Source organism: Catharus ustulatus, chromosome 1 (genome assembly GCF_009819885.2).
Source record: "Catharus ustulatus isolate bCatUst1 chromosome 1, bCatUst1.pri.v2, whole genome shotgun sequence".
In the NCBI taxonomy this organism is placed as follows: Eukaryota; Metazoa; Chordata; class Aves; order Passeriformes; family Turdidae; genus Catharus; species Catharus ustulatus.
Window position 1 is genome coordinate 71695486 of NC_046221.1, and position 124331 is coordinate 71819816.

Here is a 124331-nt window from a genome sequence, read left to right on the forward strand (position 1 = left end):
AAACTGATGCCTCTCTTTAAAAGTGGCATTTGAAAATAAATAAGTCAGGTTTTCACCCCAGAAAGCATCCAGTACAAATAGATACACAATTTGTGAATAGGTAGAGGGAAACAATAGCAAATATAAACAATAAGCAACTATTAACTTGTCAGCTAGAAACTGGGGCAATCTGGACAAATCTTCCTTGGCAATGAGGACCACAGCATGTTATGGAAGGACTGCACTCATCTGTGCCTTGGTTAGACTCTATGCACATGCCTACAAGGAGGGGAGTTCAGTTTATTTGAAAAATTTGGGCAGGGGATACAGAAGTTTGGAAACAGCAGTTATCAGTGTTTTACAAGCAAGAGGGTGGACTATAAATGCAGTTCTAAGGGGGTGTTTCACTAGCAGCCTTCTGAGCTGGCATTAACTGGGGAGCAACTGCAAACACATTGGAGGATGAAGTAAGAATTCAAAATAACCCTAAGAAACTGCTTGGAAAGTAAAAAAAGATGACTGAAAAGCAATGAGAGGAATTGTTTTTGCAGGCAGGGTTACCCCCTGTATGCACAGAGGCTGGGACAGTGCTGCTCAGCACAGGCTGCAGACACCAGCTGAGGAGAGATCAGAGAGCTGCAGTCAGTGAGTGGCCAAAGAGACTGCAGGAGAAGCGGACAAATTGCAGCTGGTCATCTTGAAGAAAACATGGCATAGAGACACGATAGCAAGCATCAGATGTAAATGGACACTGCAACACAGAAAGAGGAGACTTCCCTTGGCAGGGATCACCACATTCACATTTCAGCAAGGAATATTCAGAGAGGACGGCAAAGTGTCACTTGGAGAGGCTGTAGGGCCTCTGAAGTACTGAGTGTTCCTCAGAGCAGAACCCAGGGAAGCCCGACAAAAGGGACACACTGAAGTGGTACAGACATGAAACCTTTCTGATGTCCTCTGTAAGACAAAGAGCTAAAGGGGGGGAAGATCTACGGCATTAATGGTCTACAATAATTTGCTAGCAGAGACCAGATCAAATACATGAAATTCCATCAATAGCTTGCTCCTCCATTTATATTTGGCAATAACACCCATCCTCTTCTAATGCACACAGGCATTTTCTGCTCACTAGCTGTGTTCACGTGTACAAGCGTATATTGATCTGTTTTCTCTCCTTCCCTTCTTACAAAGGAAAAAATAACCGCACAGTTCAGTAATGCACGGGCTGTGCTCCACGATGAAAATAGTCTGAGGCACTTACACGCTGAAGTAAATTTAGCTTAACATAAAAATAACCTTCACAAATTTGAAATGCCTGTTTTACAATTAACGTCAGGTGCTAACAGGATATAATTTTCTTCAAAGTGTGTACTAATGTGACAGGCTAACTGAAGCGATGCAGGCACGTCTCCTCACCGCTCTCTAGGTCTCAGAAATGCTCCCTTCACCTTTCGGTTCTTCCCTCCGAGTCTCGTCCTTTCTTCCACCACACAGGGTGCTCCTGCGGCTCGGCGATGCGGTGCGCTCCCGCCCAGCCCGCTGCAGCCGCGCTGCGTTATTAAAGGAACACATACCGTGTAAATAATTGATACGGAGCTAGCGCGCTGTGGAGCCCGAGCGCCTCCTCCTCCTCCTCCTCTTCCCCAGCCCTCGCCCCGCCACCCTACCTGCCCCGGCCCGGCGGAGCGGAGCGCAGCGCGGCCGCGGGGAGGCGCGGAGCCCCCGCGAAGCCGCCCCGCGCCCTCCCCGCCCCGCGGCGCCGTCCCGCCCCCGGCGGCGGAGGGTCCCTGGCGGGGGCCGGGCCGGGCCGGCGGCGCGGCGGGAGCAGGTGCGGCCGCCCGGCACCGCGGGGGCGGAGCGGGGGGCGGTGGCGCCGGGCCGGGCCGGGCCGGCAGGTGGGGGCTGCCGGGAGCTGGGTGGGTTTGCCCGCCCGCCTCTGGAGGTGCGGCCGGCGGCACGGCGCGGCGAGCGGGCTGCCGCGGGAGGCGCACGGCGGCGGCGGTGGCGGCGGCGGTGACCGCGTCCGCAACCCGGGCCGCGGAGGGGCCGGCGGGGCTCCTTGCTGCAGAGCCAGATGTGCGGGACGCGAGGCTGCGAGGGGTCGGCGGGGAGGTGCTGGGGGCTGCCGCCGCCGCTGCTGCCGCGGCCTGGGGGGAGCCCTTAGCTGTGCGGGAAGCGGGGAAGCCGTGTCGGGAGCTGTTATTTTCTTCTCCTCCTTCCTTTGCCTTCCCTCTTGTCCCTCCTCCCCCTCCTCACCAAAACCGGGAGAGGAGGCGTGTTCGGTGCCTTGCTGCACCGGTTTTGCTTGGTTTGTTGTTGCAGGGTTTGGTTCGCGGGGTGGCTGGCTTTTTTCTTTTTTTCTCTTTTCTCTTCCAACCTCCCCGCCTTCTCCCTTCCTCTCCTTTGGCCCATCGCATGCTCGGATCCGGCTGGATCCTTCCTTTTATTTTCGGCGGTGCCTCTCGGAAGGGGGAAGGGAGAGCTGGGATGAGTGCAGCTTGACGCACAGGCGAGGAGCGGGGGGGCACCGGCGGCAGCTGCAGCGGTTCGTGGCCGCAGGGTGCGGGTGAGGAGCGGAGAGAGCGAGGGGCTCCCTCGGTGCCTCCCCCTTTCTTCGCCCCGTCCTTCCTCCCCTCCTCCCTCTCTCCCTCCCCCATCCGTCTCCTGCCGGGTCCGGCTGGGAACGTGTGTGCAATATCCTACGCTGCAAGGTGTGTGTGTGTGCGCGGAGCAGAGGGAGGGAAGGACTCGCGAGGGAGCCGGGGCTGCCCCGGCCCGCCCTATGTGAGCCTCCCCGGGCGGCTGCATGGCGATAGACCGACGCCGTGAGGCGGGCGGCGGGGGCCGGCCGCTGCCGGAGGAGAACGGCTCGGTGCCGGGGGCCGTGGGGGGGGGCGCCGCCGCCCCCCCGGGGCCGCCCCCCGCCAACGCCGCCGGGGCCGAGATCCAGGCGGTGCCGGTGCCGCCGCCCGCCGCCCCCTGCAGCCCGCTGCTCCTCGACTATGACGGCTCGGTGCTACCCTTCCTCGGGGGGCTGGGCGGCCGCTACCAGCGGACCCTGGTGCTGCTCACCTGGATCCCAGCGCTCGTCATCGGCTTCAGCAAGTTCTCGGACTCCTTCCTCCTGGACCAGCCCGACTTCTGGTGCCGGGAGGCGGACGGGCAGGGCAACTGGAGCGGGACCTTGGCGCCGATCCATGCCAACCACAGCGGCAACGGGAGCATCTTCCCCCCGCCAGGGCTGCCCACCCCCGCGGGGGGCAACGCCAGCGAGTGCGACTGCCGCGAGTGGCACTACAGCATCAGAGCCGGCCTCGTCCAAAACGTCGTGAGCAAGGTGAGAAAGGCGGCTTCCCTCGGCCCTCCTCCCTGTCCAACCCTCACGGCTGGACACCTGCTCTTTCCAAGGCAAGGGGAGCCGCTGGACACGATACGGATCTGTTCTTGCGCGCTGTAGCTGGGTCAGTCAAGTGCCCCTGGGTTAGCGTCCCACCCGGAGAAAGTCAATCCCGCATTCCCGCAGCCCTTTCCCTCCCACTGTGTCACACCAGGTGTCCAGCCTGTGGACTTGTACCTGCACACTGGTTGCAGCACTAAGCGGCAAAGTTATGTGCTGAAACGGGATCCTGTGTGTCTCTTTGAGTTCCTGGTACTGTCCTGCTGTCTCTGGGTGTCTGTGGGAAAGATGCTGTAGGCATGAGCCCCAGCCGATAAGGGGAAAGGGTTGCAAAGAGGGCTCCAGCTGATCTTTGTGCAAGTATACTAAAGCAGCCCTACACATAAAAACCAGGTAGATTTTTGGGGAAGGTGAGGAAACGCTGACTGTTTTGAGTAAAATAAGACAAAAGTTCTCCCGAATTCCTCCGGTTCTGTACTTACTCTCTTGAAAACTGTTTTGGCACAGCAATTAAAGAAATGTCTCACAAGTTGTTTTACTCCAGAAGCAGAAAGTGCATGCTGCTGTGTTTTGTGTTTCCCCATTTAATGACTAAAGTGGAAAATTTCTAGTGAGGAGACTGTGCCGCTTTCTGCTCTTGCTTCGTATTTGCTGAGTAGTGCATATAAAAAAATCACTTTCCCTTTTCACCTGAAAGCTTTTGCTCAGTTCTAGTATCGGCTCTGCAAAAGCCCCGCAGGCTGCAGATGGGCCTTATTGATATTAACAGGCAGCTGGAGTTCCTGGAAATGTAAAATTAAATGGTTACACCAGGGAAGTAGTTCCCTTAATCTCAAGACCCCCTCCTAAGATCAGCAAAAATTACTTCCTGCCTGAGAGCAGTGTTTTCGCTTAACTGTGTTTATCTAGTTGGGCTAAAGAAATGAGGTAACAATCAGATGAACAACATAATTGTGCTTTGGTCAGCCAGCACGCACTTATATTGAATCATTGAAAATCATTTCGGTTTCTCTTTGTGTCCCTTGAAAGAGCATAACAAAAGAGCAACAGGGAAAAAGCAAATCCCTCAATACCTTGAACCCAGAATGGATTGAAAAGGAAGGTAACCCAGCTACACTCCTTTAATGAGAGAAACATAGCCACATGTTGGATCTGAATTGTTTGTGATATAGAAATGTATAAGAAAATTAGACTTTAAGAAGGTCATATTTTCTTCATTTTGTATCCAGACACTGAGTTTTTCATATGTTTGGGGGCTTAGCACTGAAGCTTTAGCATGAAAAAAGTATCTTGAAGTATTCTTTCAGTCTAAACTTTTAAAAAATTTTTGGAAATGTTTGAATCTTTTGAAGGTCATCATCAAGTTGGCCACAAAAGGTCAAGGGAGAGTTAGTTTGCTGTCTTGCATGCTTCTTTAGAGATAATAAAAAAAGTGTTCTTTGGAAGAACTTGCAGTAAAGGGCAGATCAATTTTAAGGGATAAACAAACATCTGTGGCCCCTGCTGTCTTGTTTTGTATTAGAAAGAATAATAATCATCTTTTGAGACTATGGGTTTTTCCAGTGTGGAGTTTTTATTTTTATTGTATGCTCACTTCCAAAAACTTGGCAGCTTTTTTGCTTTGATTTGTAATCCCATGTAATTATAATTAGATTGTTTTCTCAAGGTCAGGATTCCTCCTTAGTTTGTTCTTTGGTTTTGTTTTAGGGGTTTTCTGGGTGGGTGTGCTGGCTGTTTTTATTCTAATGAAGAAAGAAAGGAAAAAACCAGACAGAAGATCGTCATTGCTTGATCTGGACTTCATTTCTTATCAGTCCCCAGGAGCTCTGACACTGTAGGAGCAATTCTTGTAACCACTGACTCCTCTCGCATGCATCTCACTGTCCTTTGTGAGAAAGAGATACTCTGGATGAATTAAAGAGACTGGATGTTCAGATCACCCTTAACTCTCCTGAAAAATACATTTATTTCTGTAATGTATTATGCAATGTTCTCATCTTTCTAAATAGAGTTTTATTAAATCTTAGTCTAATATATGCTCATCTATGTAGTAGCCAGGGGTTATATTGAAATATCATAAAGAGAGCCAAAAGTATATTAATAAAAAATGTACTTTTGTTTGGCAAGTAAATCCTCTTGTACTTACCTTCACTGGTCTGAGCTAACAGCTGCTGGATGTTCCATTGTTGCTTTGTATTCAGAAACAATGAAACAATTCTGGTTATTTAGCACAAATCGTGTTTGATGTGGGTGCATATGAAACATCACTGTTCCCACCATTCCTCAGGAGCAGGATAGCTGTCCTTAAACTGCATTAAGTTCCACTGCCTCCATAGCCTCTCTTCTAATGGTACACCCTTCAGCAGATACTGTATCCCCATCCAGGTTTTCTCAGCCATCCCTTCCCTGGTGCTCATTTTCTCCCAGCCTGTGTCACGCTTGGGGCTGATGGAGTGGAGATCTTGCTCTTTCCAGCCCTGCTCGGTGCTTTGTTCAGCCCCACTTCTCTGTTTGCTGGAGCCAGATGTGGCCTTGCACCTTTCTTGAAGACTGGCACTGCCGTGTCAGATGCTGTCATTATCCTGACCTGCTTGACTGAGTCACTGGGAACGGTGCTTTTTATAGTGCTGCCAGTCATTAGAACTGGAAATGGTAATAAAGGACATAGTGCTTATTATTTACCACTGCTGAAACACATGTAGTGAAGAGGTCAGATGCATAATTTAACCACAGGGATTCCAGTGGCCATGTTAAATCACCCTTCTGAGCTAATGTCCTGACTTGGCACATAAATCTTGGTCTTTAGCTTGGTTTGTACATAAATATCTTCCCTTAGCACATTTCACTTACAAGGCTTTTTCACTGCTAAATGATTCTTTAAAGATTTTCATCTATTCTTTGTCACAACATCAACACCACCATACTGTTATAAACGGAGTGCACATATATTTCTTGAGAGGTACATCCTAAACCAGCCCTTAAGCAAAAGGGTAATTTTTTTTTTTAAAAAAAGTGGTTTTAATGGTCCAGGTATCATCCCACCAGTGTCCAAAGGAAGGATTCTGAGACAGACTTTGTAATTTTTTTTTTCCATGGGGAAACCTGAGATCTCCTTTTAGCCATTTGCCAAGTGGTGCTTCAGGTAAATTATTACTATTAACATAAGGAGCAACATAGTGACAACTAAACATATGTAGCCATGAGGCTTAGCCGGAAGCTGAGGGTGTGCTCAGTAGGGACTTTCCCAACTCTCTCACTAACTTCTTTAGTGCTTGCGTCTTCTGACCATCTGCAAAGCCAGCTGTTATCTTGGGACAACATTTTCATGGAAGCACTTAGTTACAGGATTGATGGCTGTTGGTTTTTTCACTCTGTTACTAGGATGACCCATCCTCTGTGTTTGATTGCATTAAGTGGTGGGGTTGTTTGCTGTTCTGCATGCTAATTTTATAATGGAGACCAAAAGCTGGTGATGGACAAGGACTGGGCTTGATTAAATTGCAGAGGTTGATGGCACATCATCCTTCTGTGTGCACTGGGAACGTTCCAGATCATTCCACCTCTTGGGGTTGGCATAAGAGGGAAGTGGTAAGTTGAAGGCTGCATTTTAATCACTTGGAGCGATTATGTAATAATATTTCATGTGTAGTCACAAGGGAATTCCTGTTGTGACTGCTTTTATGCTCCAGATGCCTTGTTTTCCTTCAATGCTGTTCGCTTGGCTCTCAACTTCCCACTTGATTTGTGTTGAGTCATCTTCTTTCCAAAGTAACATGGTAATCATTTTACCTATTTGCCACTGGTTCAAATATTCTCTTGCCAATTTGGCTGAGCCTCTAGCATTTGTCCCTACCAAAACAAGCAGAGCTGAAGTCAGAAGAGCCAAATGGTCCAGGGGCAAGGATGTCTGAACTTGGATTCATTTGGTCTGTGACTTGTACCCTTTGCTCCTGCAAGAGCAGATGTCTGTGCTTGACCAGTCTTCCTTCTCTTTGCTTTTATTGCAGTTCTGGCACTTGGCTGGGCACACCTTCATCTGATTTTCAGCTTGTAAGCCTGATGGAAAACTTTCTCTTAAAAGAATTTTTGCCTTCTTTTCCTGGATGTTCTACTGGGTTAATTGAAGTTAAATTGTTCTGTGCAGTAACGTGTGCTTTAGTCTGTGGTATGTCCCGTGGGATTATTGCCGATATCTGCAAGTAGCCAGAAATTATAAACAATTTTTTTTTGTGATAATAGTGATGATGAATTTGGCACAGCTTGCAGAGTAATATTTTTTGGGCTAGAGGATAGGTGTACATTTTAAATGGACTTTCAGAATACAATTATTAATTACTTCAAAGGGATCACTCTGACAAGGTCCTTCCCAAAATAAGAACTGTGCCACCCTTATCTCCTCCCATTTGTGCCTCTAATCTCATTTGTTTCTGCATATTCTCCAGTTGGCTTGTCTCTGCAAAGAGACTTTAGAAATGCTGATACTTCTTTTTTTTCCCTGCAATTGACAGGATTTGTCTTGTCAGTGTTAGTTCCTGGCTGACTGGCTTGCACCTAGTCCCAAATCAATGAAAACCTTGAGTTATTGTACCCACTGCAGTAGTTGGGTCAGAAGTGGCAATATTAAAGCTACTACATCACTTTGTTTCCACTGAACAACTTGAAGGGGGTATAGGGACCTGCAAGGCAGAGACTTGCAATGGGCAGAAAGTCTGTTCTAAATTTCTTTCAGTCAAGGCTTTGGAATGACTCTCAGCTTCTAATGGGTGCTGAAGGTGTCGGCAAGTCCCTGTGCTCAGAGGTGTCCAGAAATACTGCTAGACCAGAGCAAACATCTACTATTATTTCATTTCATGGCTTCCTCAGCTATGCAAGAGATCCCAAATTATATTTTTTTCCTTCTCCCCTCTGCAAGCTATCTGATAAAGAGTCTTCAGACTTGAATTGGTTTTTTTTGTTTGTTTTTTTTGGTTTGTTTTTTTTTTTTGTTAAAGAGGAGACAAAGGGGAGCTGTTGGCTTGTCCTGCTGCAGCTGCCCTGGCACCTGCTTGCATACACTGAGCATGGTGATGGAGCCTCCCGATTATCAGGGCACAGGTGAGCAACACCCTGAAAGAACAGGGCAAGTTTCTGGCTGAGTGGCACCAAGGAAGGGGATGGCTGTTTTGGGACCAGCACCTGCAGCTTCCCATGTGAAGAACTATCCTCTGCCTGCAAACAGTAAATAGTCTTACGTTTGAAATAACCAACTATGATATCACAAGGCTTCTTGTTTAGTGAGCCTAGATACTGGTTTTGCTTATTTGAGGGTGTTATGTACTGGCCAAAACCTTTTAAAGCAGTTGGTCTAAAAACAGAAGCTGGATCAAGACTGATACTGACATCAGAACTCAGGTAATTTTGTTTTTTGTCTGACATGGATTCTTTTTCACTACAGGAAATGTACATGCAGTTCATGTGTATTATCACCCTTAAGATAAAGTGTCTCAGTTACAGGAATCTGATTTCAACTTACCATAAATAGTTTGTAACATTGCTACAACTAGCAGTGATCCTTCAGGAGGGTAATTCCATATTGAAATGTCTTTAAGACATTCTCAGCTTTTCAAGGCTTGCTACTGAGTCTTTCATATAAGTAATTTTTTGTATATATGTCAAATAACTGCCTTTATTTTATTTTTTTTTAACCTCCTGGATGGACTTGATGTTTGACATGCTTGGGATTTTGTTTGTTTTTGTTTCCACTCCCTAATACATCCTGTATCTCTGTCACGTAATTTAAATATACCGACCCTGCCCATGTTGTGACAGAAATTGCTGGCCATGGTGAATGTTTACCAGCTGTGCAGGCAGCCTAACCCCAAATTTCTTACCCTGGCTACAAGACTGCAGTTATAAAAGGTGACCTCGTGGGTTTTTTTTAAAGCATTTATCAAAGAAAGGAGCTGGGACTCAGGAAGGCATGTAATATGGAGCCAGTTCTGATGGAGACATTGAGATGAGGCTTACAGGACAGTCAAACTTCAGGGGGTCATTTCTTAATGAAATAACATCTGGACTAGCACAAGATTTGTGATTTTCTTGAACTTCAAAACTTCTGCCATACTGATAGGGAAAAGTCTTAAATCTCATTAAATCAGTTCTAGGCAGCTGCTAAATTTAAAAAATGCTGAAAGAGATACAGTGCTTTTGTGTACCTCATCTTTTGTTTTCTTTGTCAGTCTATTTGTTCCTGCCTACCTGGCACCCCTGTTCAGGACAGCCACTCTCATTCCCTCCCTCCCTTTCATATTCCTTCCTCTTCCCGCTCTTCAGCGCAGTCAGGCTGGCGCTGGCTTACCCGCAAGTAACTGTGGAATTAATTAGGCTGAGATCTTGCTACAGAACAAAGGACTGAGGTTTGCTGCAGACAATGTGTAGAAGATCAGAGTAGCCTGTTGTAGGGATATGCTGCAGCTTTGCAGCAGTGCTGATTGTTCAGTTCTTGCACTGAATTCCATTAAAACAGCTTCTCTCAGGTTTTGGTCACCTTAACTCAAATGTGTGCTCAGCTCTCATAATGTAATTTATTTTTATAATTTTTACCAGCTGACTTTTGACAGCAGATGGCTTTGTGTGCGTTCTGAATTCCCTTTTAAAGTCAAAGAGGAAGGAAGGAACCTGAAGGAAGGAAAAAGGAGTTTCAACACCCTTTCAATCCATGTCATCAGAGTGTGTTGCAGCAGTTTCCAGGCAAACCCCATTTCAGTGTCTGATATCTGCTCAGCACTACTGGAGCTGCGCTGGTCCACACCCAGTCTTAGTGCTGGGGAGCCTGCCCCCACACCAACCTGTAAAAACTGGCAGGCAGCAAGGATTAATGTGTGTGTTGAGTTGTTCCTGCTGATCCATGCCATGTCATACCTGCTGGGAACATGCAATAGGTTTGTAGCTATTGCCACAAAGAAGGATCGGTGCTGTCCTTGGTGTGACTGGCATGCTTGGGCTGGAACCTCCTGCCTGTTCTATGAGCTGATGAGGAGAAGGTAAATGTGCTGTAAGCATGATGGGCTGGGTAGGAAAGTTCAGCGTGTAGTCCAAGGCTTTGTTAGCATTTTTTATTTTTTCTTATGATCTGGGAGTGCCTCAATTGCCAGTTGCTACACTGAAAAACAAGAACAAAAGATTAGGTAAGTGGATGTATCCTGATCCTCATTTCTGGGATGCCTATCTAGGTCCCCCAGGAGCAAAGCTATGAGAATCAGGAATGCTGCTTGTGGAATGCAGGGAAGCGGTATGTTCCAGCAGCAAGTGATTTACAGTTACCCTTGTGCATTGTTTTCAGAGCAGGGTGGTCTGGTTCCCTAAAAAAGGTTCTTTGCCTCCAGACAGTGGTGGAGGAATTCATTTTGGCCCAAGTACTATCTCCCTGCTACTCTGCAGAACTCTGGAGCTGCCTGCTTTCCTCCTGGCCTTCAGGCCAAAGTCCATGATCATGCAGACAGTGTTGCAATGTGCACCCTCAAAATATTATTAAGGATAGGGACTGTAAATTAAATATTAAGACCTTTTCCCTACTATGTCTTTCAGGGCTGTGTAAAATACTGTCTGCTTGAACAATACAAGCTTGACAGACCAGTTTCACCTTCCAATTTGTAAACCAAGTGGAGTATTTTTCTCCCTTCTTCCCTACACTTAATATTTATTTAGGTCTGAATTAATACCAGACCCGGGGTTTTTTCCCTCTCCTTTTCTTCTTGCCTGAGTTATAATAGTCATAGTTTGAAAATGATGACAGGGCAAGGTCACAGCAGCAACAATTGCATGTCAGAGTTAAGGTGTCTGATCTTTTTATCTAAGGTGGCAAGTATTTTTATGAGGAATGACTTTCTCCTCTTATCTACTGCTTCAACCTTCTCCATTTTAGAATTTTATACCATGCTTTCAGTTTTTTACCCCTGGATTCAAAAAAAGCCCAACAAGATAGTAAACTAGGTGTTGCCATGTCAGCCCTGGCAAACCTGCAACGTATTTCATGCATGCCTGTTTTGTCAGCCTGAAAAATACTAGTCCACAAAGCATTAACTTATTTTTGATAATGAGATGACAGTGAATGTTAATATTTAACTATGATGTTGCAGGGGTTTTTACACGTGGCTTCTATTTACAGTGCTTACTTAAACAAGTTCAAAATACAAATCTGATAGCTAGTTTAACTTCTCTAGTTTGGTTGTGAAGTCAGTCCCAACAGCACGTACCTCGTCCAGAATAAATGTAGTTGTCGGCTGAAAACTGAGGAATGGTACTCAAATGCCACTTTTCAGTTTGTGTGTCTCTGTCCTAGGGATGGGTGTGGTTGCTCCTGGTCTTTTCATGCAGCCAGAGGGAGGCAAACAGCTGCAAGTTCTTACAGCAAAAACTAGATTGAAAATTAAAGTCACTTTTGTGGGGAAGTCTTCTAATCATGTCAGAATGCATGTAGAAAAGCTACTTAGTTGCAGCACAGAGATGTAAAAAGAGATATTGAAATATCCTGATGCTGCTTTGTGGAAAATTATTAACGTAGTATTATGGATACTGTGAAGGAAAGCTTCAAGCAAGATTTTGTATCTTCCAACTCTTTGATGTCAGATGATATTATGGAGTTGGGAAGAACTAAGCAGATCACATCAGCTGAGAAACAAGTTAGTTGACTAATCTGTGGATGGTGAAGGCTGAGAAAGATCTAAATGTCTCAGAATAAAGGGAACTCCTACTGAAAATAAAAGAAGTAGTGATGAAGAGGTGGGTGGTACATGGATGCTACTAAAGTTGATTTAATCATGTTGAGTATTCAGAAGATTGTCATATGATTAGCAAATCATATTTTAATTGTTAGCACATTAGCAATTATTATTTACTTAGCAAACTTCTTTCTTCCCTCTCCCATTGGGGAAAAGAAACAGATCTGTGATGAGAGCAAGTTTGGGAATAGAAGAGCTAATTGCTCCTGACTAAAGTGTGAAGTTGAAACCAGTTGAAATTTTTCAGTTCTGCGGTGTCTCAGGGGGTATTATCTTGAGATTTTCTTGATGTGTCCAGTGGAGAGCTTGGAGGGTCTTTTTTGCTTATGGCATAGACTAAGGAATAATTTAGTTCAGAACACTAAATTTAAAATCTTTTCCAAGTTAGTTTACTGGCATTGAAATGGAGTCAATATGTGTCTTTTGCGTATTTGAAATTTTGAGCTTGTTTTGTGACTGCAGTATTGCTTGAGCCTTCTCTTCATGCTGGGGATATGTCCCTTAATGGTGAGCCATGATTGAAAGGCTTTAGAAAGGCCTTTCAGCTGCCTGGGGTGGAATGGAGCCATGCACATACTGCTTGTGAGCAGGACAGCATCTCCCTGTGGGGCACAGTGGGCACATCCCGCTTACTTGGAAGTAATTAATATAAGAGGCATTGTGTCTCTGCCTGTCCAGTTTCATGCAGCTTGAGGAAACCTGTGCCTTAGGTTTTCCATTGTGATGACAGAGTCAAAATTTTCACACCAGGAACAAGTGCTGTGTTCGGTGTCGGTGTTCACACGGTAATGTGTGGCACCAAGCCTTTGTGCTTTATTTTTAGGCTGTAATACCAGACTAAAAAAATATGCACTTAAAAAAACTAATGCAGAAATTACACAGCTAAGACGTGCATATCAGAAAATTGTGGTTTTGAAGGAGATGTATTTCAGCAACTTTATGTTAAACTCCAGAAACCATTAAGGAAACTTGCGAAGTCCGTGGTTAGGCAGTCCTGTACTATTTTGTGGGGATGGAAGCTGTTTTCATAGGTTCATACTATGCTGCACAATCTAATTATATCTTTCTTGGAAGACAGCTAAGCACATGTCCCCCAGCTCATGTGCCCCCCCACCTCTTTTTCCCCCCACTACTCTCCCTCCCCATGTCCTCAAAACCTTTGTTTTGGTGATAGTATCAAAAGTAGTTTCTTTGCTTTACTTTTCAAATGGTGCATTGCCCAGGTGGTCAGTCATGTCCGTAGTCAAAACAATTTCTGTGTAAGTGACCTTGTGTTTACTGTTCACAAGTCATTTTTCTGGGCTGCAGTTTTTCCTTGCCAGGTGTCTGCTGTGGTCAGAAATGGTTTACTGGTTTCTGAGAATGAAAAGTACAGCAAATGTTGTTTCCACTGTAAGAAAAACAAATTGGATAAGAAGCTGATCCAAACAAGGCTGGCATCTGTTGAGTTAGCAAGCTCCAATGTCTGGGGATAAGGACCTGAGTTTTGCTAGGAGTGGGAAGAAGGCAGATGTTGAGCTAAAGATCATACTGTGGTACTAGCAATATTTCTCTTTGACACCTGAGTAAAAGTTCCGGCAAATCTGGATGATTATAAACCTCTCAAAATACCGGTGTGTACTTGTGCAGTAAAAATGTTGAAGTATTGAGGTTCTAAGCATTTAGGCACAGGTCAAAGATTTCAGCAAAAGCATCCACTTAAGATAAAGCTGAACAATGTTAGATGTACTTGGCTTTTAGAGGTCTAGCATCTCACAGAGAGGAAGTATCTGGAAAGTCAGGTGTTGACTCTGTGTTGGGTTGGGGCATTCCACCGTAGGTGTGGTGTAGGTTTGAGTGGCTGTTCAAAGAAAACAAACAACAAAACCTCTTAATAGCTGGTTTGTTGTTTTCTTGCATGTTGTGTTTTTTAATGGCTCTTCTAGTTTCCAGTCCACTTGTGTCTGATTAAAAACAAGAGGAAAGTTGTCGCTTGGAGAGGTTTGGTTCTGAATGTGGCTGTTATAAAGAAGATAAAATTATTATTTTTTATACCTTCTTCTTAAGTCTTCCAGGATTAATTCTGTTAGTTTTATACTCTAATGTTCTTATTTTCAAATGTGGTCTTGATATTTCCACCCAGCTGATTATAGTGATGGACATAAAAATGCCACGTGTTCTCAAGAATACTTTATTGACACTTAAAATACAGACTGGGAGTACTTTGCCCCACTGTGATCCCAAAGGAGAGGCACCCTTACTCTGAACCCTAAACGTTAAATAGTTTAAATGCTCTCATGGTGCTGTGGCTGAGAAGAAGATACAGAGATACCTGTGACACCGAACCCCCCCCCCCGGCTTTAGGTGTTGCAGTTGGGCTGGAGTACCTCTCTGGGAGACTTCTGCAACCTCCCTTGTGTGATTTTGCTGCACACTTATTTTCTGTAGAGTTGAGCATCATGCCACTTTCTGGATCTCGTGCACTTTCTTTAAGATTAAACGCTGCCAGAGTGTCATTTTTACTGGGGGCTGAGAAAGGGAGAAATTTTGTCCTTTGACAGTCTAGAGGGAAATCTCGGTACAGTGGTGTCCCGTGGCTCTAATTATGAGTATTACTCAGATTATTCAGTTCTGTGGGTTATATTGTATGAGAACTACTGATTGCCTTGCTTTCCTATTTGTTTTGGGTTTTTTTTAATAGTTATTGGTTTCCTGATCTGGAGCTTTACCTCCAGGAATAAGTACCTGCAGACTGTCCTGCCTTTTTTAATGCATATCTTATGAGAAACTGAACTGTATTTTTTTATTATTCTTTTTTTAAATAACTTTGGTTCAGGTCATTGGGGATTATGGAAAAAAGCCACTCTACTATAATGTGATGCCTTCATAAATTTAAAGTCTCACTGTGTAATGTGTTTGTATAGAAAATGGATTCTAGTTCTGTGCAGGGTAAATTGACAGGGTTTGGCTATAAAAAGATGAAACAGGAAGGATAGGAACAAAGGAAAATGAGACCAAACAGTGCTGAAGAATCGATTCTTATTTTCATTTATTGGTCCTAAAATTGTTCCCTAATGAACAGGCAAGCTGGTGGTTTTCCCCAGGCAGGGTTTGCTGCTGCTGTGGCATCCATGATACGTAGAGGACAGGGCTCCCCAAGTCCAACCTTCACTCAGGGGATTGGGAGGTCATAGGTGGTGTGTAAGGCATCAAGATGGAGAGTGAGGAGGCTGACACAGCAGCCGGGTGCCGCCTGGCTGGAGAAGGACCAAGGCTGGAGCTTCATTCCTGGCTTAAGGCTTCCAAGGCAGCAGCTTTGATGATCCTCTGGATCCTCTCTTATTGCTGAAATCACTGCAGAGAGCAGTCAAAGCAGAGCTACAATCCACCTGCAGACTCTTTGGGGAAGGGGGTGCTTTCTTTCAGCAGCAATCCGAGCATCGAGCATTGGAAGCAGACTGTGAACCCACAGTGAGGGAAGAAGGAGGTGTGTCCAGTTCCCCTCTCATGGGCTTTCTGTGCCAGACTGGGTTAGTGTTGTGCCAGAGAATCTCTCCTGCTTTCTCATTGCTCGTTTTTAGGACAGAAGGGTCTGCTTTGCATGTCTCATGGTATGGTGGTGAAGGTAGACTCAGCCAGATCCTCAACAGGAATCTTACCTTTTACCAGTGGTACCACACCTAAGCACATTGTCAGTGTGCTTAGGTACCACAGACAGCATTGTGGCCACTGGAGCACAAGGGCTGTTGAGACAAGAGCCCTTAATTCAGACAGGTTGTGTTTGTAGCTACAAACATACAGCAGACTTTATTTTTAAACCTTATAGCAGTGCAAATACTGAAGCACTGCATGAGCCCTGCCCAGGTTTTCACCCCTTGTAAAGAAGTTACATGATGGTTACTATTTGGGTGGGTTGTCTTTTGCCAGCTGTCTTCCCAAGCATCCCACGTTTTAAGTAGTCCTCCATCTCGCTATGAATTATAGTGAGTCACAGCATGGGTGGTGACTCACTGATACCAGTTAAATATTAGGCTCCTGAAGGTGTGACTCCTCCAGCTTCGACCAAAATATGCTGCCACAACATGAAAAAATGCTTCCAATATGTTGCACATCTGCATAGGTGGCAAATTCTCTATGTTGCTGTACTGCTATGAAAAAAGAAATTTTGTTCTTTAATGTTTCTTTTCCACCAGCATATTTTAAATGTAATTATTTTTGGCTTGGCATGACAATATAACTCTTTTTGTTTAGCAAGTCAGTTTATCTGATCTCTTTCTTGTATTGGAAGGATGGATGGAGGACAGGAAGACATACAAAACCCAGGGGCGCACAGAGAAATCCCAAGGAAAGTTTAGAAACACTCTTTCTTCAGGCTCAGCACTGTCAATTCCCAAGTGGAATACTAGGGGATTCAGCCAGAGCAGTTATAGGATTTAATGGTTTCCCTGCTTGTAGCAGATTAATCTACACTTTGCAAGAGGTAGTAGGGGATTACTGTCCAGTCTCCAGCCAAAACAATCTCCCAGTGCAGATTTACTTGGACTGCCACTCGAACTGTCATCAGCTCTGCCCACCTGGCTGTTTTGTTCTGCAGGGCCATTGGAGCTTGTCATTCCTTTCTCCTTGAAGCAAATCTGAGTGTCATCTTTGCAGGATGCTTGGAGCAGGACCTGCCACAGCTCTGGGCACAGCTGTGCCATGTGGGCACATGTCAGCTCTGTTCTCCTCTGCTGAGCCCAGGCATATGTAAGGGAAGAGGCAGCACTGATGTTGTATGAAGATCCCTCCTTTATTTCTAGCTCTTCAAAGCTGAGGCTTTTCATGGAGAAGGGAAAGGGGAGCACAGATCTCTGGCAAAATCTCTGTTTTCAGCATGACAAAGCTTTGCTGGCTTGCTCTGCTGCTATGTTAAGATAAGTGGGGATGATACGCTCGCTATTAAATCTGTGTTTGTCCTATTAATGTCATCTTTACCTGAGGCTGCTTTAGACTCCAGCATCCATTTTTCTTCTCTCTCCTTATTCTCATCTCTCTTTGCAAGTTGAATGCCCTGGTGGCACCTACCACTGTCCTGCCAAATTTATTTTGGCTAACTGCTTCATGGTGACCACTCTCTGGTTGTGATAGCTGCCAGAGGAGAAACCAGGATATAATTCAGCTCTTAGTACTGAGCAAGTAATCTGGGATCATGGCAGATTCTCCAGAACTGTGTAGTGAGGTAACTGTTGATATATTTCACTGTTTGTGTATTTACAGATTTGGATGGTTTTGCAGATATTTTGGGAATGTCAGGACCTGCCTGGTCTGTCAAAAGTCTCCCCATGTGGGCTTGGGGGATCAGCCCTGATTTCTGCTGGCCTGCAGTGAATGCTTAACAGAGGGCAGGAAAGAGCCAGATGCAGGGTTTGCAAGGAAATACATGTTTTTATTTTCAGAGCAGCTGGGGAGTTGGACAATAGCCTCAAAACCAAACAACTTATCTGCGCGTCATCCTTTGTTTATCGACAGGAGTGGGTGTGTTTTGGGCACCACGGAAGGACAAGCTGATAGAGTGACTTTTCTCCTGCTTTTAAACCCTTGCTTTCTCTGCCAGTGTGCCAGGAGGGGTTGACATCTGTTGTCCTGGGTTGGAATTTCATAACAACCCTTCATGAGATTTTGGCTCTTCCAGCCACAAGCCTTTGCCTAAGTGTAATCTGGTACTGCACGTTCCCTGCCTGGGGCTTATGCAAGGGCCGGCTATCATCGGCTAGCAACAGCAAACTGTGAAAATGGAAAGGCATCAGGATATCTCCTTTTTCTTTTTGCACTTAGAGAACACTACTGTTCCTCTGACATTAATTGATATTAAAATGAATTATTGAATTTTAAAACCTGCTCTTGTATAAATATGACTATTTTTAATAAACCTAATTTTTTATCTACGAATGAAAAAAAATTATTTCTCAGATTTAAGCAGCACATACAACTTCTGGATTGTGAAAATGAACCTGGAGAATTTTAAAGGCTGCCTCTGCCTCAGATGTATCTTCTGAGTTTCATTTAGTTTGCAGCTTGTCTGGGCAGATATTATTGTTTGCTAGCTGGAGATTGGTTCTAGAATTGCTAGTGTTAGTAATTGCATTTCCTCTCCTTGCTTCTGAAAAGTCAACATTTTTGGAGAGCAATCCAAAGTTCCTTGCTGAGTTCTTTACTGCAAATTATTCATAGCTATTTGGAAAAAATCCTTGCTCATACTACTTGCTTATGGTTCTTTAGTGCCTCCAGTCTGTAGGGTGGAAGATGAAACATGAGTCCCAACTTTTGCAAATCAGCACAGTGGGGAAGTCGAAATACATTTAACTTTAGAAGCCTGTGTGCTGGCACATTTCTTTCGGTCACAAAGTTGCTATACCTCTTGGTGAGAGGATATATTGTAGCGAGGACATCTGTGGTGTTGGACCAGAGGACTGAGCCTTGCCTTGTTTGTGGAAGGGCTGTGCATCATGGAAATGCTTAAAAGTGCAGTGCACCTAACTGAACTCTTTTGAGGGAAGTTTTTTTTTGAAGTTGAATCTGACTTTTAAAAATAAATTGTATACTTTGTGTTTTTGGCTATGAAACTTCAATTACTGGTGTCAGAAGGGTTGCTGGTATTGCATTACACACAAACAGCCGTTTATTCTGCAAAGTTTCAGTTCTGGAGTATCTGACTCTCCAAAGTTAGCTGTACTTATTTGTCATGAGAAGTGTGTGGCTACCATTATCATCAATATTTGAACACTTCACAAACCACGGGCAAACATATCCTCTTACATTTATTCAAGGGTATAATAGTAACTATCCACACTTTACACATAAGGAAGATTACATTACGTGTCTGAGGGCAATGGGGATGTTGGGCTAAAGCCAGGAATGCAGTCTGGTTCTCCTGATTTCCTCTGCCTCAGAGGAAAATGGCTTGGAGTTTAGGGAAGCCTCACTAGAAACCTTGTTGTTCCTATCTTTCCTCTGGGAATGAGGCAGCGCCCTAATGACAGGTTGCCTGATATGGTCCATTTGCCCTTTCTTTGGACAGACAGGTTCATTTCAGTATTAGCACAGATTTACTGTGGAGGTTCAGATTCTGTCCTCCTGTCTCTGAGCTGTGAAAAGTCACTGGGGAGCTGCTGTCCCAAGAAGTTGTACAGCTGCACTGGGACTTCCAGCTGCTCTGGAAGCAGCTCCATTCCAGGACTTGTCCTTACAAGCTGTGCCCTTATTCAGTCTTCATCTCCCTTCCACCACCTAGGGAAACCAAGATGCTTTCCTGAAAGCGCAAGAAACTCTCACTGTGAGAGCCTGGAGCAAATGGCCATTAGGGTTCTGTGGTAAAGAGCTACTTTTCTCCAGGTTTCCAAGCAGCCCTGAGGAGATTAATTGGAACACTTGCTCTTAAATTGTCAGGTTGCTGCTAGCAGGTTTCACAGGGCTCTGGTAATACGTGTCTGGGGCGGGGATGGTGAGATGCTCCAGCAGCAGCAATGGTACTGCCAGTGCCTGGTGGAGATATCCCATTAAGGAGATAACCTCCTGTGGCCTGGAGAAGGGGACCCTTAAGTGTTAGGTATTGTCATCTTAAAATTAAAGATCTGATAAAACTTACTGAGGTGAATGAGTCTTTGCTTTGCTTCCTGGGGTCTGGGGTTTGACTTGAGGGGGAAAGCTTTCCTCTGCCATTTCCTTGTACTCGTGCTAGGATTGACATTTGGAAGAAACTCTACACTGTCTTAGTATGTTTAAACACATCTGAGATATTAATCTGTTTCAATTTATCTGCCTCTTTTTCTTCTAGTGGGATCTTATTTGTGATTCTGCCTGGAAAGTCCACATTGCTAAGTTCTCCCTGCTTGTAGGATTAATCTTTGGCCACTTGATAACAGGATGTATAGCTGACTGGTAAGTGAAAAATCTTTTAATGCAATGTAATTAATAAATAACAGTATTAAATATTGTTTTGACTGTCTTCCACTTTATGTTCATAGGAACCTTTACATAACGATTTTTAAGGTTCTGAAAGCATCATGATGGACAAACAGTGTAAAAGTGTGTTAATTGGACCTGATTAATTTATATCAAGCTAAGTAGCACAAACAGTTTGATACTTGGCTTACTTGTTTCCCACTGACACAATTTACTGCAGCTGTAAAGCTAGGATAGAATTAAGTATTTTCTAATTATACAACCAAGGCCTTTAGTTTGGGGTTGGTTTTTGTTTTCTTAACCAAGCGAGAGGACCAAAATAAATTGGAAGTGGCATTGATTTCACTGAGTACATGACTAATGTAATGTCAACCCTGTGCTTACACCGTACCTTTTGGTGAGTTGAAGGCTGTTTTTCTGCAAATCTTTTAATTGTTCTTTTTTTAAAGTTCTCGTTAGGCAAACGTTGTGATGTAGTGTTAAGGATTTGCTGACCTATATGCTGCTAGTATTGGGGCATTAAACCTAAAAAGAATAGATCAATTCCTTGAATTGAGGCAGTTAAAACATTATTGGATACCCCAATGATGCTGAGGGTTCAGCTTTAATTTAAAAAGATAGTCTTGTAGTGCAGAAGACAGGGGAAAATTACATGGATGACTCAAATGATTTCTGTGGAAACTTGAAACGTCTGAAACAATAGCTCTATAATGCTGCCCCTGTCACTTCAGTGCCTTCCAGCACAGTTGCCAGTGTTGGTGCTTTTAATGGCCCCAAGTTAACTCTTTTGCCATTCGTTAAAACAGGAGAAGAAGAAGAGTTGCCTATTAGGGAAATCTTATGAAACCTCAGCAACTCACCAGTCAGCTGGGAGAGAAAAGGCCCCCTGCAGCTCTGCAGTAATTTGAATCAAGCATTCCTAGCAAAATTGCATCTTAATTCCTGAATAGTCACTGAAAAATTTTGGGCAAGAGACAAATCATGACTTTTTAGTGAAGTAGGGAACATGCATGAAATACAGTTGAATTTGATTAAAATACCACAGTAAAATGGGGCTCTAAGAACCCATAGAAAGTATAGAGGGGAAATGAATGAGGGATCTTGCTTGTCTTTCCTAAAATGGAATCAGTGTGGAGAAAGCAGACTTATTACCAAGTTAGGAAAGTGCTGCTATAATTGACAAATAAGCCACAAATAAGTGAACAACTTGTTGCCTAAGGCAGTGGCTTTGAGAGAACTGCAGTAAGTGGATTTAATAGCTCTCTGCCACCAAAGGAGCATCCTGAGCTTCCATCCATTTCTGTCCCCAGTGTGTACTTTGTGCTGCCACATGAGCTTGTTGGACCCCTCTGCAAGCTGCTCAATTGAGCTAATGCAGCATGAAATTACCCTGATTTTCAAATATCTAGAAATGTCTAGTGAATTTGGAAGAATTAGTTTCTAACTGTGGTGCAAGAAGAAAAAGGGTAACTTGGTGGCTGGACGGAACCCACCCTTTTGTGAATGACTAGAATGGACATGGTTTGCTGCCACCAAAGTTAGTCCTCATACTCCTGTTTGGTCCACATTGCCAGCTGATGCACCTGGCATAGTAGGACTCCTGTGCTCAATAGGTTTTTTGCCATTTATCAGTAGCATTTGGGACTGATAAAAAAAGACCTAAATGGAATTTACTTTGCTATTTAATCACAGCTTGAATTTCTGCTAAAGTGTGGGGTTGTGTAAAGAGATGGATACGAAGGGATGGTACAGATTGTACTTGGTAGAAAGAGAAAATTAAGGAAAAAGGATGTCAGTCCCAAGCAAGAGCCAGGGAGATTAAACAGAGTAATGAATAAAAAGTGTTATAAAAATTCAAAATCTGTTTTCATTTCACTTATATACCACTCTCCAGTTCAGATAATTAGAAGATGCTTTGGGGTTTTTATGCCATTAGGGGCTCTGCTTTTCCTCTTTGAAAGAATCTTTTAAAGCTGAATGAGGCAAAGGCATAGAGTGTATTAAGGCAATTTGCTAAGTAAACTGAGTGTTCCATGTTCAAAACACAGTAGGTGTGCGCAATGGGCCATCTCTGTGTGGAAAATCTATAGGAGGAAGGTCTGCAAACATGCTTGGCTGTGGGAAGACCAGCTGTGTCCAATGCCTGAATAAGTTACTTGTTCCACAGGCAAAGAGTGCTGCTGGCAATTCTGCCTGCTCTGGACAGAGCCTTTTGAGGTTTGTATGGAAAGTTTCCTCCTGGAACAGGTGGGCATGGTGTTCATGTAGCACCATGACAGTAGCTCTGTACCTCTCATTGCCCTGTAGTGCCCCTGCTTTGCACTTATCTGATATATTTTAGAGCCTTTGAGTCTATTCCAGTCCCAAAAGCAAGAGACAGCCTGCAAAGAAGGGCATGGGAGGAGCAATTTCATCAGCTGCAAGAGCAAAGCTTGGTTATGTCAGGGTGGCAAGGTTCATGTGTAGGAGTATGGAAGAGCAGGTCCTGTCCTCAGCCCATTCCCTGTCCCCCTGCCATGCAACTCTGACATTAGGAATATCTTTTCCATGTATTTGCTTATCATGCCGTGTGGGGGCTGCAGATTCTTCAAAAGCCTGGGGTTGCTTGTATCCCTGGTTATTTACCTGTGCAGGCAGCATTTAGCATTTGATCTAGATAATGGCATGCAGTGTAGGCTGAAACTTCTTGATACAGTAATCTCTCTCTGGAACAGTTTGGATGGCAGCAGATAGCATCCTGGGGCTGTTTTACCAGGGAAATTGTGTATGGTTTAATTTCTCACAAACATTTCCTTGTACTGTTAGACAGATAATTCTGTCTGCATATAAAAGGCACTTTTTAATGCTCTAAGACACCATCCTGTCAAAACACTGCTGGATCACCAAATAGATGGCTGATAGCTGCCCTGGAGCTTTGTTTTTTTGAGAAGTATGCTGCATGCTGTGGTGAAGAAGATGACTAGTTTTGTGTTTGTGAGGAAATGCCTCTTACCAGAGGGCTTATCTGGTCTCAGTTAGTTTTTGGAGGCTCTTGGATTTTCTGATTTTTTTCATTAGCAGCAACCATTCATTTGTAAGCTGTATAATGGTAGAAGAAATTCTGCGTCCTAATGATGGATACCCTTGAGTACGGAGGGTTGGAGGAGGGGAGGAAGGGAACTGAAGTATGTTAAGCATGAGGTCTTTTTCAATCAACATCAGGGAATGGCAGGTCAGGCTTGTGATGAGAATTAAGTTCCTAATTCTGAGTGTTTGCATAATGCCTTTCATCTGCAAAACACTTCCACAAATACTAATTGGTATGAATTACAGCTTGGCATAACAAAAACGGGGCTGCAAAAGTCTGTGCAGATAGCTGATAATACAAAGTTCATAGGCTTTTTTTTTTTGTGTTCAAGGTTTTACATGAGGTATTTCCCCTCCCTGCCTGAGTGCTGTGTTCCATAAATACAAAATCTAAAGCACAGACAGCAGTCACTGTCCCCGTGTCCAGCATGTCCCCAGTGTGTTGTGCATCACAGTGTCAGTGTTATTGTGTTCCCAGCCCCACTGCAGCTCATCTTCCAGCGGCCTGTGCTTGTACCCTGATGGAGAGTAACCTGCTTTGACCTTGCTTTCTTCAGCTTGCATGTTGGTTCTGTTTTAAAAGCTTTGAATGGCTAATGCCAACAAGTTCAATCTTGTTGAAGATTGAGGGGCCTCACAGGGGATACTATGGCTGAAAATAATATTAAACCTGTTTTCATGCAAGGACCCATGACAGCACTTTCTTAGGTGTGACTTTGAAAAAGCCGGAATGATGACTGGTGCATTCTTCCAGGTCCCAAAAATGTAAAAAATTATGATGACATCTCTTTTTCAGCCCTTTAGTCCCCATTTTATTTTAAGTTCTGCAAAATCCAAAGTTCTAATTCTGAGTGCATATGTATAATGTATTTTATAACTGCTGGTGACAATCTGCTGAAATAATTGAATAGAAATGCTACAGCATGTGAAACCGGACTAAGTTGTGAGATTTAAATGCTCTTTATTGTACTGACATTCAACCTGATGGCTGGCTTGCAGCTGACAGTCTGCTTTCAATGGGTCTGTGAAAGCTGCCTACGAAAAGCAAGTTCATGTATTCTTTGCGAAAATGGCATATGGAGCTGACTAAAAGGGATCCTCAGTTCCACTGGAAAACTTGTGGGAGTTGACAAGTTGAAAAATTTTGGAAATCTCCACATAATGATCCAATTCTTGCTTAAAAATAACCATGTGCTCTGGTGCTTCATATCATTCTCCTTGCACAGAAAGAGGGGAAAGAAAGAGGAATTATAAAGACTAAACATATGAATAAGAGATGTTAAAAATCTCATGTTCCTTAGACATGAAAGAGCCCAACTCTGCAGCTACTGACCCCACATTCAATGGTAGCATAACTCTTCCTCCTTGTCAGCACTGTACTAATACATGCAGTTGCAGGTTGTAGCTGCAAAAGAGGGCTTTAAGTCCTCTGCCCTGTGCAATTATTTTTGAAGTGGTTTATTCCTCACCCTACCCTCCAATCAAGCTGGTTTTGTGGGTCACTCCAGCTGCTATGGGAATTCAAGGTGGAGGGACACAATTTTCCTGTCAGTGTTATTATTGACTCTCTAAGGCTCAGCAAAGTAACCTGAGCCCTGTTTTGTGCTCAGTCCATGTTTGTTGGGGTTCTCCTCAACAAATGAGACCAAGAAAAATAGTTTCCTGAGCTGGCTGCTCTTGTAGATGAGGCTGAAAAGCTCATGTCTCTTGGGAAGAGGAGACCTCTGCAGCAAAATATATATTAAGCCATGCAGCATATAATACCATATATCCTCCTGTGCTGCTACAGAAAGTTCTGAGATGTTGATTTCATCTCCAAGGGACTTATTTATGGCCTTACAGTAGTTCCTAGATGCTTCCTTGTTTATCTTTGTTGTTTTGAAAATGCTGGTGAAATCATGCACCAACACAATGTGCTGTCTCTGCTTAATCCCTTCTGTGATGGACTTGTCAATGCACAGCTGGTAGAGAAATCTGGGATTTAGTAAGAAGAAAAAGACTGAAGAGTGGAACAAGCATTAAAAATAGGTGGCAATATTTGGAGGGATTGCCTGGATTGTTCCCCTCTTCACCAGTTTTAATGATCCAGCATTATGTCCATCCTGGTTTTTAACACTGTTTCTCCATACTTCCTTATCTTTAGGGTTGGTCGACGGCCTGTACTACTCTTCTCTGTCATATTCATTTTGATATTTGGACTGACTGTGGCACTCTCAGTGAATGTGACCATGTTCAGCACACTCAGGTTTTTCGAGGGATTTTGCCTGGCTGGAATAGTCCTCTCCCTGTATGCACTGCGTGAGTATTCCTTCATTGCCATACAAATGTGCTTTTATTGAGTATGTGGTTTGCTGTTCTCTAGCTTCCTGCTTTTGTTCAAACAGATGAAACGAGGATTATATTGATTGCTAAAGCCAGAATTTTGGTAAGGAAGATTTTGCAGCTGTCTCTTTCAGTCTGTGAATCTGTCTCAGAATTCATTTCAAAAGTTATAAGGTGGCCTGGGTTTGTCTGTTGTTTTTTAAACCTAGAAGTTACCTGGTTCATAGCCATAATGTGTAATGGGAGTAGATTTCACCCTGCAATATTGAGCTCAGTGGGAGACTTACCACTTTGGCTGCCTCTAGCAGTTTGTACTCTGGCACTTTTTCAGAACTTCCTCTATTACTAGCAGAAATATCCTGTGTCCCTGCCTCAATATTGTTATGTTACAGCAAAAGTATGTTAGAAGATCCTGAAGTCCTTTTATCAACTCTTTTTATTTTTTGGTTGAGTAATTTTGGGTTTTTGGTTGGGTGGTGGTAGTGTTTTTGGTCTGTTTCATGAGGGGGAAAAATATCTCTGAGAAACTTGAGGGAAAGCATGTAAGAAATACCTACATGCTCTCATCTGGGGTGACTAGTAGACTCAGAGCCAGAACACTTGAAGGCCTCAGAGGGGGTTTTCCTTTGGAGGGTGCATCCATGATGCTACCAGCCTAATCTGTGTCCCTTGGATATGCTCCAGAGAGCATCTTCTGTTTCCTTGGCTGTTTGTAATTAACAGGTAGCACCACACCAACCGAAGAAAACACAAAATTTCCTCCTCTTTATTATGGCTCTGGAAAAGTATTATCTAATTACATCCTGGAAGCTGCTGTACAGATCTTTGTAAAATTTTATTTACTTCCTATTATGGATGGTATCTAACCCATCAAGATTTAGCACAGTATCCTTACTTTGCACAGAGTATTTTGCGGTATTAAGTTCCACAGGTTTTGTTTTATTTTTGATCTGTACCAAGGGGAAAGAAGCCCGACTGCAATAGACGAGTTTGTTCTGCATTGCACTTTGTTGTTACACCTGATATGGTACCTGAGATACATGATTTTTAAATTCTCTTGCCTTTACTCACCAAATCTTTCACCAAAAACTGAAGACATTACTCTTTTATTGGGAAAGTAATCTAACCTGCATGGTTCCCATGAGAGGGGGCTTCAGCGATTCCCAGTGTGATGTCTAGCTGGATAATAGGCTTGTCAGGATTTTTTACAGCCCAGTTGCAGCATGTTAGTTTTTCTTACTTGATGAGGGAGTTTTTAACTTTTAAGAGATTGCAACTGATGATTTTCATGGGGAAATGCCAACTAAGCAGAAGTTTGGTTATGGATGTTTTCAGGATTGGAGTGAAAGAGTGATTGTGTTGCTTCAGACAAGACAATAGCTTGTCAGGCCAGGCTTTCATTCGGAAAATGGCACATTCTGGTTGCTTCAGGCACTACTTGGTGCAGAGCAATGATTTGAGTCTGATATTTTATCCCTACCCGCTCTAAAATAGTGTTTGCTATAACCACTGCTGTCTGGATAGACAATGCCCAAACAGTGCTAGTAGGTGTTAGGAGAGATCTGTGTGAAATTAGCTGCAGGCTGAACATCAGCACACTTCTGTGGAGGTGAGAAAATGTGAACGATGCAACACCTGCGCCTCTGAGAAATCTTCTGACCTTCTGTCTCAAGAGATGAGGGCAGTGGGTTTTTACTGTATTAAATAACTTAAAAAAGAAGTTGTCGCCTTGATATAGTGTACTTGGAGAGAAGTAATCCTTAAAGTCTCAAGAGAATAGGAGTTGTAGGGTTTTCTGTTTTGGCAGTAGTTTTGATTTTAGTCCTCATAATCTGTTAGGCTTCCTCTCAGTCTTTATGTACTGTCTTTTCTGCTGGAATCAGAAAAGTGTGTGGAGTACTCTTATGATTCATAGCCTCCCTTCCCTTTCCCTTAATGGCCTTGATTTCTTCCCTTGGAGATTTGTTGCCCCTGAACTCCCAGCTGGCTGCCCTGAACAGAACAATGGAAAGTGGAAAGTTTGACCTGTTAGTGGCAGCCATTAGCCAAAATTTCCAAAGCTACTGTGCAGAAGAAAACTGCATAGGCTTGCATAGCCTACAAAGGTAATTAGTCTGCCTCTGGGATCCTTTTACACTGTCTTGAGCTTGCTAGTTGTGCTTGGATTTATGGCCTGCCTGAGGGAAACTGTAAATAACAGTTCAGGATGCTTTGGGAGCAAGAAGAGCACCAAAGTGCTGTCTTTAAAACACAGAGCTGCCAAGATTGAGTTGCCTTCATCCAAACCACACTCTTCTTCATAGCCTAGTGCTGTTTGCAGAGCTGTCTGCCCAAGGGTGCAGAGTGTGCCAGGGATGAGCCCAGCCTTCTGTAGAGGGACAGCAGGAGCTGCCTGTGCTCCACTGCAGGCATTCCTCAGTGCTATGGTGAGCTCACTTCTTGTGGCCTCCAAGCACAGCCTCTTGCCTGGAGCTGCTCAGGACTTATCTGAAGGACCCACCTTGGGATGTTGATTTGTTAAATTGAAAGTTCTTCCTGTAGCTGCTGTAGTTTTGTTGGAAGAGGTGTTTCAGGTGAAATGTTTTAGTAAGGCTGCAGGAAGAGACAGGCTTTGTGCAGGTGATGGTGCTTGCTGTGAGGGAGGGAAGAAGAGGAGCAATGAACCCAGGACTTTCCCTTCCTGACTGCTGTGGGTCCTTGTATCATCCAGGAGAATGAATGGCATCCTATTCCACTGAGCAAACGCCTGCAGTTTTGAAAGGCTTTTCTTCCATGCTGATTTGGAACAGGAGGAGGTTTTACTGTCTTCCAGAAGTGTTTTCCTACCTGAAAGCAGGTTTTCCTACCAATCTTCAGTGGGTTCCTGTGTTTCTCAGCAGTTAGCACACATTTTGTACGGTCGGGGACCAAGAATAATCCTCAGGAAACTCTTTCTGGGAGGGTACAACAGCTCCCAATATGCCATAATCAGCAGCAATGTGATGCACAGAGCTGGAGCTGCCAGTGTGGTATGCTGGGTGGGTCCCCTACTATCACTACTTAGCAGATTTCTGCTGTAATGTTGGAGGAGGGTGCTGGGACAGTGGGGAAATCTCCTGTGGAGAGAAATGGTGAAGGGATGCAAAGGAACGCTCTGGCCACAGTGGTTGGAAGGGAATATATGGCCTGCCAGCAGCTAAATATAGAAGAGAGTGTAGACTAGGGACTGGAGGAGGACAGTTTAAGAGAAGGCAAGGGAAAAGCTTTTTTTTTTTCCCTCTGTTTGGTATTTGTTGCTGTGTGCACATCCAGAGAGGAAGGATGGGCATTGCGCCCTTGTTAGCTCAGTACGGATGGATGCACGCTGCAACAGCCTGCTGCCCAGCCAAAGAACAGGAGATTTGACTTTACCCATTGGGGTGGAAAGCCCTGAGATGGCCCTGAGAGGAATTGTCCTTTGGACAGTGTGAGAGGGAGAGGAAGATGTGTGGGAGCCCTTAGCAGGGTCACGGGTGCCTGAGTAATGCCTCTGCTGGTATCTGGATTTGCAGCAGCAGGCGAGGCATGCCAGTGTTACTGCAGATAGTTCTTGCTGCTGCAACTCACGTGGGACCAAGTATACTCAGCAAATGTGGAAGTCATGGGAGAGAGCAAATCTGATTACTTTGAGGGTGGGGAGGGTGTCGCATCTGGGTCACTTTTGTCTCACTGGGTCATTGCCTTGGCCCTGGCCACAGAGCAGCCTTTTCCTGGGTGCTTCTGGACAAGGGCAGATGCTGTGGCTGAGTCAGCACAGCTCCCTTCCTTAGGGCTCCTTGCCACCAGCTGACACCAGAGCTCTCATGGCTGAGGGCAGGAGCTCCCCCTTCACCCCCTCTCTTCTCACATGCTGCTGCCCAAGTCAGGCTGGTGCCAGCACCTGCCTGAGCCCTCTGCCAGGCAAGGCATCCACCTTCCCTCTGGAGACCACTAAGTGTGCTGCTGTCAGTGGGATCTTGTCCCCTGCTTCCTTTGGGAGATCTACTGAGCACAGTGTCTCTTGTGCTGCCTGAGCCTGGGAGACAGAGGATGAGTAGGGGCTCACACTGGGCAGGGCCATTAAATGAATGAAGGGAAAAAAGCCTTCCTTTCCAGCTGTTCTTGTCCTATGCTCTATCTGTTTTCCTGACAGAATCCCTGGTTTTGTCACTTTCTGGAGCCACAGCTAGAACTTTGGTATTAATTAAATTATTTAAGGGGAAGGAGAGGAAGGGAAGAGATATGTTTTTCTAACAAATGCTCCTGGCAGGTTTAAAGAGGTTCGCATTAAAGTGCTGTATGGTGTTGCTAATGACTGTACCTGAGCTCAGGCAGCAGAACCCATGGTGTGGATTTGCACACAATTGCAGGCTGTTCAGCAGTTTCATGGGTGACTGAGCTACAGATTATGCTGCAAAATTAGAAAGTCTAGACTTGAATGAACTGGTAAATAAGCTCTGGAAATAGCTTTACTGGAAAGAAGACAGCATCTCAGGTTGGAGCAAGGAAGCAGGGGTGTCCCTTCAATGCATAGTAGCAGAATGAGTGGGCTTCTCTTTCACTGGTGGGAGAAAAAAGGTAGAAACATTGTTGAAAATCATAGGTTGTGTTTCAAAAGCCTGTGGAAGCTTGGCAGAGGCTTTCAGACTGGTTAGGATGTCCAGCTGTGATGTATCTTTCTCATTTATAGCTAGGTCAGTCTAACCTGTTACTCCTGTAAATTGCACAGGCAGAGGTCTGAGAAGGTAAATGCGGCTTCTTAAGATTTTTTTTTTTTTTTTTTTAAACATGTGTCCTGGAAAGCTAGAGCAGAATGCTAGAAAGTTTACTGCTGACTGAAGAATGGGCAAATATGAAAATGGAGCACCTCTGAGTGTTGGGCTGTAATGATGTCAGATTTGTAAAATAATTTTGCTTCCAGTCAGTTGTGAATAGAAAGGTTGAGATTTATCTTTTTTCTTTTCCCCCTTTATTTTTCAAAAGTGCATAGGCTCTGAAATCCTGAAGATTCCAAGTTTATAATAGATTTCATTCTCCATTTTTCTCTTGTGACTCTTCAGTAGCAAGCATGGCTTTGGCAAGGCAGGTGAAGGCTCTGAAGCTATTCTGTGTAATCTGAACTGGCTCAATAAATAACCCTGCAAAGCATTCCCGAATTGGAGGATGTGGAAAACATCTGATTCTTTTCCAGTGCACTGACATGTGAGTTAGCTCTGCGGTAACGTGCAGTTCTCTCCCCTGACAGGTCTGTGATAAGATCAAGGTTGTTAAGCCACCTACCTTCTGTTTATGTAACCAGCCTTCCTTTGTCTGAGTCACTGATGCAGATCTGGTAGGAGCGATCACAGAGGGATCCACTGAACAAAAATCTTGACTGGCTCACCTTAAAGTGACCATTAATTGCTAAATGATACAGAACCACTTTGTTTATAGAGCCACCACAGGCTGTTCTATCACTGAGCTGGGATGTGATTTTCTGGGAACCGCACTGCTACAATTTTCAATAGCTTTGTGGGAGACCTGTTAAAAAAATAGTATGCAGTAGGAGCTCTCCAGCTGCTCAAAAAAAGTGCTGTGCATGCCTTTTATCAAGTGCCTGGGGGCTCAATTTATGCAAGAGTGGAAAAGGTTATTGGAATTACAGTGCTCTCCTTATAAGTATAAATCTCCCTTGTTCTACGTTGCTTCCCTCCCTACAGTCAAATCACAACTCATATAATAATCTGTTTGCCTCTTTTCCCTCAGTACTTCTGCTGAATTTCCTTCTCTTTTCTGATGGTCAGATTTGATATAGGCCCTTCAAGGGACATGGACCCTAATTCTTATTTTAACCCCTAATACTGTCTTCTGGAGCAGAGGTGCCCTTGAAGCATGGCTAACATATTGTTCTGAATCCTGGGAAAACTATACCATTGAAGGCAACCCATTTGAAATTAATTTATACTAAGTCTTCTAGCATGCCAAAAGAGAATAAAAATAGTCTCTTTCTAAAGCTCCTTGGAAGGTTAGAAGATGTTTGCTTGATGCAGATATTGCAGCAGAATATAATTTTAATCAATTTTTCCATTTCAGTTGCTGAAAATCTTCTGTGTTGTCAATGTGACAAAAAGCCTAAGGAATTAATTTTATTTGAGCTACTTTTTGTATGACTGGTCAATTGTGAATGCAATTAAGATGGAACACTGCTGTTGTTACACTTGTGATGATGACAATCAGATGAGATTAGAGTACAGTTGCAATTTCTCCAGCTCAGAACATAGCTTGCACTTTTACCATTTTAAGTGTCTGTCTTTTAATTCTTCCAGACCAGCTTCAACACCCTGCATATGCTCAGTCTGCAAAATCTTACCTTCTGTCACACAAATACTTGCAACTGTTCAGAACTGTAATTACACTTTTAGGGATTTTTTTTTTTAATTGGTGGTTTTTTTATTCTGAGCAATGTCAAATAGATTTGCAAGTCTGTTGCACAGCTGAAAGCTTGCTGCCATTGACAGGAAATGAGAGGGGCTTTTCTCTTCCTCTTCCAAATTCCTTTGCATTGTCTCAGCTACTCGTACAACTAATGACTTTAGACTATAAGGGAGTGTTTAAAATGGATAGTTAAACTTGCTTTTCACTTGCAACTCTTTGACTCAGCTGAAGTTGTGTTACAGCCTCAGTGTAAGAATAAATTGTGAAGTGTCTGTTCCCTCTGGTGGTTTGTTGGTGTTTTTTCCCCTCTTGCTGTAAGACAGCTGCTAAACGGCTTTTTCTTGCTACATGGATCCAAACTAGAGTTCTGGGTTGTGTAGGGTGGCTGGTAATAAAAGCTTCCTGCACACATGTGCATGCATCTGTGCAGGCCATGGTCAAGAAACTTTGGGTTTTTAAAATATTTTTTATTTTTCCTAGCAGCAAGATAATTTTTTAACAGAGAATATCAGAGAGAAGTTGTACATATAAAGCCCATTGAAACTGTTGGTTTACTGAGTTTTAGCTACCCTGTTCCTCATCTGTTTCTTGGTACTTGGCAACACTTGAAAACAGGATGGGCTAGTGTTGGAAATGGGATGAGCAGTGATATTCTCAGGAGTTGCACTTAAGACAGACAGCATTCAGGGTTGGAATTGTTTTTCCCTCAGATGCGTCTTACAGTGAGGGCACAGACATACACACATATTTTTGTGTGTGTGCGCGGGCCAACTTTCTGCTGCAGAAGGAAGGATGCATAGGTTCATAAATCACCTAGGAATGAATAGTGCTTTACTTCCCTTTCCTGCCTATCCCTACAGGTTAGCTTGTCAGGAAAACAAGCCAAGTTATAGTAACAGGATATGCATAGAGGAAAAGCTGTGTGTATGTAGAAGGTGCATTTAGAAGTTATCTGTAGTGACTTTGAATGTTCGAGTCCAGCAACAAATGTCAGCGCACAAATTCACATAAATATTTATGTGCCTTTCAAGAGGAACCATAATTAAACAAGGCTAGCCAAATTCCCATCCCCAGTCACGCAGACATGACTCCTATTTTCTCACTTACAAATAATATAACCCTGTGGGATTTTTCCTAGTTCAAGTTAATTAAATTTCACTCAAAGCATGAAATTTGCAGGCAGTGCTCGTTGCAATAATTCTGCAAGTGTGTATTATTTAGTCAGACACAATAAAAGGTTCACTTTTAATTCCTCATTATATGTGTTGACAGTGTACGGAATTTAATCATGCATACCATATCAGTGCTCATATTGCTCATTTTTCTTTTATTTTTTAAAAGAAAACTCCTTGATGTAGCATTGTGAATGAATTTGTTCAGAAGTTATATGCTGCAGTTACTGATGAACCTATAAGTATGAGCTATGTTTTTGTCTTTTGAGAACATCTGGTCCCTTCTTAAATGATTTGTACAGACGCTTATGTAGTTTTTAGAGATAAGTTGAGACATAAGTGCTTACTGATATCTAGGAAACTTGTTTGTTCACATTCTTTGAATTCTGGTTATGGTATGAATTGTGAGAGAAGAAATCAGTTTAGTAAGCTCTAATGAATGATGTGCAAATCTTTGCACTACTACAGTTTTGGATGTATAAACTGTATGTCTGCTATAGTAACCCGTACATTCAGTACGGAATCTTTCACATTTTCTTGCAACAGTTCTTGAATTTAGATTAAAAAAACCAAACAGATAGTATCCTGGAGAAAAAGGGTGTTTGAAGAAGGTTCAGGGGCTTTGAAATATAGCTGTGCCTTGATGAGGAGCCTGTGCTGAACTGTGGAAGACAGCACAGTCCAGTACTTGTGTCACAAATTCTGGATCCATGTTCTCGCACTTCTCTGGGGGATGTCCACAGCTCCTGGATGTCCCAGCATTTCTCTCTAACTGGCTTGTGCTTGCAGGAATTCTTGACAGGCTAACAATTCTTGTGGCCTCTCCTTCCAGCTTTCTCCCATGGCAGAAACCACCCTCTTGCACAGCCATGCCTCAGCCCTCTCCCTTGCAGTCAGGCATTTAAGTGTAAATACATCTCCATCAGTGGCTTAGCTCACATAATCAATGTACTGGGTTAAGGACATACATTTCATTCTGCTGTTGTTTATTCTCTGAGGAGAATAATCTCTGGCAGAAGCAGCAGGGGAGAGCAGTGTTTGCGCATGTCTTGGCTGGACTAGGACCTGAGAAGTGCTGTGGTGCAGTGGAGGAGGGCAAGCTCTGCTGGAGCACTGTGCACTGCAATTGTGATTTTGTTAAAAATGCAGACTGGAGAGTCTGTGTGTCCTGGCACTCAGACATAGGTAGGTTACTTTATGTCACTGTTATCCAGACACTTAAGATTAATTCCCTGGAGAAATGCAGAAGGCATTTTCCTTGTGGAGTGCTGAGTTCAACGGATATTTAAGAATCAGAGTAATTGTCCAAAATAAATAAATAAATGGATCCCCAGAGTTTTCTCTCAGTTTTCATCTGCTTGATGTGAAACTGCCGTCCAGAAGGAATAAACTGTCTGCCTGTCAGCTTGTCAGGGGCTTTTTCCAGTTCCACTGTTGCTTGCACTCCCATTTCAGACCTGTACTTGTAGGCACTGTAGCTGTCTCCTGGATATGGAGCACTCGATTAAGAGGGTCAGAAGAAAGAAAAGTAACCAAAAAAACACAGGAAGCAGAATCAATAATGTGGTGAGGCAAAAAGCAATTTGAGGGAAGAATTTCTTTGGGGTTTTTTACTATTATTATAGCAAAACAAAAATGGATTGAAGGCAGGAAGGAAAAATAAAAGCAAGTTAAAGAGTGTGTAATGCTGGAAGTAGCTTATGTGGTGAAATTGCAACCAGTGTTCCTAATAACATCCCTTTTCTTTTGTCTTTTATAGCTTTGATTTTGAAATGTTTGGTTGGGGTTCTTTGCCTGGAACTTGACTGACTTGTTTTTCAATGCAGAAAGCCAAATCTGTCTTTCTAGGAAGCTTGAGGAAAATTTATTAAAGAGCTTTTGAATTATAGATCCATTAAAAATGACTCTGCTTTGAAAGTTAAATAAATAAATAAAACTGTCAGTGTTTGTCATCTGTTAAAAAAAATTGTTTCTCTTGTATCTGTACAACATCGAAACCCAATTAGCGAACTCCAATGCTTTGGAATTTGGGCAGGAGAAGCTTTGATTATATCAACCTTGACTGTACACATACGAGTCTTTTCAGATGTCATGTGTGAGTTTAGAATAATGAATCAGCCGTTGTCCCATTCTTCCAATCAGTTGTCCCATTCTGCTTATTTTGTTTCTTTAGTGTCTGTGCTAAGTCTGGAAGAAAATATGCAAAATTCAATCTGCATTTTGCAAGCGTTTAACCTGATGGATTTGACTTTTTCAGGAGACAGACTTCATCCTTTTTGATGGAGTGTTGTATTTCAATAAAAAAGCATTCATGCAAGTGCCTTTCCTCCCCTCCTGACCTTTTCTTTAATGGTAGTCTTTCCCTGAGGGTAATTGTTTTGTGTGGGTCTAGGGTTAGTAACATGTGCCAAAGCAAAGAAGAAGAATAGCTAATGCATGACCCAAACAGGGAAAATTTAAAAAAAAAAGACTATACAGTATGTACCACAGCTGCCTCCTCTCTCATGCTGGGATAAAAGACAATGTGACAGATAATTTTCTAAAATAAGAAATCTACTCCAATGCCATGAAGAATAATAGCACCAATTAAAGATTTTGTGTCCTAGTTGTTTCGGAAACAAAAAAAATGGCCAGACAAAGCTGGCAGCATGTAGTGCTAGCATGTGTGAGTGTGAGTAGCACTGCTGCCTCGGTGCTGTCCTTTGTTGGGATCCTGCTTGGGAGGTTTTTAGTACCTGCTGGGACTTGCACTGGGCATACCAGTCCTTTTTCCTGCCAGGACAGCTTTAGATTTGACTTCTGACGAGGATACTTTTATTTACCAATAATTTCTATCTCTCCTTGAGTCCACAGAAGCATGTCCTGTTTGCCCAGTGCTGCTTGCTTGCCAGCCAACAGCTGCAGTGTGGCTCTGCCCATGGCAGCACTGTGCAGGTGCAATACCTCACAGGAATGGGCTTCTGGCAGAAATAACCCACCTGCCTGTCCAAGCAGGACAAGACCTTTTGTTTATGTGTCTGATCCTTTCTGCCCTGATTCTGGGAGTAGTTAAAAATCTCAAAATGACAGTGCAGGAGGAACTGGCTGGAGTTTTTCCCTGCAGGAGAATCCGACAGCAGCTCAGGGACAGCCTAAGCAGACCTGACTCTGCTTGTTCTGGGTTCCAACCTGCCCTGCCTGGTGCTCCCAACTACTGCTGCCCCTGCAGTGAACTGATTCAGCAGTGTAAAAACAAGCAGAAAACTGATGATTTTGTTGTTTGGTTTGAAATCAGTTTTTCCTTGGTCTTTCTCCTCACAAAAGCTCTCTTGCAGGGTGGAATGAGCATGGGCAGACAAAGGTGGAGAGAAGGAGCAGGTGCCTGGGAAGTCAAGGAGAGAGGAGTGACATGACTGCAAGGGCCATGATATAAATTTGCCTTGCCATAATGCCCTGCTGTAGAAGCAGTTTAAGAGCCCTTGTGGCTTGCTTGTAGTGCAAATGAATAAATTCTTGCAAGCTTACTGCAGCAACCTCGGGTCAAGAAATTCCCTTGGTGTAAACAGATTAGTCTGATTGCAAGTCATGGTGAGGCTTGACTTAATTCCAGTGTGGGTCGCTCTTAAATGTGGGATTTAAAACTTATTTCTTGCTGGATGTTTAAAGATTAGACAGTGTCTCTGCATCTTGGCAAAGACAGCAGGTCTAATACATTGAGAAACATATGTCTTGGACAGGTTGATGCTTCTTTTCAGGATAGCTGTCTTTGAAGCAGTAGCAGATGGAAGTCCTTCCTCGTTTTTTAGGCACTGACTAAGCTCAAGAAGAGCAGATAAACTGGTAGCAGAGAAAAGCAGTTCTTAAAAGTAATTTACAGAGATCTGTATGGCTTTATTTATTTAAGCTTTTAGAGTGAGAAGCCTGGCTTTGGATTTATTGAAAACTTCTGAAGCTCAGTCAGAGAACCAAATATGATCAGGTCCTAGTTATGAGATTTTCACTTTTCTGGCTGGCTTTTCTTAGCAACCTCCAAATTAGTTAATAAATAAAACCCTTCAGTCTGCTGATGACAACAAAAAAAATCTGTGATTCAGACCAAAACAACTTGATCATGAACTTGGCAGTGCTAACCTTGAAAAGCAGAAATGCAGACCATCAATCTGATATTTCAGTACTGGAAAGAGTTGCTTTGAAAAGGTCATTTTATTACTGTCCCATCAGTTTGACTGTGAGCTTTACCCTTCGATGAGACTAAATTTTATTTTTTGACTTTGGAATAAGAAATGGTTAGGTCTTGAACTGGGGAGCAGAGACAATGATGTTTCTGTGTAGGATAAAGATGCTGAAAGATGTTCACTGTGCTGAATTGCCTGTCAAGCTCCTATTACCTTGGTTTTTTAATCAGAACATTCTTAAAGTCTTTGGGATTGTCAAAGTGTGGAGGTGTTTTTGTTTTTTTGGTTGGGTTTGGTTTTGGGTTTTGTGGTTTGGGGGTTTTGTTGTTGTCTTTTAATTTATTATTTCTGCTTTCTGAATTAATCTTTGATTGCTAATTAGGTGGCTACCTGAGAATGTCTGACTACAGCATGTGCATTTCTATTTTAAAATGTACTGCGTAAAATAGGAAATACAAAAGGAATTTTCTGGATTTATGTGTTTAGGCTTCAACTGTGTCTCCTGTTTGTTTTGTTATAAATGGCAGTACTGAAAACTGTACTCACTGAAATGTGAGTTTCACTTCCTCAGCAGTGGAATGAAATAGTTTCTTCTTTTGAGAAGACATCTGTGAGAAAGGGACACTAAAACTTGTTACAATATATTAGGAATGTTCACTAAGATTTATGTGAAAACAAGTTTTTCCTGATGATTCTGAATTGGAATACTGGTCTGCAAAATGTTATGCACAATTCTAATTTCAAACAGAATTTCAGTAACTTAAATTAAAGCTACTGCTGCAAGAAGGCTAAATGCCAAAGCAAACAATATTTAAGCTGATTCTTTTAAAATATACTGCATGGCAGTTACACTTGTACAATGTGTAATTGGTGTGAAATTGTACTTTCGAAATGTAAACCTTAAGACAATTTCAAGACAGGCATTCAGTGTAAAATTCATTAGGTTTAATTTCACCTAACTGTAAATGTAAAATTACCACACATTTGAGTAACCTAAACATACAATTTGTTGAAACTTCCATTTTCTGTTTGTTCTGCAAACTGGTGAATCAGGACAGGAATAGGCTGTGGATGGCAAAGCCATTCCATTTTGTCTGTACCTGGAGATTTGGCAGCAGCACAGGTGCCTCTGAAAGAGCCTCATCCTGCCCCAGGCAGGTTCCTGTTGAGAGAGGTGCTGTCAGTGTGTGTGGGTCTGGGAACCAGCAGAGCTGCTGCCTGTGTGGTCATTTGCCCATTCCTCAGAGTACTGGTGCTCCCCTGAGGGTCTTTAAGGAAAAATCTTACTGTATGGGAACTGTGATCCTATTAAGATACTGATGTTCAGTAATTATTGGATATAGCATTCTTGTTAATGTGGTCACCACACAGGAGAAATGTGTTTGCATTCCTGTGACTGCTTCTTAACTCCCAACCTGGGGAATCCCAACACCTTCTGACAAAGGGAGGAGCAGCCCTGCTCACCTGCATTCCTCTCTGTGTCTGCTTCCTCTCTGCTGGCTTTGTTCTGCCACATAATCCAACCAACAAAGCAACAAAAATTCAATTTGCTGAGCCCATTTTCTGCTCTTTAGTTTAAATATCCATTTAGGAAGCAAACAGATGCAAATGTTGGAGGTAAATATCAGGGAAGGTGAGAATGCAGGAAGGTGGGCTTTTGTGATGGGGTGACAAACTGGATCCTGACCAGCATTATCTCCTGAAGCTAAATCTGAAAACCCAGCAAAGGCATGGCCATACATTACAGCTGTCAAAAAATACTGCCAGCGTCAGAATTTTCTGCCTCATGTTGACACCTCCTGAATTTTGCCAATTTGGCTGGTTTTGTAGCTGCACTCAAAATCAACTGTACGAGGTGATGTAGCTTAAACAAAAGAAATAAAAAATACTTCTCGAAATATTACTCCCACCACTGTCAGTTTCTCTCCTCTACAGATCCACCCTAAGATTATTGTGTGTTTGCAACAGCAGTGGAATTGGTGCAGATAAGGGAACCATAACCAGTAATGTGCTCTTTCCTTCTCATACCACAATGTCTCTGTGCATTCAGAATGAACTATACTTAGATGAGTTTCTTGTGTACTGCAGAGTGGAGCAAAATCAAAAGGCAAAAAAATCAGAGCATCATTCTGTGAGGAAAATTGAATTCTTGAAGTGTAAAATTTTCTAATGGCGTCACACAACCTTGTCCGACATGGCTAGTGGGTTCCACAGTCTTTGGACTCCACTAGAGGAAGTTAAAGAAATTACAGGTGAGGAATGGTGTATTTATGTTTGCAACTGAGCTGGCCACCCTCCCATGGAAAGGTCAGGGAGAGGAAGAGATTCTCACTCAACTGTTTTTAGTGGCAAGTTGTGGTCTTTTTTCATTTGGAATTCTGGAATACTAGCAGCAGACCTAGTAAAGATAGATGAGTGAGTGAATGGCAGCAAACAGATCAAAGGCACATGGTGAAGCACTAAAAGAAAAGTATGGCATATTGGAGTGTGTCTCTTAGAGGAGGGGAAGATTGGCTAAAAATAAACACATGTAAATAAAACTAAATATATATGCAGGTGTGTATATGTATACACATATACACACATTGCTTCTTTGAAAACTACTGTATTGTGATAGAAACTTTTTACAAAAATATTTGGCTTCTCTGGCTGTGCTGGGGAAACCGTGGATGTTTTGTTTTGGGTAACATTTAGTATCTGTGGTCTCTGGAGATAATGTGTTACTTTCAAATGCAATACTGTGTTACTTTTAAATGCTGTGTTTTATTCCTCATGTCTGGATTCTTGGATCACTTTACCATTGCAGATTCTTTTCTTGTTAAACTAGTCTGTTGTATCATGGGAATCCTTAAGCAACAAGGACAGATTAGGTAAAAGCAGATGTCAAAATATTAAAATTTCTCATGGGATAGAAACTCGCCATCCCACACAGACAGCATGTATAATCTATTCTTGGCATAGTCTCCCATGCAATTCCTTCATCTCTCCTCCTCTTCATCAAGTTCTTCGTGACCAGAGACTGGCTTTCAGAAATCACTGCAATCCAGAATGGCCTGAAACAGGCACCTGATCTGACTCTGTACAGGGCTGAGCTGGGGTCGATCCCTGGGGGTCACTTCTAGCTCAGCATGTTGTGTAATTTGGTGATACCTGTGTGCAGCGTGGGTGTTTGGTGGGAGAGGCAGTCGTTCCCCAAATCTGCAGATATTAGTCCTGGTGTTCTGCACACCACCAGAATTTAGTGAAACAAATTCCCAATCGTTGGCGTCTGCGTTTTCTTCATTTCTATTGTATCTTTTTTGCAGGTTTGGTCATTTTATGTACCTTATTCCCCTCAAGATAGTGTGGTGAAAAAGCACAGTGAAAACTTAGTTATTCATGTGATGATAAACGATTGACAAGGAGTAAACACAGGCTTTTTAATTCTGGAATGCTTGAGTGCTTGGTGCATTTTGTAATGTTAATGAGTTTCCTGTGACATAAGAGGAAACTTTCGTCTATGTGCATGGTGTCTTGGACTTGTATGGAGTGAAGGAAATTCCCTATGGTGGCACCAAGCAGCTTTGCTGTGAACCTGGAGCCTTTGATATTAACGCCTTGGCAAACTGTCCACTGTCCCTTGCATTGCTTCAAGCACATTGACACTGCTCGTGGAGCTGTGGTGAGGGACACAGTGGGAGCTAGCCATGCTTCTGGGAATGCCTGCCTTCCAGATAACTGCAAAAATTGGGCTGGCACCCCGAAATTGTGTGTAAAGATGGTTGCTGTGCAGTGCTGGCCAGTGGATACGCGGGCATGTGTGACGCAGGAATGTTTCCTTGCGAGAGCCACAGACTAATGGGATCTGGCTGGAAAGAGCAGGGAGTGCGTGCATGGGTTGTGGACACTGGTCCAGACTGGTCTATTTTATGCTTTCCTAGTGTAGCAAAAAATTTTTGTTTTCTGGTTTAGTATGTTAGCGAAGGATCACATAAATTGTGCATGGGCGGATGTTCTGTCATAAAATCGTCATTAAAAAATGCTATAGCAAAATCAATTCTCTGTTGATGCAGTTTTCAAATTCCCAAGTTAGAATGTAGAATTGAATTATTTCTCAGCTTAGGGAAGTTTTCTTTTTTAAAAAAGAAGAGGAAATAAAGGTGAAGTCCCAAATGATGCTGTTGCCTTTAAATGTTGGTATGGAAAAAGATTATGGGATGCCTGCAGTCAGCAAATCCATTTTGATCTGATTTGATGCTCCTCACCCGACCAAAGCACATTGTGTGTGTGTGTGTGAGCATTATTATTGATCCTAATTTCCAGGCAGTGCCACTTAATGGCTTTTGCTCCTTTGGAGCCAGGCCTGGGCTGGCTTTCCCAGCCGTGCCAGTGTCACCTGTCCCTGAAGTGTCCTTCGCCCCAGCAGTCACCACTTCTCCCCAGAGCCCCGCACCGCCGGCGTTAGCATTGCTCACTGCACTTGGTTTCCTCCTTGACACAGCTCCTTAATGAAACACCTGATGAGTCAGTGTTAACTAATCTCACTTGGGTGTGTGGCTGTCACCTCCCTGGAGAAGTTCTGTCTGTGTCTTGACAATGCCGCGAACCAAAGAGAGACGCTTTGCATTCAGCTTCGTTCTCCACGTTATTTTAGAATTCAGTACCTGTAGGGATAGCAAGCTGGAAGTGAAACTGGCACAAACAGAAGGAAATGTATGTGTCTCTTGCTCCCTCAGGCAGCCCTTTTACATAAGAGGGACACTTTAGAGATGCATATTTGAAATTGATTTCATCTTTCTGCCCCATTAAACAAGCAATTGGTTTTCAACAGCAGCTCGAAGATGAATCTGAGTCAAAGCAGCATGATTAACTGGAGGACAGCCAGTTGGCCATTGTTTGTCCTCTCCTGTTTAATACTCAGTTTATAGTGATACACACATCAGAGACTTCAAACTCCTCCCTTCAAGAGAGACAGTAAATTAATCTATTGAGAAATTGCTGAGATTCCAGCCTCCCTACCAACTTTTTCATTTAACTATGTTAAATACAGCTAGCTGGAGTTGCTCAACTCAGTGACTCACAGCCAAACACTGTAAAACATTATTTTTGCTTTTTTGCATTTCCTATCTATAAATGGGTGATTTGGAGTTCAGTTGGGTTGAATACACTGAGGTGAAAATTCCTGACAGTTGATAACAACTATTCTTCATTCAAACACAGAATATGCTCTGCTGTCATCCACAAAAGTGGGTGATCTTTGCACGTACATATCAGCAACCCCAAAACTACAATGTCTTGAGGGCACATGTGCCCATCCCTATTCTGAATATCTGAGTTTCAGGTGTTCCAGTGACTAACCTGACTTTAGAAAGGCAAGGATGTTAAGGAGTGTCTCTTCAAATTCCAACAGGCCTAATCCCTTATGTCCCAATATTTGCCATTCCAATTTTAAAGGAAGTATAGATGTACTAAAAACCCTTAATCATTGTCATGATCCCCCTTTTGGTTTGTTGGTCAGGGAAGCAAACACTCTATTCTTATGGGTGCTGACAGGAGAGAAGACAGAAAGATTAAGGAAAATGTTACTGCTGTGTACACTGTGCCTCTTAGCCAATATAAACCACCATTTTCATCAATTTCCCTTTGTAGAAACAAATTAGAAAATATAACTGCTGCTTTCTACTGGGAAGTGGAAGTGAATCCATAAATTGAAGTTCAAGGTTATTGGAGCTCTTATCTGTCCATAATATAGGTATCTGTCTCTGAGCTGCTGAATATTTTTACTGCTGCTGGTTTAATAATTAATCTACCCTTTGGAAGCTGCAGGCTTTTTGCCTGGGATTAATGCACTCTTAATATCCCCATGTCTACCACCCTGTCCTGAAAGCTAAGTGGTGCCACGAGAATCTGCTGCAGGGGGCTTGTTCCGTCTTTGAGTGTGTGCTCCTATGTCTTCATAGAAAGCATTTTTAATCCCTCTCTGCTGCCAGGTTCAGACATGAAATCTCCGCTGCTGTTCTACAAATCTCTCTTACATTAGTTTGGAGGGCTGGTGCACGAGCAAATAGCAATGGTAGATGACAGGTATCTCTGAACTTGGCTATGAAAGAAGGTGTGACTGAAAGGGCTCTTGCATGCTACGAGTCGGGAAATGTGTGCCTTTATACACAAATCTTGCTGCCTATGGGATAAACTCCTTCCCCCATGTCAATGTCTGAGTCATTTCAGGGCCTTTCCATGCTTTCTTGGGAGAGACCTTGCTTGGTGAGGTGTTACTCAGATTTGTCAGTAGGTACTGCAGTTTTTAGTGCCTGTGTGCTTTGTGTTTTTCCTGTCCTGTCCTGTTGGCATAGAAAAGTGTTGAATTAGTATATGTTGCCTGCCACAGTGAGAGTGGAGTGAAGCAGGATGCTCAGCTGCTCCCATTTGCTTGTGATGATCCCATTAGGTTTCCTGATGGTGTTCTCTGAAATGAGGAGCTCTTGCTTTTGTCAGGAGGGAGAATCAATACTGTGTGTCCTGCTCTGCCCTGTTCACCCTTCTGATTTCCTTCAATGAAAGTGATGCCTGCCATGGATTGCATGTTGTGCATGCTCCAATGTGGCATTCAGGAGGAAGAATCCCCATCTGTGTGTTGAGCATCATGCTAGGCAAGATGAAGGAAAACATCTTTAATCCTTTAAGGTATATTTGGTGTATTTCTGATCCCTGTGATAAACGGGAGAAGAGCAGTGAGGTTGGGATGTGAGATAACAGAAGTGTGGAGAGCAACACACTCTTCTCAAGGTAGCTTTTGTGCTTCTAAGAAGGAAGTGTTTTGTTGAAGGCAATTGCTTTGAGGCAGCCAGTTGTGCAAGCCCTCCTAACTACGAATGGATGGATACCTCTGTGGAGAGTGGATGAAGCAGAAGGAATGAAAATAGGAGCTGCTGAAGCTGCATCTGTGTGCTGGGTAGAGGGAAGGAAAAGGAAACTTACGATAGAAATAAGTAATAACAGGATTCTTACTCAATCATGTATTTTTGAAACACAAGGACTGGAAAGAGAGATGAAAACATGAAGTCCTGATTCTATCAAGATTTGATTCCAGCTAGCACACGAAATGGGTTAGTGGCCAATATAAGCCTTTTGAATAAATCCCTTCCTTGTTGTGTTTAAGTTTGATTTTTTCATATATGCAGAGCTTGAATTCTGAAGGTCTCTTCAGCACCTCCAATTACATCTGAGCAGAATCTTCCTTGGTGGGGGTTTTTTTCCTATTTGTAGCAGCAGCCCATGCAGTTAAGAGCACATGATATTTACCTTCACGGCTGAAGCCAGGGTTTTAACCCAGATTTCCAGAGGCAAAAGCTATGTTTTTCTACCTCGTTGAACTGTTTTTAATTCGGTTAGGGCATTCTTCAGTCTCCAAACGATGTCGTACAGGTTGTCTAGAAGCAATAGCACAGCATGGTTGTACTGCCCAGCCTCGGTGGTGGGCAATTTTCCAGTTAAACCAGGCCTGTCCTGCTTTGTTCCCTGTGGAGCTGCTGCAACTGCACACACAAGGAGCACTGGCTACAGCTGATGACTGGGAGAAACACTGGTGCTACTTTTCAATCTGGAGTGCTTCTTTCCTGTTTCTGTCAGTCTGCAGCAGAATACCTGCCACTAATGCAAGGGTGCCCCACCAGAACAAAGTCATCGCCATTCCCGTGGCAATCATAGAAATACAATATTCTTAATTTTATTTTAACTGTGGTTGAACACACAAATTTCTAGATTTGCAATGTTATACAATGTAGCTTGGTCGGTTGCTGTAGCAGTGACGCTTGAAGTCATCAGAAATACTGGAGTTTTTTGTTGTAAAACTATATGGATTTTGCATTATAAACAGTGATTACTGATTTTATTCTCTGAAATTTAGATTGCTGTAAGGAATAGTTGTATAAAATGCGTCCAGAAGCCTAATAGCTCACAGTTTAGTTGTGTTGGTGATGTGAGTTGGTTAGCACAGGCTCAAGTACTCTTCCTTCCATGAATTGAAGAGAATGACTCTCCTCTGGAATTAGACACAGCTTCTCTTAGGGAGCCAGTTCTGTGTACAGCATCCACAGATTCTCAAGAAGTTTGTTTTGAAACAGTAAACTATTTTTTCATACTGCCCTGGCTGTAGCCCATCTGCATTTTAGGGGAAAAAGATGCTCCCTCTTACTTCCCTTGGCATTACAGACTTTATCCATCCTCCCTGTCTACTCCACATGCACCACACAACTTACTATTGTCTGTAATTACTATCTGAGCTGTTCTCAGCTTATAGCTATTTCTTTGTCTTGGAAACTGGACAGTGTTTTCCATGGGATTACTTCTTTTTGTTATAGTTGTTATAGTCAGGATGGTATAGGCAAAGCAAGGCAACAGTTGGTTTTGGGGTACCAAAGGCTGATTCAGGTCTCAGAAACCTTGGTCTGCAGCCAAGAAGTGCACACTGCCGCATCCATGGCAGATAGTAAGTGCTATTTCTTGCACATATACAACTAATCTTTTGTCTTCCTTGAAAACATTAGGGTTTTACTTGCAGAGTCAATTTACAGCAGAACAGAGTAAAGCAAATGTTTGCCTTGTGGAAGGTCAAAACTAGCATTGGAGGATTACCTTCAGTGGTCTGGAAATGCCTACTTTATGGACATGGGGCAACATTTTCTCAGGGTGTGGGCAGACCTAATTAAGCCATTCTTCCTGGACATTGTTTGTCAGGTCACTGCAGTGGTTGTTTAGATCAAGTTTCTCACATACATTGAAACTCCTAGAGTGCCATGAGTGCAGGTGTCAAACTTTGTCCCTAGGCAATGATTTTGTTTATTTGAAGCCGAAAGAGTCCAAGAAGCCAAGTCACCTTAATGCAGGCTTCACCCATGAGGTTTCTGCTGCTTTTGGGTTTATTTTCCCCCATAGCCAAAGCTGGTACAGTATAGAAAGAAGTCTCCATAATTGAATAAAATAAGACTGCTAATTATGTCTGGGAAGATTGTTAGATTGTCGTCAATACTTCTCATCCATTTGGACCCACAGACTTTCTTTTTTAAGATGAGAAGAATTCAGGGTGGATGTCACTGCAGTCTATCGACTTTACCCATTATTTTCTTTTTTTGTGTGTTTCTGCATGGATTTATTTGTGAAGGTGAATTGCTAGGTGAAACTATCTGCCTTGACAATCAATGGCTCTGAGCAAACAAAGGATTATAATTTTATTATCCCACAAATGAGACTTGAAAGGTTTGCCTTGTCTTTGCTTTCCTTGCCTTCTGGACAGAGGCAGGAAGAGATGCTGCCCTTTGGGTGGTGCCTGCTTGTTCCCTGTCCCCGGAGAAGTGGGAGATCTCTTAGGAGGAGCATCACAGAGCCTGTGGTACTGTGAAAGCCCTTCTTGCTGTGTTACAGCTTTTCAGCAATCCTGTTCAGGAACGCAGAGAGGGGAAGAAAGTGTTGTGCTTTGTGAGTATTTCCCTCAAACCAGGCTGGGGGAAGGAGGAGGTGGCTCGATCCAGACTGCCTGTTCTGGCTGTGTTCTTCTGCTTTCCTACCCCCTCATGCCTTTCCCTAACTTCCTGGCAGTCATATTCCACGGCATGCTCTTTTCACCCCATTTCAGGCCATGCAGCAATAGTACAAGGGAGCCTTTGTCCAGCTGGAGTGCTGTATCTGAATGCTGTGAAAAGCATTGTGGCAGCTGCCTGTGTTTGAGACTGTGCTTGGGGATGTCTGGAGGGGTTCTGTGTGGCCAGCACCCTCTGAGCTGAGCAGCAGAACTGTAGGGAGGCTTTAGGGGTACAGGAGGGATGCTGTTATGTGAACTGCATGGAAACACACCGGCTATCAGTGCCAGGGAAGGGTTTCTGCAGAGCAGCTTCTGTGTAGTGATGTTGCAGCAAAGCAAGTCTAAGGATATCTGTGAAATGGAAAAATCTTCTTTGACAACTGACCAGTGGTACAGAGATCAGAGAGAGCTTGGGTAGTGGCAGCTGCATCACCCACTTGCAGAAGAAATACTAGTTTTTGGGAAATTCTCAGCTCTACCAGCAAGATGTTTTCCTTCACTTCCCAGCTCCTTGGCCATGTTGTGCCCCTCAGCTAGCCCTGTCTGTTTTATCGTGGCATTCTATACCAAGAGCCATCAAGAAGAGTTGTCCTGGGGAAGCCACTGGCACTACAAGAAGCCCTGTTTTGAGTCAGCATGTTGATGCTGTGCTGCAAGTGCATCTTGTTCAAAAGCTGTGCTAATTATAAATTGGTCTTGGGAGCTGAGGATAAAAATATCTTTAGTCAGCCTGTCTCTGTAAACAACCTGTGATGCTATTTGGAAATGTGGTATAGTTTTCATGTGTGTGCTGTGTGTGAACGACTTCAGCAGCCACAGTGCAGAGCTTCCTTGTGGTCAGGCTGACAAATAAAGCAGAGAAGGAATTTTTTTGCATGCTGGAGATGGCAAAGTGGATATTCATGACATTCTTTTCCACCCAATTAGGGGAGAAAATTTAGTTTACCTCAGGATTTTAGGAGGAAGGGTGTTTATTATACCAAGCCTATGCTGTAATAGTACCTTGCTTTTTAAATTAAAGAATGCCCTTCTCTGTTGTGACCACATGAATTTGGGTGGAATCTCTCCTGTACATTGGAGGAGAGAATTTGCTTCTGTGGTGCAAGGAATCAGCTGGTTCACTGCTAAATCAAATGCTGATGTGTACTGTCATCTGCAAGGTAGGTTTCCCTACTGGGAAGGGGGTACCAGAGGCAGGAGGAAGATCCGGGTGCCAGCTGCCAGCAACAGACACACAGGGAGCAGCCATGAGCAGAAACTGCTGGATCTCCATAACAGGGCTTGTGTGCGCAGCTGGAAGCTGCTGTGAAGTGGCAGCGAGAGGAAACCCCACAGCCTCCTGTGGCTGTCTCAGGGCTGATCCTGACAGATCTGTCACTGGGCTCCTAGTGGAGCTGAGTCTTCTGTGAACACCCCCTGACCATGTTTCAGGCAAACCTTCAAATGTTTGCTGGGTGCTTGGGAAGATGAATTATGCGAGCGTGCTTTTCTGGGAGGTAAAAGCACTTTGCCTTTCCTTTGTTCTTCTTTCTTCTTAAGCTCCAATGTGACTTAAACCAGGATGGTGCGATTTTTCCAGTTTCCTTAGGGTAATTGCCCTGTGTTCTGCATTCTGCTTTTTACAGAGCAGGGAAAATACAGGGAGAGAAGGGGAGGAAAAGATACAGCCCCTTTTGGGTGCCTTCCAGTTCAATACTTTGGAACCACATCCACAGGCTTGAGGAAAAAATGCCTGAATGTGAAAGGGCTTGCCATCAGAACTAAATTATTAATCAGAATATTAAAAGAAGAGTGTGCGAAGATGTAAACTGAGCACACCCCAATGCAGGCTGTAATGAGCTAAAATTATAGTTGTGGTCTTGGGGAAAGACCACACTCTCAATTAGCTCAGTGCTGGCAGCTGCCTGAGTGCATAGAGCACCTTCTACATAAGGATGATGCTGAACATTCATCAACTTTGTACTCGTTTTTCAATAGATTAAATAAAATAGGATTTAGTCTCAGCAATATTATGTATCAGCAATAGATAACAGCACTGCCAGTTAATAGGGTGCTGTAAATCTGGAACCTCCTTGAACCTGTTGTCTTATAACTCCCCCAGGCTTTCTCATTTGTTTTTCTCCTTGCTGTTTGTCCTGTAGACACAGGTTTTCCTGTGATGTCAGCCTCCCTTGTGTCCCCTTCTTGCATCAGCTCTGTTTCCAGCTGTTAATCATATACGATTGAATCTGTCTCCATCAGCGTTTTAAAAATTGATGCCTTCCTCTTTTAGTTCACAATCTCTCTTTTTTACCATCTCTATTCAGCAGTTTTCTGACTCTTTTAAAGGAGGTGACCACCTTGCCTCTCTTGCTGGAGTGTGATCATTGACATGCATCTTCTGCATTTCAGAGTAAAGGTGAATGATGTATTGAGAGTTTTAGAATGACTCAGTGATAAGGTTTTCCTCCTGTTTATTTTGGTCCTTTTTAATGCTGTTGTGGAAAGGATGGGATCAAGAACCAGGTCTTGCAGGGTTTTTAAAATCCTATTAAGTCTGTTTTCTCTGTTTGTCACTAGTAGTGCTTCAGGCAATATTTTTCTCCTCATGAACATGAAGGTCTTGCCTTAACTGATGACAAGCTCAGATGTTACAGCACTATGATTTAATTCTGAGAAGAGCTCGGGCTTGAGTGGAAGTCAGTCTGCATTCAGGGTAGTAGCCAGTATGCCTAAAGCTGTAAGGGGACCTGTTTGCTGGGACCACGATGCTCTTCTGTGCCCTTCTCTGTTCTCCCCTCCCCCTGACCCCACTTGTCTCTCTCTTTCTCTCTTATATTAATTAATAATAATCACTGTGTGGGTGGGGATTTGTAGAACCAGAAATGGAATGAACTAGAAATGACCCGGGAAACTTCTGCCATTGTGCATGTATATATAGCTCCTAGACAGCCACAACAAAGAAGATACTGATAATTATTTCCCAAGTAACTTTGACAGAGACATGAATAGAAAAATGTATGTGAGTTATTTTTGGAGAGGTAAAACTCTAAATTTAGAATTTGCTTGATCTGTTTTAAAATATATTCAAGAAGTTTTTAACAGAAAAAAATGAGAGGGAACTTTTCTCTGAGGGATGAAAATCAATTTCAGTTTTAAATGAAAACCTGAAAAATTTGGACAGGATTTATATTAGATATGCTTGGGAAGGTTGGAGGAAGTGTGAAAGAAGTCTTTTCCTGATAAGTTGTTCTGTGTGTACTTGGTACAAATATCTCATATGATGCAGAGCTCATCTGAAACAATAACAGGAAAAGAAAGCCGTACAGAGAGCTGTAAAATATACTGATTCAGGGATAAGAAATTCTTATTTGGAACGTTAAGATTGTGATAGTATTTCAGGCTTCCTTCATTTTTGATAAATTCATTTATATTCAGTGATGCTTCTTGGCAGTATCTTGATTTTCACACTGCAAGAAAGTCTGATTCTGAAACAGAAAAATAACAGTGGAGGAGGGAGAGTAGGGAGGTGTAGGTAGGTGTATAAATAAAGTGTGAATGGCTTTCTGCAAAGAGGAAGGCTATCATCCAGGGCCTGGAGTGGAAGCCACTGTTTTTTCTGTATATTACATGTAGCCTGGGTGACATTGCAGAGACTTTATGTAAAACTGGAAAGCAAATGCACACTTCTTTCCCCAAAAGGATTGTCCCTACCTACCTCTTCTGAGAAATGTGCCTGACTTTGTCAATAACTAAGTAGCTATATTTATCATCTTGTGTTGCTGCAGCTCTGAAATACTCTGGTTTTGGTGGATGCCCTCCTGTTTGTGTCCTTCCAACATCTTTCTGATCCTTCTGCATTTTCATATCATTTTGTGTCATGACACAATACTCTAGTTGGTTGCTCTAGCCTGTGTCTTTCCAGTAGCAGGAGGCTTCATTTACCATCTGCTGAGTTCAGGCACTTCCCTATCTGATGTAGTTTCAGCTTCTTGCTCTTAGTTAATGTTCCAGCTAATTTGGAAATGCTCTGGTTTTCTGTCACATTTAGTTCTTCTGTACAGGAGTCCATTATTGTTCATGTGGCCGAAAGGAATGGTGTGAAAGAGAAGTGTCTGAATCCTCAGTGGCTGCATCCAGCAGGGCCAGAGCCCTCTGTGGATGTAGGGCTGTGACACTGTGTCTGAAGAGGTGTATTTTCTGCCAGGATTGAAATTGTTTATATCCTCTTCCTCTTGTAGGAGGATAATGTTCTTGATTATGGTGTCACTCAGATTTTTTTTTTAAAAAAATCGAGAATCAGCGGAATGTTGACCAAACTGTTGTAGTTTAGCTTAATTTTTACCTGTTCTTTGGGATTATTCTACATCTCCTTCAGAAAAAAAACTCTTAAAAAAAACCCAGAACAACCCAACCAACCAAAAGAAAACCTACAAAAATCCCTCACTAACCCCACAAAAACACAGAAAAGCTTCCCATACAAAGCCTCGCACTGCACGTGTATTGGCTGTGTGTTTGTTTATCCTTGCTGCTGCAATATATATTTCTGTGTTTATTGTCATACAGTTTGCTTTGGAAAAAACTGGCATGTTGCATACTGAGTCTCTGTGATTTAAAAGAATTTCCCATGTCCTTTTTATTAATAGTCATAAAGTACCTGTGAGCAGGGAGGTGACATGTTGGAATATGGGAAGTAAAAACTGAAGTGAGATCAGATAATTGACAGCAAGGCAGGACTGCAGGAAAGGCAGCTTGCTTGGCTGCCAGCTTGACAAAGCATGTTAGTTCACTGGAGTTTTGTTTTATTTGTTCTTGATTTTGATTCCCTATTTGAGCTCTGTCTCCACCTGAAGTGCTCATTATTTATGGAAGGCAGCACTGTTATACCTTCAGAGTAAATGCTTACAGCTGCTTGTACCAGCAGAAGGACTGGGCCTGACAGAATTGATGCAGAAACACAGATATCAGACTGGATTTGCCTTGTGCTATAGGTTCTCCATACTCTTTTGGGCATTGTCACACCCAACTTACTGCAAAGAGCACTGATTCTCCAGTGTGTTGTTGTAAGGTGTTTAAGCTGCTTCTCGGGTGCTGAAGTGAAATCCAGTTTGCTAGCTTATCTGTACCACTAAGCCCTCGGAAAGAATGGGGAGAATATTTCATTTCACTTTTGTTTTGCCCTGTGCCAGACAGAACTGAGAGTCTGTGACAGTATTGAACAAACCCTCAGAAGGCAGAGAAGCCTTGCAGAAGTGAGGAGGGGAAAAAAGGGTTCTTCCTGGTGTTGTGTTTGCAGTGCTAAGAATGTTGAGCAAACATGCTTGCAGGGATTCAGCAGTTTGCAAGTCATAAGTACAAAAGGGTTGGGGTTTTTTTACCAGGCATTAACTACTGCATAACTGAAACTTTGTTAAATTGTTGAACCAATTTATATATCCCTCTTAAAAGCGAGGGTCAAGTTTTCTTGGCACAGGCAAACATTCATCACTTCTTTTTATTTAATCCAAACAATCTTTCCTGCTACCAGCCAAATTGCCCATATCATTTCATGTTCTGCACTGCCAACACATTCTCCCTTCTCCATAGTACATATGATTTCATATTGTGCATAATAACTTGAGATTTTTTTCTGAAATATCAAACCAACTTGACCTGAAGGAAAAACAATTTTCTTTTTGCTATATTGAAGCTTTCTATACCTTTCCTATATTAACTGATTCTATACTCTTAAGATGAAATCTGACAGTAGAAAATAAGTAGAGAATAAATAAGTAGGGAAGAGTCATGCGCAGTTTATGGTGACTGCTAGGACTAGGTGGACATCAGAGCATAATATCCACCCTTGCTGCACCAAGGCTAAATTATGGATATTTTTAATGGGTTGGTGGCTAATTCTAGCAGCACAGATCTTCAACTGAACTTTTTGCATGTGGTTCTTTCAGGCAAGTTTTGCAGCTTACTTAAGTTGGTGACAAAGTAAATTAAGTGTTAATCAGAACCAAACCATTTTAAATGCTCTGACAGGTCTCCATGTGCCAAGAAGGGCAAAGTACTCAGCCCTGAAGGTGTGACAGCTCCCACAAAAGCAATGAGCATTTCCTCTAGCAGTATCCTTTTTCTGGCTTTGTAGTTTAAAAGCAGCTCTGTAACTTGTCTTCTGTGGCTGCATCAGGTGGAGACTTGCCTTGGAAAGTAAATATCCTGAATGAAGTCTTGCTGCATGCTTCTGCCACAGACCACAGTCAGAAACAATACTCCAAATTTCCCAACTTTGCTTTAAATTTTCTCTGTCTCTAAGCCAAGTTACTTGTTGTTCCATTTAACTTTTTAAAAACTTGTTATCCTAAAAAAATCAACTCGTGTAGCCCATTATGATAGCATAGGATTAAAATGTTTCTAAACTCATGGGAAATGTATACAACAGATTCAGAGGGTAGAAAGAAAGGTTGGGTCTTGTAGGCCTGGGAAAGGGAACTGGGCCCTGGGAACAAATGTTGAGCTTTGTCTTTATTAGATCATATGAAACTGCACCTGCATTATCATCATGTGATAAATAATATGATTGTTAAATGTAATGATTCTTTGGTAATTGAATATATTATTATTTAATCGTAATTAGAATTATGAGAAACGATGTAATCGTAACAAGAATCATGAGATAGGATGTTTGGCGGACCTGATGAAAATCACAAGAATTCATGCTTGGATTCAATAGAACAATATGGGTTTAACAATTAATATATAGTTACATAATGAAAAGGGTATAAAAACATGTCCCTCTCGAATCCATGTTGGAGACAGATTTGGGTTTGTACCCCTGATTCCCAGAGCTCTTCAATAAAAGCACCTTCATTTAATCATCCTGTGATTATGTGTTTCAGCACTAACAATTACATTACAGGGTATCTTCCTCCTTGCCCCACTGCTTTCTCCTCTTCCCTGTGTTTGCACCACTTTTGAGCCTGTTGACCAGATTCAGTCACACAAAATCAATCCAAAACCCTCAAGGTTTTTCCTCAGGATGGAGGAAGGACCTGACAGAGTTCAGGCTTTGTTAGTGGCTCTGCTTACAGGTAGCTTCTTTGCTCAGCAGAAGCCATCCAGAAGGAATAGGACTAGAGGATGAGCACAGTTAGGAAGAAGATGCCTGTCTTCTTCTAAGTCATAACTTGGAGTAGAAGCTGGGCTTACAGACAAAACAGCATGAGCTGCCCCAAGTACCATATATACCCTGGTGAGAATCATGGATTTTTTCGGGGGATTTGGTGCAGCCTCCTTTATTTACAAGGATCTCTGCCAGCAACACACCACAAACTAGCATGCAGCTCCTCCTCATTACCTTGGCCTTCTTTCTCAAGCCAGGCTTGACAACTTGGGAAGTCAGAAGGAGAAATCAAAGAGGAGGTTCATCTGGAATTAGAGAGGTCAGCAGACCTACAGAGCAAGGTGTATTGGCCCAGCTTTGTGTTTTGTTTCAGGGCAATACCATCCCACCAACTCCAACACTCTTGGGATTCAGCACCTTCAGAGAGCTCTCAGCTTCAGCTGAAGGCCAGGAGGAGGCATTTGCATGTGCTTTAAAAGTAGCTAGCCAAAGAGGTAAAAGCTTAAAAGGCATTTAAGTTTTGCTCACCATTGCCCAGTTTCCACATGTTTAGAACATTGAGTGCTCCTGTAAACAAGATCTCAGCCCACACCCTCCCCCTGTGTAGGTGTCCACTGATGTTTCACTGAGAACCCTGTACACGCCCGTGTGTAACCAAGGCAGTGACTGACCTAGTGACTGTGGGAACTAATCTCTAGTGGTCAAGCATTGTTACATGGCTGGCAAGGCTGGAAAATGCTTGGGTGTCTCAGAGCTTCCTGGACAAGCTGCTGTGATGTGAATTATTTCCCGCTCCTGGAGCAGAGGAGTCCCCTAAAGGCAACTGAATAAAAGAGGTAGCGCGGCCTAGAGATGAAAGGAAGTGGCCTCTCCTTTTGGGTTAAATAAATAGGTGCAGAGCTCTGAGACTGGTGGCTGTTCTGACTTGTTTTGCAGAAGACAAACCCATGCTGGGCAGGGCTTGGAGTACCTGGCTCATATGAAGCCCTCTGGAGGTTGGTGAGTGGTGCAGGTGGAGGCAATCTGCTGGTCAGAGGTGGCTGGTGCCTGTTGAAAAAAATACAACCAAGCCTGGCAGCTGAGTTGTGCCAGGGGCAGCACAGCAGTCATAGTGAGGTGTCTCCATCCTCCAGGCAAAAACCATTGTCTGACAGGACTCCACATTTTTCCTGCCTGAGCAGGCTGTTTGTGAGGATATGTAATCTTTGGACTTCCCCTTATACAAGAGGCTGAGAAGAATGCAGAGTATGTCATCATCAAACTGAGCTGAATTTATGTGTCTGGAAGTAAGACTCTGTGATGGGAAATGGAGTGGATCTGCTTAGGGTATATTTAAAGAGGAAGACTGCAGTGGACCTACATCCAAGAGAATTTAAATTTTATTTAGTGTACTTAAATATATTTGTCTAATCTCTGACAAAAGCATAATTTGCTCTATAAATACATTTTGCCTGTTAGCTTGGTTTTGTGTGGTTTAAATGTGCCCTGTCAATTTTTGCATCTGAGATATGAGCCTGTTTCTTTTTTTTCTTTAATGCACATTTAAAGCTTCACACAGAGCTGTTTCTAAACATTGTCTTGATTGGTTTTCAACATAGCTGGTGACAACTATCAACATCTGAGCCAGAAAACCTTCTTTTGTCCATAATGAAAGGATGGCTAGAGCAGTTTTAAAATGCAAAGGTCTTGAATATTTTGTGTGTCAGCCAGAATTCAAGAAGTTAGTGAGAAAGGGAGGAAATGAAGCAGGCAGAGTGCCTCATGTAATACCCAAAATTGCAGAGTATCTGATATTCAGTGCATGAGGTGGTTCCTGTTCCTCCAAAATCCCAATTTTAGATCTTAAAGTAAACAAGGTATTTGGTATGCAGAAAGTAAAGGATTTGGCTATAGATTTTATATTTGTGTCTTCAGACAGCAAGGCTGAAACTGTAAGGTAAAATGAGAATTTTATTATTTAAGATGCTTTTCAATAGGAAGTAGGTGGTCAGTGGCTGGTAATAATTCAAATGTGTTGACTTGTAATTAAATATGGTTGTCACATTCATTTGGCACTATTCCTGGAGAACTGGGTGAGTGCATGCTGGATGTGTACATGGGCTCACTGAAGTAGTTGTAGGGCTCAGCATACACTTGCTCAAATCCCTGATTAATGGTTGTTTTTCCCTTGTGGCCTTTGCCAAGATGAGCTTGGATGAAAAACAGAATTTAAAAGCATTTCATTTAAAGACTGATTATTAGTGAAACAAAAGCTTGTTCAAACGATCTTCTCTTTGAGCAAAATAGAAGTTTATCAAAACATGGTTTTGCTCTTTCAAGTTAACGTGTCATTACACAAAGGAGGCATTATGGTTTTTTTGTTTCTGGTCATCATGTCCTTCAGAGTTCAGATAGAGTAGATAACATAGTGGATACTGGAGGGAATAGAAGCATAAGCTTTCCACATCCTGAAACTTCCCAGTCCCCATAGCTTGCTTTCAGTGGCAAGTTCAAAGCCCACAGAAACATGCTAATTTAAAGAAACTTATATTTACAAATTGTGTTTTGGCCATTTGGGGGAAAGTTTAGCTGTCAGGAACTGAGTTATACCTTTTGCAAAATTCTTGTTTCAGAGCATTGGTCTATGGCTTTTGCAATCTCAGTGTCTGCCTTGCTTGAAATCTTTGAGAAGCAAACCATTGTTTCCGTGAACAGAGTTTTGAATTAATATACTCTTAATTTTTTTAGTATTAATTTAATTTATGGCAAGGGTACTTTTTTCAAATGTAGAATTTAAAGGATTTTATTTAGAGATTCAAATAGAGTTTATATAATTTCAGTTTTGAAAGTACAGAAAAGTGTGATTTGCATTTAAAGGGTTCCCCTCACTTCCTAAACCCCCACCCACCCCAGCAGCTCTTGCTTTTGCCTGTTAAACTTTTCTTAAAATAAAAATCAGCCAGCTATCATACCTGAATTATCTCCTGTGAAAAGCCACACACCTGAACAAGTTTTCTAGAAAGGAAGACTAGTCCTACGTATTGCAGTGCAGTATTGGAGACAAAAAGTACAGTAATGTCACGATTATAAGCCACACCATTTTGACCAAAATTTTGGTCCGAACCCAAAGTGCGGCTTATAATCAGATGCGGCTTATATATGGACAAAGAACAAAAAGTTGCTGTTTTAGTTTGGAGGACAGGTATCTGCTGAGAAAGGCAGGAGCTTCTCTTTGAAACGGAGAATGTAAACCCCCTCTCTCCAAATTATTATAATTTGGAAATCAAGGGGCTTTCAGGCAAAGATATGGGAATTAGGAATAACAGTTCTTTTCTAGGGAAATCAAAATAGAAATACAGTACTACAAAGAAACAAACTCCAAACACTGACAAAGTCAGAGTACAGCCTGACACCCCGTCAGGCAGGGTGTTGTTAAATGGTGGCTGCATCCTCCTGCAGTGACAGATGTGATTCAGTTGGAGCAGTGCTCCTGCAGAAGGTGCAGTTCCCCTCCGGAAGTCCAGTGGTGATGTGGAGAAATCCAGTTTTCCACTGGAGTCCAGTGGAGAAAGGGGCTCCCTTAGTGTCCCAAAACCTCTGTTTTTATCTTGGTAAGAAATGTTGGGCTCTTCCCCCTGGCTGGAGCAACTTCCAATGGGATGAAGTAATTTTATCAGTCCCACAGTGGGACTCAATGGGCCATTAGCAGACAATGACTCCCTGGTGGAAGGATGGGTTGTGAAAAGATAAAGAACAATGCCCTGCCTGGTTTCAATGGATGGCTCATTAGCAGAATATCTGCCATTGAGATAAGGATCACTGCCCCCATCCTCAACAGATGGTGATAGAACAGATACCTTTTATCACACTCTGTATTGTAACCTGCGGCTTATAATCAGGTATGGCTTATGTATGGACAAAGAACGAAAAGTTGCTGGCACCCAGAAGTGCGGCTTATACTCAGTGCAGCTTATAATCGTGAAATTACTGTATGTGACAGAGGGGTATGTCTGAAAATAAGGTGAGGTTTTCTTGGGTTATCTGATATCTCTGCAGTGCACTTAACTTGTCAGCAGGTTAAAACTGAAGCCTGTCATCAACTGCTGCTTGTGTGAGAAGGAGCATCACTCACCCCTTCTTGGGAATGCCCGGGTCACCTCAGGGTGTGTGAGAGAAGCAACAAAAATGTCATTCAGCCTATTTGACTTGCTAAATTTACCTTTGTACTTTATCTGACTTCTGTGGTGTGCGGTAGTTCTTGCACTGGGGAAGACTATTTGAGTGGTGTTTGCAGGGAGATTGGCACAAATCCTCTGTCAGGAGTTTGGGAATGAGAAAGGTCAGTGTTTATCTGTGTGGGTGGGTGTGTGCCCAGTGAGGAAAGGAAAACAATGGTTTAAGAAGAAATTATAAGGATATTTTATTTTGTGTGTTGAATTTTCCTGGGGGAGAATCCCAAGTGGTCTCAATCTAAAGTGTTGTTCCCATTCTTGAACTGCTCCTTGATTTAATTTTTTTGTTTTCATTTTTCTTTTGAGATGTCTGAATGAAATTGCCAAGTCAAAGGTCACCTGCTTGCTTCAGTGCACTTCAGGACTTCAGCAAGCTTTAGACATGATTTAAAAGCATCTCTATCAAAGTCTACCTTGAAGATGCAATAGAATAGAAAGTGTACTCAGGTGCTGGAAAAAAAACTTAGTCATAGCTATAAAACTGGTACAGAAGATGGTAAGTGTGTACCAGAAGCAAAGAATGTCTGGGATGTGTGCTATTTGGCTGTGGGAAGGGGTTGAGTGCCAGACTGCTTGGGATGCAGTTCCTTTTGAAGAGAGAACCAGGATCTCTGAACAAGGATGCTTCCCTTTGGTCATTCCATATCTCTACTCAGTGCAGAGACCTGATATGCTGCCTGGTTTTGGAAATAAGCACAACTGCACCAATGAAATACGCAGATTTTGTATTTTATAGTGTATTCAAGGAAGAGAAATGTCTTAATCTGTTCACATCACCACTTGTGTTCCTTGATTTCCCATGCAGAATACATCCTTCATCTTTTTCCTGAGAAAGAAATTACTCTTCTCCAATTCTCACTTCTTTAGTTACTCACATTTGTGTGCTTATGATATGTAGAAGAGGAAGATCTTACTATTTGAAAGAGCTATTGCCCAGGAGGCTCTGGCCGCTCTCAAAGAGGCACCTGATGGTGGCTGCTGAAGCATTTGAAATGGCAAGGCTAGATTTGGGGAAAAATATCATCAAGCATCTAACACAGAAGCAAATAGGAAAAGAGGGCAGGTCAGGCTGCTTTTGGGGGATTATTTATTTAGACTCAGATCTATGCCTTTAGATTAGGAGCAGATTTGGCCCACAACAGTAAGTCTGTAGCACCACAGATTGGTATGCCTTTGTTTCCTAATATAAGATACAGAAATCTGATGTGTTGCCAGCATTGTAAATGTACTAGGAAATTATTTCTCTGTTGCCTCTCCTTATTTTGTTCCAAAGAAGTTAAACCCCTTAGTGTCCCAGGCTGTTACACTCACTCCAACAGACACTGGCATTTGGAGCTCATACAGGACTTTGTAGTGAGCTTCTTGTGGGGAATGCAGTCACAGAGAACTTAATTTTTTCAGCCGTGGCTTTGCTTTTTTCTAATCCCGTATAAAGTGCATTAGATTTTGGGCTTTGGATGTTCATACCCTTCAGTGTGTAACTTATTATAGGGATCAGTTAGTTCAATGAGTAGTATGTGTGGAAAATGCTGGTAATATTAGACTTTTGTGATTTCTTTTATGAAGTGCTTAATCTAAAAATCTATAACACTTGCAGACATCACTAGTTATCTTAAAGTGTTATGGAAACTCGACCTTACCCACCCCATCTCATCTACATTGGCGCATGTATTTGGGAATCCAGTGCTTGGGTTGCTCACTTGAACAAGGAATGTGGTGAGGATCATATTTCATGAACAGAAGTGTATCCTCTGCTGTGCCTATGGTGCTTTGGTGACAAATACCACTCCCCAGGGCTGCACAACCAGCATTCTTTCTGACCTAACAGCTTGCTGTTGAGACAGTAGTGACACGTGGTGTGGCAGGCTTAGTCCCAAACTTGGGCTTTTGTTTTTCTCTTTATATTTAGGGAAAGCGGCTCTGATTGCTGCCATCCCTGCTCTCCCTGTTTCACCTCCTGCTCCCACTCTTGCTATGTGCTCTGTTCCTCACATGGCCTCCATCATCAGCCAGGTGTCAAAGCAGCCCCAAGACCTGGGGCAGGGGTGAGAGCCCCCAGTGGCTTGGTATCTGTGCAAATCCACAAAACCTGCTGTGCTGGAGGGATGCTGCTCATTGCACCACAGCTGTGCATGGCTTCTTCCAGGCAACCTGTGGCCAGATCTAGTGTGCACAAGGTGTTCTCAGATAAATGCATTTGCAGAATGATCTACCACCCCCTTGCTGGAGACTGCCCACTCCTGCTCTTACTTATCGCTGCTTAAAGCATGCAGTAGTTTCATGTTTGTTTTTATTTTAAAAAGACAGCAACAAAACCAACCAAACAAAACCACCCTCTTTAATGTCAAAACAATTTTCTGTTCTCACTGCAAAAAAAATTTGGAAGAGGGGAGAAGTTCACTTAAGTGGAAGGACTGTAGTCTGTTTTCCAGAGAAGGGGATCAAATAGTACAAGTACCCCAGCAGCAAATAGCACTGTGTTAATTGCACCCCAGAGAATTTTGCACTTAGCTGTTTTCAGACATGTTTTTAATTAATATGATATCTTGGTTCTGTTGAATTCAGAATGAAATCGTTTCTCAGATACTGCTTGTTGCTCTCAACTTCTAGCCATCTGAACTTCAGAAAACTTGCTTCAGCTGTAGTGGAGCCCAACTTGTGAATCTTTGGGAGACAGGATATTTTTAATTAACCTGGTTTTTGGAGAGTGCAATGTAAGTCAGCTGCATTCTGATGCTTACCGATACTGAAGCAGGTGTAGTTTCCCCTTCTTCTGAAGCATTATAAATTGTTTCCAAAATCCACGGGCCGGTTGTAGTTGCCCTACTTGAGTCAGAAAAGTCAGGAATGAAGATGAAATGTTATTCCCTCAGCCCACCATCTTTCCAGCAAGACGTAAAAGAGAAACCCAGACTACATAGTGAAGGCATCCTAGAAGCTGCATTTGTACTTCATATTTCATTCAGAGCATGGATTTTTTTTGTTTTGGTTTGGTTTTTTTTGGGGGGGGGGATGCTTGGGTTTTTTCAGGCTCCTTTGGTGATACAAGGAAGGTAGTGAACATGTGGATAAATATTAACTGACTGCACATGCTGCAGCACATAGTCATTAGGTGGTTTATGTGTGAAACCATGGAAGGAAGAGGCTGGAACAGAGACACTTTCTCCTGTTTGATGTAAAATACTGATGGTGAGAAATATAATCAAGAGTAATGTGTTCTTAGGGTGGTTGGATATACACTGTACTCTTGTTTTAATTAAGCCTTGTCTGTTACACTTGGTGATGCTTGAAGTGGTAGAAATTTTTGGCTCCTTTAACACCCAACATGTTTTGTTGAAGCAGAAATAGTGTGGTCAGTCACTAAGTGGAAGCATAACTGAAGCCTTGGGTCCAGGCTAACTTGTTTCACAGGCTTTAATGTAAGACTCCTGCTGGGCATACTTTCATTAGCTGAAAATGTTTGCAGATGTTGTGATCATATGAGTCTTTCAATATTAAAAATCATGCCCAAAGTTATTTTCCTGGAGCTCATCCTGATGTTGGCCAGTTAGGTATCCTGTTGTCTCATGTTTTGTTTCTGTCATAGAAAAAAAATTGAATTCAGATATCTTTATAATTACAAATTCCTATCTGTCTCTGAAATAAATTGTGCCTTCTTTGAATGTTTCTAGGAGGTTAATGAATAATTGACTACAGAGTGAAAGCGAAGATCCTTTCAACAGGCAATTGAATCTGGTGTGATGTATGAAAATTAATGGTTAGACTTAGAGATTTAAATGTGATATAAATATTTTTAATATTTAGACATGAAGATGTCCTTATTAGCAACAATTTCAAACATTGTTATTTATTTTGCATACCTCTCAATGAAGTCAGTTCCCAAAATATGAAGCTTAGAGTTTGTGTATTTAGGACATGTACTTGAATGCAAGGACTTTTATTACATTATTTGTGATGAGGTGAGGGAGAGCAAGTCTGGATTTCTGGGGTTTTTTCTTTCTCCTTAACATCTTTTCCCTCTTTGTCATGCTAGTACAGGCATTTGCTCAATTTGAAAAGTCAGCTGAGTCTTTGTACCTTCTAGGAAGAAAGAGTGTGCAATGATTTTAAAAATAGAAAATATTTTACATCTGTTGCTTTTGTAGTTGATTTTATATGTTAGCTACTGATAAGCCAGTAATACATCAGTGCAAGCCCTGCACGCCTACACTTTTCCTTCTTTGAACACAGCTTGGATATTTTTTGCTCCCCGCTCTCCTCTGTGTGGTGAACTGCACAGGGAGTTTTCCTGTGTTGCAGAAGGATTTAGAAATGAAGTTAATGCCACGCTTCAGATCTTAATCTTCCCTGCTGTTTCCAGGTGATTCTTTGTCAGTCAGCTGGGTCAATATTAAAACCAGGCTAGGATGCCTAAACCAGGAGACTCCATCTATATCAGCGTCTCCAATTTCTCGTATCTGGAGATCCAAAATTTGCTATAAATTGAGTTCCCTTAAAGGGAGGAAGGCCGCAAGTGGCAAGGCTCAGCCATCTCCAGCCTGCCAGTGAGCCAGCTGGGGCAAGGCAGGGGCTGATGATTTGCTTTGTTCCCTTTCTGTTTACCAGTGTTTGTCTTCTCCTTTTAGGGGCTTGCATACCACTTTCTGCCAGTCATGAGGGAATATATTAATGTGGTTAAGTTGTCCCTGGGTGGTGGTATTGTTGTTATTACATTGATGTGTTCTCAATTCTACACCCCCTAAAAAATTAGTATTTTCTTTCTGCTTTGATTTTTGTTTATGTGATTATGCAGAAATGTTGCTGGTGATACCAGGACTGCAATGGGAATGGCAGCCTGACAGTAACCAGCTCAGAAATTGTGTCTTTCAGCTCCTCAGCCCTTCTGTATCCATTTGGTTCCATTTCAAAGGTGATCTGCCTTTTAGTTGACTTTATTTTAATCAAACGCCTGTGAGCACAAGGCTGTGTTTGGGATGTGATATTTATAGCCCTACAGCAGTCAGGTGCAAAGTGATCTGAGCAACAGCTTCTGGTCAAGTTAAAAGAAAAACCACCTCAGGGTGAAGGTTACACAAATGACTTAACTCTGTGCAGACAAAGGTGCAGGTGTGTGATGTCTGGATTTTGGGGTGAGGGAAACTCATTACTGGTAGTGAAACTGTTGGAGGCTGGTTGTGTGTTGTTGGAGTACCCATCCTCTTTATTTACTGGCAATTTACCCTTGGGCAGTGAATGCTGGAAAATACAAGCAGGGAGGTGAGGCTAGGGCAGTGACCTTTACTGTATGGAAGCACATCTCAGTGCCCTGGGAGCTGAGAGTCTCTTGCGGCAGAGTGAAACAGAGGGCAAAAGCTAATTAGCTGCTTTGCAATTTTTTTTTCTTCATGAGAAGGTAATTTTTTTTTTTCACCACCAGAGCACTGGTTCTGCACAACGGGTGCAAGAGGCAGAGAGAGCAAAATAAGAGGACTCTTCCCCATTTGCTGCTCTGGGATAAGGTGGTACCTGTGCCCTCTCCCAGCACTGTGCTGACACTGTATGCAAAGCTGGGCAGGTTCTGCCTGACTTGGGCTGCTCCCACACTTGTGATTTCTAATGCAAATATCTGGCACCTCACTCATCTGGAGCAAGTCAGAGTGTTATGTCACCCAGCCTTTGTGAATGCCTGACATTTCCTCTCCTTTGGGCAAGAGCTGGAAGGGAAGTAGGTTTATTTAGAAAAGGGATTTTTTTTGTTTACTTCTGTCTATTCATACCCTTGGTAGAAAAGATATTCCTGCTTCCGTGTGAAACATCTGGCTAAATTATAAATATGAGGAAGTGGCTGAAGAAATGGCTTAACTGAATTGTTATTTAGTGGTTAATTTTGTAGCTCTGATTTATAAATTCTATATTTTGTTGTGGTATAGCCATATATAGCTTCTATTGCTGTTAAAATAAGCAAATAGTGATAATTGCAGATGGCCCTGCTCTTAAAAACCTGAGCTTAAATTTGGTGTTCTGCATTTAGGCAGGCAGTGCTGAAGGAAGGTGCTTCCCCATGCAAAGCCCTCAGGAGCCACCTGGAGCAGACCAAGTGCTCTGTGGTTCCAGCCTGAATTACAAGTTTTCCAGTTTCTCTGGCTCTGGCCGATTTTAGATGAGAAAACAGTGGTTAAACCTTCCCTGTGTATGGGAAAGTCATGCAAGTGGACAGGGATGTGTAAAGAGTTCTGCTTACTGTCCAGTGCCAGACAGCCTTGTGCAGCAGCTTTCTCTAGGGATCTGGAGAAATTCTGATTTTGATTAGAAACATCACTCAGCAAGACAGGGGAGCAGTTTTTGTCTTCTCAGCTTCTGTAAACATATACAAATGTAAGTGAACATTAATTTTATTTTTTCAAATTATGTGTCCACAGACTTTGTTTCAGCAAACCAGATCTTTCAGATTCAGTTATGCTTACTTCCCATGTAACCCAGAATACCTTTTGTATATAGTTCTTTAGCAGGTAACTTGGTAAAATCTGGATATAAGGTACAAGATGGCTTTCCTAATTGGACTGTGCAAGGTGTTAAATAAGTTTGTAACCAGAAATCAGTTCCTCCTTGTTCCCATAAGAATTTGAGAAAGTAGCTTGTAGGTTTGTGGTGCGAATGATCTGGCAAAGAGCTCTGTCCTCCTCTCCTGGGCATGCTTTGCCCCTTGAGCCATGTGCTTGGTGCCGCTCTGGAGTCGTGGAGTGTGTTTTGTGTTGTTGGATGTGTGGTTACCTGATCTGGAAACAAGTCAAACCTCTAAGATATTCCTATGTTGCTTATGCCAGGGGGAACATATGCCCACCGTATGCTCAGGTTTGCTGTGTGCCTGCAGGCACAGGGACCTGACCTGGGAGGTGGTGGTGTCTGAGTCCTGCAAAGGGATGCTGAGGATCCACTGTCACACCAGCAAAGGCAGGATCAGCCACAAAGGCTTTTCCCCTCCCATCTCAGCATTTCTCTCATGGATAGGAATTCTCACGTAGTTTACCATGTTCCTTTATGTGGTTGAATATAGTTAGGAAGTAAACCAGTGTTTGAGTAGAAAATTGTGTCTCAACTCCTGTACTAACCAGTTCAGCCCTTTTATATCCCCTTGCTGGCTCTGCAAGAAGACACAAAGAAAAATTTGGAAACAGTGACTGAATTATTTCTGTTGTGTCGAGCAATGGAATGATTTATTCAAAGCTGAGTGTGGGAAGGAAATCTGATATGATAAGCCAGGGGCAATCCTTCTGTTAATTATCTCTCTCCCCTCCCATGACCACAATCTTCTTTCTGTCATTCATTTTCACTCTCCCACCTTCTATACATTTTTATCTTACTACAAAAGGGTGGTAAATACAGGAGGTGTTTTGAAGCACCTGAAACTGTTCAATGATCTAACACCACACACGATACAACCCTTGCATAGGAAACAGCACATAATATTCATGTTGCCTTTTACATGAGATAAGCAATCTAAATACTGATGCACGAACAAAAATACAAACAATGGTGAAACTGCTTGCAGTGTGCATTTGTCTTCGAAGTCAGTAGCAGAACTTACTGCAGAGAGAACCTCCCTGAGATCATCTGACCTTAAGAGTACAGCTTGGCTGTGCCCAGGCAAGGTGAAGTTACACCAGGCTCTGCCAGGTGTTCTCCTAGACAGCATTACCTCTACCCACAGCTCTTACCTTTGTGCCATCACAGGTACAGCGAAGCACCATTTAACAGGAGCTTGCTTTTTAAACAGAAAATCACGTAGAGAAATAGTTAGGTACTGCTAAGAGAAGGTTAACAGTCATTAATTTCTCAAGGTGTAGGTATGGGCATATATCTTCACAATTCTAACTGTAGCTGTGATGTGTACAAAGTCTACAGCTGTTGTAATCAAAACAAGTGAAATCCGCTTTCATGAATTGCAGCTGGATTCTTTCCAAGAAGCTTGGTTTCCTTTTAATGTTGGGCTATTAATTAGCTCAGCAATTCATTCTAGTTTTATTCGGAACAACTCAGCAAGTGTTGCCATATTTGAACTCTTCTGTAAGTGACAGGAGTTTTCTTGAAAGAGATGTTTCACTGCAGAAAAGTGAACATACCCATGGGAGGATGGCTTCTACTCAGGAAGATCCATCTATTCCAGCCTACTTGCCAACTCCCATGGAAGGAAGATGTGAACATAATCTTTCTCTTTTCCAAAGTTACGGCAAAGCAATAGGAGGCTTTCCATCCATTCAGCAAAAACATTTTTTCTTACCCCAGTTTTAACAGGATATATTAGTATTTGAAACTGATGAAGCAACATATTCATCTTGGCTGTGAGAAACTCTCTAATAAAGTCACATTTTTCAGGGTTGATTCTGGATAAACTTTCCCAGTGGATGTTTCTGGGTGGTCAGGTTTGGTACTGCACAGACATCCTTAGCACAGCAATTTACATGCAAATATGAGATGCTGGAGGCATTGTAATGCCAATTCCCTTTTTATTGCTTTTTGATGTCTAATCAGGTTTTACCAAATCAAAGAATTCTGATACGTAACAGGAAAAGAGCTTTCACAAAAGCTTTTGTCTGGTATTTGTAAAGATAACAAGGAAGAAATTTAAGGAATATTTAAGCTTTGGCAATTCTGAGGTTATTTTAAGTTGTATATGACAACAACATGTGAGGGATGTTCCACTATGCTCACCTCTGTGTGTGCTAGCCTGCTGAGTTACCCTTTTCTTGAAACAGAGATGTGCTTGGAGAGGGCTGGAAAGGGGGAGTGCTCTTTCCCTGACAAGTTTTGCGCACTGTCACTGAGCCCACTGGATTACAGTCTTCACTGCAGAACTGCTCACAAACCAGCCACAAGCAGACCCCACATACAGAGCACTCCGTGTCTACAGAGCAGTGGAAAGTGTTCTCTGCAGCATAGAGATCATGCCTTTAACATAAGGAATAAAAGCTTGTAACCAAATACTTAATACTTGATTCTGAATGAAAAATAAGATTTTAGTTGCTTCAAGAAGCAGTTTTTTTTCGCAAGGTTAGATGTCATATCTTTTTCACTTTAAAATCAATTGACCAAAAGGAAATCTTCACAGGTCTTTCTTCTTTTTTTCCCTGAAATATATTTTTTTCTTTCCTTATGGGAATGTTACTTGGAAAATGAAAGCTCATTGGGAAATGGAAGAGGAAAAACAATATCTATATTCCTTCTAACTGTGCACCATCTGCTTTTGTATTAGGAGAAGTTTTCTCACCATCTCTGCATTACCACAGCCTCATTTTTCTTTTTGTATCCTCATGTGCTTAAAATTAGAGGACATCTGACCAGTGGCTGTCCTGCCTTTTCTTATTCAGGCACAGTGGTTATGTGCAGTGTTTGGCATGGTTCTCTCCCGTTGGGTGGGTGTCCCAGTTCTGTCTGTCTGCCTGCCCAGACCTGTGTCAGTGTTAATGCTGAACCCTGGAGACAGAGAATTATTAATGTAAAAGTCACCCCTTAGTCCGAGTGGCACCTCCTTCTCCAGTGAATGCAAGTGTTGCTTAAAGCACTCAAAACGCAGCAGCTCATTGGCTCTGCATCCCTGCAGCTCCCCTTTCGCAGTGTTCATTAAATATCTATCCAGACTGTGTGGCATAAATCTTTAAAAACGAGGTTGCCCTGGGGGCCAAATGTGTGACAGCCTTTCACAGAAAGGCTCTCTAATTGCTTTTGATTAAATCGCCTGCACTTCTGCTGGCCCTCGGTGCGCGCGTTCAGCCAGCACTGTGTTGTTCCAGGCTCTCTCCGACAGGGTGATGCCACCTGAGCAATTCAGGTCCCCTGAGATGGGATGGGTTATTCAGGGCATCACCCTCATTTCCACTGATTGCTTCTGACATCATAGGAGGATCAGGGGAGGAAAAGGAACTAGGGGGTTTTGCCTTTACAGCTATATATATACACACATATCCATAAATATGTGTGTACGTTTATATAGATGCACATGTGTATGGGGTTACAGTTGTATTTGCAAGAGTTTGATGAACATCACCCAATGTCTGCGTAGACTCTGTGTATGTAAGCCCATGGAGGGCTTATTCTGAAGTTGACACAAGTGAGAGGAGCAAGGTACTTTCCGAAGGTTGTGCCTCTGGATGTGAGGTGCTTCAGACAAGCAGTCTCCCTTTGATCTGAGGGAGGGAGTGCAGGGCAGGCAGAACTTTATTACGACCTAAAAAGCACCAAGTACATTTCTTTATCCTCCATTTAGTTTTTTCCCATGCTTGTCTCTTCTGTTTGATAAGCTAGGCTGCAACAAACTCAAGTCTCCCGTGTCAAATTCTTGTTAGCAATGTGCAGTTCTGCTGACAGTGTGCTCAAATCCAGGGCTCAGTGCATCTATTCACTCATCCAACATCATGATGGTAATGGTGAAAAAATCCTCCTTGGAGGAGTACCTCATGTGGGATCAGTGCTTGCTGAGAGAGGGGCTACCCTGCTGTCTTAGTGAGCTGGGAAGCATTTAATAGACCTGAAACAAAGTGTTAGGCTGTTATTTCTTTGTTCCTGGTTCTTTGAGGACCATCGTCCATCTGAAGGTTGCAAACTGAGCTTTTGAAACAGTTGCTGTTGGATAATTGTTTGCCAGTTAGCAAATTAAGAAATGTGCAGATTTTCAGCTATTGAATTTCTTCTTTGTTCTTATTTTAAGTAGCCACAATATTGTTAAAAATTCGCTAACAAATACAGATGCATATCCCTTTCAACTAAAACATCAAAGAAAATTAGCTCCTCTGATACATCTCACATCAGTTTTTGTTTCAGCTCCTCTCTTACACTCCTGTCAAAAGGATGTCAGTAATGATGTAGATCCTGCTAAGAGAAAATGTGCCAGCTGTTGCGAACAGCAAAGGTGTTAGGTTTGCAAAGCATTACTGTGACCAATTGTGCATTTCCTTTAGAGAAAGCCACTTTTTGGAACGAGTCCCATATATTTGTGTGTAATCTTAATTTTTGCAAAATCTTTGGAGAGTATCTTAAGGGAGGCAGGAAATTTTACACTGGAGGTTGGTGAGAGGTTTTTTTATAGATGGCAATTAACATATATAAAAACTTATGTCACGGTAAAGCTTTTTAATTACTTTTTAATTGCATTTAAATTAAGTCATCTTTAAACTGATATTAGTGTGTTTTGTATCTACCCATTTCTCATGCTCTTTGTCACTGCTGTTGAGGTTTCCAGGGGCATTCTACTTGTGTTGTTTCATAATGCTGTTATTCACCTACAGGAACTGTCACCAAAAGTCAGTGTTGGCTGGGAGATGCAGAGATGCTGCTGCTGCATTCCTCTGGAAATAAAATAGATGGCAACTGCAGTAACTCAAATGTGGTTTAACATTTCTTTGGGTTTATTACTTTGTGAGTGGCAGGCAGCATGGTGTGTTAAAGGTTGCTTATGCAGTCAGCCGTCTGTTTTGTAAGATGTTGTTTGTCTTGTGCAATGTAAAACTTGGCAAATACAGATGCCATGGGATGAACAGAGGGAGGAATGACACGTGCTTCTTTCTGTGCCACTGATGCTCCTTGGGAGACAGCTTGCATCCGGGGCATGGTTGCAGACATCTCTGCATCCCACCCCTGGTCAGGCAGCCTCTGCTCAAGGTCTCCTGTCCCTGGAGGAGCCCAGGTCAGCCTTGCCCTGCCCTACTGTGCTGCATATTCGTTGTGCCTGAGAGCAACACAGCTCCTACAACCGAGTTAATGAGGATTGAGTAAACACCCTGCATTGAATCCAACCTGGCTCCCTGCTTGTGGTCCAAACCCTCCCCTTGTAGGTAGCTACAGACTATCTTCAGCTCAGAGGAGAGCTCCTCCTAAAATGCCCTGACTCAGTTGAGCAGTACCAGGCCTGAAATAGGTGTGTTACTCATTTGTGCTTTACAGGAGCAGGTCAGGCATGTGGAAAGTAAAGAGAGAAGGCTGCGCCCTGTGTTTTAGTTGGATTTTGCATGAGAGGTGCAGCTATATATTTTTTCATGCCATGCCTCTCTGTGAGGCTCCGCAGTGTATCTAAAGGGTATACCAAATGATGATCTGATCTAGTTTTGGTAAGAGAGGTCTGTTCTGATTAGATACTTCCCTATCAAGGTAGCTCCATCCAGCTATCTTTTGAGGTCAGAAATTAAGAGCACTGCTGCACATCTGGTGAGGTGTTTTGCTGGCTGCCTGCCCTGGTGCCAGCCTGATGGCTCCATCAGCTCAGCTTATGTCAGTGCTCAGGCCACTGATTTGACACATATTAAATGTGTTGATTAAATGGTGGGTTAGCATGTGTTTAAAAGAACTCTCACCAAATTGATGATGTGTAGAAGAGTACCTTTGAACAAGCACCCGTGTCACTTCACAGGTGTATTTTAGAGTAACTTCTGTCCCTATGTACTGTTGGGGGAAAATAATACTATTACTCGGCTATTGGAGGTTCACTCTATTACTGTTCTCTTTTCTTGGCAGTGGATTGGATTTCTCCAGAGAGGAAATTAGATTTTTCCTTCCCTTTCACTCTGTCTCTGTCCTGTGCTTGCATCAATTGGTGGTTGTCTGTGCACTGCAGTGTGTGTGATAACCTTTACCTCCATGAGTTACTTCATTTTCTGTTCCCTAATAAACTAAATAAAGTATTTACACATGGTGCTTCATTCCTTCTGGTGACAGCAAAGGCAATCAAGATGATGTGCTCTTTGTCTAAATTCATGCAGGAGTGAGTGCTGGCTTAGCCTGGGCTATTTCGGCCAGGACTGAATCAGAAGTGTGCTAATTGAGAGATAAGAAGTGTATGTAGCCTATGGGTAGGGCTTGCAGCTCTTAGAAGTTTGTGTCTAGTAACCAAGGGGAAATTTGTGTATATAAGCAGATATGCTGGATTTTATTTTCCTTTCTCCCTAGCAGCCAGCTGCAAACTTGTCTGTGAGTTATTGGTAGTTTTTGTCACAATTTTATCTGGTCAGCTAGCCAAAAGCTAGCTTGGGGACCGTGTTATTCTAGGAATATCCAGTGAGATGATTTGTTTACAGCAGAGGGCAAATCCCACAGAGAGTGTTGGAGGAAGACAAGGTCCCAGAGGTTTGAGAAAGCTTGGTGGGAATTAGGAAACACAGCAGCAGCAGGGACAGGGTCACCTCCCAGCAGTCTTCTGGATCACTGTGACGGAGGTGGCAGAGCTCCTCGTGCCAAAAGGGTGACCTCAGGGAGCACAGAGGTGGTGGGACGTGCTGGAGGTGCTGAACAGCTTGGGAAACTAAATACTCTTAGAGGTTTTTTTTTTTTCCTTTTCTGCTCTGATGAAAAGCAGAGTCCAAACGCAAAATTCTTTCTCAGGGTCACATCCTGCGCTTGACTTTCAACTGAGCAGAGCAACTGCTGGGGCTGAGGCAAACACAGCCTTGGTGCTGTAGGCTGTTACTGCCACTGGGAATTTCTGTGTCTCACATTTTACACCTAGAGCTATGTTGCCAGAGAATTCTTCTCAAGTTATGATTGTTTTTCACTTGAGTGTCATTTTTTTCCTCCTTTTTGAAGCAGAGGAACATCTCAGGGTGGTGCTTAGATGGAAGGAATTAAGAGTATTGGGTGTGCAGTAATATTGGGGAAACTGACAGAAACTGGGGAATTTGGGTTTTTTGTTGGTTTTTTTTAATATAATGTGCAACTGTTTGTGTGAATCTAGAATCAGACTGTCCCCTTGGGGATTTTTTTCAGCGTGAATGCTATTGGCCAGACTTCAGGTGCTTTGTCTTGACCATTTTCTCCAAGGGATACTCCTATATAATTACAGTCTTGGTGGCTCACAGATGGAAACTGGGCAGGGAGAGAGCACTGGAAAGGCACAAAAAGCTACTACCTTGTGGTTTCAGATAGATCTAAAACTGGGGCTGCAGAACAAATGCTGCTTTGTGTTTTGGGTCTGGAGATGGGTGAGTGAATACTAGAGACTTGTTCAAGCAGTGCAATGTAGACTCTTTTTCCTCTTGATATGCTATTTGCAAATGACTTCTTCATTTTTATATTTGTTAAATAGAAGTATTTGCCTTTCATCCTTGTGCAAATATTCTGAGAATAAATGTCAGTCTTTTAAGACAAACAAGAAGGTTTCTGAAATCTGAAACAGATCATTTACCAGTGTGCAAGTGCAAGATCGAGTGAGAAAGGACAGGATGTGGCTCTTAGTCACTCCGTGACAGTGACAGTTTGCCTGGTGGGATTTGGAAGAGGTGGGCTATGCAGGACCATGCTCTGTGGCTACATGAGCTCATGTTAACCTAATAATACTGCACTTCTTCCTAGTCTCCTGTCTGTATGTTCATAGACTGCTCCTACCACACCTCTGCAGGTGGAGAGGATGGGAGAGAAAAAACAGCTGGAAAGGGGAGAGGATAACATTTCAGATGTCAGGCGGTGGCATATTTACTTGATTTTATCTCACTTTCCCATCTTCTTTTCAGAAGAGGCTGCCTGAAAAACCATTGTAAGGAATACCAGCACAGTTTGTTCATCCCAGTGCCAGGAAGAGAAGCTGTTAGCAAAGATATTTTGCCCTTTCTGATGTAAAGTCCTTGTACTTCTTGTCACCAGTGCCTGTTGCATTTGCATTGGTTAACCTGTCCTCTGGCCTGTGGTTTTACCCTGCCTGTCTCTGCTGATGCCCAGGGCAGTGACTCCCTGCACAGGGCAGTGGGACTGAGCCACAGGGCACTGCAGAGGCTCTGCAGTAGCTCCCTACTCACACCCCAGCAAGCCTGAGTGCTCGTGGGCATAACATGTCTGGCCCCAGGACCCAGTTTCCACATTTCCTAGCCAGAGGGGAGGTGCAACATGATGTGCAAGGAGTCTCATGTGCTCAGTGCCTTGTGCCTGGGATGCCTGTGGGACCGAGGTCTGGATCACACCTGCGGTGAGACAGCTGCCCTCGGGCTGGGCTGTGCTTGCAGCCTGTGGAGCAGTTTTGCCTTAGGGGTTGTCTGGGTCCAGCTTGTTTGTCCACTGCTGCTGAGTGCCTATTGACTGTGAGACAGTCTGTCCCACGTGTCCTGAGCATGCCTGATTTCACTGCCCCAATACTGCTTTGCATGCAGGTTTCAACTTGCCCATACGATCACTTGCCTAGAACTTAGGGAAATTAGGTATCTGAGTTGGATCTTCTGCTCTTACTGAGCTGCATAGAGTAGAAATGCTGGGCAAGGAAGCAAAATCCTTTACATGCGTGTCTCCACACAAAATTTTCCAAGTAGAGCAAATGGATATATCTGGGAGTTTTTGGTATTGATGGTAATTTCTGTGATTAGTGTGTATGACAAGGGTTTGCTCCATGCTCCACAAAGTAATTGAGGGGGAAACTTTTTTATTGATTCAGGGAGCTGGAGCTTGCTTGTTTGATTTGCCATGGGTGGGTAAAGCTAATCTGAGTCTTGTAGTGATTTTGTCAGAGTTGGTAGTTTTGTCATGTGAACTGGGTGGAAATTGTTGCAGCTGCAGGGACCTGGTGCCTGGGTGCATTGAGACCCCAGTGAGCACCAGCTGGGTGCATTTCCTGCTGCTAGGGCAAGGCTGCTGCAGAGGGTGGCTTTGCTGCTGAGGTGGGAAAGTGTTTGACTGATAGATGCTTGCTAAAAACTGCAGTGCCGAATCTTTTATCATATAAAATTGAAGCCAGATATGTTGGAAAGTCAGTCTGCTGTCCTAATATGTAAAACATTTCAACAGAGATGTGACATTTCATATGCTGCTGGTGTTGCTTGAAAGTCATGCTCACCCAACTAGAGCAGGGATTATTTTCTTGTCATCTCCAGCTTTTTTAGAGGAAAGGTCAGAAACTGATCATATGCATGTGATAATTCAGAGAAGAAAATACATGCTAAACAATCTCTGAAGCTAGTTCCTTTCTATACAATGAATAACTACTGCATGTGGAGTTTTTTACTGTGCGCCACTGGCTTAATAAAATGTAGTTTTATTATTTGATCACCTCTTCCTGACTTTATGTGAAAGTTGATATCTTGGTTATTTTTATTTTTACCTGATACTAACCTGAGCAATGCAATTGAAATGCCAAAGCTTTACATATCTAATGCAGACTTCCCGTTTCTATAGCAACAAAACTTTAGCTTGTACTTAATGAAGGAATATTGGAGTGTGAGTAACTGTGACTTTAAGGTTTAGAAAAACAAACAAACACTTTATATTTGGAGATTAGAGAATTAAAACGGAAGTGACCTCTTTGCATAGAACAAAAAAAAATTCCTAGGCTTGTGATACTTCATTAGTAAGAATGAAACCATATTAATGTCATAAGGAGCTCCATGTTTTAATCTTGTTTACCAAATTAAAATGTGAAAGCCTTTTGTAGCATGTGAGAGTCTTTGAGGGCTTTTTCTCCCTCTTTCGTATCCAAAACTGCTGTGTTTGTGGTTAGGCTAATGAAAATTTGGGCTGCCTGACAACAGATAGGTTTTCCTTTTATATTGGCAAAAATCCATTGGTAGTTTTTGTATTGGCTGAAAATAAAGGGAGCAAAATGTGTGTGTTTAATCCTACATGTGATCTACGAGCTGGTCAGTTAGTTTAAATTTGCATTACAGTGATAAATGCAAACTGCGGGTTAGAGAGTGAATGAAGGAACAGCTATCATCTCTTACTATTATCTTACAGCTTTTCAACTAAAAGTTTAATGACCATTAAATTCTAATTTAAAACCGCCATAAGAAAACACCCCATAGAAAAGCAACAATGCTGACAGCATTTATCTTGAATATTTGCAGGCCTCTTTCTGCATCAGCATTCCAGTAAGTGCTACACAACATTTGTGGCAGGTTTATTGAACTAAAGTATTAGTCTGTGCAAGTGAATGTGGGCAAATGGGAAATATGAAATGGAGGCTTCTATTGCAATCTTATTGGTGAAAAAAATTCCACAGGCCAGTCCAATTTTTGTGTTTGCTATTTCTTCTGTGACTTTTAAAAATTTTGTTGTTAGACTGTGATTCTGATAAATTCATCTTCTGTCTGCATAAAGATAGCAGAATTCAGGGTTTAAGGAAATAATTTGATCTAGTGAACTGAGTTTTATCTGCTCACTTGTGACAAGACAGCTGAGGCAACTGAAGATGCCAGTGATGGTGGTAAATTGCCCCACAGCAAAAGGAAGGATGGAGGGCAGGATAAGACAGATGGGAAGTTGGCTTGTTTGAAAGTTGATCAAGATAAGCTATTGGGAAACACAAACCCAGAAACAACACGCTCAGCAAAATCCAGCTTGGAATTGGCTGAGTCGGTGCATATTAAGCTGTGGGCAGGTGGCTTCCCATCTGAGCTGGGAGCCTGCATCCTGCTGAGAACTCTGCTCTTCCTCCTCCCAGCATATTGTTTGGAAAGGCAGGTGGTGTCTCTGAGAAGTGAGAAAAGGCATGACCCAAGATCTTTGGGTTGTGTTTGACTATACATTCCCTTTAAAAAATAAATACCACATTATTTGGTAAAATGCTTCCCTAGGCAGAGACTGAAGGAAATCTGGCAATGGGAAAACAGCAGGTATATAAAGTTGCAATGTTTGCACCACAGACAGCTGTTAATGGGCTTCTCTAGAGCCTAAATTTGGGAGGAAGCAAAATTGATTTGATTCTGCATAGCTTTGACCAAAGCTCCTGAAGGACATGAACTCCCTTAAGGATTCCTAGAGATGCTCTGGGGATGTCTTTGCTGGTGGGGGCTGATTGTCTGTGTACTCTGTGTTTCAGGGATAGAACTCTGTCCTCCCGGGCACCGGTTCATGATCACCATGGTGGCGAGCTTCATCGAGATGGCAGGGCAGTTCCTCATGCCAGGGCTGGCTGCCCTCTGCAGGGACTGGCAGGTCCTCCAGGCTGTTATCATCTGCCCCTTCCTGCTGATGCTCTTTTACTGGGTGTAAGTATTTCTTCCTGCTGCCAATGAGCTCTTGATGTTGGACTTCGGAGATGCTGCACTGTTGGGAATTGTGCACACTTCAAAACACATATGAGCCTTTCCCTTTGTTCTTCCATTCACCTTGTGCAAAGGCTTGGCTTTGAAATCAGAAAGAATAGCTTTATAATTTGCTGTAGCATGCACATATTCTGCACCCTGCAACACGGTGGGCACTTGGGAGATAGCCCCCTTTCACTGAGGTGAACTTGTACTTTGTTATTATTCTGCCTGTCACTTCCCCTTTAAAGACTAAACTAGCTCTTGAGAGGACACATCCCAGCCTAGCTGTTGTCAGATTGTGACTGTATGGCTATATTTTCCCTTAACACCTGTGTTGCAGTTCTGGACTGACACTGTTTCTTTGATCCAAGTTACAAATAACATCTGTCAGCCCTGGAACAAGCACACTTGGATGTTTTGTGTACGTGCGGTAGTCAGCCCTGAAATGAGACTTGATTTTGCCCAAATTAGCCCATGCTATGCTGCAGTCTGGGTGGCTGGTCTGTGGCAGGCCATGGCCCAGCATTGTTCCTGCAAGGAATTCCCAACTCCCAACTGGTCCCACTCCTCTCTGTCTGTGGCTGTTGGTACGGCTGTTCTGAGAGAAGCAGGATGGCTTTCACCTTCGGAATAATGCCAGGTCCATCTCCACCATGACTTTATACACATTCCAAAAAATCTTTCTTTGTTGCTCTGTCTTAATAGTGACACGCAGTGGTGGCATAGGACAACAGAGGTTTATGAGAGCAATGCTGTGCAAAACCAAAACAATAAGAACACTAACAAGTCTGAAATATTTAGTTATTGTACACTGAGAAAAATGAGGAAAAAGGCCACAATTCCGTGGAGGACCAAGCTTGTTCTATACCATGGGGAGCTAGGCTGCGAGTTTTGAAATGCCTGACAAGTTACAACATGTGAAAGCTTGTTACAGTATGTAACAGTTGTATTTTTTGTAGTAACTCCCTACAGAGCCCTCCTGTGTTGAAGGTGGTAACCCTCAGTGGGGATTTCACTGCTTGTTCCCAAGGTAGACATGCCTCAGCATGGGCAAAATGTGCACTCAGGAGAGTTACAAGTCCCTTGCAAGATAATGTCAGCAGAGATGGGGAGTTACTCCTGTATTCCAACATATAATATTTACATAGCCTCATCTTGACAGTGTTAATCTTGATGAACAATGAAGGATGTTTTTGTTAATCTGTGAAGTTGTTCTTCCCTCCGTTACCTGCTGTATGTGATATACATGCTGGTCTGCTTCAAATCTTCATAAAGTGGGCATTACTATATGAAATATAGTAACAGCTCAAATACCTGATGTCCGGATAAAACACAATATCAAACAGAATATTTACAGACATTTGTGTCCAAAAGGATGGTACAGTAGTATGGAGATTCCTAATGAACATGGGGGATGGCATGGAGAACAGGCATTCCCCAACAGTCTTCTGGAGGCCACACATTTTCCAGGTAGCTTTGACAGGGTCTCACACATTCCTGTTGAGAGGTCCTTCCTGAGTGACATTGAAAGGGATGGGAAATGCTAAAAATTATTCTGTAATCTGAAAGAGCTCTGTGGCTTTTTAGCTGGGCATGGCAGGCAAACCAAGCAAGTAAGTTCCTCTTATATATTGCGGAACATAGCAACTTGATAAATAGTGGTAACAGCAAGAGGATCAGGATTTGTGTTGCCCAGGGTTTTTGCATTTGGAGAACTGAACCTTGGTTGGAGTTTAATTATATTGTCAGCACAGTATGTACTTTTCTCTTAGGCTTTTCGCTTCCATCTGTTGCATATTCTCTGGGAAGTGTTACCATTTTTTACCTCTTTCTTTCCTTCCAAATGGAACGTGGACTCGCAGCATGTGTTACAGATAAAGGAAGAAAACGAACTGATTGATAATAAAAGAACTGGAAAACTGTACTGCTTGTTAATTCCCCATCATGTACCCAAAGCAGTGAGTCTAATAGCAGATGCTGCAAGTAGCCCCTGCACTGCCTCCTCCTTCCTCTGCACTCTCTTTACTTCCATCTCCTGCTGTGAGAGTGCTGTTTGTCCCCTCAGGGCTGGAGCTTAGCCATCTTCCCACCTTTGTTTGTTTTGTTCTTCTGTCGGCCACATGCACATGGCAGGCTACACAGTCCCAGGAGGTGCATGGCTGAGTGGATTGGAAAGCTGGGTACAGGTGGGGGAAAAGGGAGGGGCAGCAGATTCATCTTAGAAGGATGGACAGATGGGCTTGGATACAAAAGTATGGAGCAGACCCCCCTACTGGGCTTTTAGGTAATTCTGGAAGGGCAGAAAGGCACCCATGTAAGCCAGACGTGGGCACAGGGGTTTGTGACAGGTGTATAGAGACCGTTCAATAGAAGATAGGCTCCCTTCAAGTGGATGTGGGTGTGTATTAGGCCATAGGGGAAGGGGAGCTCCAGTTACACAGAGACTTATTTCTTCTCCCTTTAGCAAAGGAAGCTCCAGACAGGATGATGCCATGAATGTCAGTAAAGGTATCAATAATTTGAAATAAACTCCGGCTTTACTCTAACCAAAACTGAAGAAGATGTGGCTGGTTCTTTTCTGGTACTTTTAGGTAGGATTTACTTGCACCGAGGCACAAAGTTGCAACAACAGGGTTTGTTGACTTGGGGCAGACCCCTAATTGACACATTACAGCCTTTCCATGGGCATCTATTTTCCATCCATCTGCACAGAATCACAGTTTTCCTTCCACCTGCATGTGGTATCTTCCTGGTGAAATCCTTCTCTCAGGATTTCTCAATCTTAAGATTTTTTTTTTCTCCGGTGTGCTTTCCAGTCATCCCACTCTCCTTTTCCAAGCAGCAACAGCTGCGGAACAGAAGACGAGAGTTTAACCCTACCCCACCGCCTGTTCTTTCCTTGCTGATGGAAGAGGTAGCAGACTATCAACCAGCTATGTGAGGAAAATGCTGAAAACCAAAGTTCAGCAGGAAAGAGTGCATGCATTGGTTGTGGTTCACCAGGGACAAACTATCTGCACACCTTGGAGCAGGAACACTGCGGTAGCTGGGTGTACTGCTCTAAGGAAGACAGGAAACAAAGGATGCAGTGGCACAGAAGGATTGTGGTTCAAGCCCTGTTTGAAACAATGCGGCTGATGGGAGCTGTAAGCCAAAAGAATGACCCAAAAGGTGGCCAAAACCTGAACTTTGTCACATTAGTTAAAAAATTCGTATTACTTTTCATACCCCCACATATGCTAATGATGAATTCACCCAAATTCCAACCTAAACATGAAATGACATTGTCTGTAACTTTACCTTTTCCCTTCCCTCAAAGAAAACATTATAAATGTAGCTTAATTGAGGAATTTGTTCAGAGGAGACTTCACCTTTGTATCCTAGGACCACTGATGGGCTGCACCTATCTCCTCTCTCACCACCTGTTGTGTAAGACTTGAACACTCAGCAATACCAGATGCATCTTCAGGAAATTCACAAAGCAAGCTTGTGTTTGTGACTACTTTTAGTCATCTCACAACTTAATGCATTTGTCAGTGGCTGCATTATTCATACTTCAAGTGTTATTGGTGTGTGCTTCCACAGACAGTGCATTTATCACCAGCAGCCCAAGAACCTGCATTCCTGTTGCTCAATAAGTGACACTTTTGCATCTAGCAGTGAGATTTATTGAATGTGACTTCTACTCTGGCCATGAGAGTCCATTCGGTGCAACCGGACTTAGTGTGTCACACTGTTTGAGAATTTGTGACCATGGGAGTTCTTATTGAATGTTACTGGACTGATGACCTGGACTCAGGGCAGCACACAGATTTTTAAGTGTCCCCAAGGAACCTCTCACTGCTCACACTGAGTGATGGAGCACCTGAAAGATGCTAGACTTAAGCACTTCCAGTTTTAGAAACCTGCAGGAGCCGGAAGATAAGAGACATGTTTGTCCCCTACCTGTGATGCCCATCCCTGTCTCCTTTCCTTTCCCTGCGTGTGGGTGGTCATCACAGGACTTGTTGTCCAGAACCTGCAAGCAGACTGTGGAAAATCTAAAACTTATAGCCTGGTGGCTGAGGCTGTGCCCTCTCCAGGCCCAAGCATGCAGAGATTTTGCATTCCAAAAATTCTTAGTACTTCAAAAAAATGCTTTTTCTTTACAAGACTTTCTGCTGGAAGATGTGCCAAATCATCTGTGCAGCACACGGGGTAGTAAATAAGCCATCAGGCTGAATGGCTGTCATCATAGTTGTTATACATTTTCATTGGCTAATATAATTTAGATTGCAGTCTACCTGATTTCTCTCCTTTTTATTTCTTCTTCCAAAACTTCTTTCTCTGTCTCAGCTGGAGGCTTTGCTAAGGTGTCTTCCAAATTGTATCAGCCCTAAGAGATAGTATAATAATGGTGCAATTGACTGCTTAGAAGTACAAGAACTGGGCAGCATCCACAGCAAAGATCAGTGCTTCATTAAGGAATTTTGGGGTTTTATTAAATATTTGAAGTTTAAAGTAGTTGTTAAATTTGTTTTTAGTAAGATCTTTTAGAAGAGTAGTAAAAACAAGGTCTTAGCATGAAAAAAAATATACTTACAGTGAGATGTGAAAGATTTCAAGTCTATAGCAGTATGGGAGATTTTGGGGGCTTGTTCTAAGAGCTGTTCATTTCTTTTGGTTTTGTATTAAAATAAACTCATTTGGAAAAAAGGGAGAGTGACCAGTTAAGCTCATTAATCTGGTTAATATCAGCACTTGAAACACCTGGAAGGAAAACAGACTTTTTAAATTGTATGCATGTATACATTTTTAAGGCAACTAACAAAATACTATCTTCAGTAGAGGAAGCTCATCATCCTAAGAAGTAATTCTTCTCTTTCATCTCTCTCTAAAAGAGAACCCAAATTACTTCTGTCAGCTGTTTTCTTTCTTTGGTCTGAATTACCATGTGTGAACTGCACATCTCATTCATTCCCTTCTTGGCAGTAAATGTCTATTGCAGACAGCGCTGCCTCTTCTTCTCATTTCTTTCAAGTTATATTAATGGACAGAGCACCTGTAATGTTATAAAATTCCAATGTGCCATATTTCCACATGATAGGATACTTCCTCTATGATTTGTGAATCAAGGTAAAAGAAAGTATCATAATTTTGCACATTCTGAATTTGTTTTCCCTCTTTTTTGTTTAATTAATTATTCTTCTGTATTTTGAAATACTTACATAGCTTCTGAGTGGTTAGATGAGCAGCTAAAACTCTATCAGTTCATCCTCTGACAGAAACTTGGAAGCAGCCCTAACCTGTTTTCCCTCTTTAAAGTATTTTCCCAGAGTCTCTTCGGTGGTTGATGGCTACACAACAGTTTGAGGCATCCAAGGAACTGATCCTTCAGTTCACTCACAAGAACAGGATGAGCACAGAAAGCGACATCAAAGGAGTGGTGCCCGGTGAGTTGGACAGAGAGCTGCAAATCCCTCAGCTCTTCTCTAAAGGTAGCACGTGGCATTGCTGCCTAGAATTAAATTATCTGTTTATTGCCTGTAAATCATCTCATTCATTCATTCGTTCGTTCAGTTCGTTCGTTCGTTCGTTCATTCTGCTTTTCTTGAAAATCCATTCCAAACTCCAGCACTGTGTTAAAAACTACATGGCCTGTTGAACAGTCCTAGTAATTATAGTCTTGTCTTGCAGTGCCGTGTGTCTTTAGAGAGATCTCTTGAAGAATTTTACCATGGCTACAAGAGTGCGCCTTCAGCTCTATGTGCCTCTGGAAACTGTGTTTTAAAGAAGCTGCTTGCTGGGATCCTGCCCATCACCCAACACTTACTCTGTTGGTTTGGAGAAGCAGCAGCACTCAAACCCTTTATTCTAAAGTGCCAGCCCCATGGGAAATTTAAACCACATTAGAGTTTCTCTTTAAAGCTTTGCTCCAAGAGTGGTTTTGCTTTCCTCTCCTGCATCATCTGAGTGATGCTGCTTTAGGGGTGGTGGGCTACTGCAAATGACAGTGGTAGGGTGCAGATTTTGCTTGAGTCTGAAGTATCAGTTCCTTGGTTTACTGATGCTGTTAGAAAGAGCTGGCTCCCCTCATCACCAGAAATGACACTGAAATAGTCAAGGTCCTGTCTTGAGGGTTGTTGTGCAGAGGAGACTCTGTTTTTGTGTGTGTGTGTGTGTGTGTGTGTGTTAAAGACAAGGAGCTTCTGGATCTTTATATTGCCAGTGCACCTGTCAGATTTGGTTCAGGCTCCCATTTTCCTTCTCACAAGCTTGATTCTGCCCATAAACACCCATTTTGCACTGTCATTTGCAATCTGTATCAGACTACCCACTCATCAGAAAATGGTGGAAACTTTTCCCCCACTTTTCCAGCACTACTTGCTCAGACCTCAGGGGCTGCAGGGGAGCCTCAGCCAGGGAATAGAAGTTATGCTTCTGCACTTGTCTGATCCTTGTCAAAGGTCTCTGGGGTAACTGTAGTTCCTGTCAGTCAGTGTTAAAGGTACCAGTCAGTGCTGGAACAGGATTCATACAGAATAGAAGACCATTAATATCAGTGTCTAATGAATAAAACAGTTTCTGTCACTGAGGGATGAAAAGCCCAGTTCAGGATCTCTGGTATACACACCCAGGTCACTGGTGTGATTTTTGGTGCAGTCAGTGCACCGGTGTTAATTAGCTGGCTTGCATGTAATTGTGTGTCAGGGATTGCAGTTCCTGGATCTACAGCACACAACATGGCTTTGCAGTATAAATGCCATTTTTCTGGTAAAGTTCTGAAAAACATTAGGGGTGTGTGAGCCATCACTAACTTGTTGATCTGCTTCCCACCCCTCATTTTTGCAGATCTTTGTCAGAGTAAATGATGGATCTTGGGCCATGGTGGATCTCTGAGCCAACAATTGACCTTGGAGTTTCCTAACCAATTCCTACATTTGGCTTTTGTCAGTCAGCTTCTTGAATTTGCAGATGAAATAAAATGTATTTTAGGAGAAAGAAAAAACTAATTACCTGAGTTTCCTTTAAGGAAAATAATGAAGACACAACTGTGTGTGGGAGGGATTTATTTAAGCCATGTATAATTATATTGCCCATGGAGAAATGCAAAATGTCAAAATGGCTTTATGACTATTATTTGTGACTGATTACCTTTCTCAGCAGTTTCATGGTACAAGTACACTCCTGTTTAAGTAGGGGACCCCCTTTCATGTGAAAAAACAGCATTATTTGACATCTTGATACTATGGATCCTCTGCCTGCAAATACATTTAGATATAGCCGTTGTCAGTACAACACCATTTGCAATTTATAAATTATTCAGAACATGGTCATTTCTGCCTCCTTGTTGCTGACAATATTGTTGGGGTTTTTTTGTTATTTTTTCCCTCACTTTTTCTCTTTATATTCTTTCTGCAGCCCCACACTTAAAGACTTTTCTGATGCAGCCCTGGAGGGAAGCTGCATTTCTGTAGGAAGAGTAAGAGAAGAGCAATATCAAAAGAATTAAATGAGATTAACTACAAACTTCTGAAGAAAGGCCCACCCCTCTCATTCTGGATGCATGGGGGTGTTGATGGTCTGAGTGAGGACAGGATAATAGTAGGATTAAGAATGTGATCAAACTGCAGCCCTGTATCTTGCAGAGGGTTAGGAAGGAGGAGGAACCCTTTCTCTGCTCTTGTGTACTGTAAAACATGCCCATAGCTGCTCTAGCGTGGAATGGGTAAAAAACAGGTACTTGTCTGGGACAAAGGATACCATTGAGCCTGATGCAGATATCCCTTGTTTTCCCTCGATTGCATTGTTGAGCTTTCCTATCTGTGTGGAGGGATTTTTGTTTGTGATTTGTTTTATTCTTTGTTTTCCATCTGAAAGGGCTGGAAACTGTTTTGCTCTAGTTAGGGGCCATTGTGTTGCTATTTATTATTCCTCGCTGCATTGTTGTAACAGCCTCCTGTGATTGAATTACTCCCAATGCATTTAAATGATAAACTGCTCACTTGCAGTCCCTTCCAGCTGAAAATCCCACTGTAATTTTACTCATACACACCAGTCAAATTAGTGTATCCGATATAACAGATCATTACAGGAGTTACAGGAGTTTCATATTTACCTGTTTTGGCACTTGATGAGAGTTCCTTAGTAAAAAGAAGCAGAGTTCAAGAGAACAAAATATTTCTGGGATGCAAGAAAATTTAATTTTGAATTGCTCTCCCTGAAATGAGCAGGCTGATTTTCCTTTCTGAAAAATCACACCATTTCCACTGCCCGCTGAAAACTTTTCCTGGTCCATTTGGCTACACTGCCTGTAGTGGAGAGTGTCACTAACCATCTATAAGGCCTCTTTGCTCCAAGGGGAGTTGGCTCATGTGTGAGGTGGGGAGGAAGAAAAAAAGGAAGCAAAATTCATCTGCTGTTTTTGACAGTCCTTTGGGTTGGAGTGGTTACCAGTGCTCTCCTGGGAGTTGTCTCTAAAGACAACAACAAAAAGTCCAGACAGTGATCCAGCTGCAGCTGAAAGGTCCAGCAGTGGCTGTAACAACCCCTGCCAGGAGAAAATGAGGGTGGCAGCTGATGGGCAGTGCCCAGCCAGCAAGATGGAGTGAAAGTGTGCTTGCATGGCAAACAAATTGAAGTGAGTCAAGGGATGTTGATAGGAGTCTAGAGTGTTGTAAATTTACATTGCCTTTATCTTCAGTAACCTGTCCCAGGGCTAATGTTGGTTGCATAAAGGGATATTTTTCCTCAGCAGCTTTAAGTGGCTTTAATTTTGAGTGCTTGGTATACCTTGTGATTTTGGGCAGGAATAATTTGCCTTTATAATGAGATTTCTGGGTTCATGTGATTGCATTTTCTTCTATAATGCTTAAGAAACGTAGATGAATTAGACCTGGTTAAATTGCCCCTAGTATGTTTTGACTCAAAATTTCACAAGTTGGCTTTAAACTTTGCCCTCTTTTAGAAATAAAAGTTTAAATCTGTTTTTGCATCAAGGAAATTATTTTTATTCAACTATATATTGAAATGTCATTTTTAAAACAGGCTTGCTGAATTTTGTTGACAAATGTTTCAAAGCATTACTCAAAAAAAGTCAGCTTCAATCATGAGCAAATTAAATATTTTGATAATATTAATTCAGTACAGGTTTTTCACTACCAGTTTCTCCAGAAACTTCACCATCTCTCCCGTGTTCCCCTGTAGAATAAGAACAAAACATACATTTTGGTGCACTGCTGGACAGTCATTTTGACTGTAGTGTTATAAATGTAAGGAAGTATGAAGATTGTTTAACAAACAGGAAAAAAGGATGTTCAGGGGAATTGGAAATCCTAAAGCACCAACCATCCTCACACCTTTTAAAAGTGTGTTGCACTGTAGGTGGCTTTCATTATTTTTATAGAATGCATTCTTTTTCTTTGTGTGGGCTTGAAGGGTCTGATTGTTGCCTGGAACAGATTGTCTGCTGCAAACTGGCCTTGGCTGCACCAGCACCCAGCCCTGCCATGTTTGGGTGTCCTGGGAAATGCTGCACTTGGAAATGCTCCCCTCGAGACACTGCTGTATCAGTAGCTACCCAAGTGTCAGATGTGATGCTTCCATGGAAGCCCACCCCTGTGCAGTTCTCTTTGGCTTCCCCTGTGTGGGGAGACATTTCAGGTGCTCCTCAACATGTAACTGCTTGGCCAGACTGAAAAATAAAGCTTCCTTTTTGTCTGTCTCTGGATGGAAACAGAAACCAGAGGTGCTCCTGTGAGCAGAGAGATTATAGCTGTTGCTTCCCAAAATTCTCTTCTACGCTTAGAGAAATTGATGTAATCACAAAAGGTGGACAGCAAAGGTAAAGCACCCAAATAGATGCCAGTACTTTAGCATGCAGGACACAACATGGAGAAGGTGAAGGCGTACAGTGGTGATAAGTACTCTGTGTGTGTATGTGTGTGGAGTGCAGTCAGGAAAGCTGTGGTTTTCAGGGAGTTCCCCTCTGAAGAAAAAAAAAATTAACTGTCTTTCACCTTTCTTGCTGCTGAACAACATGCTGTCATTAGTTTTCTTTAACCATAAGCTATTTTTCTGTTTTGTTTTGCTGTTTTTTTTCCTAAGCATGAGACTTGGATCTATGTAATTATATGCATTTTCCTTTTCCACTGGATAAAACAGCAGAGGGAAGGGTGAAAATGCCTTATGTCCAAAAGTCAGACTCTTTCCCTATAAAGCTTTACTCATATCCTTAGACCATCACACCTTTCACTGCACTACTGGTTTAAAGCTTGTGATAGATGAAGAGTGTATTAGCTGGAGAAGAAAAGCAAGTTTCCTGGCTTCATAATACAGGTGATTCCATGTGATAGTGAAGTACAAACCTACCAGATCTCATCCTTTGACAGATCCTGTTTCTTGGGTGTTTAATGGTGCTAAACTTGAATGTTCCATGCAGCTCCCAGAGGGTGGTCAGGTGGATGTGGGAAATGTAGTTAAAACAGTTCAAGGTGCTGCTGAGGGCTGTATGTCAGCCACAGAGATTTCCATCTCAACATTTTAAAAAAATACCCAGCCAATTGTTTCTGTTGTCCTCTTGTATGTTAAATAAGTTTCAGGAGAGTCTGGATTTCTCCTGCTGGGCCTGTTGTCCAGTAGCAGGAACTGTTGGAGTTTGTGCAACTCTTTCAGGATGTGCTGTACACGAGAATGATGAACAAGAATAAAACTGGTCAGCTAGGTCCTCTTCTCCTGGCTGGGTCGACAGTAATGGAAAAGGAGAGCCCATGCATGCCCTGACTGCATCCTTAGCAAAGGTAGTACTGATACCTGAAGTATCAGGTTTTGGAGGGATTAGGGGAAAAAGGGTGCACTCTACTGAGAATGTGCCTTTTGATGCCACTGGGAAAAGCCAAATATGCTAGAAAATTTAAAGGGGAAAAAAATAAAGAAGAGGGGGCTGTCAGCCTCTATTTCAGTTTGAATGATCCTTTCTCACTAGTTGAGTCCTCTGCAGACTCTCGCTGGCTGCATTCCAGCCTGTTGATTTGTGCCCCACTGGCACACTGGCTCTTTGTGCACAGTGCTACCTATCTTGCCAGAAGAGCCAGCTTTACAGAGCAGGGACCATGTGCAGAGGGCTGGCAGCAAGCCCATGCTGGCTTTTCCCCAGCCCATGGGCACCAGAGGGGAGGGGACTGGTGAGTCTGGATGTGGATGTAAAGGGTAGGAGGGGACCTCGAGAACCAAGTGGAAGTGCAGAGCAGTAAGAGGGGACCAGTGGCCAGGAAAGAGAGGAAATAAGAGACTTTAAATAGTTGTGGGAGCAAAGAATAAAGATAGTTGGAGGGGACTTAAAGAGGCAAGGGTATCAAGGGACTGGGGGGAAGTAATGGAGGAAGAACATTCTGTAGAGAAGGAAGAGAGGAGAGCTAGAGCATGGAGACCAGAGGGCTGCAATCATTTGTTTCCCCCTCCTTCCAGAGCAAGCTGTCAGGCCCAAGGATTCAGTCTCAGAACTGTTTTGCAAAATCCACTTTTAAAATGTTTGCTTCACCCCTCCCTGCTGCCCAAGTCGCTTTCTCAGCTTGCTGCGGTTCTGTCCATAGCTCCCACAGCAGAGAGCAGCAATGCATGTGTGGGTACAACCTCCTGATGGCCTCAGCTCCACCCAGGGACATTGGAGGTGCTCTTTATGTTATTGTTGGGGCCTTTTTTTTAACACCGATAATGTTAGAAGAATGTAAGCATTGACAAGTCATGCTCTGGGAAATGAAAGAAGTCAGGTTGCCTGGGCAACCCCTGCTTGGCCTCCTGGCACGAAGGCATGATGATACAGCCTTTAATAATATGATTACGACCTATTTTTTCCACAGGGCATAGGATGGACGAATCAGTGCATAGGATGGACGATGATGTGGGAATGAAGCTGTTGTCTGTTCCTCATTTGTTGCAGAATTTGGAAGGTGTGTAGTGAATGAGGCAGAGGGTTGCAGAAAGAAAGAGGACAGTGTTGGGGAAATGAAGCTGAATACCTCCTGAAGAGCTGTACTCGCTCTCTGGGTCTGTCAGGGATGTTCTTGTACAATGGTGGAGATTTCCCTGGAATCAAACCCTTTCAGTGCTGTCACTGATCACAGTTTCTTCAGTGTCCGTCTCTAGTGTGTAATTCTGGGACTCAAGTTGTGGAAAGATGGGAGCATTTATATCAGAGGTTTACATGCTGCATGATTTTTTCTCATTCTGGACACACATCCTCTCTATTTTATCTACATGCCTGCAAAACAGTAATCTTTGCCCTTATTCTTACAAGAAGACGGTAGAGATTATTTCATTTGCATTTATGAAATACATGTATATTCTGACAGCACTGTAGGAATGTCTCTAAGGAAATCAATGATTTTTTTGTACTCACTGGGAAGTTTGGATAATGAGGCTACATGTTGAATGGGAAAGGCAGAGATGTCTTTAATACCTGTCCCTTGGATGACTGCAGTGAACATTCTGGGGGAAAAACTAATGTGTGATCATCTAAATGCTGTATCATAATGCACAAGAGCAATTGAAGATTGCAACAGCAACCTTACGTGTGACTTTTCAATCTTTTTTGAATGTAATTAGAAATACAGGATTGAAATAAATCGTTGCAATCAGTCCTTAGCTGTTATAGTCCTAGAGTTAGAGAGTCGCTCTCATGAAAGGAGGTTCATTTTAAATGCTGTTAGTATTTATGTCCAGTGCTTTTGTTAGAAGGTCATCCCAGTCTCCATATTCCTCTTGTACTGCAGATACATTTTAGCATTCGATTCAAATACACTATAGATGTCTGGGTTTGTTCTTTTTTCCCTTTCCCATTTGCTCTTGTCTGTGCCTGTGTTAGTTATATCTCTTTTCCTACATACTATATGAGAACAGAGCAGCCCTATTCCTGTACTTAGATGAAGTTCTCCTCTATCTCCTCTCCTTTTATAAATGGGCTTGCCTGAGCTTTAGTTTCCCAAATATTGATGATCAGAATTGTAAAAGAATTCCAGTATTTTGTTGTCTAAATTGCAAATACCTCATGGCTGCAATAAACTGGTGCCATATAGTCATTTTTGTTCAAGTAGTACATAACCAAGTCCAACACAGTTCTTGCTTATCCTCCACCAGAAATATTTCCCCTTCATCACTGAGAATTTTTCATTTTATTTCACGTTTTCACTTGCTTTTGCCACACACTGGATATCAAGCTCACCCAGTTTCCTCTGATGACCATTTGCATTGTACTTACCAGCAGACAGCAGACCTTATTGGTATATATCTGAGGTTTTTGCCAAGCTCCCTACTCCCATTATTACACAAGATTTTTAATTTTTTAAATAAGATGAGTAATCCCACGACTAATGTCCTGCCATCCGCTTATGATTTTTATTTTTCTATCCCTTATTGCTCTCTGCCCATCAGTCAGTATTTTACCTGCCACATAATTTCTGTGTATGGCTATAATTTCTGTGTAGAGCTGGACAAAAGTCCTGGAAGGTATAAATAAACCTGTGTGCCAGTAACTCTGCCTGCCTGAGAATAGATTTCTTCACCTCTGTGTTTTGGACTGGTCTACCTCCTGCTGAAGAGCTGTCATGCTCCAGGGATTGATTGAGTCTCTGTGCTAGGCTTCCATAGATCTTTTCATGTTCAAAGAGCTGCTGACAGTATCATATAGTACCCAGAAAAATCCAACAGAAGTCCATCACCACAGGATACTTGTCATTTTAGACATAATTTTTCAGCAGCTTGATTTGGGCTTTTGTCCATTTTGTCTATGCCAAGTGATGCAGAGATGGGTGGCTTCTTCTGAAGGCTTTAAAGATGCTTTCTGATTTTGAAAGGCATACTCCTAAAATGCAGAGGGTCCCATGATAATTCAGTAACGTTGCGACTTGGAAGCTGGTAGGGTACCCCTTCCCATGAGACTTTAAAATCTGTGAATAGTTCTAATTTCCACTGAGATATAAGGAGTTAGCCTGTTGACAGTTTTCCTGCTGAGTCCCTGAATAGGAAGCCTAGAGTGTGTGTGGGCTCTGGAGTATGGGAAAACTTATTAGGGGCCTCTGAATAAATGGATAGAAAGATTTTTATGTTCCACACTCTCCCTTTTGGTAAATCAAAACTGAAACATTTAATGCAAGTTCCTTCTGTATTGGTGACTTGAGTGTAAAATCAAAGAGTAAGTTGGGAGTACAGCAAGTTTTTCTGGTGTTAGTCCTGAGAGAGTAATAGTTTGCTTCCATGAGGTTTTAATAGGCTTTGGCTTGACTTTTGATATCTTAACGTTGACTTATGTAGTCAGTCAGCCTGAAAGCTGTCACTCTCCTGATGCTCATCAAAGTCAGAGCAGGTCCTTTCATGCAGACAGGCTCCCTCCAAAGACAGCAGGTCACTTTTGTGAGAACCAGCTCTGTAGCTGATGATTTTTTTGCAAGCCACATAGCTTATTTTTTCCTATTGGAATGATATTTTGGTTATTGCAAGTCACTGATTTTGCAGTGGGGATTTTTGGTGAATACCTCACTAGTATTCATAGAAACAAGGGAGGGAGAAAGCCATCAGAAAGATGAATTGTGTTGGAGATTTGGAGACAAATCATTCATCTAAAGCAGGTGACATATTTGGAGTTTTAACAACATCGTAAGGGGATGGAGGTGTAAATAGCTGCTAGAGTCACAAGGCTCTCAAAAAAAAACCAGGTTCTGTTTGCATTCTTGGGTGCAGGGTTTGAGACAGATTCTTTTTTCCCTTTTTTTTCCTTTTTCTCCCCTCCCTTTCCCCCCTTTTTTTTAATGCTTGTAATGCTGTTACATCTGGAATCGAGACCATTTTCTATATTGCTGTGATGTACCCATGGAGTATAATCCCCGTCAGAGCAGAAGCAAGGGTCCACTGCAGAAAGACTGCTGCATGAGGAGGGTAGAGAAGGGGTGAGCTCCACTATCATGTGTGATCATCACTGTAGAGATACAGGAGGTGTTGGACAGTTCACATAACCAAGCGAGCCTTTAGCAGTTCAGTGAAAAACACCTGATGGGAACTAGTTCAGAAGCACTGATTTAAGAGAAGGGTTCAAAGTGGGGGTTGAGGGCACATGAGAAGGATGCATGACAATAAACAAAGAACATATGTATTGTAGGAACCCTTGGTGTATGAGCAGAGCAGGAGTGGAGGGCAAAATAATATTTGGTTCCAGATACAAGCGTAGCCAAGTTGAGTGTTGCTTCTCTTAATTTTATTGAGTTGTGGCTCTATACAGCATGTATTTACAAATAAGTCTATTCTCTGTCCTGAAAAGAAAAAAGTAACAATTTCTCTGAGAAACAAACACACAAAAAACCCTATCGGATTAAGAAAATCTGAAAAATATGGCATATGTACCTTCTGGTGGCTGAGAATGAGATATTTTACTTTATATGCCAGATATGGTCATTCTTTGAGAGTAAAGCCTTTTGTCCACATGAAATCTGTGCAATATGTGTTGTTTGGGTTGTGATTTTCATTGCTGCCCTTCAGCTGAAATAGAAAAAACCACCAACAGCCTTTCAAAACCTTTCTGTTTCTTCTAGTGCTTGCTTTGACTTTTTATGCTGTAGAAGTTTTGGCCTGGGCTCAGTTATGGGCTTTACAATTATGTTTTTTCTAATTGCTTCCATTGTTCTGAATTATTTTTTTCCCACTTGTTCCTTCCTATAATCTTGCTACAAAAATGATTTTGACCTTGTTCTTTGAGATTAGGTTCCATTATTTTTAATCACTTATATTTTAATATGGTTCTAATCCTTTGCTGAGCCTGAACAGGTTTTCTGTAATACAAATATTAATTTAAACAATTTCTTCTTTTGCTCCTCCTCAGTTTTTCTGCTTTTGTGAGCTTCATGCTGCATAGGTCTTGGGGAGAAATGGCCATTATCAGGTTGTAAGGAAAGTAGTATAGCAATATTCTGCTTAAGTAGAATCACTAAAGTAAAATACCCTTTGCTGCTTTTGTCAGAAGCATTTCCAGTACTTACTCTAGAGAGAAGACCAGGAGTGACCTGTGAGCAGTTAATAGCTCCAGTATTTACATGTAAATAGTGTTTGTTTGATGTATTCTTTTTATGATACACTTTTCAAATAATAGCTGGCAGATGTGGTTTTTGTTTAGTTTGTAAGTTCAGGTGACTTTTTTGGTTTTTTAAGCCCCGCCTCCCCATCCCCCCCCATCCCCCAGCTTGCTTTTATTTTCTGCTGTCTTGCTTCTCTTCAGGAAGTTGCTATTCAGCAGAGTAAGGCAGAGGTTAGGGCAGGCCACTGTGGGCAACTGAGGACACCTCAGATCATTGCACATGCACGAAGGGAACACGTGCACCCTTCACAGCAGGGCCACACTGCTCCATTTAAACATAGGCAGGCTAGAAAGCAGCAGGGAAAGCCTTTACACCAAAAAACAGACCTAGTCTGTGCTCTTGGAGGGCATTATTTCTGTGATGCTTTTTTATAGCTACAGCTTCTCCTGCTTTTATTGGACTTGTTGCTTACTGATCTGGTAGCTTGGAAACAGGGGCTGGTTTGGCACGCTTGTGTAGGTGTTCAAGCTCTAACTTAATGACAATTGGGAAATAAGCAGTGCCCTTCATTGTTGTCCCATGCCAACAAGGGTATCAGATGCAACATTTGTAAGGCTTTTGTGTTATTTCAGCATTGCAAAGGAAAGCCCACTTGAAGCTGCCCAGCACTGGGAGTACATGGTGGGGCTTTAGTTATAAAATGCAAAGACACCACAGCTGCTGATGCCCAATGATTTTTCTTTAAGGAAATGTCTTAAAGTTTAGGACATCCATCAGAAAAAAATTAAATATTTGAAAAGGAAATGGAGTAGAAGATGGATGAGCTGCCATAATGTCCTAGCCACTTCCTTCTTAAACTTGCATTTGAGCAAACTTCAGAAGATTATAATGAAAAATGAGTTTGAGCTCCAGTCCTTTCCATGGCTTTTTAGGTATGCATTGCACAAAGGGAGCAGAGCTTCAGCTGCATGAGTGCAGTCCTCCCTGTAGAGGGGTTTAAAAATTAACAGAATCCTGAAGTTCTTCAAGAAATTTGCAGTCATGCTTCTTGGGGGTCAAGCTCCATACTACTCCCACTTTACTTACACATTTTTAACTGGAAGAAGGTTTGGAGTATGAAGGAGTTCTTAGTTCTTTTGCCCCAAGAAGATGAAGGGAAATCTGGAAGAAAAGGAGGAACCTGTGCTGGACTTTAGGCAGGCAGTTCACCATTTTTATGGTTCCTGCTAATGTAATCAATAGTGTTCTGCTCTCCAGAGCATCCCTCAGGATATCTTAGTTCACAAGTAAATATTCTCCTTCTCATTCTCCTCAGTGAAATGATAATACTGGTTTGGTTTGTTTCAGAGCTGGAAAAGGAAATCACCAGGAGACCAAAGAAAGTCTGCATTGTTAAAGTGGTGGGAACAAGGAACCTGTGGAAAAACATCGTAGTGTTGTGTGTGAACTCGTAAGTCCAATCTCTTTGTTTAAATAGTTGTGTGGTCAGTGAACTGGAGCAGCAATGGGAAGTGATGAGGGAGATGCACTATTTCCTACTGTGGGACCCTTCATGAATATGTCTGATAAATGATCCTGGAAAAACACCAGCTATTGCAGGGAACTATATTTTTTGTGGCAAACACAGAGGAGCTCATTGGCTGTTTCAGGCAGCAGAACTGCTTCTTCTCAGGAGCCATGCTGCAACTGCGTTGCTGTCACCAGTGGTCTCATGTGGCCACATGCTGATAGGTGCTCATGCAAGCAGACATCTGCTTGGCATCCCAGGTGGGAGTTTTGAAACCATTTATGCCCCAGAAGTGCAGGTTCAATTTGTTTACATCTGATAGGGCTGTGATGCAGAGGAAGACGTTGCTTGCCAGTAAATGCAATTTGCTCCCTCCCATAACAGCTGCGCTTGGTGGGTCTTCATAGGCAGACTACAAAGTGCTTCAGCACTCCCAAATTATGTGCAGGGGGTCACAGCGAGAACATGCAGTCTCCAACAGAACAGTGTGATGCTTGCCTGGTCAGGTTTCAGTTTAGACGTGCTCATGTGGGCAAAACCAAGCATCAGCCTGAGAGTTTTGCAGGTTACAGGCTCTGAGACCTGTCCAGAGCTGAACACCTTGTAAAGAGGAAATACATTGGCTTGCAAATTCTGGAAGAGCACCAGCAGTGCATTTTCTAATTTTTCCATCTTGTAAAATGCCCATTTGAACTTTTCATGTCTTTTTTTCAAATGGGAGGTGAGGATGGAGAAGATTGGGAATCCCCTTTCTCTGCTAGGTTTCAAATTATGTAGCTCTCTTGTGACTTTTTCTTCCTCACTTCAGGGCATTGCTCTGCAGCCCTCACTCCTGTCAGAAGGCTTATGGATCAGCCATCACCCAGAGGAGACAGCCCCTATGCTGGGCAAATAGTTATCCAGAAGCACACAGACCTCAGGAGTCAGTCTCCAGTATTACAAGCTGCAGAACCAACTATGGGTTTATGAGTTTTGTGTCTCTCTTCCACCCTCTGTTCTGAAAGAGTGCTTTCTCCTTAGGCTCACCAAGTACATTTAATAGACAGAGTTAAATGTATTTGTGAAAACTGTTAACATGGAGAATTCTCCCCTTCTCCCTCAACCACATTAATTTGCATATTGGAAATTCTCTAAATCAGAACTAGGCAGCCCAAAGAATAACTTCTGGCATTAGCACATGGAGGCTGTTTGCCATCCAAGCAGAGCATGAAGCAGATGTACATCTGCGGAAATAGATTTCTTGTTTGTTTTTAAGGGGTGAAAAAAAATATTTAATTTTACTTCTGTTATTCCTGTTAGACAGAGCTATGCTGAGTTTTTAGTACGTGGAGAAGGAACATTTTGCAGGGAACAAAAAGAAATTAAGGGTCACCAGGATTTAGTTTTAAAAATAACTATTCTGAGTTGCTCACCAAGTAAAGAGAATAGAGTAATTCTTAGGGAACAGGCTGGAAAACAAAGTCCAAATGATACAACAGTTTACTTTATAGGTCATGGCCTCAGTAGAAACTTCTGCAACTGTGTTTGTATGCATAGAAGAGAGAGACAGAAGAAAAGCTGGTTAACTCTTTTTATTACTACTGTTTTGCTGATTATTGTTTCTCTTATGGGAGGAGTCAGCTATGATCTAGTTATTCAAAGCAAATGTCATTTTTGTGTAAACAGCAAGCACTTGTATTAGGTTTTTATCAGGGGCACGGTGTTTAGTATTGAGGGTGGGGTTTTGAACTAGGGCATTGATTCACAAGCTTGCAAGACAAGCCCCTCAGGCCCTGGGCTGTCATACGTTCACTGACTGTGTATCCCTCCAGCTGTTTCTATGCTTATTTTGATCCAGTTTACACTGACAGAACTTCAAATTCCTGACCTTCAGGAGGATAGAAGCATATCAGTGTAATGTACCTGCCATTCTTAACTTTTTTATTTTTTTGGAGACCTGGATCTGTGCCTCCCACTGTCTCAGGAACAGTTAATTTGTGCCATGAAATTTGTCTTGTGTAAGTGCCAGGGACAGGAGGTTCTTCCTGTCAGAGGTGCTTGAGCTGTGATGGGTGCAGTTGAGAGCATGGACCTCTCCTGTTGCACCCCTGCTGCTTTTTTGTACCACATCAGGGGTGAGGCTAGAGCTTCTTATCTAACCTTTGTACCTCCAGCCCCCTGCTCTTTCTTCCCCTTTTTTTTTCTTCTTCCTTTTCTATTTTTTGGAGGCACAGGGTGAGTCAGGAGAAAGACGTGTGAAATGTGGTAAGATGGTGGTAAGATGTTGATCAATGGCATCTCAAATAAACTTTTGAAAGAGGAAGAGTCACGTTTCTATGAAGGGTGGTGTAAATGTGTAGACTGAATTAGAGCTTATTGTTTCATAATTGTAATAATCATTGCAGCACATACAACTTCAAATACTCTTTTCTCAGAGGTTTTCAGTTTTAACAGGCTAGCTTGGGAATTGAGGTGTAATGCTTGTATTTAGTATGATCAAATGCCACAGGCAGGTGGGTGTTCCTGTGTTTTGCTGTCCAAGCACAGAAGCTGCTTCATCACAGCATTCATGGCTCTGTAGCTGTCAGCAGGTGCACTGGGAACAGAGAGATGTGCTCCTCTGGGAATGGGATTTCTCAAATACAGCGGGAAAACCTAATATACACTGGGAATTCTTCTCCTATGCCTTGATCATACCATGAGCAGCAGCTATATGAATAAAGTCAGCAAATATTAGGTTGAATTTTCACAGTAGCAGCTAGAGATAACTTTTTAAATTTGTTTTATTCCCACATTTATGCTCCCCACACTGAATCACATTGCAGTGTGTGTTCTGGCCTTTCAGCAATGGTCTCTCTTGCCCTCTCCTGTTTCCCTCAGGCTGACTGGTTATGGCATACACCACTGTTTTGCAAAAAGTATGATGGGGCACGAAGCGAAGATGGCGATTACCCACAACTTCTATGCGGACTACTACACCATGGCTGGGATTGCCCTGGCATCCTGCCTGGCCATGTGCCCTGTGGTCGGGTTTCTGGGGAGGAGAGGAGGACTCCTGCTCTTCATGATACTCACAGCTCTGGCATCACTTCTGCAGCTGGGCCTTCTCAACTGTAAGTAGGAGATGAGAGCTTTTCAGGACCATGCAAGCTTGACATGCAAATAAAGATCAGGAAATACTAGCATTTCCTTTGCCTTTCCCACATTTGTCATGTGATACACCTGCATAGTTTCAGAATCTAAATTTGTTTGAAGGTTTCCCCAAACACTTGTTTCTCAGGCTCATTAACAAAGAGCATTGTATTCTGGATGATTCCCAGCTTATTGAGCATTGGTGCTGTATCCGGGGTAGTCACCAAGAAATCAAACAAAGAAACAAGAAATGTTTTCAATTCTATTTTAGTGAAACAGCCCCCAGGGAAAGAGCTGTATAGAGATTGGGAAGGGAAAACTTTCCCACTCAAGTCTACTTCTCAAGTGGCCTCTAAACCATGCAGAAGTTGGAGCAGTAGGTGTATGTCCTCTGCCTGCTTTTAGCATCTTGCTATGAGCAAGTAATATGCAGGTAGAATGGAAATCATGCAGCTGACAAACTCTGCTTTTAACACACTGTGTTTGTATTGTCCATGTGAATGTGTACACTTGATTTTTGGAAATGACACAGCATGGTTGTCCTGCAAAAAGTGAGTGTCCCACCTCTTCCTTTGCAGGCAGTAACTTTTGTCTGACCCTTTTACGCTGCTACAGCTATTAAAACTGCTATAGAAATATCCCCTTTCCTTTTTTGATTTTCATTCTCTTCATTTTTTCTTGATTGAGGAAGTTGAACTTGATGAATCAGAGAGGTATTGAAGCAGAGGCAATGTGGTATGTGTTTTGCCACTTTCACAGTTGCCAATCATTAGACCCCTGTCCCATAAACCCCACCTCAAGAAAGGAGGAAGAGGGTTGAGACATACTTTGGACAAACTGGATGTGAGACGAACACCAGAACACTGGTTATTGCTGGTTGTAATTTCTAAGTTTAGAAATAATTGAGGGCCTTAATAAGAAAGAGCTTTTTGCTTTGAGGATGGAAAGTTTTCACGTTCTTGCATACTGAAGGCACTCTGAGCCAACAGGAATTGTTCATGTTTACAGACTGTGTTTCCCGGAGGCATGTACTAAGTTAACTTTTAGCAAACAAGCCGTTTGTGGGAGTGTAGGAGGGAAACAGGGAACCTCTTTCATGACATGGAGGGAACTCCAGTATCGTGTGTGTTTGCTCTCAGCTTGGTACAGATGTTTACACTCCCTTTGAGCACATATTTACTATGTCCAGTAATCCCAGCTGAGAGCAGAAGTCCCGTGGCTGCACCTCACCGTGTCTATTGATGGACCGAGACCATTCACAGACACAGATTGGCACTGTGCGTGTGTGCAACCTCCTGAAACTCCATGTTCTTCTGGGGGTGTCCATCAGGGTCTCCCCACACTGAATTTGCCCATTTTAGTTTTTGTTTTAAGGATGGGAGATGTTTGTTGAGGCTGTTGAGGCAATAAATACACATTTGCTTAGTTGAGAGACAGTGTGTCAGAGCCTTTAGTCTTCTCCAGAGCCACAAAAATCTGGTTGCATTTTTAAAAAAAAAAATAATGAGGGAGGTGGGAGACAACACCCTGTGTAGGATTCATTGCAACCTTTTCTGTAACAGGTTTAGGTGGTTTTGTGTGTGAAGTTGCCAAAACTAAAATCAGGCACAGCTTTAGGTACTTTATGCTACACTGGCGCTCTCAATGCAGTGCCCTTGTGAGCCTTTCTGACTCCACTCTTTTCTTTGTGAGGAGGGAAAGGCAGCCTCGAATTTCAGATCAGCTCTCCCCACTCTTGACTATGGCCACCTCTTCCTCAGAACTAGACATTATTTGGAGAGAAGCAGTGATCCTGTTTATTATGAAATGTGTCACAGCATCTTGTGTGTTTTAATTTAGCATAATTTGGGTATAATCGGGAAATGAAATCCAAATTTGAGAATGGTGAGAGAGAGAGGGGGGTATTCACCACCAGCCACAAACCTGGAGCAGACCTTGAAGCTCTCCTTGTTTGACCCCTCCTCTGAACTCTGGAGTGTCACCTGGGAAGTCATGGAATTCTGGTGGGAGATGACCAGCAGAGCTGTGCCCAGCTTGTGCTGATGCCCTTCCCCTTGCTGCCCACTGCTGCCATGTGCTCCTGTGTGGTTAGGATTGGTGGCTAGTGTGACACATGGACTATCAGCTCATGGTTTTGGAGAGGAATAGATCTCCCACCAGTCTGACAGCACTGATGCCCAGATTTTGCTCTCTAACACAAGATTCTGTTGGCCATTCCCTCAGGACTGCAGCAGGAGGGTATTTTCTTTTCTCCCCCTTCATTAACAACAAAGAGGCCCTTGTGTTAATCCCAGTGGTAATTCTGGGGCTTTTAAATATGCTTTACTGCTGATTTGTTATCACTGTCTCATTAGCATGCTGTCCTCCAGCTGAGATGTGCCTGGAAACAACATGTCCTAACTGGTGGCCAGGGAAAGATGTGACAGTTTGGCATGGGAAAGAATTGGGAGTCAGAGGGTAGGGTTAGGGTGCCATGTGAGATTTACCCTTTAATTTTTTTCTTTCAGATAAACAAGCGTATAAAAACCATATGTTCTTGTTTTCTCTCCCTTTCTCTTATATCTTCCTCTGAATTCCATGGTTTTGGATCCAGTGATTGGAAAATACAGTCAACTTCCAGACTCAGGTATGGTTTACAGACAAATCTGCATCACGTGGGAAGCACTCACCCAGGAATGGGTAGATCCCAAAGGCCTGGGCCAAAGCACCCAGAGCAGAGCTGCTGCCACAAAGGGCTGCAGGGAGAAAGTTCACTTCTGTGCAGTGCCTTGAGACCCCACTCACAGGCAGGCCTGCTCATTTATGTGCAGCCTCTTTGTGTAGCATTCCCTCCACACAGGCTCACCTCTACATGTCAAGAGAGGGTGCAGAGGTCCCCCAAGGTTTAACATACAGGGTAAGGCTTTCTCAGAAAGTCTCCTTCTGAGAAGCAGCATTCCCAGTTCAGGAACCTCACATTATTTTTTTTCCCCAGAAAAGAAAAGGGGACTAAACACCTTAAAGATGGTGTTGATAAGGGGATTTAAACACCTTAAAAATATTTTCCCAACCTGAAGTACTGTACGAGCAATGCAGTGACAAACTGCAGGGGAACAAAATGTACCTTTGTGTATCAGATTTGATTGCCCTGTCCTTGCCCAGTTTTTCCAAGTTCTGTTCTGCTGAGCAGTCATGACTCCCTGAGGTGGTCAATGGTGTAGCCTCACCCACTATGCTAGAGTAGCCAGAGACCCACGGTTTGCAAGGTGCTGTGCCCACATCCTCATCAGCTGGCAGAATTTGCTCTCTCCCACAGACTTGTGGTGCATTGGAGAAAGGGCTTAGCCCTGAGCAGGCTGTGGCACATTTCAGAAGATGTAACCAATGAGCTCCCAAATACCTTTTGTTCTCCTGGCAGCTGATATATTCAGCAAGAGCAAAAGCAGGTTTTAATTTTAATTGGATCCTACCCAGACAGTATGCCTGCTTGGGACTGCACACAGCAGTTCTTTCTTCAGGCAGGTTTGGGATGTGTGTGTAGAAAGGTGAGGGAGCACTGCAAAGCTCCAGTGCTTTCCCCAGTGCTCCTGTCAGGCATGATGTGTTCCCTTTGTCTGGTACAGTAGGGTCTGTGAGTAGGGTCTCCTTGCTGGCCAGGACAGGCCACGTGAGCTTGTACAGCCCTGGTCAGAGATCCCACCCTGCTCACAGAAGGTGGTGAGCAAGAATCAAGTGAGAGATGTACTGTCATCATGGCCAGAGGCAGTTTCCTTGAGCTTTGTTTGGATTTCCTGGGGTTTCTCCAAGTGCTTGACAGTTTGCTCCCAGAAACCTTGCTGCCATCCAGCTGTGAAATGATTGAGCAAACAGCCCTGACTTAAGGGAGTGCTTCAACATCCTTGGCATCAGCTGTTCTTGCCCAGATTTGTCAAGCTGGAAGTTACCACAGAGTTTGCAGAATGATCACATGCAGAGGCTTAGCACAGAGAAGGGAGCACCTTTAGTTCTTTCCCCTCTTGTCCTGGAAGCTTCTCCAGTGCCTAAGCCCCCTGTATAAGATGTTTGGCAGCTTGAGGAAGTCTGCCTGCCTCCACTTGTCTGTCAAACATGAGAAGAAAGAGGTTGGTGCCTAAAAGACTGCCCAAAGATTTGTTTTTTCATGTGCTTTACCTTTTCTGTGGTGGCTGAGCATAAAAAAAATCCAGAGACCACTGACATTTTTTTGGCATGACATTATGGTTTTTTTCATGTGTGTTTGTATCTCAGGTGCTTGGGGAATAGATCTCATAAATACTAGTTTTAAATAAGAACTACAAAGTTACTCAAATTCTTGTTGAGGGAGAAGAGTAATATGAATTTCTTTATTTTTTTCTTCCTTAGAAGTTTCACTTCATTCTTTCTTTTTATGAACACATTTGTCTTGCCAGGTATGAGTGACAGCGTCAAAGACAAATTCTCTGTTGCATTTTCCATCGTGGGTATGTTTTCTTCGCATGCTGTTGGAAGCCTCAGCGTGTTCTTCTGTGCTGAAATCACACCCACAGTAATCAGGTGAGACTTTGGAGCCCCCCTCAAAAGATGGGGACAAAATTATCTTCATTTAATTAATAATGGGGTGTGTAACTTAAGACCTTGTATGGGAGGGAAATCCCCATGTAATTGGAGACCTCACAGCAACTTGGGAGCCCCTTTTTACAGTAGCTGCAGTCGTTCTGTGAAGTGAATGCATGTCTGTGTATAGAGAGGCTTTGTTTTCCATGGCTCCACCTTGTGTCCCATCATGGTGATGATCAGCACGCCTGGCAGCACATGAATTGCAGCTTAGTAGGATTTTAAATACACAACTGAACCACTTTTGTGGCTGAACATTGTCATTGCTTCACAAACTCTGTGGGATTTGTTCAAGCAACAATCAGGTGAGTCTGCATCTTGATATTAAAAGAGAAATTCCATGACTGTGCAGAGGAGGACATAGGTGCCAGCAATCCCTGCCTCCACAGGGCAGGTTGACCAGGACAGCTGCAGTGGTGCTTCAGTGGAAGGGAGATGTTGAAACATGGGGTGTAAATGCTTTTGGTGCATAGAGGTCCTCTGCAAGCCTGCCTCTCTGCCTTTATTGCAGATAAAGCTCTCTCTTCACATACAGACCTATCTTAGCAGAGGCTCAAAGTTTTTCTAAAGAAGAGCATTTTCATCCTGGGAAATAGGAGAAAACAGACAAAGGATCTTTGTTGGAGAGTTTCCCGTAACACATCTTTGAATGGTCAGGGGTTTGTATCATTTTATACATGCACTGTTATCTTTCACAGCAGAAAGGTTGTGCTTCTGTGTTCTGGATTATGCTTTCAGCAATGCCACAGCAATTCAGGAATTCACTGAATTCACTGAATTTCCCAGGAATGTAGGTCATATGGGTGAGAGGGAGAGAGAATGGAGGAAAGAGGATACTTTTTTTTGGTCCCCTTCAAATTATGCACCTTTTCAATAACTTAGCAAAAGTGTTATTGAAAAACTGACATCAGAGTAGCCTGAGTCTTCTTGCTCCATGGTCTTTTCTTTCAGGCAATCTAAATTTGTGAATGTATTTTACGGATAACATTATTTCCACAGGAAAAGGCAGTGTGAGGAGTGAGATTATACAGCAGCCTGAAACACTAACATCTATTTATTTATGTGTGCATCAATCAATTTGGTGGTTTTATGCCTTTTTAATTTTCTCCTTGTCTCTGTTTGAAAGACACACAGATAAGGAATTGACCATGTCAGCCAGAAGAGGATCTGCCAAGTAGGATCAGATGTGCAGTCTGAACTTAGCAAGCTCTTTTCCCTTAAATCACTTACGTTGCTCCAGCGAGAGAGACAAAATCCTGGCTAGGAGCCAAAATTCTGCTTCCCCTGACTCTGCTGGGTGACACCAGGAGAGTGACAACAGCTAGCTATGCCTCAGGGTCCCTGTTTATTTACAGAAATGATGACACTCTGTACAGCTTTGCAACTCTACCACCACAATAAGATCCACTCAGGATTGCAATTAGGAGGAGTAGCTCAGGACAGTGCATAAATCTGTCTCATGCAGAGGTGTGCTTGAGATGCCTTCTGTCTTGCCTTTTGGTGCGATCTGGCTACTCCCTCATAACCTGCTCTCCAAAATGCTATCCTGGATGCCATTTGGGGGTTGGAACTAGATAATCTTTAAGGTCCCTTCCAAACCAAACCACTGTATGATACTAATATGCTTTTGGTTGGATCTCAAGGAACCCTAAGGAAAAGGAAGGCAAAGAGAGGACTGGGGTTTTCTCTGGAGTTTCCCTGATCAAATCCATTAACTGCAAACCCTTGAGAGGAAAATAGCACTGCCGTTACCTGGGGTAGCAGTGACTTTATAGCAGACCCACAGCACCCATCCATCTCTGCTGCTGTGGGGCTGAGATGAACAGTTCCAGGAGGAGAACAGCCAGATCTTCATCACCAAGAGGTGACACCCCCAGCAATATGAACATTACACACTGTCACATGTCACAGAAGGATCCTTCTGATCTGTGCAATGCACCCCAGTCTCCCGCAGCGGGCAGGGGGTCTTCATCAGGAGCTACCCTTCTTTGTACCGGGACTTCAGTGCAGACCTCCATCCAAATGCCAAATTAAAGCACCAAGTGTCACTGATAATCCATATGGAATGATCTTCACACCACTACAGCCTGCATGTCAAAATAGGCTGAACGAAATACATGCATGTCCTCTCCTTGTCCTCCACATACTAAGTGACTATCAAGTGGAAGATGGTTCTGGCTTTTACTCTCACTGTCCTACTTTTGTGCCCACACAGCCAAAGAGAGGGCAGCGATGTCTGAATTAGGGTCTTTTCCCGTCAACAGCTGCCTCAAGCCAAATTTCCAGAAAACCTAGTCTGATTTCAGTGCTGGCCCTGCTTTGTGCAAGAGGCTGGACCAGGCGAACTCCTACAGCCTCCTTTAGCTTGGGCATCTCTCTGGCTCACTTTTAATCTGAGTCATGTCATGTCAATGCAGACATGGCTGTCTGAAAACCGGATTAACAATTCTCTACTCTCCTGAGCAGAAGGACAAGGATGTCAGTGAGGATGTCTTGCTACTCTCTTGCAAAACACTGATGTAGCAAGCAATGAAATTCTACCCTATGAATAAGCAGGACCTTTCTGAGGACAAAATTTTGAACAAAGGTCCCTTTCGTATTTGCCCATGTTAGGACGATAAACCTCATGCAAACCATCCCTCCCCACCGTCAATGGGTGAGCAGGGGTTGGGAAAGCAGCCCTGCTGGATCATCCATGTAGCCATGCCATAGGAAAGCCCCTCACAGCAGGCACTGGCAGGCAGAGATGCAAGGGAGAAAGCTGGGACTCGCTGTGGGTGCCAGCAGCCCTTGCACTCCCTCTCCAGGCTCCACTCTGCATCTGGAGAGTGTTTGAAGTACAGACACTGGCCCCTGCCGTGGAATTCTTTGTGCTGAGGAGGAGCAGTGCCCCAGAGCACTCTGAATGTTTTTCTTTTTCACCTGCTGTCCCTTGTCACCTGCAAAAACAGTGGGAATCATGAGGGTGCTGCCTCTCTTGCCTTGTAGCTGTTTTCCTGATGTGCACAGAAACAACAAAAAATTGCTGACAGTATTTTCAGTTTTCTCTTTTTTTTCCCTTCACATTTTCACATCTGCAGGGTAGTTAAACCTTAAAGAAGCCTCTTGTAGGACACACACCAAAATGTACTTTCAAGCCTTCTTCTGCCAGGTTTTGATGGCACTGGAAAAAGTAATGCCTACTCTAATTATTGACGTCACATGGAAAAACTTTTTCCCCCCTGCAAATCTGAAGCCACTTGACCCATAAATGACAGAGCCGTCTTTGTTGTTGCCTTTTCCCGTTTTCTTTCAGCTTGCTTGATGTCCTTCTACAGCAGCTTTTAAAACTCACCTCAGGTCCTTCTCAGAGGAGTTGAGATACAATTTAGCCATTGCAATCACTGATGTAAATGAGCCAGGCTTTTGTTGCTCCAGAGCCAGCTTGGAGAGAGATTTGCCATGCATTTGGGACTGGTTGTGTCAATTACTCATGCGAGTGTATTAATGAAGTTGCAGGGAGGCCAGTTGCACAATAGTTGCATTCAGCTGGGTTTCTAAATTGCCATCGGAAAGCTGGCAAGTTTTTAATAAGGGCTTTTGCAGCATTTGGGGAAGTCACTGTTGTCTGTGAAAGATGCTCTGCTGAGTCTGAAGAACCGGGACATACATACGTGAATTTTTGATCTAGTCAGTGTCCCAAAAGCATCTTTTGAAACCTATGTTTGCTGTCCTTCAGCTGTCAAGTAAGCAGCAGTGGATTTTGGAAAGTATTGAGTGAAGATTAGCTTTAACTGTGGTTGGCTGAGTAAATTTGGCATTTGTGGGTTTATTTGTTAAGTGATTTCTAGGATGCTTAATAGTCAGGGAAACTGTTTCTTCCCAAGTATTTGACATAAAGCAGTCCATTTGCCTTCTGCAAGTCATCTTCTGTAAGGGCCAGTTTTTGTTGAGAGCAGCAGTTCTACATTGGACCAGGAACTGAACAACTGAGCCCCTCTGATATCCAGGGGGCTTGGGAATAGATGGCATCTCCCAGAGGAAGTCTAGGAAGTGTTTTGCCCTCACAGGCTTGGTAGGGAAGCAGGGTGCCAGTGATGAAACTCATGGGGAGGTCTCCCTCTGCAGGCAGCAGGGTCTTTGGAAAATGAAGGAAGAGCTGCCACTCTCAGAAATTTTGTTAAAATGAGTAATTAAAGGATGACACTCTGGTGGCAGGAGACCTCTGTCATGTCACAGCAGGAGGGAATGGCCTGCCCCAAGGAAACACCTGCAGTGCCACTTCTGTGTGGGGGCACCCAGCAGAGACAGAACCAGGATTGTTAGGTGTGCCAGGCCCCCTGCACCAGGGCCTGGATAGATGCTGATGTGCAAGACAAGGAATTGCAAGGGAGTTTGCTTGCATAGCCAAGCATCAGGAGAGAGTACTGAACTGGCCTTTTGCAAGCGGCTTCTGTGCCTCTAGCTGGAGGGAGATGAGTCTATTTTCACACTTTTTTTTTTCTGAAAATTATGCATTTTATTACATCTCCACTATGTTGAGAAGTTCCAACCATAACATGATTTTATGTAGAAAATATTCCAGCACACAGTGTTTGGTATAATGGGATCAAGGCAGTGGCTTGTAAAGTCTAATTTTCTGCCTCCACTGCTGAATGGTGCCAGATACTTTAGAGGCAGCCAGAACTGACTTTTGCACTTACTGCTCCTTGGTGTGTCTTGTCTAAGTGGAGAAGGGTGGCATGCCGAGCAAAATCTGGTTTTCCCTCATTGAATGTGGGAGCACTTGGAACTGGGAGTACTTTAGAGCGCTGTCTACACACTCACATGGTAAAGCTTCTCTTCCTCTTCTGTGGGGGGCAGTTAAAAGGGTGTGAAATGATAGCTGAGTGTAATTATTTTCCCCTCTGCTTGTGCTTGCAGGGGAGGCGGGCTGGGGCTGGTCCTGGCTAGCGCAGGCTTTGGCCGCCTGACTGCCCCCATCATGGAGCTCCACAACCAGAAAGGTTACTTCCTCCACCACGTCATCTTCGCCTGCTGCACACTCATCTGCATCATCTGCATCCTGCTGCTGCCCGAGAGCAAGAACCAGAACCTGCCTGAGAACATCCAGGATGGGGAACATTACACCCGGCAGCCCCTCCTGCCACACAAGAAGGGGGAGCAGCCGCTGCTCCTGACAAACTCTGAACTCAAGGATTACTCTGGCCTCCATGACTCAGCAGCTGTGAGCGACGGGATCTCGGAGAACACCACTGCCAACGGGATGAAGTCGATGTAACTGGGTGGATTTTTTCCGTCTCCCTTTTTCTTTTTTTTTAATTATTTTATTTCCCCTTCTTATATTTCTTCTCTTCCTTTTGTATTTTATTTGATGCTGTTGTGCGGGAGGAGTAGCACTTTGGGCAAAGGTGTTTTGCACAAACTTTACAAACCAGTGATGGAGCAGACACAAACTTAGAGGAATTCAACTCTGCTACTAAAGCAAATTTTGACATCTTCAACAGTTGCGCAGATTACTCTTGAAAAGTTTTGGGGGAAAAGACTCATTTGAGAAAAGACCTGGCTGGCGGTAGCCCTTCAGAACTCTTTTTTTTTTCCTGCCATTAAATATGTATATTTATTTTGATTTATTCTCAAGAAGCACTTTATTTCCTTTTCCTTTCATAGATCACAAAAATGAAGCCATCTTATATGAGGTGCAGCCATTCCAAGAAAGAAACCTTGGGGGAGGGGGAGTGTTGTTTTCTGTTTTGTTTTTGTGTTTCTTTAAAGGAAAGAGGGATTCACTGCAAAGTTGAATTGACTTAGACTTGTGCAACATTCTTCTGCCTGTCTAGAAAGTCCAAGTGCCCAGATTGCCTGCTGTGTTTGTATACACTAAAAAAAAAGGAAGAAAAAGCAAAGCAAAACCTGCTGTGACTCAAACTCTGACTGCATTTTAGGCAGCTTATGTTTGTCTTTATAGCCCATGTGCACTTAAAAGTTGCTTTCTAAATTAGTCCTTTTTTTGTTTTCACTGAATGCATTGGAGAAAATCCTACCCAAATAAGCTGATTTTTCAATGAGAATCAGCTTTCTGCATTTTTAAGAGTATATTAATCTATTTTAGGTGGTTGCCACTGGTCCTCAATAGTAATGTATATGATGCAAATGATTTGACTAATGATGCAAAAATGAGTTTTGCTTCAAATGGCTATAATAATCAGGAGGTCCAAGACCTCTGACTGCTCCTGAAAAAAAGCAGAGACCAGCAGTGATAAATAGTAAGGAGCATGGGCAATGATCTATACCTGTATTCCAAAAGGCAGCATAGCCGGGATTTCTGCTCCTGGGAAATGAGTGTCCTGGTATTGTTTTAAGTGTTTTTAGAACCAGGGTTTGGGTTTTTAAGTGGAAAAACTGCTTGAAAAAATGTAGGAAAGGAATTAATTGATAGCCTGTGAATAATGACTTACTGAGCTTTCTTGGGCTCTTAGACATATGTTCTGGTTCTGAACCAAGAATATACAATGAATTCACCCTTATTTCCCCACTTTCCCAACTGCTCTTGTAAGATTTAAGTTCAGGAAAAAAATTTACTTAAATTGGATTAATTCTACACAAAGTGAACATCCAGTTTACCTCCTACTGTGCAGATGGCACTTTGATAGTGGCCACTTGACTTCTCTCTTTCAGCCCCCAAGCCCACTATTTCCTTTGGCCATTGGCTTTTGGTTCTCACTCAAGAGAATATTGTGAGGATCTAGTTCAATGCCAGGACTTTGTAAACAGCTTTCTTGCATTGTAGTAAACCCTACCTTTTCTCCCTCCCTCTTCCCCTTTCTCACTCAGGCCATCCATTTGTGATTGCTCGGTAGTGCAGACGTTCAAACAGAGCAGCAGGATGTCAATGTTGTACTGAGTGTCCGTATGATTGCCACTTTGTTTGATGTACATCTTGCGTTCACATGCAGGGGAAGTGATCATTTGCACTTTCCTCCCCTACCTTCCCTCCCCCTTCCTCCCTTGCTGTATATATTGTCAATTAACTACTGTACCTAACAATTTCCAATCTCCATTAGGCTGCCAATGTCCTCTTACAGGCCCCAATAAATCAGAGATCCGTGCTCCCCGGCAGGCCATGCAGTAAAGTAGCACAGCCTCAGATGCTGATGGATGCAAGGGGACAGGTAGACCTACAGAAGCAACAGAGGTGGTCGTGTTCAGAGTAACAATGTTATCCTAAAGCTGCTGATTTTTACAGAGGATGATGTGGACATTTGGGTTCTTCTTGAGCCTGGTAAGAAACACTGGACCAGTTGATGGTAGTTTCGCCCAGAGTTACACTACTGTTTTGTTTCACCTTTGCTAGAGTTGCTGTGACAGCAAGAGCCTGATCTTCCTTACACTCGAGTTTTATTGTCAGGCTTGAGTGCGGCTGCTTCTTTTTGTTCTGTGCCGAGAGGTTTGCAGTCTGTGCTCACCTGAGGAAAGACCCAGGCCTTCCCCACCCATGCAGTATTTGCGCGCCAAATTTGTGCAACACCTTTTGCCTTTGATGCAAGATCCTTGTGGCAAGCCATGCTCATTCGTGGACGAAAGAAATGGGTTCACATCAAAAAGCTGAAGAAGCAAAACAAGACTTCAGGGAAGAGAAAAAGGGCCTGAGAGAGGAGGAGGTGCGAGCATAGAGGCTGAAAGCAGCATCCTGCCACCCATCGTGCCGTGGAGCCAGTGGCTCCTTCCTTCGTGGTCTTCTTCGTGGCCCGTGTGCTCAAGCTGTGGTACAGCTCTTGTAGACCATCCACAAGCCTCTAAACCTGGCTGCTTCCAGCACTGTCAGTGGTCCTGGTGAGCTCACTGCTGTTGTCCACAGCACTTTATCGTTTCCTATTCTGGTGGTTGCTCTCCAATGACAGGCACAGAGAAAAGAATACTTGTTTAAACATATCAACATTTAGACAGTAAATACACTAGGTGACAGGAACATGCAGCAACTTTTTTTTAAAGAAAAAAATCTTGTGAAGTTGATTTGATTTGCTGCTTTCTTGGTTTTTTGCTTGAAACCAGGTAGTCGGTACTGATCTGCAATGAAGGGAGCCCCAGTTTCTCTAGTTGGTCTGGCCCTCTGCCACTGTCACGACAATAAAGCAAAAACTAATTTCCTGCCTTGGCAGTTCCAGTTTTGCTCCTTTTCCTGAAAACATGAAAACTTCTGTGATGATTATGCTCTTCCACACATGCTCACAGAGTTGGAAAGCTTTCACTAAACCTACCTTGTGTGGAGGAGCCAGGTACCAGGTGATGCAGCAGGGCAGGAAGGAAGTGTAGGGATGCTTGCCCTGCCTCGTCTAGTGGTTCTGTGCTGGAGTCCCAGCCTGCTGCACCATTGGTGCCTCAGCTATGTCTCCTCTGCAGCCATCACTAGGAAAGGTTTTTCTCAGGCGGCTCTTTCTGGCCATCACAACAGGGGAAGCAGTCCAAGCTGTCTTGTCCATTTTTGGCCTTTTTCTGTGAATCTTCAGTAACCTCTAAGCCCATCAGTAGATTTTTCTTTGGGTTTACCATTTAAGGGCTTTCTCCATCTTTATAAGTTCAAACAAAAATGTGAAGTGACATTATGCTTGATCTTGGGGGTCTTGTCCCCCTTTTAAGATTTCAGTACTGCTTTTGTTGCCAGACACACTGCAAACAGGTAACACCTGTTTGCAAGTGTTTTGTGGCCGCTCTGAAAGGGGGTTGTGTGATTTACTTTTAGATTTCACTGAGCAGGCTTTTTTTGTTGTCGTTCTTTTTAGTGGAAGTATTTTACTTAACTGTTGCCACTTCCTGGAGCCAAACACTTTATTGGTCACCAAATTGGAAGCAGAAGTGCCATTAACTGAACTCTGTGAATGTCAAGTCAAGTTGCGCCTGTAGCTGGCACATAAGACAACACTATTGAGTGTGGGGGGGATGATCTCCCCCACTGTACCTTTTTTTTATTTTGTTTTTTAAGAAGAAAATGAAATTACAAACCTCATTTTAAATGTATTGTGTAAAATGTTTTGGGAAAGGAGTATGGTGTGTTTTGTCTAGTGGGCGAGATCTCCCTCCCCATTTCAGTTTCTGATGAAGTTTTAAAGAATCGTGTTACTGTATGTTTTGATCATGAATAGTCTGGTGGTGCTTCCTCATAGCACAAGCTTAAATCAAGTACTGAAAACAGTCTTACAAGCTAAATGTCTGCATGATGTTACATCTGTTGTACCTACTGAGAAGAACTTTGTATGTAAATGTACAGAATAAAATGACGTTGTCCCATCAGTTTGCTCTCCCTGGTCTGGCTCCCTTGCAGTGACTTCTCAAACACCCTGGAGCAGCTGATGCCTCAGCAAATAGCCCTACCCTGCTCTACAAACGGAATGAGCTGTTTGTAAATCAGGCTAATTAAAACAGCACATTGATTTGCAACTAATTGTCTTTTATGGTCAATTACAGAAGCATAGTTGACTCTGTTTCCTGGGTGGTGTAAATTAGAAAGAAAATACCCTTCAACTGTTGCTTTTTGCGCTTCTGATGTTGAACTGCAGCCAAGGATAGGCAGCTGTTCCCACCAGGTAAGGAGAGGCCCTCTGCACCCACACCAAGAGACATTGAAGACACTGGGTGTTCAAACCCTTTTGGACAAGAGACTCAGCAGTTGTGCCTTCTACAGCAGCAGCCTCTCAGTTACAGTTTTCAATTGCTTATTGTGGCACCACAGCAAGGTAAATTCATTTCTTTTTTGTAGTTGCTCAGGACAGTTGTCTAGAAGCAGCAGCAGTAGTTTAGTTTTGGTTTGTATCAGAAGCTGATGCTTGAGCTCGAGTCAGGGCTCAACTCTGGATGGAAAAAAAAAACCACCAAAACCTGGATAGTTAACTCCTAGCTGCCATCTCATTAAACAGCCCCTGGACCTGCTTTTGAAAGGACACCCATCCTACCTGAAAGCAAGTCCAGAGATGTAGTAGCAGGATGCTTTTCACTGGTGGCTATGGTAGCAGACCTCTCTGATTTTATGTATATGCTCAATTTACATTTGATGCTCTCCTAGCAGCCTGACAGATTTATCTATTGCTCCAGAACTCAGTTTGTGCTTTTTCCTTCTATGAAGTCCTCAGGGATGCATAAATAACCCTTTGTGAAATCCTTCTAGTGTTCTTAGTGCCCAAGGGATGGAAGCAAATCAATTGTTTAGCACCAGTACTACAACCAAGAAGGGCTGAAAGGACAGAAGTAACACTCATATCACAGCTTTACCATACAAAAATGTGGGGTTTCTTTATTTGAACACTAAAAGTTGCTATACTATGTCCAAGCACACAGTAGATTAATTGTACAGATAGCATTTGTAACTGGTTTGCCATCAGAACCCAGTACTGTGTGGAGGCCAGAGACCACGTGCACTTTTACAATGATATTCATCCACTGCAGCATCCATTTGCTATCCTACTTGGCAGGGTAGCAAAAAAAAAATAAATTTTGCTTTGAAAACTCAAATTCTATTTGAAAAAAAGAAAATCCAAGTCAAGTATGTCTATATTTAATAACAATCAAATTCAACAAATTCAATCAAAATAATACAAAAGAAATATACTAACTTTATGTCAGTGTGAAAATCGAAATCAGTTTTTCTGAAACAAAATCTTCTTATACGATGATGCACATTCAGAACTTGTCTGGAAAAGCTGTCATTTCTTCTTTGATCCTGTTTTCTATGAGTAAGGTGAAATTGCTGTCTGTGTTTTGAAGATTATAGCTGACAAATATCTGCTTTTTGGTCTTGCTGGCTAAAACACAAAACAGAGTAGTCAGCCAGAGTTTATTCTTACATAAAAGTGATGATGGCATCTGAGCAAGCCTCTTAAAAGCCACATCATGCAGATTTCTAAGATGTTCTCCACACTCCTGCAGTGCTGGGTGCAACTACAAAGGAACAGTAGAACAAGTCCCTGACCACTGGGGAGCTGGGCAGGATTTTGCACACCACAGAAGTGAACAATATAAGACTGGTGACTGTCAACTAGTTTTTGACCTGACACAAGATGCTTTCTATTAGTCACTGGAAATCCTTCAGTGCTTGTAGTGGATTTTTGGACACTTTTAAAATATCTTCTATTGTAAGTGAAACCACAGACTGTGCTGGACTCTTAGCACTGAAATTCAGAGTTGTAAATCTGTGCTGTGTAAAACATTAGATGGAAAGCACACAAGAAAGTGATTGGGCCCAAACTAAGTTAAAAGGCGCCAAGAAGCTATGTACCAGTTCTGTCTAAGCTTGCTTAGACAATTGCTTGTCAATTTTGTTTCCCTTAATCTTTTTCATACAGTGTCTATGAGGCTGGAGAGTCTTTGCTGAACATGGCGAAGCCAAGCACAAGTTCCAGGCTACTGTAAAGACAAATATCTAGAGAGAGGTGCTACAAAATTAAGACCTGACTTCCATGACAGAGCTAATTAACAGTGATATAAAAACGTGTCCAGTGGGACAAGAAGACTTAATTATCAGAGTAGAAGAGATAACACCAAGGGCTTTATAAATAAAATGTCATCCTACATAGATTTTACCATGGTAATATAGAAAATTTGTTGCTCTCTTTATATATTATTGAAGCTAAACTTTGCCAAAAATGTAAGAACCATATAGGAAAAATAGGCACTAAATTTAAATTTAGTTGTGTAAAATAGAAGACAAAAAATAGAATTTGGGTCATGAGATATTTTTGTCTGGGAATGAGCTGGGAGCTAATGATCCCAGACACAAATCAGATTGTTCTGCTGAATATTCAAAAATGTCATCTGAATTTTTAAAGCTTCAAAATAGAGACACTAGGACTTCTAAGAACTCAGTCCTTCCTAAATAGGACTCTAAACAGTTAAATACAGAAAAGCCATCTATATGTAAGTATAAAATGCAGTTAAACAATTCCTTTAAGGCATTTTCATTATGCAAATTATTTTTTTATTATTTTCTATTCTAACAGGTTACCAGCTTCCTGACTCAGTAAGTAGAGCTGCTTCTGAAATGCAAGGACTCATTTGGCTTTTAAAACCTGGCACTACAAAATGCTGATACAATGCAGCATGGTGCTCTGACAGCAAAAATTAGCACCTGGCACTAGATTTTGGTGGTATAAAGCAGCATGGTTTGTAAGCACTAGTGCTTCATCATCATGCCCTAAAAATGAATGCAATGTTAATTCTGAACTAATTAATACCATTATCCTAGCTAACAGAACTATATAGTGCACTGCAATGTCAAAATTCAGCTTCTTAATTAGTTCCCAGGAACTGTCTGGGAGTCCCTCTGGGCTGCCTGTGCCAAGGACCTCTGCTCCCAGGGCTCTGCCCCAGCTCTGAGGGGCAGGGGGACCTTTTCAGTCCCTGCTTTCCAAGGATTCAGTTGGACATGTGCACTCCTGTGGAAAGGACAAAAGAGGACAGATCTTATGCCTCTGTGGAAGACCATCTGCAGCTTCAGAGTAAAGCAGAAAACTGCAAAGGACAAGGCTTACCTAAAAAGCCCTCCAGCAGGTCTGCTTCCTATGCAGCCTGGTTAATTACCCCTGTTCCACTGTCTCTTCAAAGTGGAGGAAAAACATCCTTGACAGCCATTGTCTGGGATGTGCTGAATACCAGGAGAAACTATAGCAGCACAGATCTGCTCCTACAACTCCATGTACAGAGCAAAGGCCTCAACCAAGAAGAGGAGCCCAGCAGGAGCAGAAGAATCGAGACAAATGTTAGATACGAGTTTGTAGACTATTTATGCTGGAAAAGAGGTGATAGAAGTGACCAGTGCCCAGCTGAGAAATACTCAAAGAAAAGGCTGAAGTGATCTTCACCAAGTCATCTTCTGCCAGTCCCTACAAAAAGAAGATTGAAGATATGGCACTAATCAGTAGTGCAGCCCAAAGGGCTGTGATTTCAGGATATGCACACAAGGGAGGCACTAATGGACAAGGACTTTCTCAAGATTTGACCTCCAGTATCCTGCAGGAAACATTCTTAGAATTTGGGTTTATTGATTAGTGACACATATGCCAAAGCAATCAGGCAGGGTGGTAGGTAGGAAACAGTCCCTGCACCTCATGCAAGCAGAGATAGATAGATAGATAGATAGATAGATAGATAGATAGATAGATAGATAGATAGATAGATAGATAGATAGATAGATAGATAGGTAGATAGATAGATATGTAGAAAGAGGAATAAGAATGAAGCACATGTGTCTTCAGCAACAGAAAAAAAAAATCAGAAATACAGAAGGAGATAGAGCCAATACAAAAAACGCAGTTGTTGTGGCTAGGACCCCTACCAAACTACAAAGAAAACAAAAGGAGAATGTGTGCACAGCAACACTGAAACTCCTGCTCCAGGGCAGGAAACATTGCATTCAATCATGTGACATTGCAGGAACACGTGGCAGACGATGGAATGCGACTGGCAAGTGTAAGAAATGGAAATAGTTATGTGCAAATGGGATTGCATGCTACTCCTGCTAGTGCCTGTGGAGACAAGAAACTACATGAGAAAAAATTGTGACAAGCATGGTGGGGGGAAGAGAGGGGAGAAAAACTGCCTGCCTGAAGGCTTCCACATGTCAGGATGGTTAAAAAGGCTACCTTGGAAGTACAACTGCAGGTCAGACTTGGCTGTGAATAGCATCTCTGTTATTACAGATTTTGTAGGAGTAACAAGGATTTAAATTGCCAGAGAAAAACTAAACCCCAATAACAGCAAAGCTGGGTATTTCTAGATGAGGTGGAGCACAGATTTCTTTACCAAGCACTTTGTGAAACAAAGATACGGGGATGCTTGTTGATGATCCACTGGTCTCAGGATAAACAAACAAACAAACGAATAAATAAATAAATAATAAATTTGGACTAGGTGACCATGAGTAGGCCTAAATTGCTGGACTGTCAAAAGCCAGCCTAAAGACTATGGTGTGAGATTTCAAAATGATGTATTTCTTTTCCCAGAAGCTCAGGTAAAGAGCAAACACATAATTATTGAAAGCCACAAGTGACTCTCCCTTTTGAACCAAAGGTGAAAAAGGTCTATAGGCCTTCCTCATAATAATATACCTTAACCAGGACCACACAAGCAAGAACAGTCTATAAAAATAATATGAAAGGAGTTGACTGGCAAGAAAACCTGCAACTTAGTGGAGAGATGTCATGGATACAGAGGAACATGGACCAAAAGCCTAGCTGGGCCACAGCTGGCTCAGAAATTTAAGATGAAATAACAAAAGACACCTAAAGCACGCAAAAAAATAAAATAGGAAGGCGCATTATAGTCCAAGGATAAAGAGTAACCTATAGACCAGTACCAAGCAACAGTAGCAATTCTCAGTAACAAAGTATGGGAAACTAGTAATGCAAATAACAGAAGCACGATAGGGGGGAAAAAAAAAAGCCAGCAAAACTGAGACAACTCACTCTGAGAAAGAAAAGTCAGGTGACTCAGGGAGCTTCTGTCCTAGAACACTGAAAGAACTAAAGGAAGAAGTGGCAAGTTATTATGAACTTCAGGTATGAAAAATCTAATAAATCTTTTAGGAGTGAAGATAGCAAGCACATAGACAAGTACGTGAATCACTAAGATAACTTAGAGCTGTCAGCTGGGCTGCAACACTACACAGAAGATTTGAGCAAGATTCAGAAGAAATGAGTGACAAGGAGACCAAATGGAAAGTGGAATAAACTATTACATTTTATCCAAAGTAAACCCTCTGACTATATTTTTATTGTCTTCCTAAGGATAAGGCACTAATTACATATTACATAATTAGATAAAGGAGTCGTGTTATACAGCATCCCATAAAATTATTACTTGAAGTGGAAAGGATTAAACTCAGTGTGCAAAGAAAATTGTGCCACCAGGGTCGACTAAAACAGTTTCTATTAAAAGAGAAGTTGTTGTGAAGAGGAAAATACACCAATACGGCTTTTCAAAGACCAGTCTTGTGAGCAACACTTTTTTATATATGGCCATGAAGGAGAAGCAGGTGAAGACTCATAGAAGTGCCTGATGATTCAAACTCAGGACATACTGTCTGAAATGGAGATCAGCACAGAGATCATTAATAATTCTGTGGCCTTTCCATGTGAAACAGAAGAAGTAAGGTGAGACTGAGCAGCTCAGCACCTTGCCTTTAAAACCTGGTAACAAGCACGTTATCAGTTCACCAGTTGGAGCTGCATCAGCCGCTGGTGGGTGATGATGAGTAACCAGCATGACACAGCTGTCAGAGTTGCAAAAGTCCTAGGATGCATTAGGTCGTGTATTTTTAATCTTTTTAGTATGGACATGGGAATTTGCAAGCTGCCATAAAGATTCAGGATTTGAGCTATTGCAGTAGCTGTAGCACACTGCACGTGATGGAAAAGGAAGCTTCCCGAGCAGTGCCCATTTCGCTCAGTCAGATCAAGCTCAGGCTGTGAGTCAACCCAGGACTTCCCAGGCCAGAACTTCTTGGAATGTGGGGGCTAAAATGTGCGAGATGTGATGAGGGTTGGCTTCATCTTCAGGTAAGATGCAGGTGCCTGGAATGACGGCCACCTCGCCCACCAGGACAGCAGTGTCACAGGTTTACAGAGATGTCACTTGAAACCCCACTCAATAGGTGCAGCAGTGCTGCCGCTGCCTCGCACCCAAAGCCAGGATAAGGATGTCAAATAATTCACTTCTGACAGTGCAAAGCGTGCCCAAGGCCGCTGACTCAGGTGCCGCAGACTCATAGACGGATGGGTAAAAAAAGTGAATCGGTGGATTGGATGGAAGCTGCCGCACCTGCAGCGCCGGAGGCTCCCCGCATCCCTCTGCACCCAGCCACCCTGCCGGCGGGAGGCGGCTCCCAGCTCCCCGGCACCTACCCAAGCGCTGCGCCAGGCAGGAGGAGGCGGTGTCCGACGGGTCCCCCAGGAGCGAGGCGGCCACCGGGATGCTGTCCTGCAAGCGGAGCACAGCACAGGGCACGGCTTAGTGCCGGCAGCGCGGCTTAGGGGCTCCGGGGGGCGGGCGGGACCCCGGCAGCGACACTCACACGGGGGCTGCACATGGCGACGGCCAGGCTGGCCAGGGCGGGCGCGGCGCCCACCCAGAGGAAGAGCGAGTCCCGCAGCCGCATGGCGTGGAAGTGCACCCGCTGCTCGCCCAGCTGCCCGCTGAAGTCGTGCAGGGCGATGCCGCCCGCCGCTCCGCCGCCGCCCGCCGCCTCCATCGCCGCTTCTCCCGGCGCGGCCAGGCCCGAGCACGCAAGGCCCGAGCGGGAGGCCGGGCCCGGCCCCGGGTAGGCGGTGCTCGCTCCGCTCCGCCGTGCCCGCCCCGCCGGGAGGCACCGCCCCGTCCGGCTCCCGGGGAAGGCACGCTTCCCGCTCCTCCAGGGAATACCCGGACATGCTCACCGGTGCCCGCACGCCGCTCCGTGCCCGCCCCTCCCGAGCCTCCCCTCCGTCCGTGCCCAGACCCCGCCAGCACGAACCCGCACGCCCGGGTGCAGCCCCCCGGGAGCGCGTCTCCTCCGTGCCCCCCACCTCCTGAGCTTGCACTCTCCCCGGTCAGTGCCCTTCTCCCCGGTACTCCGCTTCCCACTCTTCCCCTCCCATCCTAAAATACGCAGGCACCCCTCCGGTGTGTGGGAACACACCCGCCGCGCCGGTGGGCACCCGCTCCGTGCGCGGCTCCCCGGGCTCACGGCTCCCCCGGGCTTTGCTCCGCTGCCCGCCCGGGAGAGGAGAAAGCGGAGGCGGCCGCAGGGATGGGGAAGCCCCACTAGGTGGCGGGTGAACCCTGAGTGCGGACGCGCGCCTGGACAGCGGTGGCTCCGGGAGGCACCCGAGAGGAGCCCCGGGGCTTCAGGCTAAAGGGGAAGGGATGGCATGGTGCTCTGCAGCCTCGGGAAGGGGGAGGAAGGGCGCGGCGACCTTGGCTTCGCTTAGCTGCGGAGGTTTTCAGCATTGGGGATCTACAAAGCGAGTGATTCGAGTTTGCATAGCTCTGGAGAATATGGAGTCGTGAATAATTAAAAGCCCTACTTTGGGTGTGAATTTTGTGCTCATCACTCTTTCCACCGCAGCACAGTAAAGTCGGTCATTACTGGAGAGGATTTTCAGTAACTGCACCGTCTGTTGCTGATAAGAATATCGTCGGCTCCCTGATGGCCGTGGGGCCTTTACAATTGGAAACATATATCTTCACTCCACCGGCAGGCAATCACCATCGCACAAAGAACAAACACGTTAAGGGTGCTTATTAACAGATTAGCTTTTTAATCAGCATTTCCTCTGCCTCCAGTTTCCTACATACTGCTAGAAATTAAAATTTCCATTTCTAAATGGTAAGATTTCATTTTTCCTCTGAGGAAATGGGTGGAGGGAAAGAAACCCTTCATCACTCTTCTCCCCTGAGCCGCTCCAGTTCTCCTGGCATCTGCCAGAAAAAAACCCTCAGCCCTGCTAATTTCTGCCCATGCTGCCGCACTGACACTAAATCCCGGGAGGCAGCTAAGCCCGGCTCAGCTGCCATACCCCGACATCCCATGGCACAGGATCAGCTTGGAGGAGGGGGAGTCACACACCACCTCCCCTGCCCTACATTTGTCACTTGCTTCTTGTAAAAAGCATTATGGGATATATGGTGTCATCCCCACTACGTCTGCCGCCTGTCTCTCTGCTGAAACAGCTTCAGGCTGCCCCCCAAAATACAGCCAGTCCCAGCTCTTCCCCTCGACATGGGTTGGCCTCCCACAAGGTGAGGTAATGCAGAAGCAGAGTTTTGTGTTGGGGCTCAAAAAACAGTCTTTCCCTGTCCCCAGGGACACTTTGCCTGTGGCAACTGTGAAAGCAGGCAAGTAGGTGACAAAAGCCACCTTGGAAGGGAGAGAGTGTTGGCTGCATGCACCAAACACATCCCTCTCTCTGCTTGTTGCAGCTACAGGTTCAGTCTGCAGCTGGGTAGGTAGGGCTGCCAGCTAAAACAGCCAGGAGCACTGCAGGAATAAAAATCTAGGAACAGGATCAAATTCTGCTGGGAGTCACGCAGGTGGTGGTGGTGGTGAGATTCCTGTGGTTAAACACCTGCAGGTGATGGAGGAATTTGCCCGAAGCTCACTTGATCGGTGGAGAGAAAAGGAAATATTAGGGCACAGTTCACCTGAGCTTCTTTAGGTCTCTCTTTTGAGAGAGAAGGAACTCTTCTTGCCTGGTTTCCACTGACTTGAAAGGAGGTGAGGGTGAAAGGTAGGGTGTTGTGTAGCTTTGCAGACAGATTTATTCATGCAGGTAAATCCTTTAAGTGTTCAGACCCAGCTATTCTGGGTCAGAGTTGGCTTCTGCAATGGAGTCCTAGTGAAGAATCTGTTCTAACAAAGTTTCAGCTCAGTGTGTCTTCCCACAAAGTAGAAGTTTGGGTCTCCTTGTGTGCTAAACCTTTGTTATAGTCATCCGCTGGACTGAAGTAAAAATTTTCTTTGCCGGTCTTTCTACGTCAGGTGCAAATGTCTGGTGCTGCTTCCGAGGCTGTCTCCAGGCTTGCTTCTCCCTACAGGGAAATGCCCTTATTTCATCACGCTGTGATCTGTTCCTCTTCTCACCAGGAGTCTTCTCCAAAGTACTTGTAACTTCCCTTATCCTAAACCCTGCAGACCACTAAAAGTAAGTCACAGGACTCCTCTGCACGTTAGCAGTTCTGTGTGTTCAATGCTTCTCTGTGAAATGCAGCTGCTCTCTGTAAATCGTGCTAAATCCTTGTTTAAGCTCAGAAAACATTCGTGTAGTGACTAAAATGCTGGTTAAGCATTTTTATTTGCAGTGCAGGTGTGTGAGTAGAGTTGTGCAGAACTAGACCATCAAGTGTGAAATGAATTTCTTGATTACAGCACTGCAAGGTCATGAGAATCCCTACAAAATGAGAGGGGAAAGCACTCTATATATAGTGTATGGAACCTCTTGCATTTCCTTTAAAATGCTCATCTTTTTTTCCCATGGCCTTGAAAGCAGCACTAAGTCTGCCTTGTTTGTCAGGTATGAGGCTGAAATGAGCCTCAGCTCTAGTGAGACACTAGAGAGAGAAATAACAATAAAGCAAACATACCTTAGCAAAAGCACTGCATGTTTACATGCTCAGGTGAGCTCCAAGGTCCAGGAGCCCTGATTAAAGGTATGTACTTTTATCTGCCTTGTTCTCCTCTGAAAGTTAGGCCTGTAAGAGTCATTAGATCCTAAACCCCGATTTTTACTGATCATCATCTCCCCTCCCGTACAGTTTTGAGTGAGGAGTAAATCATCTTCCTGGTAACTGTGGAGTCAAGACCCATAAAGTATAGTTATGAACTGGGGTATCATTGTGACCAGCAATTTTTTCTGATTACAAAATGTATTCTGTGCTTTAGCTTCTGCACAAATAAAGAGTGAATTTGACATGTGAGAAGGCAAGTAACCATTAGCATGTGTCAGCAAACCTCCTGTTGATGCCTAGGATGTTCTAGTTTTCTAGAGGAGTAAATGACTTTTGATAAAACCAAGTAAAACCTTCCAGCTGCTCTGCTAAGGCTCCATGACACCAGGCTGCTGCTGTAGTTGCTGTGCTGCAGTCCCAGGCTTCCAGGGATCTATTTTCTTTGAGACTTGGATACTCGTTGTATGTAGACTTCCATCGGTGGCATTGATGGTGGAGGGAGCGGCCTTTTCTCTCCCTCTACATCAAGGCACCTCAGAATCTGGAAAAAAATGCTTCTTTTTTTTTTTTTTTTTTTCCCCCCATCATTGCATGTTTTTTCTCAGCTGGATCCATCCTCTGACATAGATTGTTGTGCCACTGCTGAAAAACTTGTAGTGGCACCATGGAGGGCAGAATCAGGCAAGCAAGAAAGGGAGAAATGTCTCTGCTTACACTTGACAGTTACCATGGTTGTGATGCTGTGGTCATCTAAACCAGTCTAAGGTGGGGCTGACCCAGTCCTTCTTTCTTGTGCTCTTCTAGTCAGTCTGGGGAATCAAACTGGTCAAACCTTTTTCTGGGATCCTGGCATGGGTTGTTGGTTATATATGATAGGAAGTTGCTTCTGAATGATCTAACCATGGCCATGGGAGTAACCTGAGGACTCAAAACACTTTGCCAAGCATTGATCAACCTGAGTTGTAGTCTTAGAAAAAGAGATGGAAAGAGAATCCTGGGTGGAACTTCTGAAAAAGTTGCAGAAAATGGAGGAACCAAATTTGTGAACTTGTATGAAAATCAGTTTAAGAGATCTACAAGGGGACTGCACTAAGTTCCTGCTATGAATCTTGCAATCTAAAGCAAAATCAAAGCCAGCCCTCTCTGAAAAAAGTCTGAAAACCACTAGCAAGCAGATGCAAAATATAGATGTACAAGCAATTACACATCTGTGGTAGCTGTTATGACAGTGTTAGCAGAACTGCTAAAACACCTCCTCAGCACACATGTTGGTACCTAGGCAGGCATTGCTACAAGGAAATTCAGTTTCTGATTTCCAATACTTTTTTTTTTTTTTTTTTTTTCCTGGTTTAGTTTGTAACCTCAGCTGTTAGGATTTCCGTACAAGTGGAATGAAGCCTGGAATGCAGGTGCAGGTGGCACAGCAATTCTGCAATTCTCTGTTAGTTGTGATCCTCTGCACAGTGTGTTTGATTAGAAATCATATCTGCTAGGTTTTGTGCCCGACTGACCTAGTGGCCTCCTGCAAATCCCTTCCACCCTACTTTATTTCACTCTTCAGCAGACTGGAAGAGTAAAACTGTTGCCTATCTCCCTGCAGCTGAACACAACTCTGTGTGACACACAGCTTGTAAGGACCTTTATGAGCCCAGCCTAAATTTCTGCTGTTATCAAATCAGACAGTTTCCTTTCATTGTCATATGAGTCATTGGAGGACTTGTCTTAGATCTTAGATTGCAGCATTTGAGATGTGTGGTTTTGTAGCTGCTGGACGGAAGCACTAACACGGAGTGACTCACTACTCCCCTCGGGGACAAAAGGTTTATGCAGTCAACTGGAAATCATATTTTGTATGCAGATAGACCACTTGATGGTGGAGAATCCCAAAGCATCTTGCCAACACCAACTCTCCTACACAAATGTCAGCAGCTGTAGTGAGATCTTCAGGAGCAATAGGTTACTACGCACATATGACCTGACAGGGAAGGGCACAGGTGTGAAAGCCTAATGGAACTGACTTTTTGATGGGTTGAGAAGGGAAAAAACCCATGAGATAGTATTGAAAAATGTTTTCCTTTATATTGCTCAATTCAAATCCTTGCTCTTATATGACATACAACACACCTGGTGGATACTGATATTTTTCTGTCCCTGGTCACCTAGCATGACGCAAGGCCAGGGTGCAGAACATGTAGAGGGTGTGTGGTGTCCTTGAGCCAGAGGGAACATCAGACTGCTGCAGATTCAAGGGCTCACTTGCCTGCTCAGGTTGCAGAGAGTCACGTTCATAGCCATGGAAATTACTGATTCAACATGCAGCACTGGCAGCCACATAAACAAAGGTTTGACCGAGATACAGGCTGCTTTGGGAGTGGAATAAAATTCCTTTTTTTGACAGATAGTTTGCTGTTGCCATGGTTATGGAACTTGCTGCACTTCTGGTCTCTTCCCCACCCCTCTGGGTACTTTCCTTCTGCTGATGCCAGGATTTCCATGAATCTTCATTTGCTTTTTACACTGAGCCTTGGACTTATTAGTCTCTGTCACAAGACCCTTAACCTGCAGGTCCAACTGGACGTGCCTGCATACGGCTTCTCCAATTCTCCAGTGTCCCAGCAAGGGCCTGCCTCTCCGACTGGTTCTCCTAACAGCCACCCTCTTTCATTACTTTTTAAAGTGATGCCATGGCCTTTTCATTTTTCCATTTGCAAGCATGCAAAACTAGCTGTATAAAATCAGCTTTGATTATTTTGCATCCTCTTCCCTGGGCAAGGCAGGAAGCTAACAGGCCTGGCATTGTCCCTTAGCAGCCTCTCAGCCTTCACTCAGAAGTTCCTCAGCTCAATCCAATTTTTTCACTTGGCCTTTCCTTCCTGCTCTGTTGAACACAGTGGTTTAGCAGAAAGAGTGGATATCTCAAACAATAGTTTGTACATTACTAGAGAGCAGCAAATGTCATCTGATCCATAAGGATATGGCTGCTTTGGCCAGGATCTCCAAGTTCCTAGTACAGTTCTTGAAAAGCATGATTTATATCTGCTGTGTATTTTATTTCCTAGCACAAGTATGTCAAACAACTACTGTTTGACACCTCATCAGTGTATCTGATGTTATTGGTGATTGCACAGAATATAACTTTCACAAACATCACTTCAGCGATCTGTTTCCAAATTCCCAAGTTTAAATACATTTAAAATAATAATTCACACTAGTAGCCAAAGATGGGGGTGTTCCCTGTTTGCATGACAACAGAACGGACAGAATAGTTTTGCTGTAAGAACACATCTCCCTAGGAAAATGTTATCTGTCCCTCTACTGCATTTTCAAAGTATGATCCCAAGAGGCTGAAACTGCATCTTCAAAAAGTCTGTGTCCCGCCCTTGAACAGCAGCTGAAAAATTCTTTCTCTGCTGTCTCTCAGAAAGCATGAGAAATTATCTCCCTTTACTGCTTTTCTGTTTGAAAAAGCTGGTGACAAGCACTGTTGCAGCTCTTACAGGGTCCTGGGTGGATGGTGGCCTTCCTCGGGATTGAAAGATTTATGTGCATGAAGTTATATGTTTCTTGTGAGGCAAACACAAAATAGTGAAAAGTGTCCCTAAATCCTGTGAATACGTGTAAATGGGAAAACAGGAGGAGAGAGCAGGACACAGGAATTAATGCCATTTGGAAGTGATATAATTTTTAAATGCATTCAGAGTCTGAGCCAGCCTCTACACAAATCAGTTGAAAAAGTACCTGCTTCTGTGAGCAGAAGATAAACCTTGTAATGATGAACCTCACTAACCCATTGTGTAAAATGCTGCAGGGTGTGCTCAGAGGCAGTGCTGGATGGTTTGCTTACCTACCTGCATCCCCACCTGTGCCAGGGTGAGGCTTTAGCCCATAAAACCCGGGAAGCTCTGGTGGGTACAGGTCAACTCTC

At 43.1% G+C, this 124331-nt stretch overlaps 2 protein-coding genes across 5 annotated transcripts; one reads left to right on the forward strand and one right to left on the reverse strand.

Annotated features, from left to right (window-relative positions):
* Positions 1–1987: 1987 nt before the first annotated feature.
* Positions 1988–110506, forward strand: SLC22A23 (solute carrier family 22 member 23). Of its 4 annotated transcripts, none has more exons than XM_033082348.1 (11): positions 1988–3316; positions 19928–20031; positions 25265–25419; positions 75787–75955; positions 81299–81471; positions 87832–87921; positions 93379–93481; positions 96398–96630; positions 99243–99275; positions 101056–101179; positions 106142–110506. In XM_033082348.1, exons 1-11 carry the CDS (start codon positions 2786–2788, stop codon positions 106497–106499), a joined length of 2073 nt encoding a protein of 690 aa, XP_032938239.1. In that variant the 5' UTR covers positions 1988–2785; the 3' UTR covers positions 106500–110506. The 4 variants fall into 4 exon arrangements, with proteins under 4 accessions (XP_032938239.1, XP_032938250.1, XP_032938259.1 ...); XM_033082359.2 differs by having other exon boundaries at positions 81299–81426; XM_033082368.2 differs by lacking the exon at positions 87832–87921 and having other exon boundaries at positions 81299–81426.
* A 970-nt stretch (positions 110507–111476) lies between these two features.
* PSMG4 (proteasome assembly chaperone 4) lies at positions 111477–117512 on the reverse strand. Its single transcript, XM_033077818.1, has 3 exons — positions 117276–117512; positions 117106–117181; positions 111477–112011 (listed from the first exon to the last, which is right to left on the reverse strand). Exons 1-3 carry the CDS (start codon positions 117450–117452, stop codon positions 111890–111892), a joined length of 375 nt encoding a protein of 124 aa, XP_032933709.1. The 5' UTR covers positions 117453–117512; the 3' UTR covers positions 111477–111889.
* Between the last annotated feature and the right edge of the window lie 6819 nt (positions 117513–124331).

Bases quoted from the DNA above. Each gene is read 5' to 3' on its own strand.
- SLC22A23 (XM_033082348.1), top strand. From the start codon at position 2,786: ATGGCGATAGACCGACGCCGTGAGGCGGGCGGCGGGGGCCGGCCGCTG. The intron at 25,420-75,786 runs GTGAGTATTCCT...TCTGTGTTTCAG, and splicing joins CCTCTCCCTGTATGCACTGC to GGATAGAACTCTGTCCTCCC. The intron at 93,482-96,397 runs GTAAGTCCAATC...TGTTTCCCTCAG, and splicing joins GTAGTGTTGTGTGTGAACTC to GCTGACTGGTTATGGCATAC.
- PSMG4 (XM_033077818.1), bottom strand. From the start codon at position 117,452: ATGGAGGCGGCGGGCGGCGGCGGAGCGGCGGGCGGCATCGCCCTGCAC. The intron at 117,182-117,275 runs GTGAGTGTCGCT...CTCCGCTTGCAG, and splicing joins TCGCCATGTGCAGCCCCCGT to GACAGCATCCCGGTGGCCGC. The intron at 112,012-117,105 runs GTAGGTGCCGGG...TTTGTGTTTTAG, and splicing joins CTGCCTGGCGCAGCGCTTGG to CCAGCAAGACCAAAAAGCAG.